A 144,179-nucleotide genomic window follows, 5' to 3' on the forward strand; every position below is an offset into this window, starting at 1 on the left:
TGGTAAGAAGAATGCCCCTGTGATTACTACCTCTGAGGGTTTAGAGCTTGAGGTAGTCACCTCATACCAGTACTTGGGAGTATGGCTAGACGGTACACTGTCCTTCTCTCAGCACATATCAAAGCTGCAGGCTAAAGTTAAATCTAGACTTGGTTTCCTCTATCGTAATCGCTCCTCTTTCACCCCAGCTGCCAAACTAACCCTGATTCAGATGACCATCCTACCCATGCTATACTACAGAGACATCGTTTATAGATCGGCAAGTAAGGGTGCGCTCGAGCGGCTAGATGTTCTTTACCATTCAGCCATCAGATTTGCCACCAATGCTCCTTATAGGACACATCACTGCACTCTATACTCCTCTGTATACCCGTCGCAAGACCCACTGGTTGGTGCTTATTTATAAAACCCTCTTAGGCCTCACTCCCCCCGATCTGAGATATCTACTGCAGCCCTCATTCTCCACATACATCACCCGTTCTCCCAGCCACATTCTGTTAAAGGTCCCCAAAGCGCACACATCCCTGGGTCGCTTGTCTTTTCAGTTTGCTGCAGCTAGCGACTGGAACGAGCTGCAACAAACACTCAAACTGGACAGTTTTATCTCGGTCTCTTAGTTCAAAGACTCAATCATGGACACTCTTACTGACAGTTGTGGCTGCTTTGCGTGATGTATTGTTGTCTTTACCTTCTTGCCCTCTGTGCTGTTGTCTGTGCCCAGTAATGTTTGTAAAATGTTTTGTGCTGCTACCATGTTGTGTTGCTACCATGCTGTGTTGTCATGTGTTGTAAATAAGAATTTCTTCTTAACTGACTTGCCTAGTTAAATAAAAATAAATAAATTAAAAACAAGGTGCCTCAGTTACCTTTAATGTCCCCCCCTGCTGAAACGTTTCAAGAAGTATCAGATACTTCAGGCATTCACCAAAGACAACCTAGGGCTTTCCGAACATTACTTCCCAGTAGCAGCACTCTAAAGGCGATACGACCACCTCCGTAAGCTGCCTTTGCCACCGGTGGACTAAGCTCATCCTCTGCTGCTGATTGGTTCAGACATGCCTCACCTCCTGATACCCATACAGCCAGTGTGTACAGGCCCGCCTTGTGGATCCATTGCCGTCCACATCGAACTCGGTTGGTCATTCCCTACTAGCTATGTCCACACAGCACCAGCTGAACAACAGTACCTGCTTACCTCTACTGTTTCGCCTTCCGCCGAGCTCTTCAGGAACATGGAGCGACTTTGGCAGATCGATACCCTTCCCTATGTGAGTGAGAAGCTGGCGGCTCGCTCGAAACAAGACCAGCAAGTCATGACGCTTTTCCAGACGTCCACTTCTAGGATAGAAGTTGATGGCATTCAGTGCTACGCTACATCCCTGCTTCGTCGAGTAAATTATGCAACTCTCCATGCTCCAAAGGAAGCTGTACTGCCAAGCCACCATAGCATGGAGCGAAGACTCACCAAAGACCCAAAATGCGCCGAGGTGTACTGCCAGGAGATCAAGAAGCTGCAGATGGCAGGCTACGGGTCACTTGTGCCACCTGAGGTAGCTGAACAATCTACTGAGGCCTGGTTTATACCCCACCATATTGTGCATCACAGTGGAAAGGATAGGATTGTGTTTAACTGTTTGTTCCAGCATAAAGGACAATGGCTCAATGACCTTCTCCTCACTGGACCAACCTTGGGATCATCCATGCTCGGTGTCCTCCTCAGATTCTGTGAACATGCTGTAGTTGTAAGTGGTGACATCAAAGGCATGTTTCATCAGATCCGCCTCTTACCAGCTGACAAACTGGTGCTACGCTTCATCTGCCTGAACATGCAAGAACTGAAGATCCGAACAACTATGAGTGGCAGTTCTTGCCATTCGGCACGACTTGTAGTCCCAGTTGTACCATCTATTTTCTGCAGCGTCATGTTCAGGACAACGTAGGAGCCAACCAAGAGCTTGTGAAGTCAGTTGAGGAGTCATTCCACGTTTACAACTGCCTTCGAAGCATCCCCTCTGCTGATGAAGAAAGAAACCTTGTTAATGGACTGCGGCAGTTTCTCCATACTGGAGGCTTTGAGATACGCCAGTGGGCTAGCAATGTACCAGCTGTCATCAAGCACATACCGCCCGAGGCCAGATCAGAAAGCAGCAAACTGTGGCTTTCCGAAAGTAGCATGGATCTCCAGGAACCAACCCTGGGGCTACATTGGAACTGCCTCAGAGACTCCTTGGGATACAAGTAGAGCTCCAAGCCTACAATGAGTATTATCTACATCATGCTCGCCTGTCACTGTGACCCACTAGGCTACATCGTGCCTTTCACAATCTGAGCCAAGATACTTGTCCAGGACCCGTGGAAAGAAGGGATAGGTTGGGATGACCCCATTCAGCCTCAGAGACTGCTGGACAGATGGCTTGTCTGGAAACAAGAGATTCCTGGTCTTGTCCAGATGGAACTCCCCAGAACTTACACACCACCATATGCTGACAACCAAAAGCTGACCAGAGACCTCCACATATTCAGTGATGCATCAGAAAGAGCCATATGGCTCTTTTGCCTGCATGCGGACTGTGGATGACCAGAAGCAGGTACACATTTCCTTCATTCTGGCCAGGTTTCGCGTTGTGCCAAATAATCAATTGTCGATGCCACGCTTGGAGCCGAGTGCTGCACTCACTGAGGCTCAGCTGGCCAGTGTCCTCTAAGCAGAACGTGGCAGCCGGGTCCACTCTCCAGTTCACCCAGCAAAGCAGCAGATTACATAGCTGCCGAAAACCTCCTCCTAAAGCAAGCTCATATGGAATCGTTTCCTGTCAAACCGGTCTATACCTTCTAACAGTTGTCTGGGTCCCTTGTCTCCTGAGTATGATAAGGATTCAGGACTACTTAGAGTTGGCGGTACACCTCGCAGAGCATCTGGAGATGGATGCTATGCACCCCATCATCTTGGATCCGCATCATCCGTTGACCAAGCTACTCATTCAAGATTTCGACGAGACTCTCCTCCATCCCAGCCCAGAGAGGGTTCTGGCGGAACTGCGCTGTAGATACTGGATTCTGCAGGGAAGGGAGGCCATCCAGAAGTTCCAGCACACCTGTTTGCAATGCCAAAGATGGTGCACCAAACCTGAAGTTCCTAAGATGCCGGACCTACCTCATGCGACTGTACAAGCCACCCTTCTACTCTACCGGAGTGGATTGTTACAAACCATTCAACATAAAATCGGACGTCGCAATGAAAAGAGATGGGGCATCGTCTACAAATGCATGACTAGCCGCTGCACCCACCTGGACCTCCTGGAGAGTCTGGATGCTGATACTTTCCTGATGTCTTTAAGACGCTTCATTGCACATCGAGGCAAACCTTTTTAGCTTCTTTCGGACAATGGTATTAACTTTGTTGGAGGAGACCAAGAACTGCTAGAGGCCTTCAAAGCGATGGCACCCCACCTGAAGGAACAGTTGGCCAAACAGAGTATAACGGATCAACCACCAAGCGCTCCTCACTTTAGTGGAACGTGGGAACGTGCTCTCAAGGTCATACTCAAGGAGCAGACAGTCACTGGATCCATGCTCTGTACTGTGCTTACCGAAGTGGAGGGAATCTTGAATGCTAAACCTCTCAGGTACATCTCCTCCGATGTCGCAGAACCAGATACCGTCACACCGAGCCTCATACTCATGGGACGCTACGACGCATCTCTTCCTCAGGTTTTGTATGACTGCAATGACATTCTAGGGAAACACTGCTAGAGGCATAGCCAAGTGCTTGACGATCACTTTTGGTCCCAGTTCGTTCGCTATTACTTGCCAAGTCTACAGGAAAGACAGAAGTGGAGGAAGGATGGAAGGGAACTTACCGTGGATCAAGAGGTTCTCATCACGGACCCTCAGCTCCCTCGAGCTCTCTGGCCTGTTAGGAAGGTGACTCATACTTACCCTGGAGCTGATGGACGTATTCGGACTGCTGCAATCCAGGTCAAGGGTCGGACTTACCAACGACCAGTTGCCCAGTTGGTGCAGCTCCTAGCCGTCCTTGATGATGAAGCAGATGAACCTTTCACCAAGAACAGACTTTCCATCTGGTTAGAATGTCATAGCAGACATTTGGTGTGGCTGTGTAAAGTGTGTCCCTTTTAAGAACTCAGTGATGATCTCACAGCTATCACAAGCTGGCAGAGTGTTCAGTTCATTACCAAGTGCAGCTCGCCGCCTACTGCTGAGAACATAAATCTCAATTTTTGGACATTATTGCCTTTCTGACCAATTTATTCATCACTGTGCGTGAATACCTGAACTGCATGTAAAGTTGATGTTTTCCCCCTGTTTTACTGACAAAGCATTCAATAGTTTAAGAATATTTTTGTCATTATTACAGCATTATGTATCTCGTTTTATGCTAGCTACAGTTGAAGTCGGAAGTTTACATACACCTTAGCCAAATACATTTAAACTCAGATTTTCACAATTCCTGACATTTATTCAGAGTAAAAGTTAACATACACTAAATTAGTATTTGATAGCATTACCTTTAAATTGTTTAACTTGGTTCAAACATTTTGGGTAGCCTTCCACAAGCTTCCCACAATAAGTTGGGTGAATTTTGGCCCATTCCTCCTGACAGAGTTTGTGTAACTGAGTCAGGTTTGTAGGCCTCCTTGCTCGCACACGCTTTTTCAGTTCTGCCCACAGATTTCCTATGGGATTGAGGTCAGGGCTTTGTGATGGCCACTCCAATACCTTGACTTTGTTGTCCTTAAGTCATTTTGCCACAACTTTGGAAGTATGCTTGGGGTCATTGTCCATTTGGAAGACCCATTTGCGACCAAGCTTTAACTTCCTGACTGATGTCTTGAGATGTTGCTTCAATATATCCACATCATTTCCTCTCCTCATGATGCCATCTATTTTGTGAAGTGCACCAGTCCCTCCTGCAGCAAAGCAACCCCACAACATGATGCTGCCCCCCCCATGCTTCACAGTTGGGATGGTGTTCTTCGGCTTGCAAGCCTCCCCTTTTTTCCTCCAAATATAACAATGGTCATTATGGCCAAACAGTTCTATTTTTGTTTCATCAGACCAGAGGACATTTCTCCAAAAAGTCGATCCCCCATGTGCAGTTGCAAACTGTAGTCTAGCTTTTTTATGGCGGTTTTGGAGAAGTGGCTTCTTCCTTGCTGAGCGGCCTTTCAGGTTAAGTCGATATAGGACTCGTTTTAATGTGGAAATAGATACTTTTGTACCTGTTTCTTCTAGCATCTTCACAAGGTCCTTTGCTTTTGTTCTGGGATTGATTTGCACTTTTCACACCAAAGTACGTTAATCTCTAGGAGACAGAACGCATCTCCTTCCTGAGAGGTATGACGTCTGCGTGGTCCCATGGTGTTTATACTTGCGTACTATTGTTTGTACAGATGAATGTGGTACCTTCAGGCATTTGGAAATTGCTCCCAAGGATGAACCAGAATTGTGGAGGCCTACAATTCTTTTTCTGAGGTCTTGGCTGATTTATTTTGATTTTCCCATGATGTCAAGCAAAGAGGCACTGAGTTTGAAGGTAGGCCTTGAAATACATCCACAGGTACACCTCCAATTGACTGAAATGTCAATTAGCCTATCAGAAGCTTCTAAAGCCATGACATCATTTTCTGAAATTTTCCAAGCTGTTTAAAGGCACAGTCAACTTAGTGTATGTAAACTTCTGACCCACTGGAATTGTCATACAGTGAATTATGAAAGAATCTCTCTGTAAACAATTATTGGAAAAATGACTTGTGTCATGCATAAAGTAGATGTCCTAACTGACTTGCCAAAACTATAGTTTGTTAACAAGACATTTGTGGAGTGGTTTAAAAACGAGTTTTAATTACTCCAACCTAAGTGCATGTCAACTTCCTACTTCAAGTGTTGTGGTCAGATGAGACCAAAATGGAGCTCTTTGGCATGAACTCAACTCGCCGTGTTTGGAGGAGGAGGAATGCTGCCTATGACCCCAAGAACACCATCTCCACCGTCAAACATGGAGGTGGAAACATTATGCTTTGGGAGTGTTTTCTGCTAAGGGGACAGGACAACTTCACCGCATCATTTGACGGGGCCATGTACTGTCAAATCTTGGGTGAGAACCTCCTTCCCTCAGCCAGGGCATTGAAAATGGGTCGTGGATGGGTATTCCAGCATGACAATGACCCAAAACACACGTCCAAGGCAACAAAGGAGTGGCTCAAGAAGAAGCACATTAAGGTTCTGGAGTGGCCTAGCCAGTCACCAGAGCTTAATCCCATAGAAAATCTGTGGAGGGAGCTGAAGGTTCGAGTTGCCAAACGTCAGCCTCGAAACCTTAATGATTTGGAGAACATCTGCAAAGAGGAGTGGGACAAAATCCCTCCTGAGATGTGTGCAAACCTGGTGGCCAACTACAAGAAACGTCTGACTTCTGTGATTGCCAACAAGGGTTTTGCCACCAAGTACTAAGTCATGTTTTGCAGAGGGGTAAAATACTTATTTCCCTCATTAAAATGCAAATCAGTTTATAACATTTTTGACATGTGTTTTTCTCGATATTTTTGTTGTTATTCTGTCTCTCACTGTTCAAATAAACCTACCATTAAAATTATAGACTGATCCTTTCTTTATCAGTGGGCAAACGTACAAAATTAGCAGGGGATCAAATACTTCCCCCCCCACTGTATCTAACATTGTCAGCTACATTTTCGCCTCTCATTGTCAGCTTGTTAGTCTGATGTTGCTAGCTACTTGTATTTCCGTTTCAGTCATTGGATTATTATAACAGATGAGACCTGTATATCTTGTTTTGTTATTGCTAAATGAATGCGCCTTATCTTAGTATTGATGCCAGTGAATTCATGTTTATTATTTCCAGACCACATCTTGTATGGATAAATGGACAGTTAATTGGATAATCACAGCTGAGTGACATGGCACAAAATTGCAAACATTGTTAATGTCCAATCAACATTAAATAACCCTAAACTGAGGAACTGTCACTCTCTAACAAGAGTACAATCTCCATAACTTAATTTACTCAATCAGTGTATAAATTCCAGAGGCATCACCCTCTAATTCAATATATAGCCTTGTTGATTTGATTATGTTTAAATGTTGAAGTTGAAATGGTGCTGGAAGAGCGGAAGCAGTGCTCCTGTTGTCTTTGTGCTGGCTTGCGGTAGCTCTGTGGTTCTAAATGAGTAGTGGTTTAGTCAACTGTCGAAAACATTAACTTGCTTGACCATGCTGCAGGTCATATAACTGTTACGTGTAATATTTGCTTTGTCGACTTCACAGGACAGATGTTGCTCTCCAGTTTTGTCATTTAAACATACGTATTTGTAGTTGAATTTATTCCTCCACTGTGTGACTGTTGTCTTTTTGTTGTCACGCTCTTATTGTATATCAAGGTGGCGTATGAATAAATGGGTTATAGAGCAAATAGCACAAATATCACAACATAGGTTGTAATATGGCTTTTTTTGTTAGCTTGGCTTCCCCAGTGATTTTATCAATGCACTGCTACTGCCTTTCACATCACATTTACCTACTCAGAAAGATGTCCAATTTGCACTTTGCATTGAAAACATAAAAAGGCATAATATGGTTACATTGTAAATAGAAATAAAAATAAATAAATAAGTTAACAGGAAAATAGCTTCTGAGATTCAATAAGCCATACACATGCTCTTCTGTTGCCAAGTTACCTCTGACCTGGCCTTCTGCTGTGGTGGACATGGTCAGTTTGAGTTTTCCTGGTCTCAGAGCCAGGCTGCTGCGATCTCTCTTCCACACATATTGAGGGGAGATACAGTCTGCCCATTGTTTCCAGGGACACAGCACTCCATTCCCAGGCTGGACCGATGAGGACTGCCTGTCACAGCCAATTAAGGATCTCCACAGTCTCACTGCACTCAGCCAGCAACAACCTAATAGTCTGTGGCCAGAATGAGCTGCTCCCGTGCAGTTAGAGTAGAGCATTGAAGTTGATCTGCTTCAGTATCACTTGATGTTTTACTAAGGATATAAGTTTGGGTTTGTTCTTTGAAATAAGCATACATCTAGAAAAAACGATTGCGACCTATTGCATGGTTATGAGTAGTCTCGCTACGTTTCCTACATTTAAGTGGCTAATTAGTTTTACATGTGCTCCATACAAATTCATTTATTTATTGATATGTTGGGGATTGAGATTCAACAAGCGGAAATAGACTGACAAGGTATTTTCAGCCAGGACAGTCATCATGAAGTAGTCTGGAGTGAAAAGATTAGCAGTGATCGCTCATACTACTCTCCTCTGCTTGGCACTGTGTGAAGAGGTGACAGCTGAGTCTTGGTTGTGTGCCACGAGAGTGTCCCTGGAATAGATTCGCCCATTGTCTCAACATCATCTGTTTTTTCTCAGGAAGCCAGCTAACAAGGCACAGGGTGCAAATACTTGGCATGGAAAACATAAATACTGTCAGAAGCTGTTAAAAAGAGCAGATAGGCACTGGGAATGCGCGAGTCATCACTTTCAGATTGTGGAATGGTGGGATTTCACACTGCCATGACACTATCTTACCCTACATGGGGATTATTTACAGGACTGGAGCTACTACACGACTACTCTTCTCACCACTACATTAAGGATAGTAGAGGTTTTGGGTGGCACCCACTACTCAACATTTACCATCCTGATTCCCATGCTCAGAGTTAATAGTTCTCTATCGTAAGGTCCTGGTTGTATTGAACTTATTGATGTAGCTGTTTTTCTGAGTTTTTCCCTTCAGCGCTGTGCTCCAGCATGGCACAGTGGATCTTCTCAGTGTTAACTGAAATGAGGATAATGACAAGAGACAAGAAGCAGGTGCCAAGGCCTTCTAGAACAATCATGTTTCACCCCTGTGCTCGTAACCCTCCTTGACCCAAGGAGAAGCTCACTAACCAGTCTGGTTTGAACGTCTGTGATGATCCAGCATCTTTGCCACAATGACTATCGTTTTAGTTGGATTGCAGCACTAACTTGACAGTATCCATCTCCCAACATGTGTTTCATTCTGATTTTGAGAATGGGGTTACAATGTGTTGACATAATAAGAAACAGTGTGACAATCTGCTGCTGGTAAGTAGAACAGATAGCTGCAGGGAGATTTAAATTAACAGGCTTTTTCCAGATGTATTGTTTCAATGGCTGAGAAAAATGGACCTTTCTTGATTGGATGTTTTTCTTTGGCCAGTTCACATGCTGTTCTGACTTCCTATTGGATCTGTTATCGGATAAAAGCCTGAAATCATGTCTAATTGAAGCACTTCTCTTTTTTGCTGCATTATCAATAATTTAATGCTTAAAATGCTCATATATTATGTATTACTGTGTAAGTCAATAGGGAACGTTAGCAAAGATGGCTGACAATATTTTAAATCATTTTTTTAAGCAAATGTCATTGCCACATTGAGTTGGTGTGTTTGATATGTCTTGGTGTGAATGGGCATTTATAAATAACTGTGTTAGTGTGTATTTTATTTTGACTTTATTATTCTCTTCTAAATACTCCTGAAGACACAACAAGGCCAGACAAGGTTGCTGTGCTCTGTTATCCTCTAACTTCTTGGTTATGCTGATAACAGGGTCATATTCCTCTCTTTCTCTGCCTCTGCCTCTGTCTGTCTGTCTCTATCTCTCTCTCTCTCTCCTTTTTACTAATGCACACAGCACACAATCTGTGCAATCAAGGCAAAACCATGGAGTCTACATCTTCCTCTCGCCCCCTGCATTCCCACCCACATCCTCACTCTCTGACTCCATGTAGCTCTCACCTCCCTCACTGGCACAACAACACATTCCTGCCCTATCTTCACCCACCTCTGCTACTTTAGAGCCTCATACAAGAGCCTACCGCAGGTAGGTTGTAGTTCTGTATGATGCAAAATGGTTACAAACAGGTTTCAGTAGTTAAACATCAGCTGGTATCGATACTTGCTGTTAGCAATCAAAGTTCAGACAGCAGGATGTCAATGTGACAGATAACGATTTTGACCCCTAGAGACTATCAATACATTCTACTTGAGTGTCCAACATATCCCAGCAAGTTCCATGTCACTGTGCCTCAACTGGAGGTGTAAAAGCTGTTTGAAGCAGGCAACACCTGAGAAACTTTAGCTGGACACATAGTTTCTGGAGAAAATAAATGGCTTGGCCTGATTCCATGTCATCCCAATTTGCCCTGGATTGATTTGAACACTTCAAGTGGGAGAGTTGCTGTTGTGATCACACCTCAGACACCAGTGGGGAATTAGCTCTCCTAGTGGGTAATGGAGCTGTATGGGAACACAATCATGCTAACAATCTCTTCCAGATGTTGTCCACCACGCCCAGCGCCGCAGGCAGAAATTGCTGTGTGGCTGGGCATAAGTAAAAGTGGCTGGGTCAACATTTTCCAGCCCTGCCATATTTAAGTGAAAATTAATGCAATCACATTGCATAATTTAACACATAACACATCATAAATGTGACCAAATACACCACAAACAAGCCCGTTATTATTGCCAAGTAGGCAGCGCAAGTGCGCAACTACACAACTGCTTACAACAACACTGCTGACAAAAGAGTACAACAGTAAAAAAACATAATGAAATATAACACAACCATGCATGAGAGCACCAGCTGTTCCAGAAGACTGTGTGATCACGCTCTCCGCAGCTGATGTAAGACCTTCAAACAGGTCAACATTCACAAGGCCGCAGGGCTAGACGGATTACCAGGACGTGTACTCCGAGCATAAGCTGACCAACTGGCAAGTGTCTTCACTGACATTTTCAACCTCTCCCTGTCCGAGTCTGTAATACCAACATGTTTTAACCATACCACCATACCTACCTCATCCCCAGTATTGCTTTATTTACTTTGCTGCTCTTTTGCACACCAGTATCACTACTTACACACCATCATCTGCTCATCATCATCTGCTCATATATCACTCCAGCGTTAATCTGCTAAATTGTAATTACTTTGCTACTATGGCCTATTTATTGCCTTACCTCCTCATGCCATTTGCACACACTGTGTATAGACTTTCTTTTTTTTCTATTGTGTTATTGACTGTACGCTTGTTTATTACATGTGTAACTCTGTGTTGTTGTTTCTGTCACACTGATTTGCTTTATCTTGGCCAGGTCGCAGTTGTAAATGAGAACTTGCTCTCAACTAGCTTACCTGGTTAAATAAAGGTGAGAAAAAAAAATTGTGCCTGTGCCCAAGAACACTAAGGTAACCTGCCTAAATGACTACCTACCCGTAGCACTCATGTCTGTAGCCATGAAGTGCTTTGAAAGGCTGGTCATGGCTCACATCAACACAATTATCCCAGAAACCCTAGACCCACTCCAATTTGCATACCGCCCCAACATATCCACAGATGATGCATCTCTATTGCACTCCACACTGCCCTTTCCCACCAAGACAAAAGGAACGCCTATGTGAGAATGCTATTCATTGACTACAGCTCAGCATTCAACACCATAGTGCCCTCAAAGCTCATCAATAAGCTTAAGACCCTGGGACTAAACACCTTTCTCTGCAACTAGATCCTGGACTTCCTGACGGGCCGCCCCCCAGGAGGTAAGGGTAGGTAACAACACATCCGCCACGCTGATCCTCAACACGGGGGCCCCTCAGGGGTGTGTGCTCAGTCCCCTCCTGTACTCCCTGTTCACTCATGACTGCACAGCCAGACACAACTCCAACACCATCATTAAGTTTGCCGAAGACACAACAGTGGTAGGCCTGATCACTGACAACGATGAGACAGCCTACAGGGAGGAGGTCAGAGACCTGGCCATGTGGTGCCAGGACAACAACCTCACCCTCAACTTGATCAAGACAAAGGAGATGATTGTGGACTACATGAAAAGAGGACCAAGCACGCCCCCATTCTCATCGACGGGGCTGCAGTGGAGCAGGTTGAGAGCTTCAAGTTCCTTGGTGTCCACATCAACAAACTAACATGGTCCAAGCACACCAAGCCGGTCGTAAAGATGGCATGACAAAACCTATTCCCCCTCAGGTGACTGAAAAGATTTGGCATGGGTCCTCAGATCCTCAAAAGGTTCTACAGCTGCACCATCGAGAGCATCCTGACTGGTTGCATCACTGCCTGGTATGGCAACTGCTTGGCAGAGGGTAGTGCGAACGGCCCAGTACATCACTGGGGCTAAGCTTCCTGTAATCCAGAACCTCTATACCAGGCAGTGTCAGAGGAAGGCCCTAAAAATGGTCAAAGACTCCAGCCACCTTAGTCATAGACTGTTCTCTCTGCTACCGTACGGCAAGTGGTACCAGAGCGCCAAGTCTAGGACCAAGAGGCTTCTAAACAGCTTCTACACCCAAGCCATAAGACTCCTAAACACCTAATCAAATGGCTACCCAGACTATTTGCATTGCGCCCCCCTCCCTCTTTTTCACCGCTGCTACTCTGTTGTTATCATCTATGCATAGTAATTTATGTACTTCATGTACATATTACCTCAACTATGTCACATGATGGCGCTGGAGAAATGAAGCAGATACGGGGAGTAAAACATTTAATAAAGTTGGACATAGAATGAGACAGGAACAGCGTCAGCAAACTAATACTAAAGACAAAAACCATACAATGCAGCAGCGAGGAACAGAGTTGGGGAACTGACAAATATAGGGGAGGAAATTAACAGGTGATAAGTGAGTCCAGGTGAGTCCAATAATGCTGATGCGCGTGACGAGGGAAGGCAGGTGTGTGTGATGGATGGCAGGAGTGCGTGATGCAGGGCAACCTGGCGCCCTCACGCGCCAGGGGGAGGGAAGAGCGGGAGCAGACGTGACAGTACCCCCCCCCCCCCCCCCCAAACCGGCCGAGACATGGGCGCTGGGCTAGCCGGTTGAGGCGTGGCAGCCCAATGAACCCGGCAGGAGCGTGAGAGCCTGGCGAGCCGGCTGAGGCAAGACGCCTGTCGATCCCGCTGCAGAGAGGGAGCCCGATGATCCGATGGAGAGTGACGTGGGATGGGAAGCCGCTGAGCCAACCGAGGCAAGGAAACCTCTCGAGCCAGCCAGGGTGTGGAAGCCCGACGGGCTGGCTTAGGCACTCCCGGTTCCATCGGCTGCGGAATCCACCCCGACGTCACCAACAAAACAAAAACCCCAAAACTCCTGGACCAGCTGGGCGAACAAGAACTGATGAGCCGGCTGAGGCCTGACGTGGGATGGGCGCCATCCGAGCCAACCGGGGCAAGGAAACCTCTCGAGCCAGCTAGGGCGTGGAAGCCCGACGAGCTGGCTAGGCACCCCCCGGTTCCATCGGTGGCGACCCGGAGCCGATGCCACCATACCAACTGGAACGCCAGTACTCCCCGATGTATGTTGGCTGCTGCATTCTGTCACATGATGGCGCTGGAGAAATGAAGCAGGTACGGGGAGTAAAACATTTAATAAAGATGGACATAGAACAAGACAGGAACAGCGTCAGCAAACTAATACTAAAGACAAAAACCATACAATGCAGCAGCGAGGAACAGAGCTGGGGAACTGACAAATATAGGGGAGGAAATGAACAGGTGATAAGTGAGTCCAGGTGCAGATGTGACAAACTAACCGGTGCTCCCGCACAATGACTCTGTATCGTTACCCCCCTGTATATAGTCTCGCTATTGTTATTTTACTGCTGCTCTTTAATTACTTTTTACTTTTATTTCTTATTCTTATCCGTATTTTTTTTTAACTGCATTGTTGGTTAGGGGCTCATAAGTAAGCATTTCACTGTAGGGTCTACACCTGTTGTACTCGGCGCATGTGACTAATAACATTTGATTTGATTTGATACATGTCTATCTCCTACATATTCAGAGAGAGAGAGAGAGAGAGAAAGAAAGAACTAAAGAAAGAGATTCTACAGCAGCAAACAAGTACAGTGACAAAACGGGAAAAATTATACTGTCATAAAATACGGATAATGGATGGTGTTCAGTCCGAGAGTCCAACCTCATGAAATAATCAACATATTATCAGATCAGACTGATCGCTCCCACTAAAAGGAGCGATCTACAGTACAGGCCAACAGGTGGATTCGGGACCATGCTCAGTGCATCGGCCGGACACCAGCTTGGCACTGGATTGAAATATGGGCAAACAGCTTATTGCACAAAGATGCAAGAAAGAAAAGAAAGCCCTGAAAGTATTTTCATTAAGCCCCCAAGTGCACACCTTTTCCCATATGGAAACACCCACACACAATACAATACAAACACTTTAGGCCTATATCTTGAACTCTATGGCAGGTATGAAATAAATAGCTCACTCTGAATAAGAAAACTACTGTATAGGCATTCAGAAATTAAAACATGAAATCATTATATATAATACCACGGCGGGTATGAATACAGCAGTCCTATTTCAAAGGACAATAGGGCTAGATTGTTGAGATGTGCAGACAGCATGCAAGATCGGATGGATGTTTTGATACGGCCTGTAGTGGAGAAGAGTCTCTCAACAGTACATGAAGTCATACAGTAGGAAGGGTGAGGCCCTTAGTAGTCTATTGATGTTAGGGAAAATGTCAGGGCTGCAGCTTTCCTAAACTTCAATAAGGGATGGGAATTCCTGACCTTCCCACGCATTCCAACGCAGTGATGGTAGTGGTACTATATGATTGCGGTTTAACCAATTAGATCCCAGGAACTTCCTACTGCATTTTTCAACATTTCTGATTAGCCAGGAGACAATGCAAAACAAATCAAATTATGGGTGGGCCAGTGTTCAATCTGGCAGGGTCTCTGCCCTGCCATGGCTGCCATGGCATTGCTTATGACCACATCATGCTGTTGCCAACATAAGGCCTGAGAATATGATGTGTTTATGTATACTGGACTGAAATCAGAGCTACTGGCAATTTCTCAGATTGATGTGCTCTTTCTTTGGGTCTTCGCTGTAATGCTTCATTTGACCTGAAGCCAAATTCCCATGCTGGAACAAAGATAGACTTCAGGCTCCATCTATCAGAATGGCCGTTAATGAGCTATTCCTGGCAGAGAAAGCTCAGAACTTCTTCTCAAAACTATTGGCTGCCAGTGGGACAGTGTTGGGGATTAGTGAACTACACGTGGTTACTAGTAATGTAACTACATTTTACAGTAGCTTGGTTGTAGTTGAACAAAATTCAAATCTTGGTAGTGTTTTCAGTAGTTAATTAGCGGTGTAGCTAACTACTGGAACAACACACTAGCTTTTTTGCTAAAATAAAATATGGATGAAGTAGGCAAAAAGTTGCTAAATTCTGCCTAGTTCACACTTGAAGCATAGTTTTTGTGTTTAATAGAATAAATTACACATTTTGTTAAAATCGGACAACAGAGTGACCTATTCTTGCAATTTGTATTCTAAGACATTTCAGATTTAGATATGATCATTTTTCACGAAGTAGTTTGGATGTAGTGAACTACTTTTTCAAGGTAGCTTTAGTTAAGTAAACTATATTTTTTCTTAACCTCTAAAAGTCAAAGCCTGGGGGAAGTTCTACTAAGCTAAAATATAGAATTGTTTTAAGATGGTCATACCATGCATGTATCATTAAGCTATTTGATTTAGAATTTTAGGACCCCTGTTTGTATATAAAAAAATAAACATTATTTGATAAAAATATTTAATTTGACCCATAGAAACTCATTGAATAACGCATTCATAAATGGCAAAAAAGACAGTCCAAAAATAAATCGTAAGAAATAAGGTTCTCAAGTGTCTGTCCTATATCTAGGAAATATAAGAAAGCTCAGGATTTTTAAAAACATTTTGGACACATATTTAACGCTTTTTTTTGTTGGCACAAAAATACCACCGTACTTCCCATTCATTTGTATGGGTTACCTTCAGACGAGTCCCGTGACAATTGTGGGGGTCTTAGAGCAAAAGTGTTCGTGAGAGTATCATCTTTCATAGAGTGGTCTTTTATTAGTTAGTAGGCCAAACCGTTCAGACACTACAGATGTTTTCATGAGAAGACCGGTTTTTGGGATGTCTCATGTTCTCCTGGTCTGACAAACAGCGTTGTTAGCTCTGCCACTTTTCACTGCAGATGAATGCCGACATAGGCAGATGCCCATGCAAAAAAAAAGAAATATGTGGACAACCCTTCAAATTTGTGGATTCGGCTATTTCAACCACACCCGTTGCTGACAGGTGTATAAAATTGAGCACACAGCCATGCAATCTCCAGAGACAAATACTGGCAGTAGAATGGCCCGTCATAGGTTGCCACCTTTCCAACAAGTCAGTTCGTCAAATTTTTGCCTCGCTAGAGCTGCCCCTGTCAACTGTAAGTGCTGTTATTGTGAAGTGGAAACGTCTAGGAGCAACAACAGCTCAGCCACGAAGTGGTAGGCCGCACAAGCTCACAGAACGGGACTGCCGAGTGCTGAAGAGCATAGCACGTAAAAATCGTCTGTCCTCATTTGCAACACTTACTACCGAGTTCCAAACTGCCTCTGGAAGCAACGCCAGCACAAGAACTGTTTATCGGAAGCTTCATGAAATGGATTTCCATGGCCGAGCAGGAGCACATAAGCCTTAGATCACCATGCACAATGCCAAGCGTCAGCTGGAGTGATGTAAAGCTTGAAGCCATTGGACTGGATGCAAGGAGAATGCTACCTTCCCCAATGCATAGTGCCAACTGTAAAGATTGGTGGAGGAGGAATAATGGTCTGGGGCTGTCTTTCATGGTTCGGACTAGGCCCCTTAGTTCCAGTGAAGGGAAATCTAATGCTACAGCATACAATGACATTCTAGACGATTCTGTGCTTCCAACTTTGTGGCAAAAGTTTGGGAAGGCCCTTTCCTTTTTCAGCATGACAATGCCCCCATGCACAAAGCAAGGTCCATACAGAAATGGTTTGTCGAGATCATTGTGGAAGAACTTGACTGGCCTGCACAGAGCCCCGACCTCAACTCCATCGAACACCTTTAGGATTAATTGGACCGCCGACTGCAATCCCGTCCTAATCGTCCAACATCAGTGCTCGACCTCACTAATGCTCTTGTGGCTGAATGGAAGCAAATCCCCGCAGCAATGTTCCAACATCTAGTGGAAAACCTTCCCAGAAGAGTGGAGGTTGTTATAGCATCAAAGGGGGGGACCAACTCCATATTAATGCCCATGATTTTGGAATGAGATGTTTGACGAGCAGGTGTCCACATACTTTTGGTCATGTACTGTATCTCTAGGTTAAACTGATGGATTTTGATGGGAATTGTTTAATTATGTTAATTAAATTGACGCACGGGTCAAAGATTTCTTAAGAGCAGCTTTGGTGTAGCTTAACTTCTTCCAGTGTGAAGTAATTGGTAGCTTGGTAAACTACATTTTCATAGTTGATTTCCCAACACTGCAGTGGGAACAACACTAATGGTTTAGGAGTAGATAAAGATAATGAATTAGTGGTCGCTCTGGCAACACACAAGCATTCCAATGAAAAGTCTATAGTTATGTCAAAAAACATATATTTTTTTCATGTGTTTTTATGAGGAAGTTTGACGACTAAAGAGCTGGATTGAAGCTAGTGTGTAGGTTTAATCTAGAAATACATAGTAGATACAGCCCTTATGGGACTACGATGTAGGTCTCACTGATGTTCATTTTGCACAGTTGAGTGGTTTCAAATGATGGTATTCATCTCATACAACCAACAGGCTCAGCAGAAGTGAGGGGGATGGGAACCATATCTGTCCAGCCGCTCACTGAGGCAGTTACATGCTGAGAGGTTTTAAAAAGGAAAATCAGTCATCAACTCAGAATTGTGACACACAATTAATTAGGTCGCCAATGAATAGACGCGGTCAACAGATCAACATTCTTCATCAGCGATCTAATAAAGCTGATCAGAGGTTGGACGTGAACAGATCAGAGGATCGCTGAAAATCAACAAAATACATTATGGTCCATGAACATGTCCTTTAAACTGGAAAAATGTCTGACTTCCAGACTTCCTAATATATGTTGTGCAATATTTAATTGTAGTGATGTATTTCTATTGTTGATAACCCCTGTGACTCGGGCCCTGGCAAACATGACCCTTGATCCAAATTTGGTTGTCCACCCCGTTCCCTGTTCGGAATTCCAGGTATCCAGGGTGACCAATAGTGCCTGTTTACACTTCCAACGTTCTTTACAAAAGCAGCCATTGCTCTCATCAGGCAGAGATTCGCAGTGGGAGAGGGGAGGGGAAGACCACAATGCCTAATGGGTAAGGTTACTTTTATTAGTATGTTTTCATGTTGTTTATTTATCCTTTATATTATTCTGAAGTTGGACAATACAGACAAAGGAGGGAGATTCAAATGATTTTTCCTGGTGGTCAGGCCCATTTCAGTGAATAGAAATCTGTTTCTGTTTAAACTTTCAACAGAGAAACACACACACACACACACACACACACACACACACACACACACACACACACACACACACACACACACACACACACACACACACACACACACACACACACACACACACACTATACTTAGTTGAGTTTGCAACACTTCAGTGGCCAAGGACTGTTCCTGCACCTAACAAGATTATAGAAGAAAGTGGAGGATATGACTTTCATTGTGGTGCATTGTGAGGCAAATCAACTGTGTGCAACCCCACTGTGTTAGCTGGGTCCTCCTGCTGCTCTGAATACTCACTCACTCAGTGCTGAGGGAGCAGTGGTGCACAGGATCATAAATCAACTGAGCCTGCCTGGTGCTAAAAGGCTTCTCTCTCCTACTGTGGAGTTCAAATCTACCATAACCTGAATCACACTGTATGAGACAATGACTATAAGACAATGACTATAAGACAATGACCATAAAACAATGTCAAACATTTAAGGTTGAGTAATCTATGTGAGATCACTCAATGAACGCAGGCAGCTTTCGAGTTCAGTAAAAGGGCTTTGGCTGCCGTGTGATTCGCTGAGCCTATGTCTTGCTGCGAGTGTTGCAGCTATAGAGATCCTGTTAAATTGCTAAGTATTCTAATTCCTAATTCTATGGTTGCAGCATTAATCACCATGGCAACTCATCCTTGGTCATCCTTTAGTCAATTGGACCCGATGCTTATACATGGTTGATTTTATGGTTATGATATCGATACGCAACTGGTGACTTATGTTTCCCTTTGTCTCAGCACACAAAATTCTGAAAATGTTTATATTGCTGTGCTGATTAGTCAAGCACCAACTGCCGTGTGATAATGCAATTCATACGATTGATATAAACATTGGTCAAGAAAAATGCATGAATACACCATTAGTATATGGATTTTCCTCAATGTACCTCACATGTTTCAAGCGTCCTTTGAACATGGATACGATTCCCTCAACTGGTTTTAGCTTTGTAAGACCATTCCTGGTCAGACTCTGGCCAGGGTAGCTCTCTGGGACTTCTGACTTCCTCTGCTAGGTGCAGGAAGAGCCTGAAGTTAATGTTAGAACCATCCATGCCCGGGCTGTTTCCTTTGAATAAGTCATGTTGCCTTTTTTCAGATGAGAGGGTCTTTTTTTTTTAACAACAATAGCTTCAAATGGGCAAGCTGCAGCTGGAATAACAACTGGAAGGAAGTCTTCACTTTGAAACAACCCTATTATTTAGGTTACCTTCTGAAGATTAAGTGATGTGCTTGAGTGCATATTATACAGCAGACAGTGTCAATATTGATTGGATTTTTGTGTTTAGCCAATTGACACTTTGAAAATGTATTATTTATTCACACAGTGCATTCATTTTGTGTGTTTAAATGGTGAATATGTCATTGCAGTGCACAGAATATAATTATGTTCTAAATGTATTATATATGTATTCTCATTTAGAATGAGCACTTCTTTGGATATTACAAATTGACCTTATTACCTGCGATGAGCCTTACGATGCTATGCCAGAACAACCTGAGAGACACATGGAGAAATGCATGGCTTTGTATCGAGGGAAACACAATCCTGCGGTTTGAAGAGACAACAAAGGGGAGTCCCCCAGAATTCCCTGCGTCATCTGCTGGACCTGCCTGAGAAAGAATGCAGCAAGGTCCCACTCCCCTCATTGTTTATTCAGAGGCACACCACCCTCCCAGGAGTCATAAAGGGGAGGCAGTCCTTTGTGAGGGGGAGCAGAGCAGATTTACTGCCAGGGGTTTCTCCACAAAGGGCTGTGCCACTGTCACAACAGGAGTAGATCAGGAGCTCTCCCTTTCACAGTGTGATTTAACACCACGCTTCACACAGCTACTGGTGCCTCTCTGGCCGTAGACTTTTCACCGGGGCTTTTAGTGTCACACACACTCACTCACCAGACGTTCACACACTTTCAACGAAAAGCAGTAAGCGCTCTGCGGCTCAATTTTTAATAGCTGTGACTGATGTTTGTGTTTTTCCAACCGCATTTCCTAACATGTATAACCTTGATAACAAGCTTCAGAGTTGAATGTTTTTGTTTACATATTTTGTATTATCTCAGAAATCGATTGATCTGAAGTGATGCAGGGAGAACTGTGCAGCGGGGTTACAATGGTATGTGAGTCTGTGCTCTCTGGAGTTTCATGGTGAATTTGTCTCAGGTGACACTTTATCTCGCCTGTTGGAGATGTCAGACTGAATTAAGATGCATATGCAAACATAAGGATTATAAATCTGTCCAAGTGATGTTTTTATGAGCCAAAAGAACCACCTGATATGCAAGTAGCCCAAATATCTCCCCAAACTCAGATGTAACAAAATCCTGTGAGAAATCATTATGATGCGATCATGTGACCATTTATTAGAGCTACACCAAAGAATCAAACTTAAAATGGATGTCATCAATAAGAATGCATTTAAATCCCTTTGAACCACACTACACTCCCACTTCCTCATATTGAGACTTGAAGACACAGAATGACAAGAGGCTAAGTGTGTAATAAATGAGGTGAACAGATGGCGTGGTAATGAATGAGGAGTTCTGTACTCCTTAGTGGTCTAATGGTGCATCTGTCATTGCATTGCATTGCAGTGACTAGTCCAGGATTGTTAGATGGGGTGTAACGGCAGTTGTCTAAATGCCTTTATGAGTGCCATGCCTGCTGTGCTCTTTGGGCTCTGACCGATAACTTCTGGGTTTGGTTTCTTCAGCCAGTCAGTTTTGATTTCACCACTGTGTAACTTCAGAAGCCAGCCCTCCAATCTCAAAAGCAGCTTGGGTTCCAAACAGCACTGGTATTAAGACACCTTAACAAAGCAATAAAGTCTGGTGGCAAAACATATTTAAAGAGGTAAAAAAATATATATACATAATAAACAATGTTTAATGGAATATAAAGTATACAAAATGTACAGAACCAGTCAAAAGTTTGGACACACCTACTCATTCAAGGGTTTTTCCTTATTTTTCCTATTTCATACATAGTAGAAAAATAGTGAAGACATCAAAACCATGAAATTACACATATGGAATCATGTACTGTAGTAACCATAAAGTGTTAAACAAATCAAAACATATTTTATATTTGAGATTCTTCAAAGTAGCCATCCTTTGCCTTGATGACAGGTTTGCACACTCTTGGCATTCTCTCAAACAGCTTCACCTGGAATGCTTTTCCAACGGTCTTGAAGGAGTTCCCACATATGCTGAGCCCTTGTTGGCTGCTTTTCCTTCACTCTGCAGTCCAACTCATCCCTAACCATCTCATTTGGGTTGAGGTCGGGTGATTGTGGAGGCCAGGTCATCTGATGCAGCAATCCATCAGTCTCCTTCTTGGTCAAATAGCCCTTACACAGCCTGGAGGTGTGTTGGGTCATTGTCCTGTTGAAAAACAAATGAAAACCAGATGGAATGGTGTGTCGCTGCAGAATGCTGTGGTAGCCATGCCGGTTAAGTGTGCCTTGAATTCTAAGTAAATCACAGACAGTGTCATCAGCAAAGCACCCCCACACCCTAACACCTCCATGCTTCATGGTGGGAACCGTACATGCAAAGATCATCCGATCACCTACTCTGTGTCACAAAGCCATGGCAGTTGGTACCAAAAATCTCAAATTTGGAGTCATCAGACCAAAGAACAGATTTCCACTGGTCTAATGTCTATTGCTCGTGTTTCTTGGCCCAAGCGAGTCTCTTCTTATTATTGGTATCCTTTAGTAGTGGTTTCTTTGCAGCAATTCGACCATGAAGGCCTGATTCACGCAGTCTCCTCTGAACAGTTGATGTTGAGATGTGTCTGTTACTTGAACTCTGTGAAGCATTTATTTGGGCTGCAATTTCTGAGGCTGGTAACTCTAATGAACTCTGTCTTCCTTTCCTGTGGCGGTCCTCATGAGAGCCAGTTTCATCATAGTGGTTGATGGTTTTTGCGACTGCACTTAAAGAAACTTTCAAAGTTCATGAACTTTTCCTTATTGACTGACTTTCATGTCTTAAAGTAATTTCTCGTTGCGTTTTTGAGCTGTTCTTGCCATAATATGGACTTGGTCTTTTACCAAATAGGGCTATCTTCCGTATACCACGCCTACATTGTCACAAACCAACTGATTGGCTCAAACACATTAAGAAGGAAAGGAATTCCACAAATGAACTTTTAACAACACACACCTGTTAATTGAAATGCATTCCAGGTGACTACCTCATGAAGCTGGTTGAGAGAATGCCAAGAGTGTTTTCAAAGCTGTCATCAAGGCAAAGAGTCGCTACTTTGAAGAATCACAAACATAAAATATACTTCGATTTTGTTAGCAGTTGATGTTACTCTTCAATAACACAAACCCCAAATCAGGGGGAGGAAAATAGGTGTATTCAAAGAGAGCAAATCATGCGGGGAGGTAGATGGTAGATGTTCATGCTCCCCTGTCCTCAGTGATCCTCTGAGGACAGGGGGACAGGATGTAGTTTTATAACCCAGCACTAGCCTGTGGTTGACCAATTAGAATTCCTTGCAATAAAACTGGGCCAATGGCCAAACAACAAGTATCCTATTTCAGATTCAATGTATAAACAATTTGGACCAATGAGAACTTGCCATGTAGCTATGAGTCCCGGATTGAAATTCCTCCCATGTCTCTGACCCATTGATATTACAGAAAAACCCCTATTTCCATTGATCGTTAATTCTAGTCCTCTCGTCCTCTGCATTGTCCTCTCTACTTATCTTTGACATATTCTTACAATTTGTTTAACACTTTTTTGGTTACTACATGATTCCATATGTGTTAATTCATAGTTTAGATGTCTTCAATATTATTCTAAAATGTAGAAAACAGTCAAAATAAAGAAAAACCCTTGAATGAGTAGGTGTGTCCAAACTTTTGACTGGTACTGTATATAATGAAAATGTACGAAAATATATGATGAATGATGTCCCTCAAATAGCACACGCTCATTTTCAAACGTCTGACATTTTACTCCACAGCTTGACGGCAGAGGGGCCCATATGAGCCTCAAAATGTAGCACACATTTTGATAAGAATGTTATAGCAGTTTCCTTGCGGTCAACCTTTGCGTTCAGGTCTGACAGTTCTATTTTGAGCATACGAAGCTGCAAATGTTGTGAGAAAACAAACCACATGTTAAGGTAACAGTTCCCTCTTGCTCACCATGGGACCTTTCTTCAATGGTACCTTTCTTAAATCAGGAGGCATTTTTCTTTTACTTATACAAATGACTCAAATGTCAACGCAAATCGGTGAAGAAAGGCTCTCTCACCTGTGGAGATACACCTGTCTCTCTCCAATATCTCTCAGGTTACCCCATACCGTTGACCTGAGACAATCTGGCATAGCGAACTGACCTCTTCTGACATCTCCTATTACATACCCACCCAGGGCTATACTGGACATGAAAGCCCTGCCTGCTGTTTATGTGGTTTCTTTTTTTGGTTTCTATACTGATTTGGTAATGGGAGGCATACCTCATAGGTCAAAGGCCCTGGTGACTTCATGACCCTTTGCTACACATTCATTTATCAAATCAAAATTCTGGACAGTAACACAGAAAAATAGGCTATAATTCTTGATGAGGATGCATAACATACAGTACAGCACATTGGGCACTATCAGTCGCCTTGATTTATGTCACAAAGCCATGAATTCATTTGCCACCTAATTTGGTAAATTGCCAACATAGATAAAGATAAATAATTCCTAAGCACATCTTAATTTACAATAGCAATAAATTCAGTTGCATATAGCATATGAAACCGTAGACTTAAAATCTTGTATTCTGTATGCGTGGATTGATGGTTCTCATGGGCTGATACCAGCTGCATGACCACTATCATTAGCTTTTTTGGCACTTCCTCTCTCACTTTACCACAGCCTCCAGCCAGATATCTACACAGCCTCAGAGCTCTATAGCAGACAACACTGTTGAAAACTCTGCACATGCCTGAGACTATTAATTTAAATGCTAGTTTCACATCTATATTTGACTTAACACTTCATAGGCCCACAGCAGTTTCCTGTATTGTTCTTAAACCAATTATCATAAAACGCGAGCCATTCCATTCTAAGCATATACAGTAATTATATTCAACTGGCCTGTCAATTCTGTGACATTACATATTTATACTGTACAGTTATTAATCATTGCTCAGAAAATATCACCGTAAAGGGTAGTACTGTACACTGAGTGTACAAAACATTAAGAACACCTTCCTAATATTGAGTTGCACCCCACTGTATTGCCCTCGGAACAGCCTCAATTTGTCGGGGCATGGACTCTACAAGGTGTTGAAAGCGTTCCACAGAGATGCTGGCTCATGTTGACTCCAATGCTTCCCACAGTTGTGTCAAGTTGGATGGATGTCCTTTGGGTGGTGGGCCATTCTTGACACACGTGAGAAACCCAGCAGCGTTGCAGTTCTTAACACAAACCAGTGAGCCTGGTACCTACTACCATACCCCGTTCAAAGGCACTTAAATATTTTGTCTTGCCCATTCACCCTCTGAATGGCACAGATACACAATCCATGTCTAAATTGTTTATAGGCTTAAAAATGATTATTTAACCTGTCTCCTCCCCTTCCTCTGCAATGAGTGAAGTGGATTTAACAAGTGACATCAATAAGGGATCCTAGTTTTCACCTGGATTCACCTGGTCAGTCTACGTCATGGAAAGAGCAGGTGACCTGAATGTTTTGTATACTCAGTGTATGCCTGAGGTGAAGATGCACAGACCATGCCGGATCAATGGAATCTTAGAAATACCTACACTGAATACTTATTTGACTCACTGCCACTGAGCCAAATCACATTCTCCCAGGTAATGTAGCGTAGCCGCAGTTGTGGTGCATTGAGGTTGTGCAGCAGAGCATCAACGGAGTTGTGTGTTGATATGATCACGTTCCACAAAAATGGTTTAACTGAATTCCTGTCTCCCGTTTCGTCATTGTTGAATTGTTATAAAGACATGGTTATGAAATCCATGAGTCATAACAAAGGATTGCCGACGATTCAGTTTTTACAAGTTTAAAACAGTTATTTTCCGTGGTACTGTCTAGGCTAATGTTAGCACAGTGTATTGATAGCAGTGGCAAGGGCATCGTCAAGCTAGCTAAGAGAGAGTTAGCATCGTCATGGATGGCAGAAAATGATTCAATATGGACATCGGAGCGGGAAAACAAAAAGGGAGGAATATACAATGAGTAAAGGAAAGGAAAATGTATTCAACTGTGAAGACGAACATGGGAAGAAAAAAACTGCTAAATGAGCGAATTTGAGGATGAAAACGCTAGTGAGTGAAGTGAATGAAGATCACGTGTCTGAGGAAACTATTGCTGTGGTTGAGGACAATATTGAAGTGAGTGACAATCAGGAGCCTATTGAGAAAAAAAAATGGCTGGAATTGTTGGAAACATTTGACAGTTTGAGGAAAGTATTGAGCAGTGGAGCTCATATACAGAACAGTTTGAGTATTTTGTTCTTGTAAATTACATTAATGAGGACAAAATTGTGTTAACATTTCAAAGACATTTAATTTACTACGCAGCCTGCTACAGCCAGAGAGGCCCGGTAATAAGATGTATGGGGATATTGTGGAAATACTGAAATGGCACTTTTCCCCTGAAACGACTAGTTACTGCTGAAAGGTTTAGGTTCCACAGAAAAAAATCAGGAAGAAGGAGAATCAGTGACAACGTTTGCTGCTGCGTTAAAGAAACTATCAGTGTACTGTGAAGTTAATGACGTTCTAAATGACACCATTAGAGACAGACTAGTATGTGGGGTACGGAGTGAAGCTACACAGAAGTAATATGACCTTGACAAAGACCATTGAAGTCAGTGTGTCCATGGAACTAGCAGCTAAAGAGGCTCAGCAGTTAAGTTCATCAGGAAACGTGCATAGACTTGCAACTGAAAATCAGAGACAGAGAAATCAAGGCACATGCTTCCGCTGTGGCAAAGTGGGACATCAGGCGTCTACATGCTGGTGTAAGGACATGGATTGCAGAGCCTGTGGTGAACTATCACCGTGAGAGGCCTCACTGAGGTCACAGTTCAGTTAAACGGACAAACTGAAAAGCTGCCACTCTACGTCGTAAAAAGGAGACTATCCATCACTATTGGGACGTTTGTGGTTGGAGAAAATCATACTGGACTGGCCGTCACTACAACAACACATGTATACACAGACCTACCCTCCATGTAAAGAAACATTGAGGAGTCTTTAATGGAGAATTGGGTAGTATAAAATATATTAAAGGGAAGATTAGCATTAAGCCAGACAGCAAACCAAAGTTTCCTTATGCTATCAGACCAAAAGTTAAGGCTGACTTGGACGCTTTAGTCAAGAACAAAGTACTGGAGCCGGTCAGCGTGAGTAAACGGGCGACACTTATCATACCAGTCCTCAAGAAGGATGGTGGAGTCAGGTTATGTGGAGACTTTAAAGTCACAATTAACCCTGAGTTGTCCGCTGAGCAGTATCCACTACTACATATCAACAATCCTTTTGAGGACTTAGCTGGGGGTCAAAAGTTCTGCCAAGCCTATTTGCAGATGCACGTGGATGAAAAGTCAAAGGAGCTGCTGACCATCGTGATACACAAGGGGCTCTTCAGGCACTGTCGTCTACCGTTTGGAATCACAAGTGCTCCAGCACTGTTCCAGAGGGCAGTGAACCAGATCTTGAGTGGATTGCCAGGAGTACAGTGCGACCTGGATGACATCCTCGTACAGTGCGACTTGGATGCAACCTTACAGAGATTGACAGACTGTGGACAGTGAGTTTGTAAGGACATACGTGTGTTCTTCCAATCATGGGTTTAATACTCCAGACATGTCATCACTCCATCCAAGGTCAAGGCTATCTTGGACGCCCTAGCTTCTCAGAACGGGAGCCAACTACTTTCTTTCCTGGGGTTACTGAATTACTATGGACGCTTTATCCCGAGCTTAGCAACAAAGCTGAAGCCACTGCATCAGTCGCTTTGTCAGGAGAAAACATGGTAATGGACTGAACAATGTGAGGAAGCATTCATGAAAACCAAGGATGCACTCCTGAAACCTCAGGCACTGACACACTTAGACCTGTCATTGCCCATCCAACTAGCTTGTGATTGTAGTCCATATGGTGTGGTAGCAATCTTGTCCCACATCATGCCTTCCGGTGAAGAGAAGGCGATCGCTTTCGCATTGAGGACATTGAACGAAGCAGAAAAGTAACTAGTTATGCACCGATTGAACGAGAAGCCCAAGGCATAATATTTGGAGTGCACAAGTTTCACCAGTATCGGTATGGGAGGAAGTTCACCCTTACAGATCATCGTCCACTGAGGAGCATCTTTGGACCGTATACTGGGATTCTGTCACTTGCTGCAAGGAATATGCAAAGGTGGGCTTTGTTGTTGTCAGTACACACCTACGACATCAAGTACCGCAAGTCAGAACTGCAACACAGATGGACTTTCCAGATTACCACTACCTGTGGTCAAACCAGAGTCACGCCAAGTGGACATCTTCTACTTCAGACAAGTGGAAAACGCATTATTCACTTCAACATAAGTGTGGAGAAACACCAGAAACGACCCGTGTTATCTGATGTGATGGACATTATCATCAAAGGTAAAGCTGCAGGAGATGCTCTGGACCTGAAACCTGAGCTGTCGGTTTGTCTGCTGTGGGGAGGAGAGTTATCATTCCATTTTGGCTAAAGAAACCAGTGTTGCACAGCTACACTCAGGTCATTGTGGAATGGTTCACATGAAGGAAATCGCATGAAGCTACTTCTGGTGGCCTAGATTGGATGGAAGCATTGAGGAGAAAGCATTGACTTTTCAGGTCCAATCAAAGACAGAATGTTTGTCGTGGTCATGGATGCTTATAGCAAGGGGCCAGAGGTTGCAATCATGAGGTCTACTACTACTACTGAGAAGACCATTGAGAAGATTGGAGAAGTGTTTAGTCGGTTAGGATCGCCACTCCAAGTTGTTAGCGACAACGGACCACAGTTAGTGTCCCAAGAAATGTCCATGTTCCTACAGGTGAATGGCAGACAGCGCATCAGGTCTGAAATGTATAATCCATCTACCAATTGTCTGATGGAGAGGTTCCTACAGACCATGAAACATGCCTTGAAAGTGTCTTAGGGTCAAGGGACGCTTGAACAGCTTTATGCTATCCTACAGGAACACACTGCCCGCAACCACCAAGGCTTCGCCTGCATCGCTACTCGTGAAAAAAGAGCTACGCACAAGCTTCAATCTACTCAAACCTCAGAACGCAAAAGAGACGAACTGCGAAGTCAACAGAAGAGTCAAGTCATACGTTGTGAACTGAGAGCAAAGGACAGAGCTTTCAATCCTGGAGAAACGGTCTAGCTAGGAACTACCTCAATGGACCAACGTGGGTTCCTGCTACAGTCATTGCTCAGACTGGTCCTGTGTCCTACACTGTTCAACCTGCAGAGGACGTCATCTGGAGAAGGCACACAAATCAGTTACTGTCACACAGACACAACCACCAGTCGTGAGTGGTCCAAAACTGTTACTGGGTGACCCTCTGACCCAGCAGTCATCACCTGGGGGCTCACAGTCAAATTCTCAGGACACCGACTCAGCTGCATCCACGCAAGTGTGTGACGAGACTGTGACACAGGCTACTTGCATGCCTACACCTGTGACAACGCCACAGTCTAAAGACATTGTTATTGAGAGTCAGATTGACCGTGGTTACCCTACGAGAGATAGGCGGGCACCAACACGCTTGGACTTGTAAGAGTTCATAATTGTTGTTCATAATGGGGACAATTTGATTCAGAAGCTATTCAACAAGTAATCTGGAATTCTTGTTCCTGACTTAGAATGGTCATGTAATTGACTTTGTGTTTCACAAGATTGTAGTTGGAGAGGATAAATAATCAAGTTCCTTAGTATTGGAACTCAATATCCTGCTTTATTGCAATTATAAAGCCTACATTGACTTGATAGAAACTATTTTAATATTTTTGTTGAGTAAATGCTGAGCATAACGCTACATACATACATGCACTGTACTATTTGTTCTACCTCATGAGATAACTGGATTACATTAGTAAAGAGACTTGCCTAATGGTATCTTGCTTTGTTCTTGTGATCTCCATTATTGTAATCCTTGTGTTCTGACACATCTTTGCTGTAACCAGTAATGCTTCCATTATAATGACCTGGCATAGATACCTCCCAGTCATAGGCACCTCCCCCTTCTCAATTCAATTCAAAGAGCTTTATTGGATTGGGAAACATATGTTTACATTGCCAAAGCAAGTGATATAGATAATAAACAAAAGTGAAATAAACAAAAAATGAACAGTAAACATTACACTCAGAAAAGTTCCAAAGGAATAGAGACATTTCAAATGTCATAATATGGCTACTGTACAGTGTTGTAACGATGTGCAAATAGTTAACTTACAAAAGGGAAAATAAATAAATAGGTTGTATTTACAATAGTGTTTGTTCTTCACTGGTTGCTCTTTTCTTGTGGCAACAGGTCACACATCTTGCTGCTGTGTTGTCACACTGTGGTATTTCACCCCAAAGATATGGGAGGTTATCAAACTTGGATTTGTTTTCAAATTCTTTGTGGGTCTGTGTAATCTGAGGGAAATATGTGTCTCTAACATAGTTATACATTTGGCAAGAGGTTAGGAAGTGCAGCTCAGTTTTCACCTGATTTTGTGGGCAGTGTGCACATAGCCTGTCTTCTCTTTGGAGCCAGGTCTGGCTATGGCGACCTCTCTCAATAGCAAGGCTATGCTCACTGAGTCTGTACATAGTCAAAGCTTTCCTTCATTTTGGGGCAGTCACAGTGGCCAGGCATTCTGCCACTATGTACTCTATGTTTATGGCCAAATAGCATTCTAGTTTGCTTTGTTTTTTTTGTTAATTCTTTCCAATGTGTCAAGTAATTATCTTTTTGTTTTCACACGATTTGGTTGTGTTGCTGTGCTGGGGCTCTGTTTGTGTTTGTGAACAGAGGCCAAGGACCAGCTTGAGTTTGATAATTAGTGGGTATCGGCCTAATTCTGCTCTGCATGGATTATTTTGTGTTTTACGTTGTAGGACATTTGGTGTTTGTCCCATTTTGTGAATTCCTGGTTGGTGAGCGGATCCCAGACCTCACAACAATACAGGGCAATGGGTTCTATAACTGATTCAAGTATTTTTAGCCAGATCCTAGTTGGTATGTCAAATTTTATGTTCCGTTTGATGGCGTCTCTCAGATCGTTCACAGCTTTTGGAAGTTACCTGTGGCGCTGATGTGTAGGCCGAGGTATGTATCGCTTTGTGTGTGCTCTAGAGCAATTGTGTCTAGATGGAATTTCTCTCTCTCTCTCCCTATAATCTTTGACTAGTTGAAATGGGGACAGATTTAGCTTTGAGGTCTCTACAATGCCCACATTGTTTTGTTCTCTGCAGTGAGAATAAGGCTCAGGTCAGTTCAATCTGTAAACCATCTTAAAGGCATGATCAAACACAATATTTTGTGAATGAGAAATAGGCGGCAAACATTGCATTGAAACATGTTAAGACCATGTGTGTTTGATATGTGTGAACAAATGTACACAGGGTTGGGTTATCAAGATTTTTTTTTTTAAGTATTCCTTGAGGCTAAAGTACACTCTACTCATCAATAATTTTTTCTTGCAGGACATGTCAATAAACTGTATTCATGCCTTTGTCCAACAGAGAGAAGACTAATGTCCACACTGAGTCAGAAGTCTCCCAACGAGTGTTATGCACAGTGTTGTCCTCTAGTTCATCAGACAAGGCTGTGGGCAGAGTGCCCCTTACATGCTGACCACACCGCTCACGCGTGTACATGCGCCATCTTGCGCATGTTGATTTTGTCCACCCACACCAGATCCAATCAGGACACGCAGGTTGAAATATCAAAACTAACTCTGAACCAACTACACTGCTCAAAAAAATAAAGGGAACACTTAAACAACACAATGTAACTCCAAGTCAATCACACTTCTGTGAAATCAAACTGTCCACTTAGGAAGCAACACTGATTGACAATAAATTTCACATGCTGTTGTGCAAATGGAATAGACAACAGGTGGAAATTATAGGCAATTAGCAAGACACCCTCAATAAAGGAGTGGTTCGGCAGGTGGTGACCACAGACCACTTCTCAGTTCTTATGCTTCCTGGCTGATGTTTTGGTCACTTTTGAATGCTGGCGGTGCTTTCACTCTAGTGGTAGCATGAGACGGAGTCTACAACCCACACAAGTGGCTCAGGTAGTGCAGCTCATCCAGGATGGCACATCAATGCGAGCTGTGGCAACAAGGTTTGCTGTGTCTGTCAGCGTAGTGTCCAGAGCATGGAGGCGCTACCAGGAGACAGGCCAGTACATCAGGAGACGTGGAGGAGGCCGTAGGAGGGCAACAACCCAGCAGCAGGACCGCTACCTCCGCCTTTGTGCAAGGAGGAGCAGGAGGAGCACTGCCAGAGCCCTGCAAAATGACCTCCAGTAGGCCACAAATGTGCATGTGTCTGCTCAAACGGTCAGAAACAGACTCCATGAGGGTGGTATGAGGGCCCGACGTCCACAGGTGGGGGTTGTGCTTACAGCCCAACACCGTGCGGGACATTTGGCATTTGCCAGAGAACACCAAGATGGGCAAATTCGCCACTGGCGCCCTGTGCTCTTCACAGATGAAAGCAGGTTCACACTGAGCACATGTGACAGACGTGACAGAGTCTGGAGACGCCGTGGAGAACGTTCTGCTGCCTGCAACATCCTCCAGCATGACCGGTTTGGCGGTGGGTCAGTCATGGTGTGGTGTGGCATTTCTTTGGGGGGCCGCACAGCCCTCCATGTGCTCGCCAGAGGTAGCCTGACTGCCATTAGGTACCGAGATGAGATCCTTAGACCCCTTGTGAGACCATATGCTGGTGCGGTTGGCCCTGGGTTCCTCCTAATGCAAGACAATGCTAGACCTCATGTGGCTGGAGTGTGTCAGCAGTTCCTGCAAGAGGAAGGCATTGATACTAGGGACTGGCCCGCCCGTTCCCCGCCGCCAATTGAGCACATCTGGGACATCATGTCTCGCTCCATCCACCAACGCCACGTTGCACCACAGACTGTCCAGGAGTTGGCGGATGCTTTAGTCCAGGTCTGGGAGGAGATCCCTCAGGAGACCATCCGCCACCTCATCAGGAGCATGCCCAGGCATTGTAGGGAGGTCATACAGGCACGTGGAGGCCACACACACTACTGAGCCTCATTTTGACTTGTTTTAAGGACATTACATCAAAGTTGGATCAGCCTGTAGTGTGGTTTTCCACTTTAATTTTGAGTGTGACTCCAAATCCAGACCTCCATGGGTTGATAAATTGGATTTCCATTGATTATTTTTGTGTGATTTTGTTGTCAGCACATTCAACTATGTAAAGAAATAAGTATTTAATAAGATTATTTCATTCATTCAGATCTAGGATGTGTTATTTTAGTGTTCCCTTTATTTTTTTGAGCAGTATATATTAATTTGGGGACAGGTCGAAAAGCATTAAACATTTATGGCAATTTAGCGAGCTAGCTTGCTGTTGCTAGCTAATTTGTCCTGGGATATAAACATTGGGTTGTTACTTTACCTGAAATGGTCCTCTACAACAATTCATCCACAGATAAAAGGGTAAACTGAGTTTGTTTCTAGTAATCTCTCCTCCTTCAGGCTTCTTCTTCTTCTTCTTTGGACTTTATATGGTGGTTGGCAACCAACTTTAAGGTGCATTACCACCACCAACTGGACTGGAGTGTGGACCTCAGTTCATCTTTCAATCACCCACATGGGTATATACTCTTAAAAACCAATAGGAGAGGTGGGACATGTAGCGCGTCAAGCGACACAAATAGAAACAAGTTCTATTTTAGCGCCTGGCTACACAGACACTCGTTGATGCGCTCAAGCAGTGTGGGTGCAATGATTGAATAACATGTATGTGTATATTTATTTTGCAACGATCGCGCACGCGACGCGGGCAGTGTTGTCAGCATTTTAGGATGTCCTCAGCTCTGACCCACAGTGGCTCTGACTCATTTTGGTATTTTTGGTATTTGGTATTTTATTAGGATCCCCATTAGCTGTTGCAAAAGCAGCAGCTACTCTTCCTGGGGTCCACACAAAACATGAAACATAATACAGAACATCATTAGACAAGAACAGCTCAAGGACAGAACAGCTCAAGGACAGAACTACATACATCATTCAATTGTTTTACGTTCCCAAAGTGTATTGAGAAGATAGCAGGGCCTGGCTGGCACATTAGCTGTGTTCTTCCTGTAAGGGGGTGTGCCAAGGAGCTGGCATGGTTCCCTGGGAGAGAAGGATGCCATTTCATTTGAGACATACTGTAAATGTAGAGACCACAACATTTTGGAATAATTACTTATTCATGAACATTGTGTCCACCAGGTGTTATGAGTCAGAATGGTCATACATATTTTACAAGCCATTATCTTATTGATGAATGATTAGGAGCCTATCAAATTGACCATTGTCTATCAAAAGTATTCCTTGTTTTAAGAAGCTTTTAAAATGAAAATCTTCATGGAGCCTGAACTTGAGAAGCTCCAATCCTTGCAGCTTAATGAACAAAAAAGGCTTGAGGCAAAGACTGGACAAGTCAGCGTGCCAATTCTACCTACAGTTGAAGTCGGAAGTTTACATACACTTAGGTTGGCGTCATTAAAACTCGTTTTCAACCACTCCACATATTTCTTGTTAACAAACTATAGTTTTGGCAAGTCGGTTAGGACATCTACTTTGTGCATGACACAAGTAATTTTTCCAACAATTATAATAACAATTAATAATTATATTATTATATAATTTACTCTATCACAATTCCAGTGGGTCAGAAGTTTACATACACTAAGTTGACTGTACCTTTAAACAGCTTGGAAAATTCCAGAAAATGATGTCATGGCATTAGAAACTTCTGATAGGCTAATTGACATCATTTGAGTCAATTGGATGTGTACCTGTGGATGTATTTCAAGGCCAACCTTCAAACTCAGTGCCTCTTTGCTTGACATCATGGGAAAATCAAAAGACCTCAGAAACAAAATTGTAGACCTCCACAAGTCTGGTTCATCCTTGGGAGCAATTTCCAAACACCTGAAGGTACCACGTTCATCTGTACAAACAATAGTACGCAAGTATAAACACCATGGGACCACGCAGCTGTCATACTGCTCAGGAAGGAGACGCATTCTGTCTCCTAGAGATGAACGTACTTTGGTACGAAAAGTGCAACTCAATCCCAGAACAACAGCAAATGACCTTGTGAAGATGCTGGAGGAAACAGGCACAAAAGTATCTATATTCACAGCAAAACTAGTCCTATATCAACATAACCTGAAAGGCCGCTCAGCAAGGAAGAAGCCACTGTTCCAAAACCGCCATAAAAAAGCCAGACTACGGTTTGCAACTGCACATGGGGACAAAGATCGTACTTTTTGGAGAAATGTCCTTTTTGGAGAAATGTCCTTGCTGTCTCTGCCTGGCCGGTTCCCCTTTCTCCACTGGGATTCTCTGCCTCTAACCCTATTACAGGGTCTGAGTCACTGGCTTACTGGTGTTCTTCCATGCCGTCCCTGGGAGGGGTGCGTCACTTGAGTGGGTTGAGTCACTGACGTGGTCTTCCTGTCTGGGTTGGCGCCCCCCCTTGGGTTGTGCCGTGGCGGAGATCTTTGTGGGCTATACTCGGCCTTGTCTCAGGATGGTAAGTTGGTGGTTGGAGATATCCCTCCAGTGGTGTGGGGGCTGTGCTTTGGCAAAGTGGGTGGGGTTATATCCTGCCTGTTTGGCCCTGTCTGGGGGTTTCATCAGATGGGGCCACAGTGTCTCCTGACTCCTCCTGTCTCAGCCTCCAATATTTATGCTGCAGTAGTTTATGTGTCGGGGGGCTAGGGTCAGTCTGTTACATCTGGAGTATTTCTCTTGTCTTATCCGGTGTCCTGTGTGAATTTAAATATGCTCTCTCTAATTCTCTCTTTCTTTCTTTCTCTCTCTCGGAGGACCTGAGCCCTAGGACCATGCCTCAGGACTACCTGGCATGATGACTCCTTGCTGTCCCCAGTCCACCTGGCTGTGCTGCTGCTCCAGTTTCAACTGTTCTGCCTGCGGCTATGGAACCCTGACCTGTTCACCGGACGTGCTACCTGTTCCAGACCTGCTGTCCCAGACCTGCTGGAACCCTGACCTGTTCACCGGACGTGCTATCTGTTCCAGACCTGCTGTTTTCAACTCTCTAGAGACAGCAGGAGCGGTAGAGATACTCTCAAAGATCGGCTATGAAAAAGCCAACTGACACTTACTCTTGAGTTGCTGGCTTGTTTCACCCTCGACAACTACTATGATTATTATTATTTGACCATGCTGGTCATTTATGAACATTTGAACATCTTGGCCATGTGCTGTTATAATCTCCACCCAGCACAGCCAGAAGAGGACTGGCCACCCCTCATAGCCTGGTTCCTCTCTAGGTTTCTTCCTAGGTTTTGGCCTTTCTAAGGAGTTTTTCCTAGCCACCGCGCTTCCACACCTGCATTGCTTACTGTTTGGGGTTTTAGGCTGGGTTTCTGTACAGCACTTTGAGATATCAGCTGATGTAAGAAGGGCTATATAAATACATTTGATTTGATTTTGATTTTGGTCTGATGAAACAAAAATAGAACTAGAAATAGGCCATAATGACCATCATTATGTTCGGAGGAAAAAGGGAGAGGCTTTTAAGCCGAAGAACACCATCCCAACTGTGAAGCACAGGGGTGGCAGCATCATGTTGTGGGGGTGCTTTGCTGCAGGAGGGACTGGTGCACTTCACAAAATAGATAGCATCATGAGGAGAGGAAAATTATGTGGATATATTGAAGCAACATGTCAAGACATCAGTCAGGAATTTAAAGCATGGTCGCAAATGGGTCTTCCAAATGGATAATGACCCCAAGCATACTTCCAAAGTTGTGGCAAAATGGCTTAAGGACAACAAAGTCAAGGTATTGGAGTGGCCATCACATGACCTCAATCCCTTAGGAAATTTGTGGGCAGAACTGAAAAAGCATGTGCGAGCAAGGAGGCCTACAAACCTGACTCAGTTACACCAGCTCTGTCAGGAGGAATGGGCCAAAATTCACCCAACTTATTGTGAGAAGCTTGTGGAAGGCTACCCAAAACGTTTGACCCAAGTTAAACAATTTAAAGCCAATGCTACCAAATACTAATTGAGTGTATGTAAACTTCTGACCCACTGGGAATGTGATGAAAGAAATAAAAGCTGAAATAAATCATTCTCTCTACTATTATTCTGACATTTCACATTCTTAAAATAAAGTGGTGATCCTAACTGACCTAAGACAGGGAATTTTTTACAAGGATTAAATGTCAGGAATTGTGAAAAACTGAGTTTAAATGTATTTGGCTAAGGTGTATGTAAATTTCCGACTTCTACTGTATCTCTTTGTCTGCCTGGATTTGGGAGGTTCATTATCCAACTGATTAGCTTCACAGTTGACCTGCTGTCCATCCATGTCCAAACATCACTAATATTAAAAAGCCCTGGCCACGTCGACATTATTAACTAGATGCCCTTAAACGTATGGACCTCTTTTGATTATAATTTGTCGGCATAAGAGTGTGATTATTGATACATGTAGTCTATTCATCAATGTATATGTATCTCTCAGTCCAGTCTCATTACCAAATAGCCATTTCTGATCAATATTGGCTACAGTGAACTTTGATTTAGTTTAATGAAGCTATTCGTGAGGGTTGTTACTGCTTTCAATAATGGTAAACATTTAGTTACGAGGTTTTCAATGATATGCATATCAATACCAAAATTCAGTGTGATATCAATACCAAATTCAGTGTGGTTCTGTCACGTCCTGGCCAGTATAAGGGTTAATTGGTATTGTAGTTTGGTCAGGACGTGGCAGAGGGTATTTGTTTTATGTGGTTCGGGGTGGTGTTTTGGTAAAAGGGTGTTTGATTTAGTATTTCCGGGTTTATGGTCTATGTTTATGTATTTCTATGTGTAGTCTAGTAAGTGTGTTTCTATGGTTGGTTAATTGGGGTTGGGATTCTCAATTGAAGGCAGGTGTTTTCCCTTTTGCCTTTGATTGAGAGTCCCATATATTAGGGTGTGTTTGTTTGTCATTTGTGGGAGATTGTTCTGTGTTTAGCTGTGTGCCTTGCCAGACTGTTAGTTTGTCGTAGTGTTTCAGTGTACGTGGTTGTTGTTTTCAGTTTTCCTTCTTTATTTAATAAAGAGGATGAGTACACTTATTTCTGCTGCATTTTGGTCCTCCTTAACCGACGACAACCGTGACAGGTTCATCTTAGGGATGTCCATAAGAGTGTTGTTTCAAGTTGATAGGCCACTGTGGAGTGGATTTACAGTGGATTAAATGTATAAGTAAAAATGTTATTTTTATTTTTTATAACTCAGCCATCTTTTGACCAATCCCTTAGCTTTCTTAAACTAAGTTAAGAGATGTACCATGGGCCTACAACATTTGGTGTCATTTGGTCCTATGGTTCATGAGAAGTATTTTTTGCATTTTTAGCATATTAGAGTATGTGCTAATATGCATCTACTGGTGGCCATCTTTGAGTGCATCAAAATTATTTTTCTCAAAATCTTTAGGGACTATTGTGATCAGTCCAATTACAAAATTTGGAGTGAATCTGAGTTTTAATCAATGAGAAGATTTTTCATGATTATTTTAAGCATTAGCGTTACATAGTCAAAAAAGTGAATTGTTAATAGTTTCCTTATTTTTTAAGATATCAATGCCAAACTGAATATGTTTCATCATGGTAATGTCGTTGATGACCCTATGTCGTTTCATGTTGATAGGCCATTGTGGAGTGTATTTACAAAGGATTTGAATGGACACGTAAAATCAGATTTCTCCCCAATTTTGATCTTGTCTCATCTTGTCTCATCGCTCCAACTCCCCAACAAGCTCGAGAGGCTTCCTCCAAAACATGACCCGCCAAACCACGCTTTTTAACACCCGCCTGCTTAACCCGGAAGCCAGCCGCACCAATGTGTCGGAGGAAACACCATTCAACTGACAACCGAGGTCAGCCTGAAGTTGCCCGGCCCGCCACAAGGAGTTGCTAGAGTGCAGTGAGCCAACTAAAGGTCCTCCGGCCAAACCCTCACCTAACCCGGACGATACTGGGCCAACTGTGCGCCGCCCTATGGAACTCCTGATCACGGCCGGTTGTGTTACAGCCTGGGATCGAACCCGGGTCTGTAGTGACGCCTCTAGCAATGCGATGCAATGCCTTTGACAACTGTGCCATTTGGGAGGCCCAATTTCCTGACTTATTAACAAGTCAGCAGTTTGTTCAGAGACAAATGTGTTCAGCATGAAGAAATACATCTACCTACAATGTTTGCAGTCTCTTGGTCAAACAGGGGGGCGGATATGAGGATTTAAGTGAGACTGCTTATAACAGCGCCACCTATAGGCCAATCAGTGCCATTATTTTTGGTTAGGCTGACCCAGTGGTCTGGTAGGCTGACCCAGTGGTTCTCAAACCTCTCCTCGGGGACCCCCAGCCTGTTCATGTATTTCATCTATTCCAGAACTAGCACACCTGATTCAAATCGTCAACTAATCATCAAGCCCTTGATTAGGTAAATCAAGTGAACTAGTTCAAGGCTAAAACAAAATTGTGAAACATCTGGGTGTCCCCGAGGAGAGGTTTGAGAACCACTGGGCTAACCTAACCAGGTAAAACTCCGGACCCTAGTATGACATAGTAATAAATAAGCTGTAAAATGGTTTTATATGGGCTAGTCATACAAGTCATAGGTATTTTTTTTTACTAAACAACAAATGCGATTGGACAATAGAATTATCTGGGCTGAGCTTGCTTTATTCAGGGTTGCATCATATAGGCCTTTGCATCTGTAATTAAAAAGTTACTGACATAGTATGTCATCACTATTGTGTTGATTGATTCATTCCAGTCAATAATTTTGGATTGATAAGGTCTAGGTAGTTTAGCCACTTGAAGTTTGAATATAAACAATATTTGATCACATTCCCATTTTTCTTAACACAAATAAATAGGCCTTTTTAGGCTATAAATGCATAGCTTAGGCTATAAATACATGACATTACCGCTTAGTTTCCCTTGGCCAGAGGGATCAGAGCGCATAGGCTTCTCTAGGCTACCTGCAGCTGTGGTTGTTATCAGTAAACTACAGTTGATCAGACTGAAGCACAGATGAATTGCGTGTGAGTTGACAATGAGGCAAATCAATCTAAACAACAATACTTGCTTTTGTGTCCATATTTTTTCCACCGAATAAAAGTGTTGAGGCATCTACATTTTTTTTGTTAGTATCTCGAAATTTCGATAAAGTATGTCAAATTTTTGACTTAAGTATCTCAACATTTTGAGATAGTATCTACATTTTATTTTGTTTTTGGTGGTGGGAATGGGCTTCCATAGTTATTTGACCATGTCAAGGGGAAAAAATATCTAAAAATAATGGTCGGTTTCACACTAATAAACTTCAAATGGAAACTGGAATGAATGACGACTACTGAATGGCCATTGCAGGTAACATCTAAATAAAATCAAACCCCAGAAAACTGTTGTGGGGACTTGCAAGGTGACGTAAGTAAAGGGTGGAGGGCGGCAGTGTCACTAGTTAACACAGCCACAAATGGCTAAACCCCGTTTATTTCTAAAATGTCTCTTCTTAAAATGGGATTTAAACATAACCCTAACCTTAACTCTAATCGTAACCACACTGCTAATCGTAAACCTAACTCTAACCTTAAAATTAAAAGCAAAAAGCAGATTTTTTTTTGTTTTCAAGAATGTTTACCATAGCCAATTTTGACTTTGTCGATGTGTTAACTAGTGACAACCAAGTAGAGGAGGGAGGGGCGCTGTACTGCACGAACTTAATCCATAACCCCGGGAAAACAACAGAACCATTCAGCAGAGAATCCTGAGCAAGGTGTAGTGGAACGTGGAGACTGCGGCACAACATTGGACTATAGTGGTACCATTAGGTCCTAGCGCAATGGTTCTCCCGAGAAGATATTTTCCAATTCATGTGGCACTTTTTTGTTGGCTAGAATGGACTCATATATCAGCCTTCAACCTGGATACCTTGAATGTCCTGAGGAAAGACGGTGAACCGGGCAGTTTATTTGGGTTCTCTCTAGCCATGCACCGGCAATTTATTCCTTCAGATAAGAGAATGTAAGTTTTGTTTGTTTTGTTGTTGATATTGTTGTTGCATTAGTTATGTAACATTTATTAGGCTTACACTTCGTGTGGGTAGGTTAGGCTATTTATTGTGCGTCTCCAGTCTCCATTTTACAGTAACGTTAGTTGGAGCGTTCATCACTTGATGCATGGTAGCAGGTCCATTGACCAAATTTCTGTGGGACCGTTTTCTTGTCAAGGTAGGAGAATATTGTGCATTTAAAACGATACTGTGCATTTAAAAAACGTTTCCTATTAAAGCAACGTTCCACAATTGTTTCGTTATGGAGAGAAATTAACTATTGCTATTCGTACATGGTTTTTAAATATTTTAAGGTCTTAAACATATTTTTTTTACTCTATGTTTTGGAGACCTACGTGTTGAATGCGTGTTAATAGGCTAGAAGCACAATGAGTATTTATATTCAGTAGTGCGTGGGTCCAGTCATTGTGTGTTTCAGAATGCCCTTTGACAGGGGCCTTGCTACAAATTAACAATGGAAAACCAGAGGTAACGAGCTTTGTCACTGGAGAAATCATGCATGTTAATGACATTTGTTCAAAAGAAAGTGACTCTATCCCCCAAATGAGAGGTTGAGATGGGGGGCCTCTGAATATGAATAGGAAATATGTAAGGACATTAAAAAGTGAATACACACGGAATATCATACGTTTTTTGTCATAGTATGGGACACTGTATTGCACCTCCAGATGTTTATTGAAAAGTATATTATCACTGTTATCATTTCAGAAGCATTTTGGTGTCAAGTAACCTACAGCATTACTTCTGCTGTTTTTAACTCTTAAAACTAGATCTGCCTGCAACTCCATTCTTGTGCACTTATTTAATGACTTCATAACATGGTTATAAACCCCAGTTTATAACCAATGGTTGTCATTTTACTAAATAGCAACTCAGGCATCTGCAAAACCATGGTTTTATCTATTCAGCTGTAATCCATTCTCTGATGTTTAGATTAAATCCTGTGAAAAGAGGAATGATTGGTGACCTGTTGTAATTGTCCCAACTGTGAGTGAATGAGTGTGACATGAGTCGGGGAGAATTATTGGTTTAGAACAGGGTGCTAAGGGCAGTGGCCCAGACAGAACACACTGTGTGTGTGCAGTGCACTGTGCACCATTTCAAAACATTGCAGCCATAAACAATGAACATATTTAGATAAAGAACAATCCATGAAGTCTAACTTCATCAAATAAAGATGTATCTTAACTATGGTCAGCATTGCTGTATTAACGAAAGAGCAAAAAATATTTGGACATACCTGACATTCAATAATGATTAGTAATGGTAACGATAGATAGAATGGGCACCATCCGTGTGTAACCTGTGATTCATTTCATTTAGCCAACCCTGAGGTGCCAGGAAAGTTAGGGGTGAGTGCAATGATCCAGCGCTGGACAAAACCACAGGTGTGTGTTCCAGCTACCCACCAGAAGAACAGAGCAGGGGGATGGGCTCTGCTGCACGTCACATCCACACACATACTGTAGCCAGGATGAGCTTAGCTGAGCTCCAACAAGCAAGCACACATTTGGTGGCAGCCAGAGGGCACTTTCTGCAGTACATTAGAGATGCAAAGGCCCAGTCTGCAATGCACTGATAACAACATTCAGGCCAGGATTCCTTAGATCACTCAGATTGCCCTTCTTTTGCTTAGATCCTCACTTAGATCCTGCTTTGAGGAATGAAATGTGAACCTCTTCAGGTACGGCAGTTCTTGGTATCGTTATTAACACATTTACTACATGTTTATCACCTTCAACGCCAGAGATTTTTAGGTTAAGCAATATGGACCCACAGTTAAATGCTGTCCGTGAGACGAGAACAACATGCTCTCGTGTTTATCTATAAAGCACTTCTGAATAAGCTGCTTTCTTATTTATCGTCACTCATCAATATTAGAATTCTAATTCCTAAAACCAGGTCTGAAGCATGGATTACACTTGAGGCCCATGCGATTTCCACAGAGTTGGGTATGGCTGCCTTTTCCTGTTACGCTCCTTGCCTATGGAATAGCCTGCAGACTAAACTTAAACTTCAGACTCTTGTCCCCCTTGCTCATTTTAAATATTTATTGGAGGATTTTTATTTTTGTATTGCTTGTAACTGTTTCGGGTAATGCAAGTTCTTGTGCTGTTAGGGGAATAACCTATGTGTAAATGTAATCTGTTGCTGTATTTTTTTGTGTTATCTGTAATCGTTTTGTTTGTCTTGTGTAGATTCTTAATCATTGTACCTAAACTGTATGTGTAAACATGTATACGCAGGGCCCAGCTGTAAAAGAGACCTTGGTCTCAGTCTGTGTTCCTTGTTGAAATAAAGGTAGAATAATAATAATTAGCATATACAGTAGGAGGATGCAGTTATGCCTAACCTGTGGCTCAGTTGGTAGAGCATGGTGTTTGCAACGCCAGGGTTGTGGGTTCGATTCCCACGGGGGGCCAGTACAAAAAAAAATTATGAAATGAAATGTATGCGTTCACTACTGTAAGTCGCTCTGGATAAGAGCGTCTGCTAAATGACTAAAATGTAAAAATGTAAAATGTAACCATAGTGTAATTTTAAAGGGAACACGCTTGAGGTTATGTGCTTTGAATAAAGGTTAGAATAAGACAGTTAAAATGCTTATCGGTGACAAAATCATGTCTTTGTGCCCATAAATGAATAGGGAGTGGAAACAGATGAACAACACAACTTTTAAAACTTTTTTTTAATGCTATTTTCAAAGCACATGTTCACCGTAATGCTGCTGTAAATTACTAGTTAAAAAAGTTTAATGTCCTACTTGTATGTTAATGTTTTACAAGTGTGTGTATCTCTCTGCCTGTCCAAGAAATAAGTTCAAGAGAAGCCTGCTGATGGCCCAAAGCAGCAGTCTTTAAATATATAGTGAATTTCATGGTATTTGTTGGACAAACAGAAGCTTGGTATTTCTCAGGAGCCTGGCAGTTGGCTGTGTCCCAGTCCATTTCAAAGGGAGGATAGAATTCCTTGGTTGGGTAGTGAGAGAGACACTGATTTATTAGCAATGATAGAAGAGCTCAAGTCTTGGTGTTTTGAAAAGCCACACACATTGGGATCAGATGTACTAAGCAATGTCATTTCGAAAGAATAACAATTCAAACAAAAAGTCAAGTCAATGTTAGGAGAATGACAAACATTCTAGTACATCTGTCCCTGTTTTCTACAGAACTCTAATGATAAGAAGACCGGTGGAAAAGGAACCATTTGCCTTTACGACAGTTTCCCTTCCCTGTCGGGTTCTTGTCCTTGGTTGGTTGTTACAAAGAAGATAGTATCATAAAAAATGTGTAGGCCTATCCGTTTTAGGTCATTGAGACCAGAAGGGAAACACAGTGTCTTGTAAGCATTTTGTCTGTAATCAGTGCTCTACTTGAACTGAACTAGGTGCCGGTACTCATTTTGGGTGTCGGTACAGTTTAACTTTAGGTGCAGGAGCGCCACAATACTTTTGATGTAATATTCTAGGAGCAGGAGCTCAAGCAGTAGAACATTTGAGGTACCGGTACTCAGCTCTGGTGAGCTCCTGCCCAAGTCAAGAACTGTCTGTGATCTCAAATTGAAATCCTCATGTGACCTTAGATAATGAACAAACCAAGTGAAAGCAGAGTTGAGCACAAAGATAGTTAATGTGTAGGCCTAGCTAACAGCTGTGATGCCCATTAACCCGCTATGTCATTACACAGCTCGGAAAACCAAATGTCAACGCAAATGTTTGTGAAACCAATCCACAATTGACTCTATTTATGTTTTCCCCCACCTAGAGCATCTGATATTCACAGTCAGTGGCGTTAATGGAAAATGCAAATCTGGCCAAATTATCAGCAACATTTAATTGGGAATATGAATGAATTAATAATGTTAGCAACTCATTTATTGGCTATTGCTTGTACTGAGTGACCACTTCCTTTTTAGTACATTGGGGCTTGGATTTTTTTTATTTTTAAAGGAGCGTATAGTCTATTATGATGAGCTGGCCATACTTATTGGAGCAGCGGGTGTGGCTATATAACAGACTAATATCCTCACTTTCTGAACTCAACTCAACCAAAGTGATTAACTCACTTACCCTTCCTCTCTAGTTAGATAACCTTCGGTGTCTAGCACTGATTGTGTGAAACTGATTTGAACTCAAAACAACCTCAAGACCTTCAGGGTTTATTGCCAATGTCTCTGTGCACTTAAAAAACATGTTGTGTTGAAAGCCGCCCATCTAACGTGAAAGAAGTGTACAGTCATTGTGTATCTTTGCAACTCCCCAATGGTTGCATTGAAAGCACAACCTCGTTTTAAGTGTGATACACTAAAGTATTTTCCTTCCTTCTAATTATATAGTTTCCGGTGGAGTGGAAGTGATAAGTAGAGATCTACCTTTTTCCACTTGACACTGTGTATTAGTGCAGCGGTCTAAGGCACTGCATCTCAGTGCAAAAGGTGTCACTACAGACACCCTGGTTCAAATCCAGGCTTTATTACAGCTGGCCATGATTGGGAGTCCCATAGGGTGGCGCACAACTGGCCCAGCGTTGTTTGGCTGGTGTAGGCTGTTATTTTAGATAAGGATTTGTTCTTAATTAACTTGCCTAGTAAAATAATAATATACACTGCCTTTCACATTTTTGGGGTCACTTAGAAATGTCCTTGTTTGTTGTCCATTACAATAACATCAAATTGATCAGAAATACAGTGTAGACATTGTTAATGTTATAAATGACTATTGTAGCTGGAACCGGCTATTGTTTTTATGGAATATCTACATAGGCGTACAGAAGCCCATTATCAGCAACTATCACTCCTGTGTTCCAATGGCACGTTGTGTTAGCTAATCCAAGTTTATCATTTTAAAAGGCTAATTGAACATTAGAAAACCCTTTTGCAATTATGTTAGCACAGCTGAAAACTATTGTGCTGATTAAAGAAACAATAAAACTGGCCTTCTTTAGACTAGTTGAGTATCTGGAGTAACAATGTGCACTGAAAGTCAGGAAGCAAGTTCAGGGAGTGAGTGTTTTTATAAATAAATGCAAAATAATACAAAACACGAACAACGCACAGACATGAAACAGAAACGGAAACAATTACGTCTGGGGAAGGAAAGGGAGTGACATATATAGGGAAGGTAATCAGGGAAGTGATGGAGACCAGGTGAGTCTGACGACACGCAGGTGTGCGTAACGATGGTGACAGGTGTGCGCCATAATGAGCAGCCTGGTGACCTAGAGGCCGGAGAGGGAGCACACGTGACAATCAGCATTTGTGGGTTCGATTACAGACTTAAAATGACCAGAAACAAAGAACTTTCTTCTGAAACTCGTCAGTCTATTCTTGTTCTGAGAAATTAAGGCTATTCCAATGCGAGAAATTGCCAAGAAACTGAAGATCTCGTTCAACGCTGTGTACTACTCCCTTCACAGAACAGCGCAAACTGGCTCTAACCACAATAGAAAAAGGAGTTGGAGGCCCCGGTGCACAACTGAGCAAGAGGACAAGTACATTAGTGTCTAGTTTGAGAAACAGACGCCTCACAATTCCTCAACTGGCAACTTCATTAAATAGTAGAAGCAACTCCGGGATGCTGGTCTTCTAGGCAGAGTTCCTCTGTCCAATGTCTGTGTTCTTATGCCCATCTTAATATTTTATTTTTATTGGCCAGTCTGAGATATGGCTTTTTCTTTGCAACTCTGCCTAGGAGGCCAGCATCCCGGAGTCGCGTCTTCACTGTTGATGTTGAGACTAGAGGGGCGAACGATTATGATTTTTCAATGCCAATACTGATACCGATTATTAGAGGACCAAAAAAAGCCGATATCGATTAATCGGACGGTTTTTATATATATATTTGTAATAATGACAATTACAACAATAATGAATGAACAATGAACACTTTTATTTTAACTTAATATAATAAATAAATAAAATCTATTTAGTCTCAAATAAATAATGAAACATGTTCAATTTCATTTAAATAATGCAAAAACACAGTGTTGGAGAAGAAAGTAAAAGTGCAATATGTGCCATGTAAAAAAGCTAACGTTTAAGTGTCTTGCTCAGAACATGAGAACATATGAAAGCTGGAGGTTCAATATTCCCAGTTCTTCAATATTCCCAGTTACGAAGTTTTAGATTGAAGTTATTATAGGAATTATGACGCATCGACTATTTCTCTATACCATTTGTATTTCATATATCTTTGACTATTGGATATTCTTATAGACACTTTAGTATTGCCAGCCTAATCTCGGGAGTTGATTGGCATGAGGTCATAAACAGCGCTGTGGTTCAAGCATTGCTAAGAGCTGCTGGCAAACGCAGTAAAGTGCTGTTTGAATGAATGCTTACGAGCCTGCTGCTACCTACCGCCTCTCAGTCAGACTGCTTAATCAAATATCAAATCATAGACTTAATTATAATATAATAAACACCGAAATACGAGCCTTAGGTCATTAATATGTTTTGCTTCTACACCTGCATTGCTTGCTTACACCTGCATTGCTTGCTGTTTGGGGTTTTAGGCTGGGTTTCTGTACAGCACTTTGAGATATCAGTTGATGTAAGAAGGGCTATATAACGTTTTTTCTTTCAGTGAAATATGGAACCGCTCCATATTTTATCGAACGGGTGGCAACTCTAAGTCTAAATATTGCTGTTACATTGCACAACCTTCAATGTCATGTCATAATTATGTATTTCTGGAAAATTATGTAATTCTGGCAAATTAGTTCGCAACGAGCCAGGCGGCCCAAACTGTTGCATATACCCTGACTGCTTGCAGTGTAAGCAAGAGAAGTGACACAATTTCCCTAGTTAATATTGCCTGCTAACATGAATTTCTTTTAACTAAATATGCAGGTTTAAAAAAATATACTTCTGTGTATTGATTCTAAGAAAGGCATTGATGTTTATGGTTAGGTACAGTCGTGCAACGATTGTGCTTTTTTCGGCAATGCGCTTTTGTTAAATCATCACCCGTTTGGCGAAGTTGAAGTATGCTGTGATTCGATGATAAATTAACAGGCACCACATTGATTATATGCAACGCAGGACAAGCTAGTTAACCTAGTAATATCATCATCCATGTGTAGTTAACTAGTGATTATGTGAAGATTGATTGTTTAATCGGCCAATGCCGATTAATCGGTCAACTTCTAGTTGAGACTGGTGTTTTGCGGGTACTATTTAATGAAGCTGCCAATTGAGGACTTGAGAGACGTCTGTTTCTCAAACTAGACACTCTAATGTACTTGTCCTCTTTCTCAGTTGTGCACCAGGGCCTCCCACTCCTCTTTCTATTCTGGTTAGAGCCCGTTTGCGCTGATCTGTGAAGGGAGTAGTGCACAGCATTGTACGAGATCTTCAGTTTCTTGGCAATTCCTCGCATGGAATAGCCTTCATTTCTCAGAACAAGAATAGACTGACGAGTTTCAGAAGAAAGTTCTTTGTTTCTAGACATTTTGAGCCTGTAAACGAACCCACAAATGCTGATGCTCCAGATACTCAACTAGTCTAAAGAAGGCCAGTTTTATTGCTTCTTTAATCAGCAGAACAGTTTACAGCTGTGCTAAGATAATTGCAAAATGGTTTTCTAATGATCAATTAGCCTTTTAAAATGATAAACTTAGATTAGCTAACACAACGTGCCATTGGAACACAGGAGTGATGGTTGCTGATAATGGGCCTCTGTACGCTTGTGTAGATATTCCATAAAAAATCGTCCGTTTTACAGCTACAATAGTCATTTACAACATTAACAATGTCTACACTGTATTTCTGATCGATTTGATGTTATTTTAACGGACAAAAAAATGTGCTTTTCTTTAAAAAACAAGGACATTTCTAAGTGAACCCAAACTTTTGAAAGGTAGTGTATATATTGAACATGTTAATGCATCCTTTTCAAAACAATGAATTGGATACCTCCGTGAATAGCTATGTACGTCGATGATTTGGTTAGGATATCTCCACAGTGAAACAGGAGAAAAGGCCATTGAATTGTACATGCCAGGCCATCTGTGCACATGTAACCCAATAGACAGCTTGCAGCAGTTTTCTCTCAGACAAGACACTCAAAACCAACTAGAAATCGTGGCTTTTCTAGGATCACACTGTACACTAGTATGTCTATGAACTCTTTGCACCACATCTAACAGGGGTTTTGTTCCTATCTGAGCTTTCACTGAGCAGGATCTCTGCTTAAATCCAGCACGCCTAATTCTTGTAATGGCCTGGCTGATATAACAAGCCAACTCCAGGCCAGTGCCAAGTGTTGGTGTGGGTAAACGGACACAGTTAGAACAGCTGCAGGGGTCCTGGGGACTGTGAGTGCGCAGCGGTGGGGGCAGCGTCACACATGTGGACAAAGGATGCACCCATAATTTGACTACCACTATTCTTTTCCTGTTAGTCTGTAACCAACCCTGCTGTTGGTTGATCTGCCATGCTTTGACATGGTCTCTGTTTTGGCTTTCTTTGCTCTTCCTATTGTCTTTTAGACTTCTTGACAGGGATAGGGATATGGCTTCCCATGTATGCTTTTATTTACCTGTGGTAGTTATGCTGACTTGATTCTATAAACTGGATGTTTTTTGTTTTAGGGAAACAGGGGTAGCAGATTTGCAATGTTATTTTTTGAATGTGTCCAAAAATGTCTCATTTCCCACAAATGTAACTTGTTGGCAGTTTCCTACGAAGAAGGTAGCTTAGCGGTAGCTTATATCACATCACAGTGTTCCCATTACTTCTCTAGGGCATACAGATCTATCAAGACCAGAGGGAAGAAAGTTTCAGAAGCTCCCAGAAGCAGTTTTGACTTTTTGGTTCTAATTGCTTAGTCATTCCGAATGAGTTTATCTACATCAGAAGCTGTTTAGTAGTCAATATGACAGGGGAGGGGGGGGGGGGGGGGGGGGAATAAGGTGCTTGTCCATAAGTCATCAGAAATTAGCAGCTTGTTTACATGTGTGCACCAGACTTTGGATGCGAAGGCTGAAGTGTTGTGTGTAAATGTCAATATTACTCTTCAGTGATTTGCCGAATTCTACAACTATCACTGAGGAGCCATGCTGAAAACCTTTTCTTGCAGATACAAATCCCTATCTCTGTGTTACTATCTCTGTGTTACTATCTCTGTGTTACTGTCTCTGCATTGATGTGTTGTTTCCCACTTCATATAGCTCTACACTCTGGGAAAAAAGGTTCTATCTAGAACCAAAAATGGTTCTTCGCCTGTCCCCATAGGAGAACCCTTCGAAGAACCCTTTTTGGTTCCATATAGAACCCTTTTGGTTCTACCCGGAACCATAAAGAGTTATCCAATGGGGACAGCCGCAGAAACCTTTTGGAACCTTTTTTTCTACAAGTGTATGGGGTTGTATTCTCCAGGGTTAAGTGAGAGTGTGATGTGCAAGAGTAACATTACAATAAATAAATTGTGATTCTGAAAGCCCTCAACTATATACATTCTAACTGTGCCTAGCACTGAAGCTCAGCTGCACTGTGAAATTGTAGTTACGATCTTTGTATTGACTAAGCTCTTATTTGCATTTCACTGGCTGTTGATAGAAGGGAAGGGACAGAATTTGGGCTTCGATCTTCCTCTTTCCCAACAGGCTTCCTCTTGGGAGTCCTTGTTTGTTAATTGGAGGTCTATGACACTATCCAATGAATCAATAGGGGGTTACGGAAGAGCTTGTGGAATCATTCATTATTCTGAGTAAAGTTACGTTGCTCCAGATTCTCTGCTTTCCTGCGCCTGACTGCATACACCAGCTACACCCACCATTCTGACACTTGTACTGTATGGACTGTAATACATTTCCCTAATTGCATTACAAAACGACTTCCTCTAGGTAATATGCAATAGGCCTATGCAATATTTTCGCCCAGAGTGAGCCATTCTCATATTGATGCTTCTGCTCACGTTTTTCTCAGTGCTCCCTGGTACGGGCTGTGGCTCTCACTGTCCAGGCTGGACAATGTGACCCAGAGTGGTCCTGCTGAAGTGTTTCTCTCACTGTGGATGTTCAACAATGAGCAAGCTGCCTGTGTGTTTCCCTCTATAGTGTTAGCCTAACAGGAACACTTCTTTCATTTAGTGAAGTGCAAGTACAGCCAATTCCTAAAAGCCCTGCTAAGATATTACTTGAAATATTTCATTCCAATATCATTCAGTCACAGGTCTTATAAAGCATTGTGCATAAATATATGGGCTCCTGAGTGGGCAGCCGTGTAAGGCACTGAATCTCAGTGCTTGAGGCATAACTACACACACCCTGGTTTGATTCCAGGCTGTATCACAACCGGCCATGATTGGGAGGCCCATAGGGCGGCGCACAATTGGCCCAGAGTGGTTAGGGTTTGGCCGGTGTAGGCCGTCATTGTAAATAAGAATTTGTTCTTAACTGACTTGCCTAGTTAAATAAGTAAATACAAATGTAAATGGCTCTACAAATTATTCAGCCCTTAAACGTATTCACACAGGCCTATTGTACCCCTGCGGTTGTTAGGATTCTCTGAGGGACTGGGGGTGATTTGGATAAGTTGTTGTCAGTGAGCTAATTAGATTGTCGGCTCTACTGTTTCTCTGCCTATTGCTCATTGTATTGCACAATAGTCTACTCTACTACATACAGTTGAAGTGGGAAGTTTACATACACTTAGGTTGGAGTCATTGAAACTTGTTTTTCAACCACTCCACAAATTTCTTGTTAACAAACTATAGTTTTGGCAAGTCGGTTAGGACATCTACTTTGTGCATGACACAAGTAATTTTACCAACAATTGTTTACAGACAGATTACGTCACTTATAATTCACTGTATCACAATTCCAGTGGGTCAGAAGTTTACATACACTAAGTTGACTGTGCCTTTAAACAGCTTGGAAAATTCCAGAAAATGATGTCATGGCTTTAGAAGCTTCTGATAGGCTAATTGACATCATTTGAGTCAATTGGAGGTGTACCTGTGGATGTATTTCAAGGCCTACCTTCAAACTCAGTGCCTCTTTGCTTGACATCATGGGAAAATCAAAAAAATGAGTCAAGTCCTCATAAAAAAAATTGTAGACCTCCACAAGTCTGGTTCATCCTTGGGAGCAATTTCCAAACACCTGAAGGTACCACGTTCATCTGTACAAACAATATTACCTAAGTATAAACACCATGGGACCACGCAGCCTTCATACCGCTCAGGAAGGAGATGCGTTCTGTCTCCTAGAGAGGAATGTACTTTGGTGCAAAAAGTGCAAATCAATCCCAGAACAACAGCAAAGGACCTTGTGAAGATACGGGTGGAAACAGGTACAAATGTATCTATATCCACAGTAAAACGAGTCCTATATCGGCATAACCTGAAAGGCCACTCAGCAAGGAAGAAGCCACTGCTCCAAAACCGCCATAAAAAAGCCAGACTACGGTTTGCAACTGCACATGGGGACAAAGATCGTACTTTTTGGAGAAATGTCCTCTGGTCTGATGAAACAAAAATAGAACTGTTTGGTCATAATGACCATCGTTATGTTTGGAGGAAAAAGGGGGAGGCTTGCAAGCTGAAGTACACCATCCCAAATGTGAAGCATGGGGGTGGCAGCATCATGTTGTGGGGGTGCTTTGCTGCAGGAGGGACTGGTGCACTTCACAAAATAGATGGCATCATGAGGAAGGGAAATGATGTGGATATATTGAAGCAACATTTCAAGACATCAGTCAGGAAGTTAAAGCTTGGTCGCAAATGGGTCTTCCAAATGGACAATGACCCCAAGCATACTTCCAAATTTGTGGCAAAATGGCTTAAGGACAACAAAGTCAAGGTATTTGAGTTGCCATCACAAAGCCCTGACCTCAATCCTATAGAACATTTGTGGGCAGAACTGATAAAGCGTGTGCGAGCAAGGAGGCCTACAAACCTGACTCAGTTACACCATCTCTGTCAGGAGGAATGGGCCATAATTCACCAAACTTATTGTGGGATGCTTGTGGAAGGCTACCCGAAACGTTTGACCGAAGTTAAACAATTTAAAGGCAATGCTACCAAATACTAATTGAGTGTATGTGAACTTCTGACCCACTGGGAATATGATTAAAGAAATAAAAGCTGAAATAAATCATTCTCTCTACTATTATTCTGACATTTCACATTCTTAAAATAAAGTGGTGATCTTAACTGACATAAAACAGGCAATCTTTACAAGGATTAAATGTCAGGAATTATGAAAAACTGAGTTTAAATGTATTTGGCTAAGGTGTATGTAAACTTCCGACTAAATAGATCATGAGAAGATCTCTTTTTTTGTCCCTAACCACCAAAATAATTATTTTGAGGACTGACAGCCAGTTGATATACAAATTGTTTATATTTGTGTCTCAAAGGGCATGTTCCCAATTATTTTAAAACTCTTGAAACAGTATTATGAATGCTGGCAATTTGTCTGGCAATTTGTATAGACACACTGTAATGGACATGTGTTTGCCAGTTTGACATGGTTTCTGTTATTCAGTGCAGTCCTTGGTACTAAACTGACTGCGTCTAATCCCATGTCTAAAAATGGTCAGTATGAATTATTGAATGGAACAGCTGCAGTATAGGATTACCAAACATCTCTGACATCTGCTATTGTCACAGTACATTCATCTATAGACCATACATATCTTAAAGATACAGTCATTGGATTTGTCTTACAGACTGTTGATTGGAGCACCAAGAGCCAAAGCTCTGGCCAACCAGAGAGCCAACATAACCGGAGGCCTGTACAGTTGTGACATCACCACAGAATCCGATGACTGCGATCGCATCGATTTTGACAATGAAGGTGAGGTGTTACTCATATCTGTTTCTCTCTCCTACACAACATATGAATTAACACGATGCTTTATTATTCACAATATACTGTCATTGTAATAAATCATTCTAAAGCAAGAATAAAAAATAACATCCTGATTCCTTCTGATGAATTTCCACAGAGGATGTGAGAGTTGAGAACAAGGAGAACCAGTGGATGGGGGTGACAGTTAACAGCCAGGGCCCCGGAGGGAAGATTGTGGTAAGTCTGTGTCAGACGATATACTGGTTGGTTTCCTGGTCAGGTTCATAATGCTTTGTATATCTCACATGTGGAACTTTGCATTAGATCTACAGTATTCATTAGCTGAGGATCTGTCTTACTTGGTGGATGTTAACCTGATTTCATTATACCCTGATGAAGACAGCTTGTCTGTCGAAACGTTGGTTATTTAGGTTATTCAATTATTGCATCAGAGCTCCTAGAGTGTGCAGCTCTCCTTTTCTTTTTCAAGAGTTCTACTCCGCTAGCCAGCACCTCCCCTAAACCGCATGTGCGTTTCTTTCGCCTCCAGATGAACCTGATTCCACTGTCTTGTCATTGCAGACCTGTGCTCATCGCTACCAGAGACGTCTGTTTGTGGACACTGCTCAGGAGTCCCGTGACATCACAGGCCGCTGCTACGTCCTGAGTCAGGACCTCACTATTGATACGTCCTCTGATGAAGACGGAGGGAACTGGAAGTTCTGTGAGGGACGTGCCAGAGGCCATGAGATGTTTGGCTCATGCCAGCAGGGTCTGGCTGCCACGTTCACCAAGGACTACCACTACGTGGTGTTTGGAGCGCCTGGCGCCTACAACTGGAAAGGTAGGAGTCTGTTCATAAGGCAAGAACTTAAGTTGTAGTTGCCAAACCTATTTACTTTGAAAATCAATGGGGGTTCAATGTATAGATTTGAATGTCAGCTGAATCAACCATGTAGTAATTGTGACTTACATTGCCCTCTAGAGGTAAAGAAAGGCATTGCAGCATTCTTCATTTGACTTTTCCATACAGTGCTTTAGTATAATTTTATTTTCAGTTGTAGAATAAATTCACCCAATTACATTTAGCTTGTGTCATTATTGTTTTGTTGAGGGTCATATTTAAGCCAGCAGCATTCCATTGACATCTTCACCCCTCACTCTCAACCACTCTAGGCATTGTACGTGTAGAGCAAAAGAACAACACTTTGTTGGAAAAGGGATTTTATGATGATGGGCCTTATGAAGTTGGAGATGAGAACCGCTTGGATCCTGACCTGGTGCCTGTGCCTGCTAACAGCTACCTAGGTGGGTACAGTAGGTCTGAACCTTGATTGTGGGAATCATGTGTTTTGTGTGCTTAGGTATCCTGTTCATGACCAGTTTGTCTGCTGCCAACCCTGATAACATTGTGTATAAGTCGCCTTCTCTGCAGGTCAGCTTTGAGAGAACTCTGGATGTGACGACCAGTACTTACTTAGGTTTGTGACCTTCGAGGTGCTTAAACCATGAACCATTCCATCTCCATGATGGCTGACTGGTGAATGGTTTATAGTGTGAATATTTAGCATGTCATTATTTTAACATAATGCTTGAATGCACTGCAGTTATTACTGGTATACTTATGTGTGCATCAACATATGTTTTCTAGGTTGCGTCAAGATGACATGACTAGTATATTTCTTCGCGTTTTTCTTTACATCCCAAGTTCACTCATTTATCCATGAAATATGCATGATCTGTATTATAGACAGTGTAAGAGATGTACCTTGATTCCTGTTATTTCATGTCGCAGGATTTTCCCTTGATTCTGGCTTTAGCATCACCAAGGGGCGTGGCCTAACTATTGTGTCTGGGGCACCACGAGCCAATCACTGTGGGGCTGTGGTCCTGTTGCGAAAAGAGAATGAAGCGTCGGCAAGACTCTCCCCAGAGTACATTCTAGAAGGGCCTGGACTGGCATCGTCTTTTGGATATGATGTAGCTGTGGTCGACCTGAATGGAGATGGGTATGTCACACAAGTTCACTTCTACTTTTCCAGTTTTGGCTTATCCATACATTATGTAATCAAACCTACATGGATATTGTAAGTCATGCTTCAATTTATTATTTTTTTTGTTTTTTTTGCATCCCAGGTGGCAGGATATTGTTGTGGGAGCCCCTCAGTTCTTCATGAAAGAGGGAGACATTGGAGGAGCTGTTTATGTCTACATCAACCAGGCAGGAAAGTGGGCCAAGATCACCCCAATCCGCCTCAATGGAACCAAAGACTCAATGTTTGGGCTGGCAGTGGAAAACATCGGTGACATCAATCAGGACTCCTATCAAGGTGGGAACCTGGTATCTGTTCTTGTTTCTGGCCTTTTCTGTGCTTTTCCCATCAAATTCCATAGCTAAATGGCTTCTCTTTTACAGACATTGCCGTTGGAGCGCCCTACGCTGACGCTGGTGCAGGAAAAGTGTACATTTACCATGGTTCTGCTAATGGAATCAACACCATGCCTGCACAGGTTGGTTTTACAGTGTTTTATTGGTTAAGAATATGCTTGTTGACATAGTGAGATGACGTCACTGCTGCATCCTATTTTTATTTGTCATTTCAGATCCTTGAGGGAAAGCCCAACAACATCAGATTATTTGGATATTCTCTGGCTGGGAACATGGATTTAGATAAGAATTCCTATCCTGATATAGCCATTGGGTCGCTCTCAGATACAGTTCTCGTTTACAGGTAATGATCTTGTTAGGCTATCTATAGCAATCTAGTTTCGACCTCACAAATGAATTTCAAGATAACACATAACTCACATAACAACAATTTTTTTTTTAGGGCAAGGCCAATTATTAGTATCAAGAAGGATGTCAAAATTACTCCGAAGGAAATTGACTTCACAAAGAAAACCTGTGGCAACAGTATCTGGTAAGGTGTTGATGGGATTTGATGACTACTCATGTTTGAAAATATGTCTGACATCTTGATACTTCTGTGAATTTGTTTGCTAATTTAATTGAATGACATCCATTTGTTGTCTATAGTTTGACCGTGGAAGCATGCTTCACCTATAAAGCAAACCCTGCATCATACAGCCCAAAACTAAGTAAGCAAAGCTTCTCTCTCTCCTGTAACCCTACCCCAATTGGGATAATTTGTCGTGGTCCCAAAATTCCTGAATCCATTTGTGCTTACATAATACATACTGTTGTTCTGGAATGTTTCCTTACAGCTATCCGCTATGAATTTGAGGCTGAAGCAGATCGCAGGAAGCAAGGGCTGATCTCTAGGGTCTTGTTTCTGAACAAGTCTCACACCGATCAGGACTTCCAGTCCACCGGAAATCTGGACCTCCGGGGACAAAACAAAAGAGCGTGTACCAAGACAAAAATCAGACTGCAGGTACAGTATTTGGTCTTCGTCTAACCCTCTTGAGATTTTAGAATAACACCTAAAATGTGGCGAGGAAGACGGTGTACTCATCATGGTTGTGTTCTCTGTCTGTAGGATAACATTCGGGACAAGCTGCGTGGTATTCCCATTGAGGTGTCAGTGGGGATCCTGGCCACCAAGCGTCAGAAGAGGCAGAACGCTCTCCCCCAGCTTGTGCCTATTCTTGACAACTCCCAGCCAAGCAAGGTCGTCACTGAGGTAATCATACTGCTTCAGAGCCGAGAGAGGATCTCCATGTTGCATATACTTCACGATGCCATTGAATGTCTCAGGGCGAATGGAATTCAGTAAAGTTTAGAATGGACTTACTGTCAGATGCATTAAAAATAATATTTTTATGTATTGTGCTTCATTACAGGTGAACTTCTTAAAGGAGGGATGTGGAAATGATAATATTTGCCAGAGTAACTTACAACTGGAGTACAGATTCTGCTCCAAAGAGCCCAACCAAGAGGTATTCCCTCCATTACAGATGTGAGTATGAACAAACATTCTTAGTGCATATACATTCTGGGACGTTCATGCTAAGATTTGGGAAAGAAAACCATGAATCTGAGGAAGAGGTATAAGGCTATGTTTTGTTTTTGTTTTTATCCAGGCAGAATGGGCTACCAGTGATCTCCCTCAGTGATCAGAAGGACATAGCTCTGGAGGTGACAGTGAGGAACAGAAATGGGGATGATGCCCATGAGGCTAAGCTGGTGGGGATGTTCCCTAACGCTCTCTCATTCTCCGGCTTTCGCTCTCAGAAAACTACGGTAAGTGGAGGGACTCTGGTTTATTTCAGCATACTCAGATTGGCTATCAGTCAAGTAACAACATCGTAATGGGTTCTTGATCTCCAGAGGGACAAACCGGTGCTTTGTTTAGCCAATCAGAATGGCTCCCAGACAGAGTGTGAACTGGGGAATCCATTCAAAACAGATTCAGAGGTAGGAAGTAGTTTTCGTTACAGTATTTTCTTACTCTGTCATTGCGTGGCTCACTCATGGTGAATGTTGTTTAATATTTGGATGCAATGTGTTTCCAGGTTACTTTCTACATAATCTTGAGCACTGCTGGTATCTCTCTCAATACTACAGAAATCGACATTGACCTTGAGCTTCAAACGTAAGTAGCACTATAGTTTTCGCACAAACGTGACTGATGACTGACTTGGTGGCCTTGTAAAACACTTTTATGTGTCATTTCTCTTCTTTCAGGACCAGTACACAGGACAAAACGGGCAGTGTGAAAGCAAGGGCAAAAGTAGTGATTGAGATGTTACTTTCTGTTGCAGGGTAATAAGTATTCAAACATTTACACTTTTTGACTACTGCATCAATTAGTTTTGATGTTTTTGATAGTTTTTAATATGTGGTTTGTTTATCAACAGAATTGCGAGACCCTCCCAGGTGTATTTTGGGGGCGATGTGAAAGGAGAGAGTGCCATCAAGACAGAAGAGGAGATTGGCAGTTTGATCGATTATGAATTTAGGGTAATTATCGTTGTCGGCTTATCTTACTGAGTTTCTCAATATAACTTGATCTGAGGTTTGACCGGGATGTTGGAAATGTTAATATTATACCTCCAGATAATCAATTTGGGTAAGCCGTTGAAGTCCTTTGGCACAGCCACGTTAAACATCCAGTGGCCCAAAGAGAATGTGGATGGGAAGTGGCTGTTATATCTGGTTAAGATCAGCACCACTGGCCTGGAAGAGATCCCCTGCTCCCCAGAGACTGAGATCAACTCTCTCAAACACGTTCAGGTAATACATTCCTAATGCAGTTTCACTGTACTCTATGCATTTGTGCAGAAGCAAAAAACATTCAGAGATGACGTTTTAAAACACGTAATGAAATTCTAGTTTGAAACACTAACTTGTGATCATTTTTAGGAGTCTAGCACATCTAGGAAAAAGCGTGAAGCTGGAGGCAAAAAATCTGGAGGCAAAATCTCTTTATCAGACCAAAGAAAGCACAAGATTTTGGTAAACACACTTTCATTTGCATTTTTTTTTTTTAATTGATCAATAATGACAACTAGGTTGTCTGACAAAAAAGTATTTTCCTCTCAGATGTGTGGCAATGGCTACGACGCTAGATGTGTGGTGATCAAGTGCCCTCTACTGGGCTTGGACAGTAGTGCAGTGATTTCTCTAAGGTCCCGTCTGTGGAACGCGACCTTCCTTGAGGTGAGAAACAACATGCCTGTTGCTATTTGCTTTTCAAAATAGTCCTAAATAGCCGATACGATTGATTCGGACATTCTCTAACATTGAAAACCTTTATTTTGAAACAGAATTACGCGTCTTTGAACTATCTTGATATAATTGTGAAAGCTTCCATCAGCCTTGATGCACCTGCAAAGAATATGGTTCTCAGGAATGCTGAGACTCAGGTGAGTGGCACAGTCCAGTCGCACAATGACTCCTTCACTGATCAATACAACTAAGAGTTTCTATGTAACAAATCAAAATAAACATAGTGTTTCTCCTTGTGCCCATGCAGGTGAGAGTCACAGTGTTTCCAGAGAAGGCGGTAGCCCAGTTTGGTGGAGTCCCATGGTGGATCATCCTTGTGGCTGTCCTGGCTGGTATTCTGATGTTGGCGTTGCTGGTGTTTCTACTCTGGAAGGTGAGGACAGTCTAGCTGCAACACATTTACTAATATGTTCACTGTGTTGTACTCTGCTATTAGTAGACGCATGTAACCGTGAATCATTATTCATTCAGGTGGTAATCATAACATACAGTGATTATAACGTATCTTTCTGATAGAAATTGATTTTATTCACACTTGCGGTGTTACAGTATACTTCCATTCTCATATTGATTCTCATCACCCTTGCTCTCCTTAAGTGTGGTTTCTTCAAGAGAGCCCCACAGTATGATGCAGCGTATCACAAGGCACAGATCCATGTTCAGCCCTCTGACAAAGAGGAACTCACTACTGAGACATAGTGCCTGACCTCTGCACTCAGACCTGGGGTAAAATGGACACTGCAGTCAGCATGGAGTGTGGGCTTAACAAAGACTAACTCACTTTGGCTTTAAAGGAAACGCTTACTTCCGAAGCTGCTTCCGAACGTCTCGTGTGAAAATGTTTGAATGGACACACACTCCCATGCGTATTTATTTGGACAGTGAAGCTAAAACGTTGAATTTGGCTCTGTACTCCATCATTTTGGATTTGAGATTAAATGTTTATATGAAGCAACAATAAAGAATGTCACCTTTTATTTGAGGGTATTTTCATACATATCTGTTTTAGTATTTAGAAATGAATGCACTTTTTTGTATCTAGTCCCCCCATTTGAAGGTGTCATAAGTATTGGACAAATTCACTTATAATATATTAAGTAGTCAAAAGTTTAGTATTTGGTCCCATATTCCTAGCACACAATGATTACATCAAGCTTGTGACTCCACAAACTTGTTGGATGCATTTGCAATTTGTTTTGGTTGTGTTTCGGATTATGTTGTGCCCAATAGAAATGAATGGTAAATAAGGCATTTCACATTTATTGTCAATAAGAATAGAATATGTTTCTGAACACTTCTACATTAATTTGAACGCCACCATGATTCCGGATAATCATGAATGAATTGTGAATAATGATGAGTGAGAAAGTTACAGATGCACAAAGATCATGCTCCCAAAACAATTTGGTGAGAAAGTTACAGAGGCATAAATATCATACACCCCCACCAAAATGTTTTTATTTATGCCTCTGTAACTTTCTCACTAAAACTTTTGACTAAATTGAATACATTATAAGTGAATTTGTCAAAATACTTATGATACCTTCAAATGGGGGGACTAGATACATAAAGTGCTTTTATTTCTAAACTGTAAAACAGATATGTATGAAAACACCCCCCCAAAAAAGGGGGAAATATATACTGTCGCCTCATAAAACATTTGATCTCAAAACCATAATGATGGAGTGTGATACCAAATTAAAAGTTTTAGCTTCACTGTCCAAATAAATACGTATGGGTGTGTACTATATCTGGTCATTGGAATCGATCTAATTTGAATATGTGCAAAGAGTATGCACTATTCAGATACAGTATTTGTGTTTGAATTTGGTCAGCATTTAAAGTTTTTTCCCCCGAATGAGCAGTTATTCGATTTCCCTTATTTTCAAACCTATTAAACTTTTTATTCCAGAAGTAATTCTGGAACTATATCTTGTGTGCTATGAAGCTTCTTTATTTTTCTAGGTTTCTGCTTTGCCCGCCTGGCTGTTTGGAAATGCTATTTTGAATATTACTCTTTCCAAGGGAAGCATGCTCTCACACAAATCACTCTCTTTGCATTGCCTCTGATTTGCTTGAGCATTATATTTTGTAAGTGTTGTATTTATATGTGCAGGTTGATACAAGTCTCATTTATAATAATGTATATTTTCTCTTGCCAGTGTGGATTTTTCAAACGCTCACAACATGATGACAGCGTTCCAAGATACCATGCCGTACGGATAAAGAAGGAGGCTTGTCAGTTTAAAGACGGAAAAGCCAAGATGGATTCCTTTGAGAAAAAGCAGTGGATGACAAGCTGGAATGAGAACGAGAGCTACTCATGAGACACTTGACTGTTGGGATACGGTCAGATACAATAATCTCCTATTATTCTAAACATCCAATGACTGCATTTGGGAAGCAAACTACAAAAGAAAAATGTTCTATTCTCCCCAAGGACTCTCAGATGAAAATCTATCCTGTGTCCTATCTGAGGAAATGAGAAGCATCACGTCTTACATTTGGGTAGAAAAAGGGAAATTGGGACTTTGAAATCCATTATCTGCCACTGATACAGTTTTTAATGACATGATGAATTGAGTTTTAATCTCCAATGTTTAGCTGTAGATAATCTTTCTGCTGTGTTTTTTTGCAGTCAGTTTTATCCAATCTCTATATTGTATAATCCCTGCAATGTATAGCCTGGAACATTCTGTATGTTTTGTATATATTTAAATACTTTAACACACTGTATATTTATTTTTGTCATTATCTGTATAAAAAAACAGATATGCATTGGCCAAAGTCTTTTTTTATTTTTTTTAATCTAAAGTTACTTTTCAGTAGAATAAGTAAGGGTAAATGGTACTGCTGATTTTCTAGTGCTGCACAGACTAAAAAGTAGCTACAGGTATTATGTGAATAATATTGTCATTGGGACTCATTCTTTGCACTTGTTATGATTATTAAAAAAGGTATGTCATTTCTACACAAGTCATAAAAGTTTATGCAATGCCTCTCAATTCCCGAATTTATGAATATTTCTAAGACAGTTATGAGTTGGAGATATATAACTGATTCACACCAAACCTCTGTTTATCCAATACAGTGCCCCTGTCAAAGCCATTTCATATGCGCAAATACTGTACTGGGTGATACTTCAGTAGCATGCAGCTGGGACAATTGGAGCTGAAAGAAGCAATAAAATGCAGTTTATTGTTTTGCTAATTTTATTTTAGCATTCCTGAGTAAGAAGGAAGGCACTCAGTAATGGTATTTGTAAAGTGTGTCTTGAAGGACAAGATGCCACCTGACATAAGAATCACAATACAAACCCCCGAAATGCCGACTTCAGAAAGTGATCTTGTTGATGAATGCTGTCTGTAGGCCTATCAGACTTCATTTGATATGGAAGCTATTCAAAGGGTAATTGCTGTGGAATGGTGATCAATGAGAAGCATTAGGCGCTTTCACACTGCACCTTAGCTCAGGGTTAACAAATGCTTGTGTGAACACTGACTAAGCTAGCCCAGGGCCAGTCTAGTCTGGGGCTAAGAACAATGCAGTGTGAAAAGGCCTATTTAGTAGTAGGCCTACCCAAAACATGTTTTGAAAAAAAAGAAATGTAAGTCTCATCACTGGCTCTTCATTCATTCCTCTATTCAGATGTTTTGAATATTGTGCTTTGTGACAAATTGCAATAAAAAGAGAATAATGGCTCATAGTTCTACAATTCCGTCTTCTTTTTCTTCTTTTTACGTAACAGTTGTTATGGGGTCACTGAAACTTGTAATTGACCAACTACAAGCAAAAAATATGAGGGATAGACAAAGATTGCCTATTATATTGACAAGATATTTGAGTGACTGCTCTAACAATGGAAATACATGTCCTCAAAGATGGAAGGCTGGCTGGATGAGGAGAGATCAGGTGACACCATTTTAGGCAATGAGTGGGCAGATACATGCCTGAACAGGCCATAGAGATAGATAGAGGGCTCATCTTTGTATAGTGTCATTATTGTGTCTGTGACAGCATCGGTAGTGCTATTGAGGCTATCTCCATTTTAAAGTAGTCAATTTTATCATTCATTGGCTGATTCTCCCAACTCATAGGAATCCCCACCCAGTTGACTACTTTAAAATGGTGGAAGCCCTCAAATGGCAACGTCTATGCTAAAAGGGTTTATGTCCATGCTAAAACGGGTTATATCCATGATGAGTCCTATCTTTCGCTATGACAACAGGCAAAACTCAGATATAAAGTCGTTTTTTTCAAAGTTGCCGAAATGCCACGTGTCCACTTAAATTAGTGATAAAAGTCACCTTGTCCAAGAGAGATTTTCATGGTTATCAAAACGTCAAGCCAGAGTAAGCCTAATTGAAACACAGCTCATATTTTAAGTGTTTCTAAAATCCCCTATGGGTAAAATTAATGGTGGAAAAACGATTGGAACCATTTCCCTGTTTAACTGCTAGGTATTATGGGTATTATGACACCTCCACTGTGGGGCTTTATACCTCTGGTTCATTCAGCCATTCCTATGGGGGAAAGAATGGGGTTTTGGGGATAAATGCTGAAAAGAATGTCTGAGGTTAACACAGGCTTAGGAGATCTGATACATTTTGTTCTATGAAATAATATTGTTTTTGGGAAATGTGTTTTTTGCATATTTTACTCTCCCTGAGACAACCTCTGAGAATGGGGTGACAGCCAGTGTCTACCATTATCAACAGCAACCCTGGAGCATAAGGTTTAACTGCTTTACTCAAGGGCACGTCGACTGATTTTTTACCTTGTCGGCTTGGGATTCGAACTAGCGACATTTCGGCTACTGGCCCAACACTCTTTATGTGCTTGTTTTGATTAAATAAATGCTTAAAAAGTATATAGACTAAGGAAACAGGCACTTCTGAGTCTACTAAAGTGGCATGTGTGACGTCAAGGACCCTGAACCAAATAGGAAGCTCACTCTTGGGGTGTACTTTGACACTAGGCTGACCTGGGCAGAACACATTGAGAGAGTGGTGGGAAAGTAATGTGCTAAATGTCATGCACTGTCTGATGGGGAAAGAGTGGGGGGCTGGGCGTTCCTCATTGAGGACCATGTACCGTGCCTTTGGAAAGTATTCAGACCCCTTGACTTTTTCCACATTCTGTTATGTTACAGCCTTTTTGCAAAGTTGATTACACCCCCCACATTTTTGCTAATTTATAAAAAATACAAATAAATGGAATATCACATCTACATAAGTATTCAGACCCTTTACTCGGTAATTTGTTGAAGCACCTTTGGCAGCAATTACAGCCTCGAGTCTTCTTGGGTATCACGCTAAAAGCTTGGCACACCTGTATTTGGGAAGTTTCTCCCATTCTTCTCTGCAGATCCTCTCAAGCTCTGTCAGGTTGGATGGGGAGTGTCGCTGCACAGCTATTTTCAAGTCTGTCCAGAGATGTTTGATCGGGTTCAAGTCCGGGCTCTGGCTGGACCACTCAAGGACATTCAGAGACTTGTCCTAAAGCCACTCCTGCATTGTCTTGGCTGTGTGCTTAGGGTTGTTTTCCTGTTTGAAGGTGAACCTTCGCCCCAGTCTGAGGTCCTGAGTGCTCTGGAGCAGATTTTCATCAAGGATCGCTCTGTTCTTTGCTCCGTTCATCTTTCCCTTGATCCTGACTGGTCTCTCAGTCACTGCTGCTGAAAAATATCCCCCACAGCAGGATGCTGCCACCATCATGCTTCACCGTAGGTATGGTGCCATGTTTCCTCCAGATGTGACGCTTAGCATTCAGGCAAAAGAGTTCAATCTTGGTTTCATCTGACCAGAGAATCTTGTTGGTCTGAGAGTCTTTAGGTGCCTTTTGGTAAACTCCAAGCGGGCTGTCATATGCCTTTTACTGAGGAGTGGCTTCCGTCTGGCCACTCTACCATAAAGGCCTGATTGCTGGGGTGCTGCGGAGATGGTTAACCTTCTGGAAGGTTCTCCCATCTCCACAAAGGAACTCTGGAGCTCTGTCAAAGTGATATTCAGGTTCTTGGTCAACTCCCTGACCAAGGCCCTTCTCCCCCATTGCTCAGTTTTGCCGGGCGGCCAGCTCTAAGAAGAGTCTTGGTGGTTCCAAACTTCATCCATTTAAGAATGATGGAGGCCACTGGATTCTTCGGGACCTTCAATGCTGCAAAAATGTTTTGGTACCCAGATCTGTGCCTCACCACAATCCTGTCTCAGCGTTCTACAGACAATTCCTTCAACCTCATGGCTTGGTTTTGGCTCTGATATGCACTGTCGACTGTGGAACTCATATAGACAGGCCTTTCAAAATCATGTCCAATCAAATGAATTTACCACAGGTGGACTCCAATCAAGTTGTAGAAACATCTCAAGGACAATCAATGGAAACAGGATGCATCTGAGCTCAATTTCCAGTCTGATAGCAAAGGGTCTGAATACTTATGTAACTAAGGTATTTCAGTTTTACATTTTTACACATTTTCAAAACAAAATGTGTGATGGCCATACTGTTGGCCTTGCAGTGGGTGGAGGAAGTCATTAGATACAGTCTAAAATATTTTCGATTTTTTAAGAGAAAAGGGCTGGCAGGTAGTTTGTCCCTGTCTCATGGACCACAGTAGGTGGCGGTAATACACCATAACGTTCGATGCCAACCATTGATAAACCCCACCGAAGAAGAAGATGAAGCTCGTTCGTGTTTGTTTTGACTGCTAGCGTGCTGCTGGAAGTTAGCTAGCACAACAAAACCAATGCATGATTCTTGAAGCGATATATGGTTTGTTTAATGTAGAAAGTAACGTTATAATACGCTAAACTAATACGTATAAATACATGTTTTAAGATAATGTAAGTAGCTCACTTTCTAGGAACGCTTGCGAACAGTTCCAGTCGACTTGAATGAATGACATGCTGGAGTACTAACATTAGCTAGCTAAATAAGCTGGAAAACGCCAAGCTATTGTCATTTATTGTGAACTGTAACCGTTACCTAGTCTATTTGTTTACTTGTGGACCGTGATGGCTGCAAACGAACTTCATAAAAGCTACCTAAGCTAACTGCTGTTAAAAGCTAGCTAGTAATGTAGCTAGCTTAGCTACATATCTCGTTGCGTTCATCAGATGTCAACAATGCCATGGGCAATCGGATGTTCAACACCGTCAACTGAATCATTTCTATCTGCGCCCGTTTATCAACTGTGAGCTAAGTCGATCAAAATGAGGATTCTAAGGGCCTTGATGAGTAACGCCGCCTCCATGGGAAAGCATATTGATTACTACTCCAGGTTCTCCCCTTCTCCACTCTCAATGAAACAGTTCTTGGACTTCGGTAAGTGTACTTGATTTTCAATGTCTTTAGCCAACTGTTGACTAGCTTTATTGAGACATGTGGCACATAGGCTTTATATGGCTGCTTCACATCTTTCATCTAACTAACTAACAGTCGTGTTTGTTCTGTTCCACATTCAGGGTCTGGTGAAAATGCATGCGAGAAAACATCGTTTGCATTCCTCAGACAGGAGCTACCTGTGAGGTTGGCGAACATAATGAAGGAGATCAACTTGTTACCTGATAATCTGCTGAAGACTCCATCAGTCCGGTTGGTACAGAGTTGGTGAGTACTGTCATTTTAGACCCAACGGACCCCCACCAAGCCTGGTGGAACCAGCCTGAATGCTGCTTTTACCATTGCATTTCACTTCAGTAAAACAGGATGGTGAATGCAGAAATCAGGCTGGTTCCACCAGGCTAATTCCCATCTTCTCCTGTTACGCATTTTCATCAGCCTATGAATAGCTTAACCAATGTATTGGGTCATTTTCTCTTTTTTTAGGTACATGCAAAGTCTTAAAGACATTATTGAGTTCAAGGAGAAAGATGCTGATGATGAGAAAGTAACATATGAGTAAGATTATAATCACGTTTCGTTATTCATGCTGACATATCACTAATAAAAAAACGGGGCCCATTTGTGGATCATAATTCCTTTTGGTGTCTGTCTTCACATAGTTTCACTGATGCTGTTATAAAGATCCGAAACCGTCACAATGACGTCATCCCGACTATGGCCCAGGGGGTCGTGGAGTACAAGGAGACCTATGGCACAGACCCCATCGTCAGCCAGAACGTTCAGTATTTCCTGGATCGCTTCTACATGAGCAGAATATCCATCAGGATGCTGCTTAACCAGCACAGTGAGCATGTCACCTGTTCTAGCACCCATACTGACATCAAAAGCTACAGCATTGCTCAGAAGAGGAACATTTGAAATGGAAACGGTTCCTGGCAGTTTAAAGACATTCTGTTTTAAGGCGGAAAAATACCTTTACATCCTACGACCAGAATATCTGAAAGAAACTGACAAATAACGGAAGCAGAGCTGTCAAACTTGTTATAATAAACAGCTGTTAAATGTTGGTGGTGACGGTTTTGCATGTATTTGTACGTCTTCTATTCTAGCCCTGCTCTTTGGTGGGAAGGTGAGGGTAAACCCAGCGCATCCTAAACAGATTGGCAGTATTGATCCGCACTGCAGTGTTACTGAAGTAGTCAGGGGTAAGTGTTGCACAATTTTAAACAACTGAAATAGGCCTAAATTGATAGCAACAATTTAGTATTACTTTCCTAACTGCTTTGCCTTTACCCCAGATGCGTATGAAAATGCAAGAAACCTTTGTGATCGGTATTACATGAACTCTCCCGAGTTGGTACTGGAAGAATTCAATGGTAAATGTTTGGATTTCATTCCTGACTTATGCATAATAATACACTTGGTGGACTTTTTATGATATTAGACTGCATTTACATGTATTTTCCGAAATGATTGCATGACACTTACAGTTCCTACATTTTCCAATTGTCCCTACAGTGAAAGATGATGGAAAGCCAGTGACTGTAGTGTATGTGCCATCCCATCTCTACCACATGGTATTTGAACTTTTCAAGGTATGCCTTATTTTTTTAACTTCAAAATGAATTACTTATGAGCTTACGTTAAGTTCAGAGACATTTTTTGCACCTTAAATCTGGATTCGATCTCTCCAGAACGCCATGAGAGCCACTATGGAGTTGTATGGCGACTCTATGGACTATCCTCCTGTACATGCCCAGGTTGCCCTGGGGAGTGAAGACCTGACAGTCAAGGTACAGCTACTCTGCAGTGCTGCTTCTCATTTGTCCTCTCTTATCATATCAGGCTTATCAGTGCATCTCTAGTCGATGCTATTTACTCTTCCAGGTGAGTGATCGTGGAGGAGGGGTCCCTCTGAGGAAGATTGAGAGGCTGTTCACCTACACCTACTCCACCGCCCCCCCACCCAGCATGGATGGCCAACGCAGCCCTCTGGTGAGGCTTTCCACTTTATAACAAGGAGCTCATACTATTAATATTCATTACAATATCGTAAGCATTCTCTTATCTGTTCTGTTGTAGGCTGGATATGGGTACGGCCTGCCCATCTCTCGATTATATGCCAGATACTTCCAAGGTGATTTGAAGCTGTACTCTCTGGAGGGTTATGGCACCGATGCTGTAATATATATCCGGGTAAGTCACAAAAATGAGACGGTAAAAGCATTGTATACAAGTGCTGATATTTTTCAGAGTAACTTGAAACCCATTTCTCCCATTATTCCCTCTACAATTGTGTGCAGGCTTTGTCCACGGAGTCCATCGAGAGGCTTCCTGTTTACAACAAGTCAGTCTGGAAGCACTACAACACCATGCACGAGGCAGACGACTGGTGTGTTCCAAGCAAGGAGCCCAAGGACATGACGACGTTCCGTAGTTTTTAGGCCTAGATGCCTCCTGGTTAGACAAGTGTCATTTGCTAGATGATTTACTGTACATGAATTGTGGTTGCTGAATTCCTTTGTGTGAGATGCTATAGCTGTTCCACTGTGGGAAGCAATAGGTCAAATCCCTTTGCACCTTTACTGGTTGTATGTATACATAACTAACAAAATTACAGAGCCAAGTTCTAGTGCCATTTCATGTGAATAATAAGTTCTGGTGTTTCTGGGAGTGTTGCTGTTTCAAAACTGACATGTTTATACCATGTGTATTATGTGAAAGGATTGCTTGGTTTCTAGCATTTTGCCGAAAGGGAAAAAGAGTGAATGTTGCTTGTTATTTATACTGAGTGTTCTCCACGGGCTGAAGATGTTTGTTACAAAGTTGTGCAGCTACGAGGTCTTTTTCCACGTCCTCCGCTATCGCTGAAGGAATATTCTTTTATCGCGACAGTATAGACGAAGTACATGTCCTCCAGTGATACATGACGTTAGACAAATAAAAATATAGTACTTGTTCTAACCATTGAGATACTTTTTAGGTGATGTGTGTTGTTATTGACCTTATTAAAGTGTACAATAGTGGAACTTCCATCTCATGATTGCGGAAGCCATTAGACCTCCCAATAAAGCACAAAATACACCCACAAAAGAATCTGATGTGAGAATGTTTATTTTATGCTGCTCAACATGCACCCATCATTCATGTTGACAAGACAGCCAACTATTCAACTGATATACCGTCATAGGCGCACACACCTCATGTTCTCATGGACCCCCACACCCTGTCAGCAAGGAGCGCACGCACTGTAGAATATTACATGTCTCGGTACCGTTTCAGCAACACGTCAGATTCTTCGGCTCAATAGGACCACGCAGTAGTACATCCTCCATTGTCAAAACAGGCACAGTTGGGAAGGGGTTATATAAACAGCATTTACGTTGTCGTTACATGATTCTTTTTGCCTTTCATTTAGCAAAGATGTTGTCATCCTAGTGGCTATTCTACTTAGTAGAAAAAGTATATATAAAATGATGAACCTTTAATAATTTGATTTTAAAAAAGTTATGCAGTTAATTGATATGTAGAAAAGTTAATTTATACACTTAAAACCTTGTCACCCTTTTAAGCTTAAAAGATTATATAGTACTTATCTCAACTGTACAAAGTTCCTGCAACAAAATATCTGTACATGTCTACAGGAAAGTTACGCTAGCAAAAATACACTATAAAACATGTAAAAAGTAGTACTGAACTCATTCCACTTGTTGTATGGGTAAATGTACACAAATCCTGCAACTACACTGGAACTCGAAAGGGATAAAAGTACTGCTTCTATAGCTTTATAAAGGTTAAAAAAAACATGTTGGGTTTTGTTTTTGGTCATGTCCCCAACACTTGTCATTACAGTATCACTTTCAACCCCCTGTCTCCCCAATCTTCCACAATAATGATGTGATACAGATACTGCTGGCGACAGGACTGTCAGCGTGTTTGATTTGATTAAAAAGCAGAGCCAGCTCTTGTGTGTTCTTGTGAATAACCCAAAACTAGGAAAGTAGGAAAAGTATCAATAGCCAATGACAAATCAGGCTATTTTCAGATAATTCTTCCAGTTGGCATGGTAAATCAACACTGGTGTGCTAACATTATTGTTACTGGTCATTATAATCTCACATGATCAGTGACTGCTTTAGTGCTCTCTTAGTAACTGCTGTGAACTGAGGTGGATGGCACTTACGTCGGCCTATATGTGAAACAGAACAGACACAAGGGTCGTTGAATGCCCTGCCTCACTCGAGGGAGAATGTGTTGGGTTATGTTCAGAGAGAGAGAGTGGGTCACCTCTGGGGGCAGTTCAGCAGACAGAGTCAGTGTTGGGAGGCAGTCTCCCGCTGCGCCGTGATTCCTTCTCCCTTTTCTCCCTCTGTTTCTCCAGCTTCTCCTGGGTCTTCCTCATGTCCTTCAGCTTCTTCTTGATGGTGGCCCGGTCACTTTGGCTGGACACACCTAGGGCCTGAGGGGACAAACATCACAGGTCACATTCTAGAACACACCTCTATGAATATATATATATACACGTCGGACAATATCCTCTAATTTATTGTGTCGTTTTCCCATATGTACCATTTTAGTGTAAATCATTGTGGAATTCAGCCGGTTTATTTGGGGCTATAAGGTGGCAGTCTATGGCTTATAAACCTGACTGCTGCTGTAAATGGAAGAGCTTGCATTTGGATGATATGAAAATCACTTTCTTCAGACTGAAACGGCGTGGCGCCTACATGTGAGTTCTGAACTGTGGTCTTGTTGCTTGTGATGGCCTCGTACCTTCAACTTGTCACTGTCCAGGTGCATGATTTGATGGCCATCCACACCCTTGGCGGTGAACTCAGGCGTGTATTGGTCCATGTTCATGCCCATCAACCAGTGACAGACTTGCTGATTGTTCCACTCGAGGGCAGGGCGGTTCTGCCACTGGTACTCCTTCCCTGTGGGCAGTGGCTCATCATCCAGGTTCTACGGAATGCCAAGAAACACATGACATCCCAAGAAAACGAACGAAAAAAACCACTCCGCTGCAGCACAGTATAATGGATGAAATAGCAAATTCATGTTTAAGCACAATATCAAAGCATTTGGAACATGCATTGCACATCCAGTGACTGAAATCACGTTTAAAAAAAAAAAAGCCGTGTCCAGTGGTCCATTCAGAGTTTGTCACAACTCCGTTAAGTGGAACAGGCCAGAACATGCAGAGGGAGCATGTCTGTTTTGTTCTACCTGGCATACATCTGCTTGTTTGAGTATAGTAGGCAGGGCTTAGGTGTAGTGTTTATCAGAGTAAAATGAATCACTTATCAACTGAAACACCCACAAGATAAGCCAAACAGTCATAAAACACAATTATACACACACAATCCAAAAGCATATGAAAAGGAATGCAAGACGAGCTCCACTAAACAAACACAGGAGCGGCACAGATCATTATATATGGCAGGGTTCCCCAACCGGAGGACGGCCCGCGGTGTGGTTGTCTTTGGCTCCCAAACATATATTTTTTTGTTGTTGTGAATTTTGAATGATCATTGTTGGACATAAAAACACCAGGAAATCAGCTCCAAGTGATTTTAATTTTGGAAATCTGTTCCCAAGTATTTCCACGCATATTAGAAATACACATGACCATATACAAATGTAAGCAAGGTTTGAAATGATTATGTTTTCGTCAAATATTATTTCTGTTTGGGCTTCTACAAATGATTTGTAATTATGTTCCGCCCCACCGACCATCACCGCAAGTAAACAATCGGCTTATGGCTTTATCTAGTTGATGATCCCTGTTCTAAGGTCTATGAGAAAAACAGAAGACGACTAGAGTAACTAAGTAGCCTCTACTGCTAGCTCAGCTGGTAGTAGCACAACAAGGACCCAAAGCTAAAGACAGACACTTGTTTTAACACCACACAGACAACTTCAGCACACACATGCAACTTCCTTCTCCGGTGGTCATTCACGATTCCATCATCACAGCCCCAAGGGGGGTAAACTCAAAAAGCATGCTTGAGACTGTCCCCTTTCAGAGACATCTGAGCAGCACCATCCCGCACAGGGGTTTGTGGAACAAAGAGAGAGAGCACTCACCTCACTGGACGAGAAGACTAAAGTATGTGAGCGCCCAGGCAGATTGGGCTCTGCAACTAAGCCTGAGATGTCTGAACTGGGGCTGCCAAGGTTTGAATCATCTATGACTGACAAATTCTGGAGCAGTGGAACAAGGAGGAAACAAGGAAGAACGCATTAACTAGACAAACACATGGGTGGGTAAACGACAGTTCTGTGGCCTAAAGCTCCAGGGAGGAAGGGGATCAGCAGTTGTACTGTAAACGTGGAAATTGAGGTTGAGAATTAAATAGGGATTATCATTGACATGATTTGGTCTATGGTGATATCAACACTGGGAATACTGTGTAAAATACATTATCATCATAACAGACGGGAAGAAGATAATATCAGGTCATTGATTTCACATTCATAAATGCAACTGGATTTACCAATTGAGTTCAAGACAAACATAACTCGACAGAATCATGACAAAACGCCTTCTACGACGACAATTATGACACACAATTTCTATTGGTACAGCGCTAATAGCAGCACTCAAAAACCTTTGTGGTACTGTGTCAAGAGTATGTTTTTCAATCATTTGTGATGAATTCCGACTGATAATATTCATCATATCATGTGTGATATGAAAGATATGGCGAGGAAGCATAAATGTGAAGTTAGATTTACAGTGCCTTCAGAAAGTATTCATACATTTTGTTGTGTCACAGCCTGAATTCAAATTCAACATTTTCTCACTCATCTTAGACAATACCCCATAAAACATGTTTTTAGAAATATTTACACATTTATTGAAAACTAAATGCAGAAATATCTCATTTACATAAGTATTCACACCCCTGAGTCAATACATTGTAGAAGCACCTTTGGCAGCGATTACAGCTGTGAGTCGTTCTGGGTAAGTCTGTAAGAGCTTTCCACACCTGGATTGTGCAACATTTGCCCATTTCTTTTCAAAATTCTTCAAGCTCTGTCAAATTGGTTGTTGTCATTGCTAGACAACCATTTTCAGGTCTTGCCGTAGATTTAAGTAGAAGAAAATCTACTTAACTAGGACACTCACGGTCTCCAGTGAGTCCGTGTAGATGTGGCCTTGTGTTTTAGGTTATTGTCCTGCTGAAAGGTGAATTCAACTCCCAGTGTCTGATGGAAAGCAGACTGAACCAGATTTTCCTCTATGATTTTACCTAAGCTTAGCGCCATTCCATTTATTGTTATCCTGAAAAACTCCCCAGTCCTTAACGATTACAAGCGTACCCATAACATGATGAGGCCACCATTATGCTTGAAAATATGGAGAGTGGTATTCAGTAATGTGTTGTATTGGATTTGCCCCAAACATAACACTTTGTATTCAGGACAAAAAGTGAATTGCTTTGGCACATTTATTACAGTATTTCTTTAGTGCCTTGTTGCAAACAGGATGCATGTTTTTGAATATTTTTTATTCTGTACAGGCTTCCTTCTTTTCACTCTGTCAATTAGGTTAGTATTGTGGAGTAACTACAATGTTGTTGATTCATCCTCAGTTCTCTCCTATCCCAGCCATTAAACTCTGTAACTGTTTTAAAGTCACTATTGGCCTCATGGTTGAATCTGTGTTTGAAATTCACTGTTTGACTGAAGTACCTTAGAGATAATTGTATGTGTGGGGTACAGAGATGAGGTAGACATTCAAAAATCATGTTAAACACTATTACTGGACACAGAGTGAGTCCATGCAACATATTATGTGACTTGTTAAGCATATTTTTACTCCTGAACCTATTTAGGCTTGTCATAACAAAGGGGTTAAATACTTATTGACTCAAGACATTTCAGCTTCCCATTTTTAAATCTTTTGTAAACATTTTGAAAAACATAATTCCACTTTGACATTATGGTGTATTGTGTGTAGATCAGTGACACAAACATCTAAATGTAATCCATTTTAAATTCAGGCTGTAACACAACAAAATGTGGGAAAAGTCAAGGGGGGTGAATACTTTCTGAAGGCACTGTAAGTGCTTGACACACTACCACAAAACCCAATTCCACTACAACAACACAAATCAATGTTGGGGTATTAGTACAATTTAGATGTGAAATGAACTATCACAACACTAAACTAGATGACTGGTTAGTTCTAATCTACCAGCTCCTCTAAGATTGGGGTTGTAAAAAGGAAATCATACTGTACCAAATCTAACGAGCGACTGAATAAAGAGGACCAGGAGAGATTTGTCTGTTTAAAAGAAGGACGGTTGGAGAGATTGTCAAGTCGTTTTCCGTACTGTACACTGGGGTTGACACCCACCTCTAGCTGCCACAGGACCACACAGAGTAGAATTCCAGCCAGAGGAACCAGGGGAGGCCCTGTTTGTGGCACACATCGCCCACTCCCCACAGCCCTGGTGCTGTTGGCCTCCGTCTACTCCCCAGGCAGCCTGGTTGGGAATTACTCAGGACTATTTGTGCAGATGCATTTAATGGGGATAATTATCTGGTTGCTAAGCCATTGAAATGCCAGTGAATCCTCCTCCTCCTCCTCTTGCTCTCAGATTAATGACGGGGCAGCGTCGCAAATGGCACCCTGTCCCCTTTATAGTGCACTACTTTTGACCAGGGCCCTTAGAGGAATAGGGTGCCATTTGGGACGCAGCCACGACCTCCATATGGTTCCACAGGCGGCAGCAGGAGCAGCAGTGCAACCCTGTTCTGCTCTCTTCCTGAATGGGAGGAGCTATAGGAGACAGACCAGCCACTCCACAGCAATGTCATCGTCACGCTCTGGGAAAACGTTACCGGCCGGCTGCTACACATCTCTTGACTGGATGTGGTATTTCCAAGCAGAGCAAAAACCTGCTTTAAACAGTGGATTACTGACCTATGAATCACTGGCTTATTACTGGCCAACTCACCATGAAACGGTCCGGAAATGACAGAGGGGTCAGTTCAGTGTCACAGGACTTCTTTCATTCCACTTAGTAGTAGCAAATGAAATGTAATTCGAATCCCGGCTATATTTTTCATTACAGTAAAATGGCCTAATGCAATCATTCCTTTATGTGTTCTGCTTCCGTTTTTTACTGGTGATTCTGAAGTGACTGAACATCTCTACCTCTTGGATAAAGATGTCTAGATGATGAGGGCTTTTTCGTTCTGTCTTTTGATGGAGTTGGCACTGTGTGTGTGTGTGTGTGCACTCACCTTGTTCTTGCGGTCCTGGCTCTGCTCACTGCTGGTCTCAGTGGCTGCGTACGGTAGGCTGCTGCTGGTGGACGAAGGCTCCTTGTCCCTGTCCCCAAACCAGGAGAAGGGCATACATGTGGGAATAGAGGTCATGGACTCAGAAGGGGACAGGTTTCCCCCAGATTCCTCCAGGAGCTCGGCAGAACCCCTGGACATTAGGAAAAGGAAGAAAAATATAAGTCTCCAAGTTACATATTGTTCCTTTATTAGCAGAAAGGTCCTCTGCTAGCAGAGCTGTGAGTGTACGGTGATGACATATCTAGGATGTGGTGAAACTGTCAGCCTGGTAACATGACATGCGACATACCTGCTGTCCAGAGATGCTCGCATCGCCTCCTTGTCATGTTTCTTCCCTTTGCCACCAGACTTCCGAAGGCCACTGTTGGTTTTCAAAAGCTTTAGATTACGCAGGACTAACAGGACTGTCAAAATGGAAACTAATCTATCGCAGGCACTTACCCAAAAATCGTCTTTTTGGGTTTTCCGACTGAAGAACTCTCATTTGTCTCATCTGTAACAGAGTCCATTTTTTTTTTTTTTTTTACAAAGTAATGAACTGCCACGAGCAGCGAGCCAGTAAGAGGCATATCACTATGGTGACAGTTAGTGGAGGTAGCAGCAACAACCTGTTTTGTAAATGTACTGTGTAAACAGCATATTGTGGGTAGCAGATTAACGGCAGTACCTTTGAGCTCCTTGCCCTTCCCCTTGGACTCCCTCTTCTTGACGTTGCGAAGGAACCCTGAGGGGGAGTGTGGCGAGGGCAAAGAGGTGTCTTTCGACGAGGACAGGGAAGGACTGCCCCCGCTTTCGACACTATCTCTCTGGGACGGGGGCAGGGAGGGGCTACTGGAGAGCTTCAACTTGCTCCTGGATCTCTCCGCAGCCTCGGGGGTATTGTCCCTCTGGGCGTTCCTAGGATAGCAGATGGGCCCGGGCAAGGACAGGCTCTCCTGGATGCATCTCCTCCTGCTGACAGAGTCCTCCTCCGCATCTTCCTCCTCCTCCTCCTCGTTCTCCTGGAGGGGAAAAACAGTCAGCAGTGAATTGAGCAGACAAACAGCGGCTCGGAGATAGAACTGAAACATGTGAATATTGGTATTGAACATGCATCCATAGAAAGAGACGCGGAAGAAGAAATATTTGAAATAGCTAGTACTATTGAACCCTGAAATTGTTTTGAAAATGAATGAGAGAACTTTCTGAGCTGACCTGTGAGTGGCAAGGGGACATGACGAGATTCTCCTTCAGTTTGTTGCGAGACGGACGATTCCTCCTTGGGGCCAGTAGGCACTTGGCTTTGTGTGCACTGGTGTCCAAGCGCTCAGTCTCCGGAACCAGCTCGCTCCAGTCTGTATCTGTGGAGGAGAGACAAAACAGCTCAGTAAACACAACATAAGGCAAACTGTAAACTATTCTCAGATGTACTGGTGATCAGAGACAGTCACAGAGACAGTCACAGAGACAATCAAGCCTTCCAATGGTAGTAAATAATGGGTGGCTTCTATCCTGTTGGTGAAGTGTACGTTGGAGCCCTACCTAGCGTCAGAGAGTCCACTGACTGTGTGTTGATGACAGGGCCTTCACTCCCCTGGCTGCGCCGTCTCCTCTCCACTGCAGAGTCCTGACCCGCCTGGGTCTCTTCACGGTCAGCAGGTGGACCGCTGACCTCCAGGACCGCTATCTGAGGAGAGAACCACAGAATGGCCAGTCAACTTCTTCTCCACTAGGTCTGTTCTAATGTTGAAGTCTCTTTCTTTCAATATGTCCCTCTGACCCTGTCCTGCAGGCCTTCAAGCTGCTCCTTGTACCATCGATCCTTCTCGTCTAGAACCTTCCTCATCTCCTCCTCCTTCTTCACAAAGTCAATCTCCCTGGAAAGGAATCAGAGCATTAAACTTCAGAAATCATTCCACTGACGTATAAACATATTGTACTTTCTACACAACATGACTCAGCATAGTGGAAGGAAGCCCTCGGCCTGGTCAACACAGAGACTCACTCAGCTGAAGTCGAGACTTTCAAATAATGAAATAATGCACGTCTAACTTAGTGAACTCAACTCGAACTGCAAAAATCACTGAAGCTGGAGACTCATATCTCCCTCACTAACTTTAAGCACCAGCTGTCAGAGCAGCTCACAGATCACTGCACCTGTACATAGCCCATCTGTAAACAGCCCATCCAACTACCTCATCCCATTTTTACATTTTTTTTTCATCCCCATACTGTATTTATTTATTCATCTTGCTCCTTTGCACCCCAATATCTCTACTTGCACATTCATCTTCTGCACATCTACCATTCCAGTGTTAAATTGCTATATTGTAATTACTTCGCCACCATGGCCTATTTATTGCCTTAACTCCCTTATCTTACGTCATTTGCACTCACCGTATATAGACTTTTCTTTTTTCTACTGTATTATTGACTGTAGGTTTGTTTTACTCCATGTGTAACTCTGAGTTGTTGTATGTGTCGAACTGCTGTGCTTTATCTTGGCCAGGTCGCAGTTGTAAATGAGAACTTGTTCTCAACTAGCCTACCTGGTTAAATAAAGGTGAAATAAAAATAAAATTTTAAAACTCACTTCTGCTGGTAGTCTTTGAGCAGTTTCTTGGCCTTGTTGTATTTCTTGTCCAGCGTCTCGTACTGGCTCTGGGTCTCTGACAGTTGCTTGTTGACAGTTTTACACAGAGCCTGGGCCTCCAGCCAGTACTTCTCCAGCTTCAACATCTTCTCGTTATTCTCCTCAATCTTCTGCTCCAACTCAACCTCCATGGACTCCCTGGATGCTTTGTCCTCCTCGGACGCCCTTAGCTGTAAAGGAAGAGTGAAAGGTATTTTTACTACCTAAACGTAAGGGCTTCTCGTCTACGAGTACAATCACCATATTCAAATCATTACGGTCAGTCAGGTGACTGACAGGCAGAGACAGACAGTGTGACTGATGACATGTATGGTTAGTCACCGGGCTGGCGTCAGCTTACGCTCCAAGCATTTATCCATAAGTTCTCGTGTTTATAAAACAATCGTTTGTTCTTCAGATCGACCTACCTCTTCCTTCAGTTGGTTTATTTCAGCTGTTGCTATGTTGTGTTTCAGCTGGAGCTAGGTTAAAGAAAGAAACTATTTAAGTAACAAAAACAAGCATATATCACACACATATTTACACAGCCACCAAACTGTAAACTTGTGATAATTCTATCATTTGAAATACCTCCTTGAATTTGAAGCCCATCTGTGTGGAGTCCACATTGGAGGGCATGAACATGGCCTCGGGCTTTGGCAGGTCAAACACCTCCACTGTCCTTCCGCCGGAGAAACTAGACCCTAGGATACCTCCCTCCTCTTCCTCGTAGTGCTCCTCCTGAAACACAAAACAACCACACAATCACGCAGCCAATCACCTGCCCACGTGGCGCCCAGTAGCTGGGCTCGGAGCCCAGGGGAGAGGTATGGGTAATCACTACATCATATCTCAGTGTTACCGTGGTAGCCTGCAGAGAGCTCAGCAGGAGGCCTGTATCAGCAGGAAATTCATATCTTCTGCTCATCAACATGTTCCATCACACACACACACGCCCAAACATGAGCCACCACACACTTTGAAAAAAACAACACAAAAAGCCCCATCACACTACTGCACAGATTAATTGCATACCAACATTGAAATGGCCAAATTTGTTCACCACTACCAACAGCTCCTTGGACAGGAGTAGCCCGGCATTCGGAATGTATTCAGACCGCTTTACTTTTTCAAGATTTTGTTACGTTACAGCCATATTCTAAAATGGATGAAAATATTTTTGTTCGCTCAATCTACACACCCCCCCCTTTTGCCCTCAGATCAGCCTCAATTCCTCTGAGCATGGCCTCTATAAGGTGTCGAAAGCGTTCCACTGGGATGTTGAACCCAATGATTCCCACAGTTGTGTCAAGCTGGCTGGATGTCCTTTGGGTGGTGGAACATTCTTGATACACACGGGAAACTGTTGAGTGTGAAAAACCCAGCAGCGTTGCGGTTCTTAAAACAAACCGGTGCATCTGGCACCTACTACCATACCCTGTTCAAAGGCACTTACATCTTTTGTCTTGCCCATTCAGCCTCAATGGCGCACATACACAATCCATGTCTCAATTGTCTCAAGGCTTAAAAATCTTTCTTTAGCTAGTCTCCTCCCCTTTATCTACACTGATTGAAGTGGATTTAACAAGTGACATCAATAAGGGATCATAGCTTTCACCTGGTCAGTCTATGTCATGGAAAGAGCAGGTGATCATAATGTTTTGTATAATCAGTGTATATCGCCTTTTATCATATCCAATAGGTTTACGCTTTGTCTCTTTTCTAGGAGCCCTACCTTTTCATGCCCAGTTCCCTCTACAAATAAAGGCATGTGGTTGCCTGTGCTTTTGAAAAGCAAACATTGCGCAATTCCAGCAGGCTCCAGCAGCCACCCCACCCACACAGCACCAGGGTTACTCACTGCTCCCTTCCCGGGTGGAGTGTAACTGGACTGGGCTAACCAACGGGCCAGGTGACTCACCTCCTCGGTGGACTGTTCATAGGGGTCGTCCAAGTGCTGCTGCTCGCTCTTCTCCTGCTCCAGGGTCTCGCTGATCAGACGTGCCACTTCGCTCTGTGTCCCCGGCTTCTCCCGGCCAATCAGAAAACTGTTTGTGTGAGAGTGCAGCGGGTCAGCGTGGAGAGTGGTAGTACCAGTGCATACGCCTTAGTACCTGGCAGACGCCTTGCCTAGTCGATTTTATTTCCTTTGCTCTAAGTCTTGGCATACCAGCGTAGTTTTCAATCATAATAGTGGGCTCATACTGATATAAGTCGTTGTAATGCAAACGGGTGAAGCCTGTTTATTGAACTTTTCCTAGAGTGTGTGTGTGCGCGTGTGTGTTTCAATTGCCTACAGTGAATCATTAACATATTTTCCCATGTCCCATGTGGGCTACTCTCTGTGTGGAGGCCTGAGGCACATGCAGTAGACAATAACAAAAAGCAACCGATTTATTCAATATTTCGACATTTATCAAGGATATTTATTATCTTCCAGTCATACCTAATCACTTGAAGATAGCTATGAGGTATTTTGTGGGACGTACCATTACTGTCACACCTTAATCTCGAGTTGCCAGACAACCTAGAAATCTCGGGGCGAGGCTAGCCCCACCTTGGATGATTACGACTTATTTAAAAATCAAATCCGCTCACATTTTATTTGTCACTTGCGTAGAATACAACAGGTGTAGACCTTATAGTGAAATGCTTACTTACAAACCCTTAACCAACAATGCAGTTTAAAAGAAAAGTGTTAAGAAAGTATTTACTAAATAAAACTGAAGTAAAAAAAAATAAGTAAAAAAAAATAAATAAAGAAGAAAATAACAAATAAATAAAGAGCAACAATAAAATAACAGTAACGAGGCTATATACAGGGGGTACCGGTACAGAGTCAATGTGCAGGGGCACAGGTTAGTCGAGGTAATTGAGGTAATATGTACAGAGGTAAAGTAACCATGCATAGATAATAAACAGAGAGTAAGCAGCAGTGTAAAAATGATTAGCTGTTCAGGAGTATTATGGCTTGGGGGTAGAAGCTGTTAAGGAACCTCTTGGACCTAGACTTGGCGCTCCGATACTGCTTTCCGTGCGGTAGCAGAGAGAACAGTCTATGACTAGGGTGGATAGAGTCTTTGGAAATTTGTAGGGCCTTCCTCTGACACCGCCTGGTATAGAGGTCCTGGATGGCAGGAAGCTTGGCCCCAGTGATGTACTGGGCCGTACACACTATTCTCTGTAGTGCCTTGCGGTCGGAGGCAGAGCAGTTGCCATACCAAACGGTGATGCAACCAGTCAGGATGCTCTTGATGGTGCAGTTGTAGAACTTTTTGAGGATCTGAGGACCCATACCAAATCTTTTCAGTCTCCTGAGGGGGAATAGGCTTTGTCGTGCCCTCTTCACAACTGTCTTGGTGTGTTTGGACCATGAGAGTTCGTTGGTGATGTGGACACCAAGGAACTTGAAGCTCTCAACCTGCTCCACTACAGCCTCGTTGATGAGAATGGGGGCGTGCTCTGCCCTACTTTTCCTGTAGTCCACAATCATCTCCTTTGGTTACGTTGAGGGAGAGGGTGTAATCCTGGCACCACACCACCAGGTCTCTGACCTCCTCCCTATAGGCTGTCTCATCGTTGTCGGTGACCACTGTTGTGTCGTCTGTAAACTTAATGATGGTGTTGGAGCCGTGCTTGACCATGCAGTCATGGGTGAACAGGGAGTGCAGGAGGGGACTGAGCACGCACCCGAGGGGCCCCTATGTTGAGGATCAGCATGGCAGATGTGTTGTTACCTACCCTTACCACCTGGGGGCGGCCAGTCAGGAAGTCCAGGATCCAGTTGCAGAGGGAGGTGTTTAGTCCCAGGGTCAGCTAAGTGATGCGCTTTGAGAGCACTATGGTGTTGAACTCTGAGCTGTAGTCAATGAATAGCATTCTCACATAGGTGTTCCTTTTGTCCAGGTGGGAAAGGGCAGTGTGAAGTGCAATAGAGATAGCACTCCACACCACCCTGGGATAATGGTGTTGATGTGAGCCATGGCCAGCCTTTCAAAGCACTTCACAGACATGAGTGCTACAGGTCGTTAGTCATTTAGGCAGGTTACCTTGGTGTTCTTGGGCACAGGGACTATGGTGGTCTGCTTGAAACATGTTGGTATTACAGACTCGGTCAGGAACAGGTTGAAAATGTCAGTGAAATCACTTGCCAGTTGGTCAGCGCATGCTTGGACTGCACGTACTGGTAATCCGTCTGGCCCTGCACCCTTGTGAATATTGACCTGTTTAAAGGTCTTACTGGTGCTCTCATGCATGCTTCAGTGTTGCTTGACTCGAAGCACGCATAGAATTCATTTAGCACATCTGGTAGGCTCGTGTCACTGGGCAGCTCACTGCTGTGCTTCCCTTTGTAGTCCGTAATAGTTCGCATGCCCCGCCCCATCCGACGAACATCGGAGCCGGTGTAGTAGTATTCAATCTTAGTCCTGTATTGATGCTTTGCCTGTTTGATGGTTATAAGCGTCCGGGTTAGAGTCCTGCTCCTTGAAAGCGGAAGCTCTACCCTTTAGCTCAGTACGGATGTTGTCTGTAATCCATGGCTTCTGGTTGGGGGATGTACGTACGGTCACTGTGGGGACAACGTCATCGATGCACTTATTGATGAAGCCAGTGACTGATGTGGTGTACTCCTCAATGTCATCGGAAAAATCCCGGAACACATTCCAGTCTGTGCTAGCAAAAGAGTCCTGTAGCTTAGCATTTAGGATTCTTACAAGGCACCCCAACCTACGTCCCCTATGTCTCTGTCTCTTCTTCATGCGAATGACATAGATTTGGGGCTTGTACTCCGGTGTCTCCAGTAAATCCTTTGCGTGCGACTCGTTAAAGAAAAAATCTTAGTCCAGTACGAGGTGAGTAATCACTGTTCTGATATCTAGAAGCTCTTTTTGGTCATAAGAAACGGTGGCAAAAGACGTTATGTACAAATAACAACAACAACAAAAAACACACAATAGTAGAATTGGTTTGGAGCCCGTAAAACGGCAGCCATCTCCTCCGGCGCCATTCTATCAACGGGTCTATTAGAGCTGGCCTCTGAGCTCACCTGACTGTTCCTTTAGTGTTCTTCAGCACTGTAGCAGCAAACAGCTGGGTCACTCCTACCAGACTGATCCCATCCACCTCCACTATCTGGTCATTCACCTGGATTCTAGTTGGAAAGGACAACATGCAATCATAAGGCAAGACATTTGAGACATATTGTATGTTAGAAAGACGCAGTGTAATCAACAGGGGAGGATATTTGAGAAATGTACTGTAACTATGTTATAGTGATGCTTTTCCTTAATTTTTTTCAAATGCACAAATTCTTCCAGCTGGCAGCACAACATAAGGCCATATTCCTTGGGAAACAGAAGGAGCCATTTTCTTTCGGTGCCTCATAACATAGGGTTATAAATACAGCCAGTTGTTTAGAAATGGTGTACGAAGACCATTCGGAAATTAAGCATTTGTTCACTTTGACATCCCGACAGTGTTGTGTATCATCGTGATACGCCTATAATTTACAACACATTTTAAATGCCACGGTTAAAACTTTAATTCTTCGGGTTAAGCACAGTGGAGCGGAACGCGTTTCCCCAAAGGGCGGGCATCACCTGCCATCCCGTTCAGCTGCTCCACGCTCAGATATGGTCTTCACAAAGATTCCTAGTTTCTCCAGGCCCTGGTCAGCTCCCACTCCCATCCCTATGATACTGATGCCAAGGCCGTTGTCTCCTGTGGGGAAAAGAAAGATGGGGAGTTAGAATGGATGGATGGGACTGCATTCTCTGGACCCTTGTGATGATGTTAATGAGGATGTATCTTGGCCAGGGCTGCCTTGTAAAAAAAATAAAAACATCTCAAATGGTACTCAAAGGGATTAATAAAGGAAAGATGAAAGACAGACAAGAAGACGGACCTTTTTCAATTTCCACAGGGAACACGTCCATCTTCTCCACCCTCTTCTCCAGCTCGTACTCAGCTGACGCCGCCACGGGGTCCACCTCATCGTTGCGCCGGTCGTAATCCTCGTTAGAGTAGGTGCTGAACACCTGCAGTGTGGGAACACAAGCACAGGGGGCTTACAACTAGGTAAACCACTCCCCACACTCCAACAACAAGCAATGGACCTAATATGGGACAGACACATTTTCTTGTCTCTGTACTCATAGAATTAGCGTTATTCTCTAAAATAAGTCTGTTCTGCTCAGAACTATTCTATTTTTTTGTCTCTACTGTGGTTATGCGTTTCAATAAATATTAAGCAGACTAGGCTTTGATGTCTCGAACTCTAACCCTCCATACAGTGAGGGAAAAAAGTATTTGATCCCCTGCTGATTTTGTACGTTTGCCCACTGACAAAAAAATTATCAGTCTATATTTTAATGGTAGGTTTATTTGAACAATGAGAGACAGAATAACAACAAAAAAATCCAGAACAACGCATGTCAAAAATGTTATAAATTGATTTGCATTTTAATGAGGGAAATAAGTTTTTGACCCCCTCTCAATCAGAAAGATTTCTGGCTCCCAGGTGTCTTTTATACAGATAACGAGCTGAGATTAGGAGCACACTCTTAAAGGGAGTGCTCCTAATCTCAGCTTGTTACCTGTATAAAAGACACCAGTCCACAGAAGCAATCAATCAATCAGATTCCAAACTCTCCACCATGGCCAAGACCAAAGAGCTCTCCAAGGATGTTAGGGACAAGATTGTAGACCTACACAAGACTGGAATGGGCTACAAGACCATCGCCAAGCAGCTTGGTGAGAAGGTGACAACAGTTGGTGCGATTATTCGCAAATGGAAGAAACACAAAAGAACTGTCAATCTCCCTCGGCCTGGGGCTCCATGCAAGATCTTACCTCGTGGAGTTGCAATGATCATGAGAACGGTGAGGAATCAGCGCAGAACTACACGGGAGGATCTTGTCAATGATCTCAAGGCAGCTGGGACCATAGTCACCAAGAACACAATTGGTAACACACTACGCCGTGAAGGACTGAAATCCTGCAGCGCCCACAAGGTCCCCCTGCTCAAGAAAGCACATATACATGCCCGTCTGAAGTTTGCCAATGAACATCTGAATGATTCAGAGGACAACTGGGTGAAAGTGTTGTGGTCAGATGAGACCAAAATGGAGCTCTTTGGCATCAACTCAACTCGCCGTGTTTGGAGGAGGAGGAATGCTGCCTATGACCCCAAGAACACCATCCCCACCGTCAAACATGGAGGTGGAAACATTATGCTTTGGGGGTGTTCTGCTAAGGGGACAGGACAACTTCACCGCATCAAAGGGACGATGGACGGGGCCATGTACCGTCAAATCTTGGGTGAGAACCTCCTTCCCTCAGCCAGGGCATTGAAAATGGGTCGTGGATGGGTATTCCAGCATGACAATGACCCAAAACACACGGCCAAGGCAACAAAGGAGTGGCTCAAGAAGAAGCACATTAAGGTCCTGAAGTGGCCTAGCCAGTCTCCAGACCTTAATCCCATAGAAAATCTGTGGAGGGAGCTGAATGTTCGAGTTGCCAAATGTCAGCCTCGAAACCTTAATGACTTGGAGAAGACCTGCAAAGAGGAGTGGGACAAAATCCCTCCTGAGATGTGTGCAAACCTCGTGGCCTACTACAAGAAACATCTGACCTCTGTGATTGCCAACAAGGGTTTTGCCACCAAGTACTAAGTCGTGTTTTGCAGAGGGGTCAAATACTTATTTCCCTCATTAAAATGCAAATCAATTTATAACATTTTTGACATGCGATTTTCTGTATTTTTTTGTTGTTATTCTGTATCTCACTGTTCAAATAAACCTACCATTAAAATTATAGACTGATCATTTCTTTGTCAGTGGGCAAACGTACAAAATCAGCAGGGGATCAAATACTTTTTTCCCTCACTGTAAGTTATCAATAAGAAAAGTGCTCCCTGTGCCATCAACTCTTGTTCACCCTTTGCCAGTGAAAGAGGCTTCTGTGTCTTAGTTTTCAGACAGTGAGGTAACCTGCAGTCTCCCTAGTTTACAGCAAACTAAAGCACTGAGGCATGCAAATGCCAGTATGCACCAAGACAGTGTTACAGGGATTTCATTAAGGTTTAAAGAATCTATGATTTCAGCAGACATAACATCAGAGCACTAGTTCAGTCTCCGTTCAGTTCAGAGACGATGTAGCGGTTTCCTTGTTAGGATCCTAGTCGCACAAAGTGTGGCTGGCAAAGCACGCCCTGCCTCGAGAAAAAGCAGGCCACAGCTGGAAGGAAAAGAGTGGATGTGGCAAAGATCATTGCTCTGTGGCGACAGGTGGCAATCCTCAGTGCTAAAATGAATAGCTCACAGAAAGCCTGTATTCAGTCAGCAATCTCCTGCCCTCTACCAGCTTTCATTGCAGGTGGGCGTTATCCCGCCATATTGATTAAATCAAACATCACACAATTCATTTAGCCGGCATACCGCGTGTATTAGTCAGCTGGCATGGCCGCCTTCCATAATCTAACTTGTGAAACACTCTTAGAACCATCTGCTGGCAGTGACTACGTTACCAGGATGTAGTAAGAAAGGTATGAATCCAATCTATCTAAAGCGGCTTGGGCTGTGGGCTCCCAGGTCTGTATGGTGTCCTCTCCTGAGTCACAATGTGATATCCAGCCAAAGAGACAGAGAGCCAGAGCAAGCAGCACAGCCAGCTGGGATTTCACAGCTTCTTTTTTCAGATGATCTCAGTTCTGCTCTGAGAGAAGGGAGCTCTACTGATGGTGGGGATGGAACGGAGCGGACCACACATTCGTCTTCAGCTTTGATATTCTTCGGACATCCTATGTCAAGAACTGCAGGAAACTCACTCAAAATTAAACGTGTTGCTGGCTACAGGAAATGGAGGAAAGGGAAGATATGTCAAGGTTTAAAAGAGTGGGAATGCGGAGTCTACAACTGTCAAAGCCAAGGGAATGAACTCTAGTCTAGAGTTGTTCTGTTCTCCCTCATTTTTAAGGCATGGGGTCAGATTCAAGTGTGACCTCACTGTAACAACAGCACTCTCCATACATGGACAGAGTAGTTGTTACCTCATGTAACTACAGAGTCTTAGACATGACCCACTGTGTTATTACAACCCAATGACGAGCTCAGAAAAGTGGGGCCCAATGTTAGTCAGAGCACGCACTATATTGAACAATATAAAACACAACATGCAACAATTTCAAAGATTTTGCGGAGTTACGGTTCATAGAAGGAAATAAGTCAAATGAAATAAATTAATTAAGTCCTAATCTATAGATTTCACATAACTGGGCAGGAGCGCAGCCATGGGTGGGCCTGGGAGGGCATAGGTCCACCCACTTGAGAGCCAGGCCCACCTACTTGGGAGCCAGACCTAGCCAATCAGAATACGTTCCCCCCCCCGGTTGTGAGGCCATTCTCTAAAACGATGTTGGAGGCAGCTTATGGTAGAGAATAGAACATTCAATTCTCTGGCAACAGCTCTGGTGGACTTTCCTGCAGTCAGCATGCCAATTGCATGCTCTCTCAAAACTTGAGACATCTGTGGCATTGTGTTGTGTGACAAAACTGCACATTTTAGAGTGGCCTTTTATTGTCCCCGGCACAAGGTGCATCTGTTTAATGATCATATTCTTGATATGCCTGACCTGTCAGGTGGATGGATTATCTTGGCAAGGGAGAAATGCTTACTAACAGGGATGTAAACAAATTTGTGAACACAATTTGAGAGAAATAAGCTTTGTGTGCGTATGTGTCACGGTTCACTTTGATAGCAGGAGGTGTGAAGTCAGGCGCAGGAGACTGAGATCCGTTTAAACGTACGTTTAATAATCAAAACAGAAAAAATGCCGCAACAAGGCAGGTTGCAAAACAACTAGGAAGGAGGACAGCTCCAAAGATCCACAAGGACGGGGCGCAGCCCGGCAACCCCAATGCCTAAACAAGCAGCTTCACTGGGAAAGCATACAAAGATTCCCGACTATCAATAGCATGACAAAGAACAATCACGCACAAATCCCCAAACGGAACAGACAAACTAAATACCCCCACTAATTGACTAACACAAAACAGGTGCAGACCTAATCAGACAAAACCAACAGACACAGAAACATAGATCGGTGGCAGCTAGTAGGCAGGCGACGACGACCGCCGAGCACCGCCCGACCGGGGAGAGGCGCCACTTTCTGTGGACGTTGTGACAGTATGGAACATTTCGGGGATCTTTTATTTCAGCTCATGAAACATGGGACCAACACTTACATGTTGTATTTCTATTTTTGTTCAGTATAGTAGCGAACACCAAAGACAGACACAAAACTGGCTTACTCATTCTCCAGAGGATAGATGTATCCTAGCCTGCTATCTACTAATGGGAATTTTCTCACACAGTTCTGAGCAATAGTTCGAAGGAGTTCCCACATATGCTGAGCATTTGTTGGCTGCTTTTCCTTCACTCTGCGGTCCAACTCATCCCAAACCATCTCAATTGGGTTGAGGTCGGGTGATTGCGGAAGCCAGGCCATCTGATGCAGCACTCCATCACACTCATTATTGGTCAAATAGCCCTTACACAGACTGGAGGTGTCTTGGGTCATTGTCCAGTTGAAAAACAAATGATAGTCCCACTAAGCGCAAACCAGATGGGATGGTGTATCACTGCAGAATGCTGTGGTAGCCATGCTGGTTAAGGGTGCCTTCAATTTTAAATAAATCACAGACAGTGTCATCAGTGTCACCAGCAAAACACCCCCACACCTCCTCCTCCATGCTTCACGGTGGGAACCACACACGCAGAGATTATTTGGACGCCGATTATGGCCGATTACATTGCAATCCACGAGGAGACTACGTGGCAGGCTGACCACCTGTTACGCGAGTGCAGCATCAAAAGGACCTTGTGGCTGCAAGGAGCCAAGGTAAGTGGCTAGCTAGCATTAAACTTATCATATAAAAAACAATCAATATTCACATAACTACACATGGTTGATGATATTACTAGTTTAACTAGCTTGTCCTGCGTTGCATATAATCAAAGCGGTGCCTGTTAATTTATCAACAGCCTACTTCAACTTCGCTAAACGGGTGATGATTTAACAAAAACACATTCGCAAAAAAAGCACAACTGTTGCACAAATGTACCTAACCATAAACATCAATGCCTTTCTTAAAATCAATAAACAGAAGTATATTTTTTTAAACCGGCATATTTAGTTAAAAGAAATGCATATTAGCAGGCATATTAACTAGAGAAATGGTGTCACTTCTCCTGCGTTCTGTGCAAGCAGAGTCAGGGTATATGCAGCAGTTTGGGCCGCCGGGCTCGTTGCGAACTCTGTGAAGACTATTTCTTCCTAACAAAGACCGTAATTAATTTGCCAGAATTTTACATAATTATGACATGACATTGAAGGTTGTGCAATGTAACAGCAACATTTAAACTTAGGTTTGCGACCCGTTCGATAAAACTTTTCCATATTTCACTGAAAGAATAAACATTTTGTTTTAGAAATGATAGTTTCCTGATTTGACCATATTAATGACCAAAGGCTCATATTTCTGTGTGTTTATTATAATTAAGTCTATGATTTGATATTTGATAGACCAGTCTGACTGAGCGGTGGCAGGCAGCAGCAGGCTCGTAAGCATTCATTCAAACAGCACTTTACTGCGTTTGCCAGCAGCGCTTAGCAATGCTTGATTCACAGCGCTGTTTATGACTTCAAGCCTATCAACTCCCGAGATTAAGCTGGCAATATTAAAGTGCCTATACGAACATGCAATAGTCAAAGATATATGAAATACAAATGGTATAGAGAGAAATAGTTGACGCGTCATAATTTCTATAATAACTACAACCTAAAACTTCTTAACTGGGAATATTGAAGACTCATGTTAAAAGGAACCACCAGCTTTCATATGTTCTCATGTTCTGAGCAAGGAACTTAAAAGTTAGCTTTTTTTACATGGCACATATTGCACTTTTACTTTCTTCTCCAACACTGTGTTTTTGCATTATTTAAACCAAATTGAACATGTTTCATTATTTATGAGACTAAATAGATTTTATTTATGTATTAAGTAAAAATAAAAGTGTTCATTCTGTATTGTTGTAATTGTCATTATTACAAATATATATATAAAAATCGTCCGATTAATCGATATCGGCTTTTTTTGTGTCCTCCAATAATCTGTATCGGCGCTGAAAAATCATAATCGGTGGACCTCTAGCAGAGATCATCCGTTCACCTACTCTGCGTCTCACAAAGACATGGAGGTTGGAACCAAAAATCTAAATTTGGACTAATCAAACCAAAGGACAGATTTCCACCGGTCTAATGTCCATTACTCATGTTTTTTGGCCCAAGTAAGTCTCTTCTTCTTATTGGTGTCTATGGGTAACTCTAGGTCTTCCTTTCCTGTGGTGGTCCTCATGAGAGCCAGTTTCATCATAGCACTTGATGGTTTTGGCGACTGCACTTAAAGAAACGTTCAAAGTTCTTGACATTTTCCGGATGTCTTAAAGGAATGGACTGTCGTTTCTCTTTGCTTATTTGTGCTGTTCTTGCCATAATATGGACTTGGTCTTTTACCAAATAGGGCTCTTCTGTATACCAACCCTACCTTGTCACAACACAAATTATTGGCTCAAACGCATTAAGGAAAGAAATTCCACAAATGAACTTTTAACAATGCACACCTGTTAATTGAAATGCATTCCAGGTGACTACCTCATGAAACTGGTAGAGAGAACGCCAAGAGTGTGCAAAGCTGTCATCAAAGCAAAGGGTGGCTACTTTGAAGAATTTCAAATATAAAATATATTTTTGATTTGTTTATTAACACTTTTTTGGTTACTACATGATGCCATGTGTGTTATTTCATGGTTTTGATGTCTTCGCTATTATTCTACAATGTAGAAAATAGATGTCTAACTGAGAGAGACTAATCCTCTCCCTTCATGGCGGTTCATGGCCGTTGTGATCTCCAAATGTTGCGAGTGGTAAGGAAGTATGGTCCAGGAGACAACACAAGCCACCCTCAGAGGGAGACAGAGGTTTGTTATCTGCCGAGGTAGGCAGAGAGTGACTCTGGAAAGCTACATGATTAGAAATAGATTCCTTTGGAAGCTTGGATGGAGGAGTAGTGTGAAGGCTGCATGATGTAATCCAGTAAACATTTCCACTCCGAGAAGCCCAGTCTGAGGTCTGGGTGCTGGAGCATGTCAGGACTTGAGGAACCTGGCAGGCACTCAGCGGGAGTAGGAGACGACCGACCGTCCGTCTCTGTGTAGACCGCTATGGGTTCTCACAAACACATTCCCATGTAAACAGATTACAATCCAAAAGGGTGTGTACACACTATTGCAATTTTGTGGTGAAGGGAAGAATGGCATTCTCATTTTACTAGAGGTAGATCTAGATTTTGACCATGTCCGTGGGTATAATCTCATAGCTGAACACTATATCCACTGCCTGCATCCCCTGCTTTGGCTTTATTCTCCTAGCTGGACAGACATTGCTGAAGCTTGGACACAAGCAATGCCATCTCACTTGGTATTGAGATGAGTGAATTTGCCAATTAGTACAGGATGTACAGTACAAATGCTCTCCTCCATTTCAAATGAAAACAGTTTAGTCCAAGCACATCAGTCCTTGGATTATCTGACACGCACACATTTACTAAGGCTGAGAACAGTGTGCTCTAGAAAAAGTCTGTATGTGTACAACCAAATCAGATTGGTTTGGGATTTAATAGCCAGTTAAAATCCAAAAAAGAATCAATAAAACCGAAGCAGACAAAAGTCATTAAGGATAAAAAGGCCTGGTTTTGGGGGTGTACAGTAATTAAGTGGAGAAATGTTAATAGAAAATGTAAATTGTAGAACGGTGGGAACACACTGATGCATCCCAGGCCTCAGCTGGACTCTGCAGTGCGCTCCAGTGGTTTTGCTTGGCTTCTCCCTTCTTTTGTTCCATTTTCCTGTTGCCATGGAATACTCCAGCTATTCGGAACAATGTTCCTTTCTCTGTTGCTGAAACCTAATCACTCAAGCACTGTCTTCCACACAAGATAGAGACTCTGGAATCAAAGTCTTTATTAACCCCCCTCAAAAAACACAGCTTGTTGTTGTTATCACCAATCTCCAGTTACCATGTGAAACACCCATTTACCTTTATCTCTGTGTGCAGGCCTGGTGGTTGGCCAGGTAAGAGTTGCAATTTGTTACGTTCTGGAGCGCAAGGACAAGCAGATTCAGATCAAATTGGTGAAGCGCATTGTATTCTCATTGACTACTGAGCTGAAAGCTTGGCAATTAATGTAGCATTTTATTTTGTATAATTTTGTGCCACTAAATCTTTAATGGAGTGGCAGAAGCTGTGATGTGGCTTGGTAAACCTTAGTGCCATCTGCTTCATATTTTCTGTTTCTCCATGGCTTGTGAAAGCCTGTCTCCCAGCACGCCTGGCTTGACAATTACGCTTCATCCACCTTCAACCACCACAGAGGCCTGCCTGCCTGCTGTACACACACACACACACACACACACACACACACACACACTTTGCCCCTCTCCCGTTATCCCTTCCCCCCAAAACATACCACTGTGGGAAATGAGTCAGCAGCTGGGAGGGAAGCTAACCAGAGAAGCCCGCGCTACGCAAGGGCACCAAAGCGAGCGCCGAGCGCTGGATCGGGACGAGCACATAATGTAAGCAGCTCTACAAAGACAACAAATGAAAACATGCTGTGGGAGCAGGGCAGGGGCCTGGTGCAGATCATACAGTAATTAGGAAAGAAAGCATGCGGCCAAGTTATTCAGTCCTGAATAAACAGAGCACGGAATCGATTCAATACTTCCTGCTAGCATGCTCTACAAAAAGATAAGACCAGATACAAAAAATATACATTGGTTCAACAACAACAACAAAAACTGTTAAATAGGCCTCCTTTTCAACTCTACCTTTGAAGAAATAAACAACGAATCACTCTGGAAAAGCAAAGTGACTGACTGTTTAATTGTGAGAAAGAGGCCATACCCTAACCTTGTGTTTGGTGATGTGGAGTCAGATGGATAGAATGCGGCTGGGTTCCATTTTGGATTCATATTCTAAGGAGCGTGGAGTAAAGACAGGTTGAACAGGTTTGCTTCTAAATGGCCCACTGACTCAGATTAACAGGCACCTCTCGTGCCCTGCTATGGACAGCTGTTAAAAACCCTCCGATACCACTTCATCTTCTGTCAGCTAAGTGAAAACAACAGTTATTGATGTACTTACTTTTAATCACACAATGAAACGCAGTATGAGGCAATCACAATCAGCCCCAGACTAGTCGGAGTCTCCCTGTGCCAAAGAGCGAAAAGGCAGCATTGAGGCAGCTGTATTAGTATTCAGGCCCATCCCTCCAGTCTCCAGCCCAGGTGTCTGGAAGGAACACAGATCCTGGCAGGCCGGGCCTCCCTCTCCTCACCTCTCCTCACCTCTCCTCTCCTCTCTGGCTTCTCTGCTGGCTGGGTAAGGGGTGGAGTGCAATGTTCCCTCAAAATATTTTCGGCATTGAGCAAATTTCAGGTCTGCTGAGCGCAAACTTGAACATTATGAAAATTCTGTGCAACTTCCAGTGGGTGTTTACTGTGAACACTGAGGCTGTAACCACTTTAAGTTACAGTTTAAGCAGTGGCCAAGTAGGCTACTGTGGCTATTTGATCATAATGTAGGCCTACCAGAGTGGCCGACCATCAAAAACAATGGAGAAAATGATGCATCCCACAACATTTTAAACATGGAAATAGCTGTTCTATCATTCAGCCTAAAGTAGCAGAGAATGTGTTGAGTTCAACGTAGGTCTACATTCCATGAGACTTTTGAGAAGAGAGAAAAGAACATGCAGGGCTTGACATTAACCTGTTTATCCACTTGTCCTTCAGAGAAGGAGGTGACTGAAAATGGTTGTGTTGCTAGATGTAAGAAACCACTTTACAAAATACAATTAATTATTATTCCCATACCATTATTACAGAGAATCAGACAAATTATGCTACCCTCTGCCTATTGGCTACTTAGCTTATTTAGGCTAGTCTAAAAATACCACACTGCCCCTTTAAGACAAAAAAGCTCTTTACCTGACTCGCTTTTCAAAGATGTCTAGAGATGTACACATTTTGTGCTCTTGTAGGAAGCAATCACCCCCCTATTGCTGACTACAAAGTATCTATAACTGGGCAAATAACTCACTAACTAGCAAAATATATGAACAAAATGTCCACACGTGGCGACATGCAGCTCTTGCTTTGATCTCAACACAAGCTCATCTCTATCACGACCACAGCTGTAAACACAGTCCAGTTCAAAGTAAATGGAACAGATCCATATATGGCAATGTTTGATTTGAATTTAGGCCTACCGCAGCTCTGATTGGTTATGCCGCACGGGTCTGTGTAAAGTACGGTCTGAGTCGTGCCCAATAAAATCCTACTCCAATTTGTTCTGCCTACAACAAACTCTCTTGCATAATTTGTTTTGGTATGTCGTATTGAAAGTGGCTAATATCGCACTGATTCGATCACAATTGCCACGGTAAAGGGAAACGTTGATAGTGTTAACATGGAAAACTCTAGAAAGTTGAGTGAAGTTCAATCTCGTTCCTCTCTCCGCTGATATTTCTTCTAAGCTTTGAGGGAACATTGGTGGAGTGTGTCAGGCACATTCCTCTGGCAACTAAAAAGAACGAAATAGAGACAGGAAATTAAAGTATAACATTTTGTGGAGGGGATGTTCAGGAGTCGTCCCTCGAGTGTCCATGACTAGAGTAGTGGGGCCGAATGGTATCTTCTCTCCACTTTCCAGGATTCACACACAGGAAATCGAGCAGGACAAAAGGAATGCCACAACATAATGGGTTTTTTGTAGAACGACTGAGAAAGTCACTTCTGGTGACTTAAAAAAATATAAAACTTAATTATGTTGACACCATCTGAAATACACTGCTCAAAAAAATAAAGGGAACACTTAAACAACACAATGTAACTCCAAGTTAATCACACTTCTGTGAAATCAAACTGTCCAATTAGGAAGCAACACTGATTGACAATACATTTCACATGCTGTTGTGCAAATGGAATAGACAACAGGTGGAAATTATAGGCAATTAGCAAGACACCCCCAATAAAGGAGTGGTTCGTCAGGTGGTGACCACAGACCACTTCTCAGTTCTTATGCTTCCTGGCTGATGTTTTGGTCACTTTTGAATGCTGGCGGTGCTTTCACTCTAGTGGTAGCATGAGACGGAGTCTACAACCCACACAAGTGGCTCAGGTAGTGCAGCTCATCCAGGATGGCACATCAATGCGAGCTGTGGCAAGAAGGTTTGCTGTGTCTGTCAGCGTAGTGTCCAGAGCATGGAGGCGCTACCAGGAGACAGGCCAGTACATCAGGAGACGTGGAGGAGGCCGTAAAAGGGCAACAACCCAGCAGCAGGACTGCTACCTCCGCCTTTGTGCAAGGAGGAGCAGGAGGAGCACTGCCAGAGCCCTGCAAAATGACCTCCAGCAGGCCACAAATGTGCATGTGTCTGCTCAAACGGTCAGAAACAGACTCCATGAGGGTGGTATGAGGGCCCGACGTCCACAGGAGGGAGTTGTGCTTACAGCCCAACACCGTGCAGGACGTTTGGCATTTGCCAGAGAACACCAAGATTGGCAAATTCGCCACTGGTGCCCTGTGCTCTTCACAGATGAAGCAGGTTCACACTGAGCACATGTGACAGACATGACAGAGTCTGGAGACGCCGTGGAGAACGTTCTGCTGCCTGCAACATCCTCCAGCATGACCGGTTTGGCGGTGGGTCAGTCATGGTGTGGGGTGGCATTTCTTTGGGGGGCCGCACAGCCCTCCATGTGCTCGCCAGAGGTAGCCTGACTGCCATTAGGTACCGAGATGAGATCCTCAGACCCCTTGTGAGACCATATGCTGGTGCGGTTGGCCCTGGGTTCCTCCTAATGCAAGACAATGCTAGACCTCATGTGACTGGAGTGTGTCAGCAGTTCCTGCAAGAGGAAGGCATTGATGCTATGGACTGGCCCGCCCGTTCCCCAGACCTGAATCCAACTGAGCACATCTGGGACATCATGTCTCGCTCCATCCACCAATGCCACGTTGCACCACAGACTGTCCAGGAGTTGGCGGATGCTTTAGTCCAGGTCTGGGAGGAGATCCCTCAGGAGACCATCCGCCACCTCATCAGGAGCATGCCCAGGCGTTGTAGGGAGGTCATACAGGCACGTGGAGGCCACACACACTACTGAGCCTCATTTTGACTTGTTTTAAGGACATTACAAAGTTGGATCAGCCTGTAGTGTGGTTTTCCACTTTATCAGACCTCCATGGGTTGATAAATTGGATTTACATTGATTATTTTTGTGTGATTTTGTTGTCAGCACATTCAACTATGTAAAGGAAAAAGTATTTAATAAGATTATTTCATTCATTCAGATCTAGGATGTGTTATTTTAGTGTTCCCTTTATTTTTTTGAGCAGTATATAACTGATTCACGCCACTGCACTGTAGGGAGATGAGGAGCAAGCAGTAGCTGTAGCGCTTGTGTCTCTCATTAGCGCCACTGCTCATTCTGTTTGCAGCAAATATACATTGTAACTTGTCACTCTGATTTAAAGGAATAATGCAATATTTTGGCAATCAAGCCCTTCGTATACTTACCCAGAGTCAGATGGACTCATTGATACAATTAGTAGCAATTTGTGTGCAGTTTGAATTAAGGAAGTAAAAGATAGTTTTGTGAACCATTGCTAACTAGCATTAGCGCAATGACTGGACATCTATAATAGCTGCTCCCATAGACTTGCTAGCTGCTCGCATAGACTTCCAGTCATTGCACTAACGCTAGATAGCAACTTCCTACAAACTGCGCGCAGAGACATACAAATGATACCCATGAGTTCATCCGATTCAGGGTAAGTAGAAAAATGGCTTATTTGCCAAAATCTAAATTTAAAAGTACATCTGGGCAAAAAAGTATATGTTTAACAATTATTTTTTTATTTTAACCCTTTACACGTGGGAATTGGCCTATATGGATAGGGCTAAATGTAAATGTTTCTTACGGAAGAAATCTGAAAATAATGGTAGTAATTGAAAGGCAACAGTTTGGAGATTATGGGAAAATTACAAGACCGAAGTTGAGGACAAAACATTTTTTATTTTAATTAACTAGGCAAGTCAGTTAAGAACAAATTATTTTTTACAATGACGGCCTACCAAAAGGCAAAAGGCCTTCTGCGGAACGGAGGCTGGGATTAAAAATTACAAAAATAAAATATAAATATAGGACAAAACACACATCACGACAAGAGAGACAACACAACACTACATAAGAGACCCAAGACAACAACATGGCAAGGCAGCAACACATGACAACACAGCATGGTAGCATCACAACATGACAACAACATGGTAGCAACACAACATGGTAGCAGCACAAAACATTACTGGGCACAGAAAACAGCACAGAGGGCAAGAAGGTAGAGACAACAATACATCATGAAAAGCAGCCACAACTGTCAGTGAGAGTGTCCATGATTGAGTCCTTCAAAGAAGAGATTGAAATAAAACTGTCCAGCTTGAGTGTTTGTTGCAGCTCGTTCCAGTCGCAAGCTGCAGCCAACTTAAAAGACGAGCGACCCAGGGATGTGTGCGCTTTGAGGACCTTTAACAGAATGTGACTGGCAGAACGGGTGTTGAATCTGGAGGATGAGGGCTGCAGTAGACTTCTCAGATCGGGGGGAGTGAGGCCTAAGAGGGTTTTCAGAAATAAGCATCAACTAGTGGGTCTTGTGACGCGTATACAGAGATGACCAGTTTACAGTGATGTGTCCTATAAGGAACATTGGTGACAAATCCGATGGTCAAACGGTAAAGAACACCTAGCCGCTTGAGATCACCCTTACCTGCCGATCTATAAATTACGTCTCTGTAATCTTGCAAGGGTCGGATGGTCATCTGAATCAGGGTTAGTTTGGCAGCTGGGGTGAAGGAGGAGCGACTACGATAGAGAAAACCAAGTCTATATTTAACTTTAGCCTGGAGCTTTGATATGTGCTGAAAGAAGGACAGTGTACCGTCTAGCCATACTCCCAAGTACTTGTATGAGGTGACTACCTCAAGCTCTTAACCCTCAGAGGTAGTAATCACACCTGTGGGGAGAGGGGAATTCTTCTTACCAAACCACATGACCTTTGTTTTGGAGGTGTTCTGAATGGCAGAGAAAGCTTGTTGGACACTAACAAAGCTTTGTTGTAAAGCATTTAACAAAGTCCGGGCCAGCTGAGTATAAGACTGTATCATCTGCATGTAAATGGATGAGAGAGCTTCCTACTACCTGAGCTATGTTGTTGATGTAAATTGAGAAGAGCGTAGGGTCTAGGATCGAGCCTTGGGGTACTCCTTTGGTGACAGGCAGTGGCTGACAGCAGATGTTCTGACTTTATACACTGCACTCTTTGAGGTAGTCAGCAAACCAGGCCAAAGACCCCTTAGAGACACCAAGAATGGAATGGTCTATTGTATCAAAAGTTTTGGCCAAATCAATAAAAATAGCAGCAGAACATTGTTTGAATCAAGGGCAATGGTGACATCATTGAGGACCTTTAACGTTGCAGTGACACATCCATAACCTGAGCGGAAACCAGATTGCATAACAGAGAGAATACTATAGACATCAAGTAAACCAGTCAGTTGATTACAGACAAGTTTTTCCCAACACTTTTGATAAACAGGGCAAAATAGAAATAGGCAGTTAGAATCAGCTGGCGATGATAGGGGCAGCAACCTTAAAGAAGAAAGGGTCTAAACGAGTGGGCTCCCGAGTGGCGCAGTGGTCTAAGACACTGCATCTCAGTGCAAGATGTGTCACTGCAGTACCTGGTTTGAATCCAGGCCGCCGCCCGGCGCACAATTGACCCAGTGTCGTCTGGGTTTGGCCGGGGTAGGACGTCATTGTAAATAAGAATTTGTTCTTAACTGACTTGCCTAGTTAAATTAAAACATTTAAAAAAAACATCTGACCCAGATGTTTTTTTGGGGTCAAGTTTAAGGAGCTCCTTTAGCACCTTGGACTCAGTGACCGCCTACAGGGAGAAACTTTGTAGCGGGGCAGGGGAAAAAGAGGGAGAAGCGTCGGGGATAGTTGCATTAGAAGGGGTGGGAGATTAAATGCTGGACGGGAAAGGAGGCATAGCTGAGTCAAATATGAATTCTGACTTAATGAAGTGGTGATTAAAAAGTTCAGCCATGTGCTTCTTGTCAGTAACAACAACATCATCAACTTTAAGGGACATGGGCAGCTCTGAGGAGGAGGGTTTATTCTCCAGGTCTTTAACCGGTTTCCAGAACTTCTTGGGGTTAGGACCCACAGAGAGAGCACTGCTCCTTAAAGTAACTAACTTTGGCCTTCCAGATAGCCTGAGTGCACTTATTTCTCATTTGCCTGAACGAGAGCGTATGAGTATGCGTATGCCGAGCATTTTCGCCAAATGCAATTGTTTAGGTGGAGTAACTCTGCAAGATCACAGTCGAACCAGGGGCTGAACCTGTTTTGAATTCAAATTTTCTTTATGGGGCGTATTTGTTAACAATACCACTGAAAATATAAAAAAAGAAGGTCCAAGTGTCTTTGACTGACGACAGTCTTCAAGCTGATTCTATACCATTTTACAGAGGCCAGTTCATGAAGTTTTTTAGCAAGTGTCTATGACAAATCAGGACAGGTCGTGTCACTGAGCAGCCATTACGAACACTGGCTGTAAAATAGTGATCACTAAGGTCATTAGAGAAACCACTGGACTGATACCTATCAGAATTACTTGAGAGGATAACATCGAGGAGAGTAGCCTTTTCTGGGTATTTGGAGTCATACCTTGTGGGATTGGTAATAATCTGAGAAAGATTTAGGGAGTCCCATTGCTTTAGGACTTGGTCAGGTGGTTTAAGCATGTCCTAGTTTAGGTCACCTAGCAGGACAAATTCAGACAGTGTAAGGGGCCAGGAGAGAGCTTAGGGCAGGTAGGGTACAGGCCGGTGAGGATGGAGCACGATAGCACCCAGCAACAGTCAACAAAGAACTACTTGCAAGTTTAATGCAGTTCACCTGACAGAAGACTGAATCCAAACATTATACTGTTGATTTGAGAATTTTACATTTACTCTACTTTTCGCTGCATCTGTTGATAACAAAGTCAGAAAATATACTGGATACATTGAGTAAAATCATAAGAACATTCCTGGAAAATGTGGGGTCGGTGCAACATAAGACAAAAAATGACAAGGTTTGAGTGAGAGGTCTAACTGGTGTCTCCAAGTGGACACACACACCTCTTCAAAGTGTGCACAGTCATCTCAATGCACTTTAATGACTCAAAGAACAGTCTTCAACTATAAGGTGCTTTTTTGAGCTTTCCTAGCTGTGCCGTCGAGGAACTACAGCAAGCACACTTGCAGCTTTGTTTGGAACAGCACTTGCATCCCTGCCATCACACAATTCCGGTTGTTGTTTACGCTGTCCAAAAACAGCCCATTATAATTGGCAATCTGGGTCATAGATTCATTCTGTTCATAACAACCCAGAGTATGACACGTCATCTTGTAACTGTACATCAAACATAGTGATCCTAAATGTTGACACTGTACAGTGCCTTCAGAAAGCATTCATAACCCTTCACTTATTCCACATTGTTACAGCCTGAATTCAAAATTGATGAAAGTTATGTTTTTCTCACCATCTACACACAATACCCCATAACAACAAAGTGAAAACATGTTTTAATTTCTTTTTGCAAATGTATTTCAAATGAAATACAGATATATCTAATTTACATAAGGAGTCACACCCCATGAGTCAATACTTTGTAAAAGCACCAATGGCAGCAATTACAGCTGTGAGTCTTTCTGGGTACGTCTGTAAGAGCTCTCCACAGCTGGATTTTGCAACATTTGCCCATTATTCTTTTCAAAATTCTTTAAGCTCTACCAAATTGATTGTTGATCATTGATCAACTAGGTTGATCATTGCTAGACAACCATTTTCAGATATTGCCATAGATTTTCAAGTAGATAAGTCAAAACTTTAACTCGGCCCCTCAGGCACATTCATTGTCTTCTTGGTGAGCAACTCTAATGTAGATTTGGCCTTGTGTTTTAGTTCATTGTCCTGCTGAAAGGTGAATGAATCTCCCAGTGTCTGGTGGGAAGCAGACAACCAGGTTTTCCTCTACAATTTTGCCTGTGCTTAGCTCCAATCCATTTATTTTTTATTTAATTCTGAAAAACTCCCCAGTTCTTAACGATTAGAAGCATACCCATAACATGATGCAGCCACCACTAAGCTTGAAAATATGGATAGTCATATTCAGTAATGTGTTGTATTTGTTACACCTATTCCCGCTCTCCCTCTCCAGCACTCAAGGGCACCAGGCTGTCCTTCATTACGCACATCTGTCACCTTCACTATGCGCATCAGCGCTCATTGGACTCACCTGAACTCCTTTACTTTCTTGATTGCCCCTCTATATCTGTCTGCTCCTCAGTTTGTTCCCCATGTCAGCATCGTCATTTACGTTTCCCCTGTCTGTATTCTGTTCTGTTTGTTGGTTATTAAAATGTTCACTCCCTGTACCTGCTTCTTCCCTCTCCAGCTTCTGTCCATACAGAATGCTCACAACAATATGTGAAGTATCAGGGAGTTTTTGTTTTTGTTGGTGACGTTGGGTCCGGGTCGGGAGGTTTACTTGCCTCGGTAGGCGCCCATCCCACGTCATGCCTCAGCCGGTTCATCGGGCTCCACGACTCAGCTGGCTCGTCGGGCTTCTACGCTTCAGCCGACCCGTCAGGCTCACCCAGGTGGGACGCCGGGTATTGTCATGCCTGCTCCCGCTCTCCGGCGCCAGGCTGCCCTTCATTACGCACACCTGTCACCATCATTACGCGCATCAGCGCTCATGAGACTCACCTGGACTCCCTTTGTTGATTGTCCCTCTATATCGGTCTGCTACTCAGTTTGTTCCCTGTGTCAGCATTATTGTGGTTTGTTTCCCCTGTCCAGACACTGTCCGTATTCTGTTCCTGTCCGTTGGTTAAATGTTCACTCCCTGTTCATGCTTCTCGTCTCCAGCGTCTGTCCTTACAGTATTGGATTTGCCCCAAACATAGCACTTTGTATTCAGGACAAAAAGGTAATTGTTTTGCCACATTTATTGCAGTATTACTTTAGTGCCTTGTTGCAAACAGGATGCATATTTTTTCCTACTTTCCACATAGTCAATTAGGTTAGTATTGTGAAGTAACTACAATACTGTTGATCCATACTCAGTTCTCTCCCATCACAGCCATTAAACCCTGTGTGTGTATACAATGTCTGTGTTTACTTGACCGAGTCAGTGAGTGGCGCTTCCTGTGACAGCGTGGCGGTGGGTGCAGGTGCACATGCTGTTTCCTGCTGCCATTTTCCTTTTTCTCTGAAGATTAACTCATTCCCAACTCCAAATGTCTACCCAGACTCCAACAGCAATGAGCAGCACAGTACACTAGTTTAGTCAGCCTCTCTAGACAGTGAATTAACTGGACAAACTACAGTGTACTTACCTCTGTACTGCACACAGTATCTACAACAGGATAATAACACACCTGGAACCGCGGAGTGTTACCGCTCTCTACTATAATTCTACAACATGTGGTCATAGCATTGGTGTCAAAGTGAATGTGAATTTCAGCAGATACAGATTGCCGGGTGTGCTGTCCGTTAGACCTGTGGTTCACAGTTTGAACATAGCTCTGTGTGTCACACCACTCCATAATTTTACTCAGATTAGGCCACACCTAGAAAACACAATTCCAACTGTACAGAGAGCAGAGGAGTTAACCCGTTCCTTACCTCTGCCTACGACACAATCAACTGTTTCAAAAGCCCTTTGAAGTAGGGCTGGGTGCAACTTTTTCAAATTTATGGGCGATTCAAGATATGTAAATAAGCTTTGTTGCACAATTTAAAAAGGTCTATACACTGCATTTCAAACAGTCAGGTATAATCAAATTAAATCAGGGCTTGTACAATTATATCTAGGCTATATAAGCCTTCCAAAACCATAAGACCCACTAATCATTTTATTTGATGAAATTAGTTTAACCTGCTTTTTTTTGTGCAATAATCACCGATCTGGCTTTCAAGTCTGCCTATGACAGGGTTTCTATTAGGAAAACGTGTTGTTGGACATTTGACCAGCAGCATTTTAACCTCTATGGGCTAGGTGGGACGCTTGCTCAACAGCCAGTGTAATCCCGTGGCGCGATATTCAAATACCTCAAAAATGCAAAAACTTCAATTTTTCAAACATATGACTATTTTACACCATTTTAAAGACAAGACTCTCGTTAATCTAACCACACTGTCCGATTTCAAAAAGGCTTTACAACGAAAGCAAAACATTAGATTATGTCAGCAGAGTACCCAGCCAGAAAAAAATCAGACACCCATTTTTCAAGCTAGCATATAATGTCACATAAAGCCAAACCCCAGCTAAATGCAGCACTAACCTTTGATGATCTTCATCAGATGACAACCCTAGGAGATTATGTTATACAATACATGCATGTTTTGTTCAATCAAGTTCATATTTATATCAAAAACCAGCTTTTTACATTAGCATGTGACTAGCATGTGACTAGCATTCCGACCGAACACTGCCGGTGAATTTACTAAATTACTCACGATAAACGTTCACAAAAAAACATAACAATTATTTTAAGAATTATAGATACAGAACTCCTCTATGCACTCGATATGTCCGATTTTAAAATAGCTTTTCGGTGAAAGCACATTTTGCAATATTCTAAGTAGATAGCCCGGCATCACAGGGCTAGCTATTTAGACACCCAGCAAGTTTAGCACTCACCAAAGTCAGATTTACTATAAGAAAAATGTTATTACCTTTGCTGTTCTTCGTCAGAATGCACTCCCAGGACTTATACTTCAATAACAAATGTTGGTTTGGTCCCAAATAATCCATTGTTATATCCAAATAGCGGCGTTTTGTTCGTGCGTTCAAGACACTATCCGAAAGGGTAAATAAGGGTGACGAGCATGGCGCATTTCGTGACAAAACATTTCTAAATATTCCATTACCGTACTTCGAAGCATGTCAACCGCTGTTTAAAATCTATTTTTATGCAATTTGTCTCGTAAAAAAGCGATAATATTCCGACCGGGAAATCGTTTTTTAATACAAAGAGAGTGAAAGTAAAAGCATGCTATCCCCTCATGCACGAGCCTCCGTCTGATGGCCCTCTGATAGAGCACTTGCCAAACGCGCTAATGTGTTTCAGCCTGGGGATGGAATTACATCGTTCAGCTTTTTCCCGCCTTCTGAGAGCCCATGGGAGCCGTAGGAAGTGTCACGTCATGCCAGAGATCCCCTATTTTTGTTAGAGATGATCAAGGAGGGCAAGAAATGGTCAGACAGGCCACTTCCTGTAAGGAATCTTCTCAGGTTTTTGCCTGCCATATGAGTTCTGTTATACTCACAGACACCATTCAAACAGTTTTAGAAACTTTAGGGTGTTTTCTATCCAAAGCCAATAATTATATGCATATTCTAGTTACTGGGCAGGAGTAGTAACCAGATTAAATCGGGTACGTTTTTTATCCGGCCGTGTCAATACTGCCCCCTAGCCCTAACAGGTTAATTTACATTTGAGAAATTGACCGTACCCATATGCATAAGTTGCATTGCACCCACGGTGCTCAGAATGACAGAAATCACATTTAGATTATAGCAATTGATATAATCAGAACATGCAAGTCGAGGATGAACGATGTGCGGTCCTTCTTACCGAATTCTGATGTGCACTTTGAAGATGTTAGAATAACTGAACATTTCTCAGCCAGCAAGACGAGTAACGAACAGCAAAATCACTAGCCTATGTCAACCTACTATCCCCCATAGTAGAAAAGTCGACCTATTCTATTGGTCAGCTTGTCGAGAAAGAAATAGCCTATTCCAAACAGACTCTGGGAAAGTTGTGGGAAGATAGAGTCCAAATTCATACAACCAGTTACGTTAAAAAGCAATTAGTCTGATGCAACAGATGCGAATGTTTATGATTCTTGCGAACAGGCATTTGGAACAGCGCGCTAAAACATGCATTCAAATTCATTCGATATATCACCCAGCCATTCTTTGAAGTAAGAATAAAAGCGACGCAATATGACATAAAACGATAGACTGTGCAAGAGATATCTTGGAAGATAAAATGTGTGGAAAAAGACTAAGGTATAACCCCCGGTGTTTATGTTGACCATTTATCATGAGGCCTGTACAGAAGGTTTTGGGACTGCTGCAGCAACAGACTACTACTGACTCAGCTGCTATGGGAACGCAGTAGATCGTATCCAACGCCCCATCTAGGTGCTCTGTTATCCAGATATTAACATGGAGATATTTCCCCCCACCATTGCATTAATGCATTGACTGACTGAGGAACCTGCGGCAACACAGACATTTAGACTACAGTAAATCAAGGAGCAGCATTGGTCTGCCCTATATTATCTGGCGTACAGGAATGTGACAGTGTGCACGTGTCAACAAGCCAGTGGCTAGTCTCCGGGTAGTATAGCAGGCAGTAAACAAAAAGGTCCAACGTAACTTTGACGTAATTGTCACCTAGTAATTAAGCCTAACCTTCAAATAACCATTATGGCACTTCAGGTTGGAATACTCAGCTTCTTTGTTTCTTTTATTGTTAGTCTTTTTATTTAATTTTTTTACACCTTTATTCTCCACAATTTTGTGATTACGATCTTGTCTCATCGCTGCAACTCCACAACTGGCTGTGGAGAGGCGAAGGTGGAGTCATGTGTCCTCCGAAACATGACCCGTCAAGCCACACTTCTTAACACCCACTCGCTTAACCTGGAAACCAGCTACAACAATGTGTCGGAGTCAGTGGTGTAAAGTACTACTTAAAGTACAGATACCCCAAAAAACTACTTTTACTTCACTACATTCCTAAAGAATATATTGTACTTTTTACTCCATACATTTTCCCTGACACCCAAAAGTACTCACTACATTTTGAATGATAAGCAGGACAGGAAGATGGTCAAATTCAAGCACTTATCAAGAGAACACCTGGTCATCCCTACTGCCTCTGGCCTGGCGGACTCACTAAACACAAATGCATCTTTTGTAAATAACGTCTGAGTGTTGGAGTGTGCCCCTGGCTATCCAAACATTTTAAAAACAAGAAAACGGTGCCGTCTGCTTTGCTTAATATAAGGATTTTTTTCCTTATTTATCCTTTTACATTTACTTTTGATACTTAAGGATATTTAAAACCAAATACTTTTACTCAAGTAGTATTTTACCGGCTGACTTTTACTTGAGTAACTTTCTATTAAAAAAGGTAGCTATACTGTTACTCAAGTACGACAATTGGGTACTTTTCCCACCACTGGTCAGAGGAAACACAGTTCAACTGATGACCGATGTCAGCTTGCAGGCGCCCGGCACAAGGAGTCGCTAGAGCGAGATGAGCCAAGTAAAGCACCCCTGGTCAAACCCTCCCCTAACCCGGACCACGCAAGGCCATTTGTGTGCCGCTCTATTGGAATCCCGGTCACGGCCGGTTATGACCGCAGGCTGTAGTGACGCCGCAACACTGCGATGCAGTGCCTTAGACCGCTGCGCCACTCGGGAGGCCAGAATACTCAGCTTCTGATGGGTACAAAGCATCAACTTAAGTTGAGATTCCTTAAGTAAAGCACAACCTCTATTTTAAAGATGCATCAAGCAGAACCAGCAGATTAAGTACGGAGATAATGGGATAGGAGTACATGTGTCTGAAAATCAGTCTCAACAAATTTACAATCCATTCATTTGCGAAACAAACAGTAACTCTCCATATGTGGAACTGCAAACTGTCTTTTGAGCCTTGGTCAAGGGACATGTTCAGTATGGAAGTCTCCTGCAGCAGCTTGACAAAGAAGACCTTTCTTCCTCAGACAACAGGTCCCCTGTACAGGCTCAGGTTGCACACAAAGACCTAAATCCTGCTGCAGGCTGGAGCACAAAGCACTTCAACTCTCCTCTGATAGCAAGCCAGGGCTCCAGAGTGGCCCACCACGCTACGCCAGGAAGGGCCAGCTCAAACCAGCACACTGTCTGAGGCATTGTCGACTGAATACCCTAGTCAAGCACTACTAGTGAGGTAAACTAGAATAATTCTGTATTGTGCCACTAGAGGTGAGGACAGACTTGTGTTGAAAATGAAATGGAAAGACGCTTCGGTGGAAGACCAAACTGTCAAATGCAAATATTTCTGCTTTCCAGATAACTGGAAAAAGACAACAGTTGTGAGTAGACAGTCAATCCCCTTTTTCAACTGATATTCAAACACCAACAGCAAGAGCCAACCCGTCACAGAAATTACCCCTATTGCAAAAGGAGAGTGTCTTTTCTCCTGAGAAGCCTGTTTGAGAGGGAAAGAACACCGCTTACATAACTTTACTCTCTAGGCTATCGAGGCTACAATTATGGAAACAAATTGATAAGTATTGTAACAGAAGCCATTCCTGCTTGCAATATCATCGTTGACGCTTAAAGGAAAGACCAGAGGAAGCGTTCCACTTTCGAGTCAACACATAGCAGGAGACGCATCTCATCCTTGTGTTGTTAAGAGATACTCCAGGGTGGAATGTTTTCAGGAAGTGCATGCTTGAGGAAAACCTAAAGTGCCGTGCCCACTTCAAACTGTCTGGAAGCAGTTCAAACATGACTCATCTAAAATAGGACACCCACCATTTTATAGATGGCACCCTGAGGAATATAGAAGAAAAGAAATTAAGGGATGCGAAAAAGCTTGTGGAAAACAATCTTTCATTAATAACTAGTAAACACTTTGTCCCAGACACATGAAATGCTTTCTACCTTCAGCCTGTTAGAATTGAGAAAAAAGGAGGGAAGAACAATGAGCAGCACATGCCAGGGCAAGACCAAAACGAAGAATCCACCATTTCACAACCACAGGAAGAACACTGTCAACCAACAGATGTCACGTCACGCTTACGACCTAGTCCTAACAAGGAGACGCCCTTTAACCTTAGTGTTACCTGGACAAAAAGACTGGTGATCATAAAATCGGTCCATCGTTGGTACAGGAGTAATGCATTCTTCACTGAAACAGTGTTTGATAATGGAGTTTGCAATGGCTTGAATTTCCGAACACATTTGTGTATCTCTCTTCACTCACACTGTTACTGAGCTCTATCAATATGTGAACGGTTACTGTGACACAATGATGTGAAGTGTAAAGCTAGGCTAATCTCTGCTATGTCATCCCTAGGACTGATACAGCGCACTGTTTGTGTCGTCCTCCAGGTCAGCTACTGGCCCCCCTCCCTAGGACCCCATGTCAGGCCAATTGGGGCCATCCACACCCTGAGATAACACACATTTGAGGCCCTGGATAAACGTTGACCAGTATATAGGCTGTGGAATGCCCCGAAGTGATTTTTTTCCCCTGGTCTGCCAAAATTGTTGATAAGCTGTGTTGATGGGAGATATCACCCAACACCCCCACGCCCAGCCCACTTCATTTTGACGCCGTTCACAAATGAGTTTTAGGCCATATGGCCCAGCCCTATCTCAAATTTTTTCAAACCTATGGGCAATTCACGATATATATGTTTTCTCCAAATAAGCTTTGTTGTACAATTAAAGGTCAAATACACTGCATTTAAAAACAGTCAGCAATAATCTAATGAATTCGGAGCTTGTGAAATTATACCTCGGCTGAATGTACACTACGTTCAAAAGTTTGGGGGTTCGAATACAGGCTCAAAATGGCCAGAAACAAAGAACTTTCTTCTGAAACTCGTCAGTCTATTCTTGTTCTGAGAAATGAAGGCTATTCCATGCGCGAAATTGCCAAGAAACGGAAGATTTCGTACAACGCTGTGTACTACTCCCTTCACAAAACAGTGATAACTGGCTCAGAATAGAAAGAGTGGGAGGCCCCGGTGCACAACTGAGCAAGAAGACAAGTACATTAGTGTCTAGTTTGAGAAACATACCTCACAAGTCCTCAACTTGCAGCTTCATTAAATAGTACTTGGATTAACTAACACAACGTGCCATTGGAACATAGGAGTGATGGTTGCTGATAATGGGCCTCTATACGCCCATGTAGATATTCCATTAGAAACCAGCCGTTTCCAGCTACAATAGTCATTTACAACATTACAATGTCTACACTGTATTTCAGATCAATTTGTTGTTATTTTAAAATGGAAAAAAAGTGATTTTCTTTCAAAAACAAGGACATTTCTAAGTGACCCCAAATTTTTGAACGGTAGTGTATGCCTTCCACAACCATAAGACCCACTAATAATGTAATTATTAATCAAAATAGATATATAGATAGATAGATATTTTTTTTATTTTTTTTCAACAATCACGACTAACTGAGCATTCATTTTCCAGAATGTTCGTTGGTACATCTGTTTCAGTAGTGTCTGCCCTGCTCGAAATATGAGGAGTTGAAACATTAAAAAAGGGTATGGTTCGAAACTTCTCATCTATTACAGTAAAAGAATGTATCCGTGTGTTTTCGTGTCCATATGATCCATTCTGTTGGACCAAACCTCAAATGCAAATAGCGAGTTGAAACCGTTTGTCAGAGAGGAAGATGTGATATCTCATCTGTTGTTGTTGTGAGTGGTAAGAGGAGAGGCTTGGGAGAAAGAGGCGAAGCAAGAGGTTTCACTCTCATCAAAATAAGCCCAATGCATTTCTACGCTCTTATTTTGCTTGGGCCAAGAAACATGAGCAATGGACATTAGACCGGTGGAAATGTGTCCTTTGGTCTGATGAGTCCAAATTTGGGATTTTTGTTTCCAACCGCCGTGTCTTTGTGAGACGCAGGATGATCTCTGCATGTGTGATTCCCACTGTGAAGCATGGAGGAGGTGGTGTGATGGTGTGGGGTTGCTTTGCTGGTGACACTATCCGTGATGTATTTACAATTTGAGGCACACTTAACCAGCATGGCTACCACAGCATTATGCAGCGAAACACCATCCCATCTGCTTTGCGCTTAGTGGGACTATCATTTGTTTTTCAACTGGACAATGACCCAACACACCTCCAGGCTGTGTAAGGGCTATTTGACCAAGAAGGAGAGTGATGGATTGCTCCATCAGATGACCTGGCCTCCAATCACATGACATCAACCCAATTGAGATGGTTTGGGATGAGATGGACCACAGAGTGAAGGAAAAGAAGCCAACAAGTGCTCAGCATATGTGGGAACTCCTTCAAGACTGTTGGAAAAGCATTCCAGGTGAAGCTGGTTGAGAGAATGCCAAGAGTGTGCAAAGCTGTTATCAAGGCAAAGCTACTTTGAAGAACATAAAATATATTTGGATTTGTTTAACACTTTTTTGGTTACTACATGATTCCATACGTGTTATTTCATAGTTTTGATGTCTTCACTATTTTTCTACAATATATAAAAATAAAGAAAAACCCTTGAATGAGCAGGTGTCCAAACTTTTGACTGGTACTATAGATAGATATATCTATAGATATATATACACACATACATATATAGTATGGTACAATGTCCAAAGGCTGATTCACAGTGAATGGAAATAATCATTCCCCAAGAGTAGACCTCCAACCAACCATCAACAAGTCACTGGAGGAGCCATGATGAGGTTGTTTATACTGTACAGTACAGTTAAGTCAGGGTTCCACCACGTCACTCCAGTTACCTCCAGACTATCCTCATTCAGTGGGGCTCATACAGACCCCTCACGTAATGTCAACAATGTTTCCATAAACACCGCTTGGAGCATTCTGGACTAACATCCGGAAATGTCTCCACTACTACTAGCCTAGATCCACAACATTGTTAACAAGAGAAAGATGTGACCCTCAGACACACCAGCTTTAGGCAATGCCTCAGTAATTACAGAAGCTTAAAACACCCCATAGTTTGGGTTTTCATCCATGATACGTTTCACCTGATACAGTGCTACAGCAGCCATAACATCATCATGTGTAACAAAGACACTAATTTCCTGTGTGTGATCTGTCAATCAAGGCACCAAAGAATGCCCTCCACAAATAAGTCAACAACCTGAGCAAAAGCAGACTTCCTTGGTTAACAAGTTTGATCCAAAAGGGCGCCAGCTGTGACATTGTCCAGTATATTACAACATATACAATTGACCTCTCTCAGAACTTTTGGGCCAGACAAAAGCTAGCTAGCTACCATGAATAGAAACTATATGTAAGATTTACATTCTATAAGACCCCAAAATTAAAGCAATTAACATCAACTTCACTTCAGATAATCAATATAACATTTACTCTTCTCAATGCTTACCCGTATTGGTGACGTTGAAAACTTGATCTTCCTCAGTGGTTCCGGTTCCTCCTCATCATCTGAAAGCCCAGGGGCCTCCTCATACTCCTCCTCACAGGGCTGCTCTTCCTTCTCCTCCTCGAGGGTCTGGTCAGTATCCTTATCATCCACAAATGCTGTGTTCTCTCTACCATATGCCACTGCGGAAATCTTGCCCCTTCTGCCCTGCTCCTCCTCAGCAACCTCCTCCTCCACATTTTCCTCCTCGTAATCCGCGGTTTGATTTACAGGGTTCGTATCTTCTCTCCACTCCTCTTTCAATTCATTCCGTGACTCCTCAAATCGACTTACTTCTTCCTTCTCCAGTGTAATCTCTGTCTCCTTCCCGTCATCTTTCTCTGAGATCTGCTGAAGGTGGTCATCCTTCTGACTGATCGCCTTTGATGGCAACTCTTTTAGCTCAACTTTGATCTCTTTTGGGGGTTGAACATGCACTTCCTCAAAAACATCGTCTTCAATATTCTCATCTTCGTTCTCCTCGCTCTCTGATGACTCATTCTGTACCACTACGAGCTCAGCCCGGACCATGCCAGGCAGAGATGAGGCCTGGGAAGGTGGCTTTTCCCTGGTGGGACTCTGTGCCACATGCCCATCACTCTTGGCACTGTTGGAGGTTTTGGCCCTGTTGCTACTGTAAAAGCTATTGGCAAACACAGTAGGCTGTTTTTGATCCCTAGGGGGTGGACTGGAGGGTTTTACTCCATCGCTACCCACAGATGGTCTACTGAAACCGTCACTGATTGAGGGGGAGCGCTTGTAAGCGCTTTGGCCACCTGGGGATACGGGCTCTGGGGAGATGGGCTTTGGAGTGGCATTGGCTGTTGGGGAGAATGGTTTGTGAGTAGTGTTATTGAATGGGGGAGTTGGTTTGAGGACGACACCGGTAACTATGGAGGTGGGTTTGTTAGCGGCATCATTAGTTGGAATGGTGGATTTGTGAAAAATGTCCCTTGTTGAAGATGTAGGCATTGAGCGATCTGAGAGACTGCATACTTTAGACAACATCTCTGTTGCTTTTGCCTCATTGTCACTGTCCACAATGAAGTTGTCTAGCCGCCTGGACATGGGTCCAGCTTTCAGTGACACCCTTGATACATGTTTAGTCTCCTCAGTATCGCATGTCTCATCTGGCTGGCTTCTCGTCACTGGAGTGGGACCAGGCTCCGTTTTGATGTTGCTAGTTTCAGTGGACCCTGACAATCTCCTGGTACTTTTCCCCCCATCAGACACACTGCCCAGGGGCACCCGGCTTACAACTCTGTTGGGAGACTTCTCCGCTGCGGGTTGTTCTTTGATAGTCCTCTCAAAGAGTTTCCGGGTCGAAGAAAACTTCTCTGCCAAAGCTGTTTTGTCAACTTCGACATCTTCTCCCTTGGGGTTTTTGTCTAAACTTGGAGATTCTGGGCTAGTGGCACAGCTCAAACTTGTTTTGTGTGTGGTGACTGCAAATGGCACATTTGGTGGGGAGACAGGGGACAAATCAGCTTTCAAAGTTGTTTTCACCTCTTGAATCTCTTGTTGCTGGCCATCCATCTGGAGGAAAATATTCTTTATCTTGTTTATCCGATTGCCAAAATGCCTCCCCCTCGTGTCCTCCTGTGTGTCGTTAGAGCCATTTGCATATGACTTTGCAGCGCCGTCGGACTTCGTCCCATCAAAAGTACACTTAATAGCGTGGAAGTCCGACTTGTAAGCATTTCTATGCGGGGACGCACTCCTCAGCGCCCTTTCTCCTTTGCTCTCGGCTTTTATCATTTTCAAAGATTTACTGGGAGTATCTTGGGAAGAGTCGATAGAAGTTAAACTTCTGAGTGTTTATTGTTCCACTATTGTTGTTCTCACTCGACCAGTGCCATGGATCCCTCAGATTATTCGGCGTCTTGGTCAGGGAGTCTAAATCATGCGTAATGTGGTGGTCATTCTACAGAGACAAGAGGAAAATACACTTTCAAAACCTAGCTGTTAGTACTATTCGAGCCTATCCAAAGTCAACCTCCTATATACCTTGCAATCGCATTCTTCCGGTTGCTTCAAAGCAAATTACTTTTCCCTCACCACTACATTGTCGTAGACCAACTTTTAAATTATTGAACCTGAATGGGCTTTTAAGAGCCTATGATAATTCGTAGCCGGTCAAACAATGACAATAAAAGTCAGCTAAAGATGAAACACAGAAATAAGTGAACTGTGCAAAACACGTTAGATACCAAATGTCTATTGTGGTGATCAGTTTCATTGTAACAATTACAAGTAAACCGTGAGCAAAACATGTCAGAGCTTTACCGCACGCAAATTAACTTCCATTGTATTTTACCTCTTACGATACTTGCTTCTTTATCCTAGGTGCTGATAGCTCCTCATAATGCAACTCTTGTGTAATTTATACTCCCGAACTTGTCATTTCTTTACCGCCATCACTCCCCTTTCCAGTTTTCCTCCTTCCTTGTACTCCAGATACAGACAAATCGCGCTTCCGCGCGTACGTACCCTCGCCCTCTGGCGCGCCACACGATCAGACAAAATCGGGGGCGCGCACACCAAAACATTCCAGGACTACAAACCCCCATCCCTTCTTGAGTGCGTGGTCGCGCAGACGCATGAATTATTTGAGGAATAGATTTCCTTGAGAAGCTCACCCACCGCTCTGCCGCATATGAAAGAAGAACATTTAAAATGTCCTCAAACAAAGCAACACCTATCCAATCAGGTAGCTACTGTATGTACCTTCAGCAGCTGCTCTGTCTGATAGCTTTGGTGTAAATGTCTCAACAGCAATATGGCTTTTTGATGTTCCAACAAGTGGCTGTGATTTAGGTAAGAGCTTGTGTGAAATAGGCTTGGCATGATACCTTACGCCCAACCGTAACTTGGTCTGTTTTGCATCGCAGTGCCAGAGGCATCACTACAGACCTGAGTTCGATCCTGGGCTGTATCACAACCAGATGTGATTGGGAGTCCCATAGGGCGGTGCACAATTGGCCCAGCATCGTCCCGTCCGGGCTAGGGGAGGGTTTGGCTGTCATTGTAAATAAGAATTTGTTCTTAACTGATTTGCCTAGTTAAATAAATCAATCTTAGCGATACTACCACTGCAGAACAGTGATGTATGTGTCAAAATTCGACTGTGTCCATTGTGTAACATTGTTCCAGAATAGCTGACCTGTAAAGAAACTCAAAGGTACATAAATGGCACTATATTACCTCACTGAGGAACTGTGCTGCCTTGCAGAGAAGCCAAACTAGTTTCTCTAATGCAAATTCTCTCTCTCGTATTCTGCCACTGTGTACTCTGTTTAGGGCCAAATGTGTCAAGTAATTATCTTTTTGTTTTCACATGATTTGGTTGGGTCTAATTGTGTTGCTGTCCTGGGGCTCTGTTTGTGTTTGTGAACAGAGCCCCAGGACCAGCTTGCTTGGAGTTTTGGCCCATTCTCTCAGTCTTTCTGTAGCAGCCAGACTATGCAGCCTGTCTCAGAAAACAGTGTTTGCCTACTGAGGATGGAAAAGTACACTGAAAATGATGAGTGCAGTTTTACAGGAGAACATCAACACTGGTGGTGTTTGCATAGGCAAGGAGAGCTCATCTTCTCTGTGAAGAACACACCATAACACTTAATAGAGAATATTACTTCAGAGTTGACTAATCATTGAGATCTGAGTAAAATTGATATGGTAAATTATGCTAATACAGCCAAATGTTTCCACACAATCCAAACAATGGCAATCGTATTATTTTATGATTTAACACTACAACATATTGTAATGCAATGACTGGATTCTTTTATAGGAAAAAGAGTGAATCCAGTAATTATTTAATATGGGAAATGGAGCAATTACTTACCATGCAGCACTTAAAGGAGGGAACCAGTTTAGGGACAGTAGCCCTGCACGAAGTAGCACAAAAGTTAAAGTTAACTTCTACTCTATAGACAGACATATTTGATGTGTTAATTCTAATCTAAAAATACCAAGATAGCCTTAACAGGATTTGTTGATGTTCTTGAGATCAGCCAGACTCACTGGAAGAGAGTTTAGTGACATTTCCCAGGTGGCATGAGGACCTAGATTTCGAAAATACCAACCAATCAAATAGAAAGGGGGACAGAAGAGGTGAATAGAATTGAAGAAAAAAGTGCTTTGCACTCCACCCTCACAGACATCAATACATTGTATAGGATAGATTAAGTAGATGTTCAATCCAATAAAGAACAGACTTGATCAAATGTGTTAACCCTGCACAGGCCCTGATCACTTTGCAAGTCAATGTACAACAGTGGAGGCTGCTGAGGGGAGGACGGCTCATAATAATGGCTGGAATGGTGTCAATGGAGTGGATCAACCACATGGAAACCACGTGTTGGATGTGTACGATACCATTTCCTTGACTCCCTTCCAGCCATTATTATGAGCCGTCCTCCCTTCAGCAGCCTCCACACCTATACTAGACTAACTAGATATCTTAACTTTGACAAGTAGAAGTTAATGACATCTGAATCTTCTTGAAAAATGTTTTCATGAAAGCAAATAGGCTTCTGTGCTGAGCCAAGATATATTCCAAAGTAGTTCCTTTGTAGAGCATCAACTTCTGCCTATCCTACACTCATCTTGGTACCAGTAGAGCACACTAATCATAGATAATGGACAAAATGCATTTAGAAGGCATTTCGTTAGGTGATCATTCCAAAATCGTTGTGTAAAACAAAAGTTACCGATTAGTATTTAATGAAATAAACTTGGCAGCTAACGCATAAACAGATGGCGATCTATTTGTCATATTTTGAGCGTTGTTATTTTCTCAATCGCCCCAGGAGTGAACCCATACATATTTAAAATGTTTGAAACATGAAAAATTAACCCCAAAAATGTGTAGGTCTAACAACATGTCTTAACTCCAATTGAATGGATTGAAGAGCTACTCCAAATGTTTTATGACTTCCAGTGCCTTCAGAAAATATTCAGACCCCTTTTTCCACATTTTGTTACGTTACAGCCTTATTCTAAAATGTATTAAATCGTTTTTCCACCCTCAAATCTACACACAATACCCCACAATCACGAAGCAAAAACAGGCTAATTTAAATAAAATAACTGAAATATCACATTTACATATGTATTCAGACCCTTTACTCAGTACTTTGTTGAAGCACCTTTTGGCAGTGTCTTTAGCTGACATTTGGCACAACTCCAAGCGGGCTGTCATGTGCCTTTTACTGAGAAGTGGCTTCCGTCTGGTCACTCTACAATAAAGGCCTGATTGGTGGAGTGCTGCAGAGATGGTTGTCCTTCTGGAAGGTTCTACCATCTCCACAGAGGAACTCTAGAGCTCTGTCAGAGTGACCATCGGGTTCTTGGTCACCTCCCTGACCAAGACCCTTCTCCCCCGATTGAGGCCAGCTCTAGGAAGAGTCTTGGTGGTTCCAAACTTCTTCCATTTAAGAATGATGGAGGCCACAGTGTTCTTCAATGCTGCAGAAATGTTTTGGTACCCTTCCCAAGATCTGTGCCTCGACACAATCCTGTCTCATGCTCTAAGGACAATTCCTTCGACCTCATGGTTTGGTTTCTGCTGTGAATTGTGGGACCTTATATAGACAGGTGTGTGCCTTTCCAAATCATGTCCAATCAATTGAATTTACCACAGGTGAACTCCAATCAAGTTGTAAAAACATCTCAAGGATGATCAATGGAAACAGGATGCACCTGAGCTTCATTTCATGTCTCATAGCAAAAGGTCTGAATACTTATGTAAATAAGTTTAACATTTCTTTTAATTTTTTTTAATCCATTTTAGAATAAGGCTGTAACGTAACAAAATCTGGAAAAAGTCAAAGGGTCGGAATACTTCCCGAAGGCACTGAATGTATAAGTTAAATTACGCAAATCATATATATTTTTTACTCATATATAAAAAGAGTGTGGCTAATGGTAGGTAGCTGATGGTATAGACAGATTCAATTGAGATGACTTCAATACAGCCTTTGTGTAACTATTCAAGTAGGCTACATCACAGTCAACATGTCAGAGGATATTCATAAATAGAAATTAACACAAACAGCTTAGCAGTAGCTACATTTAGGGAAGCAATCTCTGCAGTCTTACTGGAGAAATTCTGCTCTTCAGGCATTTCCTGGGGAGTAATCTGCTCTCACATTCCATTTGGGACATAGTTATCTGATGTATGAGGGTTTATAAATCTTCTCGCAGAAACTCACATGTGCTTCCACATTACATTGTGGTCAAGAGATTTGTTGTGGGTTCAACAAGGTGAAGGGTCAAAGGTTTCAATGATCGGAATTATGAAACAGATTGAAGGCTGACTTGATTTCCCTTGACATTTAGCACTTATTTTTCAGTGAAAACTCATGTCTAGATCTGCTGTGTGTGGAGCCTTTAAAACATGTAAAATACTCTTTGTTGTAGCCCTTTTTCAGTAGTGGGAAACTTTGAAAGTCATCTACATACCAGCTGCAACAAAGCAGCTGCCTGAATGCTAGTTAGCATCTGAAATGATGCTGGGTGTGCATACGAGGTCTGCATGTGTGTTTACTATTACAAGCTCACTGGATTATCTCCGAGCAACGGTGGGCCATTAGGCCCTGAAAGGCATACAGGCAGTCAGTGGGACAGCATACCTCCCAGGGGTAAAATCACAGCAGGCCAATGGCCCACAGTCCCCATGACAACACCTCAAACAATGTCTGAACGCACCAGTATCTTCAAATCAACGGAAGACAGGACATTGTACAGGCAACAAAGCACTCTAAAGTCATACTACAAGGTGAACAGCTTTCATGATATCACGAAGATGTTCAGTCCACTGAGGGGCCAGGAATCACGACAGATACGTTTGAATCATAGCACAGCTGCAACACATTTTTCACTAGGCCTATGTACAGGGAACTGCCAAAATAAACACCAACGTAACGTTTCTTAATAGGGAGTTGGGCTATCACAAGTCGCCAGAACAGCTTCAATGATTCTACAAGTGTCTGGAACTATATTGGAGGAATGCGACATCGCTCTTCCACAAGAAATTCCATAATTTGATGTTTTGTTGATGGTGGTGTAAAACTGTCTTTGGCACCGCTCCAGAATCTCCTATAGGCTAAAGCCTTGTTCATACTGCAGGCATTAATGCTCAAATCCGTTTTGGACAACTGACTACCCATACAGCAAATTATATGTGACCAAATCGGATGTGAGTGTGTTCAGACAGCAGTCACTTTCTGACAAGGCTACGCTAGTTGTCATTGTAACAACGGGTACAGTTAAAGTCGGAAGTTTACATACATCTTGGCCAAATACATTTAAACTCAGATTTTCACAATTCCTGACATTTAATCCTAGTAAACATTCCCTGTCTTAGGTCAGTTAGGATCACCACTTTATTTTAAGAATGTGAAATGTTAGAATAATACTAGAGAGAATGATTTATTTCAGCTTTTATTTCTTTCATCACATTCCTAGTGGGTCAGAAGTTTACATACACTCAATTAGTATTTGGTAGCATTGCCTTTAAATAGTTTAACTTGGGTCAAACGTTTTGGCTAGCCTTCCACAAGCTCCCCACAATAAGTTGGATGAATTCTGGCCCATTCCTCCTGACAGAGCTGGTATAACTAAGTCAGGTTTGTAGGCCTCCTTGCTCGCACACACTTTTTCAGTTCTGCCCAGAAATTTTCAAAAGGCTTGAGGTCAGGGCTTTGTGATGGCCATTCCAATACCTTGACTTTGTTGCCCTTTAGCCATTTTGCCACAACTTTGGAAGTATGCTCGGGGTCATTGTCCATTTGGAAGACCCATTTGCTACCTAGCTTTAACTTCCTGACTGATGTCTTGAGATGTTGCTCCAATATATCCACATAATTTCCCTTTCTCATGATGCCATCTATTTTGTGAAGTGCACCAGTCCCTCCTGCAGCAAAGCACCCCCACAACAGGATGCTGCCACCCCCGTGCACGGTTAGGATGGTGTTCTTCGGGCTTGCAAGCCTCCCCCTTTTTCCTCCAAATATAACAATGATCATTATGGCCAAACAGTTCTATTTTTGTTTCATCAGACCAGAGGACATTTCTCCAAAAAGTACAATCTTTGTCCCCATGTGCAGTTACAAACTGTAGTCTGGCTTTTTTATGGCGGTTTTGGAGCAATGGCTTCTTCCTTGCTGAGTGGCCTTTCAGGTTATCGATATAGGACTCGTTTTACTGTGCATACAGATACTTTTATACCTGTTTCCTCCAGCATCTTCACAAGGTCCTTTGCTGTTGTTCTGGGATTGATTTGCACTTTTCGCACCAAAGTATGTTCATCTCTAGGAGACAGAACACATCTTCTTCCTGAGCGGTATGGCGGCCGGGTGGTCCCATGGTGTTTATACTTGCGTACTATTGTTTGTACAGATGAACGTGGTACCTTCAGGTGTTTGGAAATTGCTCCCAAGGATGAACCAGACTTGTGAAAGTCTACCATTTTGTTTCTGAGGTCTTGGCTGATTTCTTTTGATTTTCCCATGATGTCAAGCAAAGAGGCACTGAGTTTGAAGGTAGGCCTTGAAATACATCCACAGGTACACCTCCAATTGACTCAAATGATGTCAATTAGCCTATCAGAAGCTTCTAAAGCCATGACATCGTTTCTGGAATTTTCCAAGCTGTTTAAAGACACAGTCAACTTAGTGTATGTAAACTTCTGACCCACTGGAATTATGATACAGTGAATTATAAGTGAAATAATCAGTCTGTAAACAAATGTTGCAAAAATTACTTGTGTCATGCACAAAGTAGATGTCCTAACCGACTTGCCAAAACTATAGTTTGTTACCAAGAAATTTGTGGAGTGGTTGAAAAATGAGTTTTAATGACTGCAACCTAAGTGTATGTAAACTTCCGACTTCAACTGTATGTGAGCAGTGGTGTAGGCTGATTGGTGGTGGTGCTCATGCTTCCTATCACTCAGAAGTTATGTAGCAAGGTAAGATGACAACAATACCCGCCATGGATGTTTCCCAGTTCAATCAATCAATCAAATTTATAATGCTCTTCTTACATCAGCTGATGTCACAAAGTGCTGTACAGAAACCCAGCCTAAAACCCCAAACAGCAAGCAATGCAGATGTTGAAGCACGGTGGCTAGGAAAAACTCCCTAGAAAAGCCAGAACCTAGGAAGAAACCTCGAGAGGAAGCAGTCTATGAGGGGTGGCCAGTCCTCTTCTGGCTGTGCCGGGTGGAGATTATAACAGAAGATGGCCAAGATGTTCAAATGTTCATAGATGACCAGCAGGGTCAAATAATAATAATCACAGTGATTGTAGAGGGTGCAACAGGTCAGCACCTCAGAAGTAAATGTCAGTTGGCTTTTCATAGCCGATCATTCAGAGTATCTCTACTGTTCCTGCTGTCTCTCGAGAGTTGAAAACAGCAGGTCTGGGACAAGGTAGCACATCCGGTGAACAGGTCAGGGTTCCATAGGCAGAACAGTTGAAACTGGTGTAGCAGCACGACCAGGTGGACTGGGGACAGCAAGGAGTCATCAGGCCAGGTAGTCCTGAGGCATGGTACTAGGGCTCAGGTCCTCTGAGTGAAAGAAAGAAAGAGAATTAGAGAGAGCATACTTAAATTCACACAGGACACCGGATAAGACAGGAGAAATACTCCAGATATAACAGACTGACCCTAGCCCCCCCGACACAAACTATTGCAGCATAAATACTGGAGGCTGAGACAGGAGGGGTCGGGAGACACTGTGGCCCCGTCCGACGATACCCCCGGACAGGGCCAAACAGGCAGGATATAACCCCACCCACTTTGCCAAAGCACAGCCCCCACACCACTAGAGGGATATCTTCAACCACCAGCTTACCATCCTGAGACAAGGCCGAGTATAGCCCACAAAGATCTCCCCCACAGCACGAACTCAAGGGGGGGCGCCAACCCGGACAGGAAGATCACGTCAGTGACTCAACCCACTCAAGTGACGCACCCCTCCTAGGAACAGCATGGAAGAGCACCAGTAAGCCAGTGACTCAGCCCCTGTAATAGGGTTAGAGGCAGAGAATCTCAGTGGAGAGAGGGGAACCGGCCAGGCAGAGACCGCAAGGGCGGTCCAGTGCTCCAGTGCCTTTCTGTTCACCTTCACACTCCTGGGCCAGACTACACTCAATCATAGGACCTACTGAAGAGATGAGTCTTCAATAAAGACTTAAAGGTCGAGACCGAGTTTGCGTCTCTCACATGGACAGGCAGACCATTCCATAAAAATAGAGCTCTATAGGAGAAAGCCCTGCCTCCAGCTGTTTGCTTAGAAATTCTAGGGACAGTAAGGAGGCCTGTGTCTTGTGACCGTAGCGTACGTGTAGGTATGTACGGAAGGACCAAATTGGAAAGATAGGTAGGAGCAAGCCCATGTAACGCTTTGTAGGTTAGCAGTAAAACCTTGAATGTTCAAAACAATAGTGTAAGAACACTTTTATAGCCTCTAAGAATAAGAGGATCCAACTTTCAAGTCCTTTTTGTCTAGCCACAGCAGTCAACTGGCTAGCTAGGTAGCAGTTTATCTTCATAACAAATTCACTAATGTGTTTGTAAACAATTAACAAGCTAGTTAGCTACCACAATTTTTGGTCAAACTGTCAACAGAGTAGCTAGGTGGTTTGAAATGTGGCTTGACCTATCCCATTCGTGCTTTTTGGCTGTTCAAACTGCAGGAAAAATAAGAGATTCTTATCGGATATGCAAATAAATAAGATTTGTGTCACTTCAAACTGCCAATGTGAACAGGGTTTTAGTGGTCAATTGGGTTGAGATCTGGTGACTGAGACGCACATTTAAATCCTCCTATGCTCCTTTGAGATCCCTCTTTCAAAGTCAATGACAGTGTCTGAATACCCATACATACCGTTTGAGTATGTGGGGGAAAAATAACGTTTCATAGTATGTGACATTTCGAAAACCGAGTATACTTTAAATGCCCGGATGTCATACTCATTTTAGCTTTGACAGCAGCTAATAATCAGATATGGCGATGTGCTACGGATCTTAACCAACAACGCAATCGTGCATGACGCATTCTCAGTATTGGAAAATATTTCAGGACTGGAAATGTAAAAAAAATCTAGTATGGTTTAATTGCCAAGATGTTATACTCATTTCATTATCTAGAATTCAATTCACTGGAAGAGGTGGGCTGCGAGTGATAGGCCCTAGTTCCCTTCAAGTAGCCAAACAACAAAACTAGGCTACTTAATTGGGAAGATACAGAATAGCAACGCTTCTGCCGTGGTGTTCAAATGTAGACTAAGTCGTTTTTGATCACGAGTAGGCCTATTCCGTCGTAGGCTACATCTTTGAAAAAGTTTTTCTTACCCAAAGTAGATTTTTGTTTTCTCATTGAAAAGTGTTTCTTGTTATCTTGGCCTTCGTCAAAGCTTGTTAACATCATACAAACGGGGACAGCTTGGTCTGACGAGGAAATCACAACTATTGTGTAGTCCTTGCAGAGAAACCACATTATAAAAATCACATCAATGAATTTGTGTGAAATCAAAGAGGGTTGCAGTCCAAGTAAGCTTCAAACAGGGAGCTCACCCCGCAAAGCACATGGCAAGATCAGTGACATAACATCAAAACAGGGGGGAAAAGTTACGGTTACATAATGCACTGTGTGAAATTGTGATGGAAATGTGCATACTATGTATTGGTGCATCAAAATTAATGAAGTTGCCAATATTATGTTTCAATAGGCCAGCATGATGGAGTAGCTAAAGTGGAACAGTATTTTTTTTTAAAGTTTGATTTAACCTTTTGTTTTTAATTAGGCAAGTCAGTTAAGAACGTGAATTCAGAAAACGTGGGAGACTTTTTGCGTTGAAATCTTCTGTAACCTCTTCAGACATCGATCCAACATAGCCCAACTCATGATGCATTTCTGAAATCCTCAATGTTTCCTAATCAAACAAATTGAATTGTCATTGGGGTCCAATTAGGACTATAATGGTGTCCCAGTTTATCTATCCTGCTGTCTACCAAATCCAAACTGAAAATATGTTTTTTACTCAGTGCACGCAAATGGGTGTGTCATGCCTCCTGTGAATATGATATCAACATTTGTTTTTGTGTGTGATTTAGGAAATATCTTGAGGATTTCAGAAATGTATATTTTTGGGGGATAATATGTTGGATAGATGTCTAAAGAGGTTACAGAAGATCGTCAATGTAAAAAGTGTCCCACTTTGTCTTAATACACCGTATTAGAGTAGGTGTCATAATGCCCATGAAACCTAGCGGTCAAACAGGGAAATAGTTCCAATTGTTTTTCCACCAATTATTTTTCCCATAGGGAATTTTAGAAATACTCAAATAAGGGCTGCTTTTCGTGTAGGCTTACCTTGGTGTGACGTTTTGATAACCATGCAAATCTCTCTTGGACAAGGTGACTTTTATCAATATATTAGTCTTTTTAGGCTCAGATTTGAAAATGCTAATTAGCATCAAAGTAGACATAATGCTAGACTACAAATCCCTGCACGTCATCTCTAGCTTATACCTTTGTGTCAATTTAAAACTTGCACAAGACAGTTCACTACTAAATGTAACATTAGATAGTTAATCCAGAGACCCTTTTAACATTTGTTGTTTATTTTGTTAAAAAAAATGGACAACTTTCCCTTCCCAATTTCGTGGTATCCAATTGGTAGTTACAGTCTTGTCCCATCGCTGCAACTCCCGTACGGACTCGGGAGAGGCGAAGGCCGAGAGCCGTGCATCCTCCGAAACACAACCCAGCCAAGCAGCACTGCTTCTTGACACAATGCCTGCTTAACCAGGAAGCCAGCCGCACCAATGTGTCGGAGGAAACACCATTCACCTGGCCACCGTGACAGCGTGCATTGCGGCCTTCCTGCCACAGGAGTCGCTAGTGCGCGATGGGACAAGAACATCCCTGCCGGCCAAACCCACCCCTAACCCAGACGACGCTGGGCCAATTGTGCGCCGCCCCATGGGTCGCGCGGTCGCGGCCGGCTATGAAAGATCCTGGACTCGAACCAGGATCTCTAGTAGCACACTGCCTTAGACCACTGCGCCACTCGGGAGGCCAATAATGTACAGTCTTATGGCAAAAAAAGAAACCAGATATGCCTCAATCCATTTACACAGGCAGCCCAATTCTGATATTTGTTCAACTAATTGGTCTTTTGACCAATCACTTCAGATATTTTTCAGAGCTGATCTGATTGGTCAAAAGACAAATTAGTTTTTAAAAAAATCACAATTGGACTGCCTGTGTAAACGCAGCCCATTGAGCAGAGGCCCTCTCGAGTGAACTACTTTCCATGCCAGCACCACAGATTTTTGAAATGGCCTGTTTTCTGTTAAAGTTCTTAGTCATGTTATACAAATCTCTGAGGTCTTCCCAGATCAAATCTCTGAAGTGTTTACTGATTATTTTCCTCAATGTTTCATATCTGCCAGAAATGATATTATATTCCATCAGTCAAACTTCACAGACCTCATCCAGATTTCCACTTTTGACTCCATGACTGGAAATATGTACCATATTGAGACTTTAATGTTACATTACATTAATCAAATCATATATTATATTAATTCTGAACACAGTATGTCCTCAGCAGTTCACTGTGTTATCAATGGGTTATTCATTAAGCCATTTTTTACATGATTTTGTCTATACTGTATTTTAAACATAATATATAATATGTAACAATGTGGATAAATGTCTTATTGAAAATAAAAACTTGTCGACAGTGGCCACTTCTTCTTAGCCTATAGGGAGTGTGGCGTAGTGTTAATTGGCAGGGTGTGTCTTTCACATGGTGGCATGTTGCAGCTGGCGGTATGCAGTATTAGCGGAATGTGTCCACGCGCTGCACGCCTGAGCAGGAGTAGCTCATATGACCCCATCCTCCTGACCAATTCCAAATTCCACCTCCAGAAGAGAGGGTGTAACTATGGTGATGGCAGCAGACTTCTCTTCAGATGATGGCAATTACAGTTTACAAACACAAACTGTGGTTTGTCACCACCGCAGATAGACCCAATCTCTATAACAGTGGATCAAACTTGACAGTGGTATGTGAGCTGTGGCCTGTGCGCAGTTGGATAAGTATACAGTATTCAAAAGTTGGAAATTAAAGGATGTCATGATGTTACTGGACAGGATGCACGCTGAATGCTGCCATCTTCTGACAGAAAAGTAAATGGCTGTGAACAAAAGGTGAGAGCAGACATTTTCCTAAATAAAATCAGCACTGTGATGATAATCGCATGTCAAAATAGTAGCTTTTAAACAATGTATGCTTTGTTTCCCACATTGTTTTTATTCCCAATTCAGTGAGGTCATTATGGAGTAAAAGCAGTAATCGGATGGCACTTTCAAACATGAATTACAGTCTTGTTAACAAACACATAGTGGATTCAGGAAAATACTGCCACAGTTAGTGAGGCAAGATAAGATAGCCATTACTTCTACATTCCCATGTCTCAGTTTGTTACCAAGGCAACTCTAAAGGGAAAGACAAGAAACAATCTATGTAATAAAAGTTTAACTGTATTTGAACTGAAAAAAATACATTCTATGGCCAAAATAGCAGCCAAAGTACACTAGAGCAGGCATAAGCGAATGTTATTCCCTGTCTGTCCTCGCTTCCTGCTACATGACTTCAACGCATGGAGCTTCAAATGTCACACTATACCCCTGCCTGCATAACTTACTAATATACTGCAGCACAGAATTCCCCTGATGTGCTGACTGGCCATTTAAATCATGCTGTTTGGCACATCTGTCTTCAGCAGCTGCTGCCTCTTGACTCCCTGGTTATAGCACACACACACACACACACACACACACACACACACACACACACACACACACACACACACACACACACACACACACACACACACCGTCTGGACTTCGGATATTGTATATGGGAGGCATGTGGAACGTTCCCCTGCTGCCAATCCATAGACCCAATTGGGCTTGAGTTGCTTTTTCGGTGTTGTAGTCAGTGTGTTGAATGAGAGTGACAGAGCCTGCAGCTAGCTACCGTAGGGCTCCTATGGCTCTTTTTCATCTGAATGTCTGAGCACAGAGTGCAAGAGGTTCTCCAAATCAATCAGAGAGATGGTTGGAAACCAGAGTACTCTGGTTCACTCAAATCAATGTTAATGAGTGATTTTTGCAAAATTACAAAAACAGAAATCTCTCTCGGGTTGCCAATTGAATAGCACCATAATTGTCCTGTGATCCACAGCTACCAGTGTGCAATTCCAACAGTGACTATTCCACTCCCATGGGCAGACTGCAGGTATTTTCTTACAGTGGATATAAAAGCATCTGACTGTTTCCTCCCAATCATTTTGCTGCAGTGCTGTCACTGTAGTGACTGGCCTTCACAGCTCCTGTGCTGTTTATCGCTTGTCTGCATTGCTTTGTATTTAGTGTGCTTGTATAATCTACTGCAATCGAACCTCCATAGTCATAATGGCTTTGTAACCTATTCCAAAGTCTGCACATATCCGAGCTACAGTAGCTTCCTTTCCGGAGGAAATAGCTGCCTTTAGGTCTCAGGTAAGGTTATCCATCATCATTAAGGTGACAGACAACCCAGAACATTACCTCTGTTACATTCACCCTTCTATTCACCTTTGGTTGACCTCCTCCTCTCCCTATCAACACCAACAGCTGACTGATACCAGCTCTCTGGTGATAGGAGTCAAGGCACCACTGTAACCGATTTCCATCAAACCTTGGTCATCAGGCAAGGTTGCACACCACAAATGTCTGGCTTTAAAATGTGGTCGTCCCCCATTACTTTTGGTTAACAGTTGAGGGGTGGTTCTACAGATATATAAACATTCTCAAATTCATAGACAGAGCTTCAGATGCAAGGACTGACCATCCATCATATAAAAATTATAGTTCTAACCATGTTTTGATGCTATGGACTATACAGTGTTTGTTTACAAGCAAAAACTCCCAGGTCTGTATTGTTTTTGGAAACCTGCCAAATGTACAGTTGTAATTCATAGCCAAAAAATGATTATCCTATAAATATTTTGTTTTTAGAAAACACCTCCTAAATATCAGCTTTTTATATATATAAAACAAGATGCTTCAAAATGTTCCACTCAAGTAAACTATTGCGCTATAAAGATCACGAAAGGGCACCTTGCATGTTAGACTGACCGAGTGAACAGGGGACGGTTCAATTCAGCGATGCATCAGCACCTCTTTTTATTGGTCTATATGCCCCTTTCGCTCCTGTTCTATAATGGAAGTCTTTATTTCACCAAGTCTATGATCTCGCCGAAAATGGTAGCAGCGCACACTGGCCATTCCTCTGCGTCTGCAGAATGGATTATTTGCCTTGATAAAAGGTAATTTCACATTTCTTTCAAATATTTTTTGGAAACCAACTTCTCACTTTTCACAATACTCAATTTATTTGTAGGCATTTCCTTCCAATGGGACCAGTGAAGGCTGTGTTTACTTGCCTTACAAAACTAGGTTATCCTCCACATTGCCATATGTTGCCGAACTAGTGAATTTTATACGTAGTTAGCCAGCGCAGCAGTTAATATCGCTTGGTTTCTGCCTTTATAAATTGTCTTCACAAATATGTCGTCTGATACACTGCTCTAGGCTCCGTTTTTATTTTATACTTCCAGCCCATTTATTCTTAAACAGATATGTACGGACTCAGCGTGGATGTTCATTCAGTTCTCATTAGCATATTGCAGTACTAGCTGATGATTCTGAAATAAATAGTGGGCCAGTAGTTTACATCAAATGTCACAAGGAGATCGACAAGAACCAGTTTACAAACTGCTAAGGTCCCAACTGTTTGTGCACTCCATTAAGTCAGTTGAGTGACTAGGGAGCGCTACTGGGTAAATGATTTAGATGGAAATATCAGTCATTGAGTGTTGAATGATCGTACTATATTTAGGACTGATACAGCAGGTCTCGCCATGATGGTCACTTGACCATGGGATCGTCCCTTTACAAATCAATGTTTCCTACTACTACTCCACTACTCTTCACGCAGATTATAACCTTTGGTCGGAAATACATGACTCATTTGATTCTTATAATCAAGTGAGATTTGTAAATGTAAGTGAATACCTCCTGGACTATGTGATGGAACAGCATTGTAAAGGTGAAGAACCTGTCAGGAAAAATAGAAAGGATATGTATTGCATCAGCTATTAGGTGATACAGGTGAGCGGTTGTGCTGTTTCACTGTTGATTTGCTCTAGAGCTTTAAACTTGCCATTCTAGCTTTGCCCAGAGTAACATGATACAAAGCTACCTGTCTGAAAGATTATTTCTAACACAGAGAGATAAGGCGGGGGCAGACATGGTTGGCCCTCAGGCAGCTGCTCTGATTACTGAGCTGTGGATAAGGCTGCAGGAGAACGGAAGGAGAGAGGCCCCAGCGCGCCAGGGAAACCTCCTCTGTGGTCTCTCCATTGGGCACTTTCACCTCCACGAGAGAGAGAGTGCATTAGCCACACGGCCGTGTGACTCGCTTGCCAAATGTGTTTACACAGTAAATGTCCCTTTGTCACTGTAGAGCGTACTAGGTACATTAGGCAGCGCAGCTTAAACGAGTTGCTTTTGGTGTGGCTTATCGTCACCTGCAGGCAAACATGGCTCACCTTATGATGTAGATGTTTGACATTTACAGCACAGACTTTTTGACTAGATTTTGGTTGGTTGTATAATTGTAAATTCGTCTGTCACTTTCCACACCAAATGTAAGCGCAAATACAATGTGAATGGCTAAATATAGCATTTCATATTTTAATTGATCTACTCTTGCATTAACGTAACAGGAAGAAAAATGCCTATACCAACTACCAAGACAGGTAGTCTCACAAATATGTGTTATGTGATACAATGGTTGGCTAGTAGGTTACAGAATAAGCAGCCATAATATGTCATGATGAAAAGTTTTAACTCACATGATACAATTTGGCGCTGTTTCGGGAGGGAATGACAGGAAATGGGAATAGCTGAATATGCAACTGTGTCCTCACATTTAGGAAGTATCTTTCTGAATCTGCCTCCAGGCATCTTGTTACACTTTATCAGTGTGGGGAGAAGTTATCTCAACGTCAGAGAGTTGAAAGTGTGTCAGAATGTTTTTATTTTTTTGCACACTTCACCCCCAGGCTATAGCTCGGTGAAATATTCTGCCGCTTTTACTGTGGCAAGTGACTCCACAAAGTCATGTGAAGGTAAGATAGTGGACCCTACAAGGTCTTGTCAATGGGTGTGAAGCATCAGGAGTCAGACAGAATCACATGGAAAATAGTTGTAGTGAACACGTTCTTATTTACAATGACGGCCTACACCGGCCAAACCCGGACGAGGCTTAGAGAACACTGGGATAACATATCACTCCAGCCCTCCTTAAAAGAGCACCCTGAACAGGTTAAATGCCCAAACCCATCTGGGATATTCCAAAATGCACCTAAACAGGTAGGCCTATTTCATCAATTAACATGAATTTCTCACTTAATAATGCATCCTTTTCACTCGTTTCAATATCAATGGCCAATACATAATACATTTGAACATATCAGGGCATAAAGTCACTTTTAACGATACAGATATAGGAAAATGCTTGAAAACGTTAGCAACATGAACAAACATTAGCAGACATTTGCAATCTGTTTTTTGGCACTAAACGAGAGGATATGAACGGAGTGGAACGTTTAAGGTGACAGGAGCTCGCCAGTGCTCAGCGTCACACAGGGTTATTTTCCTAATTCTCTAATGTTGTGCTGAATAACTGACTGATAGGACATTTCCTCTCCGTTCAGACCCGCTGAGCGCTCTGGGGAAGATGTGGACATCATACTGACCAGGCTGAAACGTGTGAAGGCCTTTGAGGGGTTCCACCCTAGCCTCCTACAACAGATATGCCTGTGTGGATATTACGAATGTCTGGAGAGAGGCGTCACATGTAAGTCCTGCAATTATGTTCAAAGACCAGTATGTTAGCAAGACTCTTACTCTGTGCATATCTAAAAATATGTTCTCACATCATCTATTTTCTTCTGTAGTATATCGTCAAGGAGATATTGGTACCAGCTGGTATGCTGTCCTCTCTGGCTCACTTGATGTCAAAGTGTCAGAGACAGCAAATCATCAGGTAAGATCAGTTGACTATGCCTGTAATTATACCCCCTTTTAATGAAAAGCAATAGTATTTATTGAGTAGATGCCATAAACAGTCGATGGCGTAAAATATTGCAAATGAACAAGATTGCAAAACGAAATGGCATATTAAAACCACTTCCCTGACTTACTGTGAATTACTTTCCTGTACAATATAAGTCACTCGCCCCGTATCCAATCGATTCGTTGGTTCCAAAAATAAATTGCCCTATAGCTAATCTTCATATTTTTTCATACAATCGTTAAATACCAAATAAGATAGGCATATCAGAGGTGTGTCCACTTTCCTGCCCAAAAAATCATTGGTATTCCTTATGTATTGCCTGAGATTGGCGAAAATCTTTCCAATAAGCCTACCTTTAGTTCTATTAGTCTCCTCTCGCGTCAAAAAGGATGAACTGCTCTGTAGCATGTGCATGAGGAGATCAAGATGCACATTAACCCTGGAGCTCATCTGAAGAGCCAACTAGAAAGGGCACTCTACTTCACAATGATTTGAGATTGCTAACCTTGGGAACACCAGGAGTCTTTTCCTATCATTACCAGTGACCCGTATGTCCAAGTCTGCCTGGCCCTGTGTTGATTGGAGTGATTTTAGAAGCTCTTTGTCTAATGCAAGTGTTCAGTGCTGCTAGATTGCGCCCCACCGTTGGGCGTGATCTGATCACTGCCCGTACCTAGCACTTTGAGTGCCTCTCAATGAGGCCCATTTTTTAAGGGAATAAACACATTTGATTAGCGTAGTCCTCCCTACTTCCTCCCTGTCTCCTCCTATTGAAAACAACCAGGAACCATCCAAGAAGAGATGCTTTTTGGTGTCTCTTGTAGGATGCGGTTACGATTTGCACTCTGGGGATTGGGACAGCGTTTGGGGAGTCGATCCTGGATAACACCCCTCGGCACGCCACCATTGTTACCCGGGAATTCAGTGAACTCCTCCGCATCGACCAGAGGGAGTTCAAGTCTCTGTGGGAGGTAAGCACCTCTGCAGTACTCCTCGCTATTGTGGATTCATGCTTTCAATACACCGTCCAGTATGACTTACCTAGATAGTAGCTGTAGTTAAGTATCAGTGGACTGATAATACCCACGCTGAAAATAATGAGGCTTTGTGGGGCTTCTATATTCTGGCATTTTCTTTGATCTTTGCAGAAGTGAGCGTGCAGAATTGTTGGTAAGTTGTTTACCCTTTGAGGTGTGTCTCTGAGGCATTGGTTTTTACTTGTGTTTATACACTGTGTATAGATCACATGAGCAGGACATGAATGCTTAAAGTAGACCACAAGAAATAGCCTTTTTTTTATATATATTTTAATTGGGATAGTATTTCTTTAGTGGTAGTTCACGAAAGCATCTGTTTAAAGTTTCATTAGACCTTTTGACCACTAGGGGGAAGTGCAGTGTTATAGAGATTCTGTGCACTTCTTCATATTGTGTGGATACATTGAGGATTGTGGTTAGATCGCTCGCTTCATCATTTAAGTCAACATTTGGAGCCATTCTCCTCTTCAATTAGTCTAGGAAAAATAGTACCCCTGCGAAGATTCTTTGCCCATATCTGCGGAACATTGTTCCTTGTACTCAGGGCATAATAATTCCATGGGAAATTATTTTTTTGAAGAGCAGTAATGATATCTGAATGTCTCCGCAGCAGGTTAGACAGTTATATCCCTTGCCACTGTGTCCCTTCCTGCCCCACTGAGCTCCTCTCTCCCCTACCCCAACCCCCCAGCAGTACAGGAAGGTACTAAGCACTGAGTTGGCCGGGATGGAGGTGCCACACTGTCCAGAGGCCCCTGTCTGTCCTGGTGGAGCCACTACACTGGCTTCCTGAGTGAGAGAGCTGGTTTCCTCTGAGAGCAGAGGGCAGGCAGGGGGCTGTTAGTGTTAAAGCTATGGACTGTATGTCACTCGCTGGTCCTCCTCACTTGAACTGGAACCTGAGCCTTGTCTGGATGTAGCCTACTGTGTTTAGGCTGTGGACAACCACATGGAAATACTACTCTCTCTATCCAGAGAATAAGTTCTTCTGAAAGGTTGGTCTGAGGTGAGCCTACCGAAAAAGGCTTTTAACTGCGAGGCAGGAACATTATCATTTTACATTTGCTTATGCTTCATTGATAGGGCATGTTTTTGTTCCGTCTTCAGATATCTTCTACCCACGGTTGCAGTTAGCTTTTTAGAGCAGGAATAAAAGGAGTACTGAGTGATATAATGACCGACTATATAGCTTTCAGTTTGATTTGAAGATGGTTTCCGCTCAGGACTTTGGATGACCATGTCGTTATGTTCAAGGGATTTTCATTTGAAACTATTTCCGCTTTACAATGATATCTACGGATGAATCTACTTGTTTGATGAGTTCAAACTTTTCAAATGGGAAGGAAGCTTGTGATGTTAGTGATGGTGAAACAACAGCTTGTCTCGGCATACATTTTTGGCTGTTATCAAATCTGATTGGTCACATACACATATTTAGCTGACGTTATTGCAGGTATAGTGAAATGTTTGTGTTCCTAGCTCCAACAGTGCAGTAGTATCTAACAAGTCACAACAATACACACAAATCTAAAAGTAAAAGAATGGAATTAAGATATATAAATATTAGGACGAGCAATGTCGGACATTCTTTACGAACATTCTTTAGTGTCTAGAGATGTCTGCATCTCCCCCGCTATGATGTAAATGTTTTGTTTCGTTGACTATTTCCTATTACTAAAACAGCCTAGTCATTGGAGGTAGGAGCTCACAGCTCCATGCTTAAAGAGATGATCTGGTACTTTTGTATACCTTTGAGCCAGTAATTCGGAAAATAGTACTCATGAGCCATAAGTGGTCCCCCAAAATTGCGTACTATGTCACGTGCAGATATGTGCACCACGTCATTCCCTTCTCTCTCTCTCTTTCTCTCTCTCATCCCTCTCTCTTTCTCTCTCGTCCACTAAGCTGTTGGGCCCGGCCCTGCAACCTCATTGGATAACGCTGGGAGGCTTCTTGCTAGCTGTCACTAAAATGCGAGGGGCTTAAGCTCATTGGCTACATTACATTTACATTTACATTTAAGTCATTTAGCAGACGCTCTTATCCAGAGCGACTTACAAATTGGTGCATTCACTTTATGATATCCAGTGGAACAACCACTTCACAATAGTGCATCTAAATCTTTTTTTGGGGGGGGGGTTAGAAGGATTACTTTATCCTATCCCAGGTATTCCTTAAAGAGGTGGGGTTTCAGGTGTCTCCGGAAGGTGGTGATTGACTCCGCTGTCCTGGCGTCGTGAGGGAGCTTGTTCCACCATAGGGGTGCCAGAGCAGCGAACAGTTTTGACTTGGCTGAGCGGGAACTGTGCTTCCTCAGAGGTAGGGGGGCGAGCAGGCCAGAGGTGGATGAGCGCAGTGCCCTCGTTTGGGTGTAGGGACTGATCAGAGCCTGACGGTACGGAGGTGCCGTTCCCCTCACGGCTCCGTAGGCAAGCACCATGGTCTTGTAGCGGATGCGAGCTTCAACTGGAAGCCAGTGGAGAGAGCGGAGGAGCGGGGTGACGTGAGAGAACTTGGGAAGGTTGAACACCAGACGGGCTGCGGCGTTCTGGATGAGTTGTAGGGGTTTAATGGCACAGGCAGGGAGCCCAGCCAACAGTGAGTTGCAGTAATCCAGACGGGAGATGACAAGTGCCTGGATTAGGACCTAGAACTCGACTTGAAGCTGTGCCACGCCATTTTCCCTAAATTTCCCGGGAAATGTAGGGAAAATGCCATGGCACAGCTTCAAGAAAACTATTTTGTGGCTACTTGAGGTAAGACAGTAATTCTGCTAATAGATTAATCATGTATGAACTACACATTGACACACCCAGCCCAAAGCTGGAGGTTTGAAAATACTTTCTTAGTCACCAAAGTACCGGAGCATGTCTTTAATTGCTCTAAATAGTGTTCAGTGATAGCAATCTCCTTTGCTCTAGCCACTCCAGCCAATGCCAATGACAGACCTTGGGTTCAGCAAAACATCACTCCATCATGACTTTGTTGCTTGACATGCTGAGTTAGCTATGTCCCACAAGCTGTGAATGACTGAACGGCGATCAAAAGTGAACGCTGTGAGCTTTCCCGTTGACAAGCTTTAAATGAATTATGTTGTCAGCGTGTCTGTCATATGGCCCTATACGACTTTGGGTTCAATACTGTATGCTGTCACTCAGCATTTTGCTCACGTTCACAGAACATAGATTGAAACCAGATTGAGTTCATCCCTTTCAGTTCTTTTGAGAATCTCCTCTCTCCTATGTGTCAAGGTGCTAGACACATCTTGTTATAGGAATATTCAGCCCTGCTTGTGCTTTCCTGTGGAGCCCTGGTTTGAGACGGTCCAGGGGTGCCCATTTATTTCTGTCAGACATGCCGCAATTCAGAAAGTGCTCCTGATATCCTTTTACTAGCAGCACAGGGCTGTATAAATTCTTCGTTTTCTTAGTTGTTTATACCCTGCCTGTTTACGATATCTCTCTTGTACTGTGCTGTAATTGATTGTAAATGCAGACTAACTACCAGCGGCATAGGCAACCTGACTTGACATTGTGTGTTATTTTTTTGTTGTTGTGATTGAGTCAAACACAAAGCTCATTAAAAGGCAAATGGTCTCCCTCAAGCCATGACTTAAAAATGATTGAGCAGCGTATTAGCTGTATTTAATGATTTGTCTGAAGAAACAAAGAGTAGTAGTTCCATTAGGAGTAGCTCCTTTGGGAGTTGATGAACAGACAGATATGTGTGAGAGAGAGAGAGAGAGAGAGGTCACGTTGAGGTGATGCTGACCGGAGTTGTCCTAACCCAAGGTCCATCCCCCGAGGAACAAGATGCTTAGGGTAAGGGAGGGCCTTGACACGCATGAACGAACACACACACACACACACACACAACTCCACCCACACATCTGAGATCTCTCTCCCTGCAGAAAGCCTTGGCCTCAACACCCCTACAGACTGAGAACAGCACAGCCTGAATAGGCTGACTATTATTTATTCATGGCTGCCATGTTAAGTATTCAGAACACACTTTTCTTCCAGTCTCTGAATTCAAAACATCACCAAAAAAAAGTCCAGGCAGTATGTGGATTTTCACTTCAAATACCTTTATACAAGTATTTCTACTGATGGCCTTTGCTCCCCGTTTGAACATTTTTGCTCCGTCAATCTTCTTCAAAAGCGTTGCATCCGTTCATGCTGAGGCGAATGGGACACAAACCATTTGTGATTACGGTTTGATATACTGTCCCGCTCAGCTTGACACTGAAGGTGGTGGCAGTCACAGAAATGTTGCTGGAACATGCAATGTTGGTTTTCTCTACTCCCCTGACTCCCGCCTTCAACAACAATGTCAACTGTCGCTGCTATCAGGCATGGCTCCCCCCCCTCACATCCAAGTCTGGCTTATGTTATTGGGAGAGGCAGGCATGTGCTTGTTTATTTAACAGATCAGACATGGGCTGTGCTCTGCACACACAGGAACACTGGCTGAGGCTCCAATGACCTGATCATCAACTTACCCTATACTTTGTTCTCTGCTTCCGTCGGTCATCGAGAATGAAACAACACAATTGCGATTTGTGCTTTGCTTTCTTGCATGACAGCACGATCTAGATCAGTAGCCTCTAGCCAGCAGATCCCTGTCTCTGTTCTGTGTGCTTGTGGTGCACATAGGATTCACTTTCATACCCAGGATTTTATTGTAGCCCACTTTTCTGTTATATTATTCGCTGTACATCTGTGCTGTAGGGTAGTGGAGCGACAGTGTTCAAAGGCATGCCTAGTTAGCGTTTGTGCATGACGGGCAAGCCCATGCAGTGTTGAGGCGAGGCTCTGTTGGAGGCAGGACAGTGGGTGGGGTGGTGGGCGACCACTTTGAGCTCACTGGCTTTGGGTGCTGACCTGTAAAGTGTGGAGTCATCTGCATACATAGGCAGTGTAAGACCAGTGGCAAGTGTGCGTGTGTGTGCGCGCTACATCTAAAGGCCGGCAGACCCAAGTCCTTCCCAGAGAACAGTGCATATACACACAAGTAAAGAGCACTGAGATTATTGTATCAACAACACTTCTATTTATCTCCTTATCTGTTCTCGCAGTCGTTGTATAGTTAAAAACGTTAGAACAATGATTTTCAACCAGGAAGAGAATCAGCTTTTCATGGCTGATTTTTGTTCAATCAGATGGAACCATAAGTGATCAAAGGGATTACATCATCTGTATATTCACCATCAGATGTGCACATTCATTGCGCTCACTCACTCTCTCACTCTCTCACTCACGCTCTCTCACACACACTCCAGTGGATGATGTGTAGAGAGGAGAATTGCTAAATCTGTCACTCTCTCAGTTTTCTTGGTTGCATTTCATTGTTTTTGCACTTAGTGGTGTAGTCAGGGCTATGTGAATTGAATATCCATGCACTGTTATTACATGAGGAGAATAGAAATTGAGGACATAGAATTACTAATTTTGTTTATTCACAATGGTCCATTATTTACTGCATTGTAGACTTCACAATTCATCATGCACTATTTCAGTCTCTGAAAATGTGGATGTAACCCAACCTTATCTAATAAATTACTTTGTCACAAACAAAGTCTGGACAGAACTGTTCAAAATCGAGCTTTGTGTTCCCTGTCATGCCACGTTCCCAATCTTTTACAAACACATTATTGTAACCTCCCAGAGCGTTTGTCTAAAGCTGACTGAAAGTGTACTAAACCAATTTAGACAGGCCAGGCTTGGGTCACCGATCAAAGTGTGAATTTTGGCCCACTGAAAACCAAAAACAAGTTGTGATTTACAATTACATGATTATATATGTCATCTTTGTCCAATCAATTCAGGATTCTTCTGTTTCCCCAAAGCAGCCGTGACAGACCTGTGCGGCTCAGCGGCTGGATATGAGGTGTCCACATTTACCAGAGCTCCTCCACTAACACACATGCATCTGCACCTGCTCATCTCCTTGCCTCTCCCCCTGTTTCACTCCAAACCAACTGACAGAGTGGCCATTTCACACAGACACTTCTCTCCAATTTTACTGTCTCTCTTTTAGCTGATTCAGGGTTAACTTGGCTGCAGTTGAGCAGTTATGCAACACTGGCAATACTGTTCACACCCTGGGGCTTTGGTCTGTTCTTCCTGTCACACCAATAAATTGACATTCGTTATTACTACCTCACTGCAGTAGTGGGGGGGGGAGTTCCCCCTATGGCACGGAGTGTGGCTGGCCCTTCTCCATTGTCCTCCAATTATTACTTTAATCTTTGATATATTTTTTTGCAGTGGTCAGCCCTCAGATACTAACATATTTACAACCTGGGTAAATCTAACCTTCCATACATATTTGCCCATTGTAGAAGTGCTGAATACGCCTGAATGCCAAAACATTCAATGTGCTCAAAGTTGACCCATTTTGCATACCCCACCATAACATGAGACATCCATGTATTAATCTCTGGAAAAGAGAAACGGTTGAGATTGATATCATTTTAAAAGCTTATAAACATGTTGTGTCTCAACCGATGGTGGGCAGAACACAAAAACCTCAGCTAGAACTCATGCAAACATGAACGAAAATCGGCTTGCACATGTTTTTAGATAATTGACTTTAAAGTCGCAGTCAGCAGTTGAAACAATAACAAAGTGTACTCCCCATGCCTGTTTCAGTAAAAAAGCTGAAGCGATAGGGCTGGAGATATGTAACCACTCTCAAATTCACGGACAGAGCTATGGATACATGGACTGACTATCCATGAAATCAAAATTAGCATTTTAGCCATGTTTTTTTAGGCTAAAATAGTTTTTTACATTTACTTTGTTGATAAACATTAGAGTGAAACAAGCTTATATTTTGGGTTCTGATGACAGTTGAACAAAGCTCATGAGGCAATGGGTACATTTCATTCATTTGGAAGTCCAAAAATGGATGAAGCAACTGCCCCTTTAAAGGGAAAACAAAATCTGAATTATTATAAAATAGTTTGACAATCCTGTTTGTAAGTTTTTAAATATAATTAAACTCAACCATTTCTCTTTTCCAGTGATGAAGACATGGATGTCTCATGGTGTGGTGGGGTTTGCAAAATGGGTCAACTTTGGGCACCTTTATCTCTTGAATGTTTTGGCGTTCAGGTCCAAAAAGTCACTTTCTGACCATTTCTTCCATGGGCAAACATGTATGGAAAGTTGTTTGTTTCAGTAAAAAAGGATGCAGTCAAAAAGTGATTGAATTCAAATGGATTTACCCACGTAACAATGTTGTCAAAAACACTTATTTGTCTGTTTGGCTACAAGGCCAGAGTTAAAAAGCTGGAGGCCTGTGTGGCTGTAATCAGTTGGAAGGTCAAAGATTCCATCTGCCTACTGACCTCGATGAAATGAAGAGAGGCTAAGAAATAGAACCCGGAGTACTGAATGTACGGAACATTTTAGGGTCAGAACTCACTAAATAAAGGAGAAAGTATTCAGGGCATCAAAAAGGATGTTTGTTTTATGGCTCCTTGTCGCCCCTGAAGAATCGGAGGCCAAGAGCGATCGGAGTCCAAAAAGCTATTACTCCAGTTGGCTTTCTGCTTTGTTCTGGATGTAATGTCACGTAATAACTTGCTGTAGGCCCAGTGTGCCTGGACAATACAAGACTGTCAGATTCATTTCCTTCCAACTGTAGGTATGAACATGCAATTTTGAATAATTAATTTCATGAATGCCCTGCTTGGGAAATGGCGACATGGGTGCTGTTGAAGGTGTAACATTGAAGGGTAGGTAACTGCATGGAAGATGACACAAATTGTTGGTATCCTTTTGTAAAACTATGCTGAGTGTTCTCCCAAACCGTTGTTCCAGTGTTATGTATTAACTTTGTATTATTTTCAAGACAGGGGAGCACTTCAAATACATATCTGTGTTCTGTGTAAACACGACTTAATGGTTTAAATAATACAGCAAAACCCCCCTATGTCCCTGCCTTTTGGGACCACATGAGCAAGTTCCAACTGTGTCTGCGCTGCGTGTAGTGTAGTGTAGCTGTGTGCCGCTGCAACGGAGAGAGCGTCCGCTCATGAGTGCATGGTGATTGGAGGAGTGGAGTGATCGCCTAGCAACTGCTTCATGTGGGAAATCAACTGGCTGGGAGGCAGGGACTCTACTGGGCACAGGCAGGCTGGGTTCAACTCACTCTGCTCTGAGAGAGGGATGAAGGCTGGGGCACCAGGACTGGACCACACTGACAACCAGGGGATGTGAGGGAATTCAGACCAGTTACTGACACAGGGACTCTGAAAGGTGGATTCTACTACTGGGAGTGTAGAATCATCTCATGAAGATAACTAGACTGGGAACACGTGTAGGTGAGTCTTGCTTTATCAAACCTTTGTGTAATGCTAATGTGGAGTTTAGAAATGGGATAAACTTCTAGGCAATTAATACATTTTTAATAAATGACACATTTTGAATGTGTCTTTTGACTTCTACAGAAACCTATCACAAGGAGTTTAGAAATGGGATACACTTCTAGACAATTAATACATTATAACAAACTACACATTTTGAATAATGTGTCTTTTGACTTCTACAGAAACCTATCACAAGGATAAGCATGCTTAACTTATGACTATAACTTAAGCTATAATGTTTTGGAAAAGTTTGCATGAAATGTCTCTTTGCTGAAAGGCTTATGCTGCTTCCCCAAATAGTTTTCGAAGCGGCCTGAAGTCTGCCAGACAGTGGAGGGTATGGACTAGTTAAGGAAATGTCTTGAGAGCAGGCAGTAGTTTGTATGATATATGTTATGTCATCTGGGATGAATTATTCAACATACAACATCCATGCATAATGATGCTCAGAGCGCACAATGTGCAGAGGAGCGAGAACATGAGCTGTGAATTTAGTAATGTGACAAGTTGTCATATTTTTGTATTTCAAGACTTTGATTTTAAAATCCAGTATTACTGTAGATCCCATGCCATACATATGATCACTGATATATGTTCAATGCATGTCAGCATTATTTTAGAAATGTTACTGTATGTTTTGACAAATGGATAATGTTATTTTAGAAGTGTTTTAGTATATTTGTCATGCCCTGACCTGAGAGCTGTTTTATTTCTCTATTTTGTTAGGTCAGGGTGTGGGGTGGGCATTCTATGTGATGTATTTCTTTGTTTTGGCCGAGTATGGTTCCTAATCAGAGGCAGCTGTCTATCGTAGTCTCTGATTGGGAATCATACTTAGGCAGCCTTTTCCCACCTGTGTTTGTGGGTGGTTGTTTTCTGTTTAGTGATTTTGAGTAAGTGTATGTTAACTCTTCGTCACGGTTTGTTGTTTTTGTTCATTCAGTTTATTTTGTATGTATTGCATAGTTTCACAGTTTAATAAAATATGTGGAACGATAATCACGCTGCACTTTGGTCCGCTTCATCCTACGACAACCGTGACAGAATCTTCCACCACCAAAGGACCAAGCAGCGTGGTCAGCAGGACAAATGGACATGGGAGGAAATCCTGGACGGGAGAGGACCCTGGAGGCAGGCCGGGGAATATCGCCGGTCAAGGGAGCAGATGGAGGCTGCGAGAGATGAACGGCGAATATATGAGGCACTATCATGGCAACAATGGAAGCCCGAGAGGCAGCCCCAATAATGTTTTTTTTTGGGGGGGGGGGGGGGCACACGGGGAGATTGGCAGAGTCAGGGTGGAGACCTGAGCCAACTCCCCGTGCTTACCGTGGGGAGCGAGTGACTAAGCAAGCACCGTGTTATGCGATGATGCGCACTGTGTCGCCAGTGCGCATTCACAGCCCGGTGCGATCTGTGCCCGCGCCCCGCTTTTGCCGAGCTAGGTTGAGCATTCAGCCAGGAAGGGTGGTGCCAGCTCAGCGCTCCTGGTCTCCAGTTCGTCTTCTCGGTCCAGGATATCCTGCGCCGGCTCTGCGCACTGTGTCGCCAGTGCGTATTCACAGCCCAGTGCGTCCTGTGCCAGCGCCCTGCATTTGCCGGGCAAAAGTAAGCATCCAGCCAGGACGGGTTGTGCCAGCTCTATGCTCGAGACCTCCAGTGCGCCTCCACGGCCCAGTATATCCTGTGCCTGCTTCACGTACCCGGCCTCCAGTGAGTCTATCCAGCCTGGTACGCCATGTTCCTGCTCCCCGCACTCGCCCTGAGGTGCGTGTTACCAGTCTGGCGCCACCTGTGCCAGCCCCACGCATCAGGCCTCCAGTGCGCATTCCCAGTCCAGAGCTTCCGGCGACAGTTCCCAGTCCAGAGCTTCCAGCGACGTTCCCTAGTCCGGTGAGACCTGTTCCAGCTCCACGAAAGAAGCCTCCAGAGATGATCCATGGTCCGAAGCCTCCAGTGATGATCCATGGTCCAAAGCCTCCAGTGATGATCCATGGCATGAAGCCTCAGTGATGAGCCATGGCAAGAAGCCTGTAGGGATGATTCATGGCCAGGAGCCTGTAGGGATGATTCATGGCCCGGAGCATGTAGGGATGATCCATGGCATGAAGCCTCCAGTGATGATCCATGGCCCAGAGCCTGCAGTGATGATCCCCAGCATGGACCCTGCAGCAACGGCCCGCAATCCGGAACCTCCTGAGACGGCCCGCAGTCCGGAACCTCCTGAGACGACCCGCAGTCCGGAACCTCCGGTGATGATCCACGGTCCGGGTCCTTTGGCGACGATCCAGGGTCCGGTGACACAAAAGCGGAGGGATCAGCGGGCAGAGCGGGGGCTACGCCCCGAACCGGAGCCGCCACCATGAGTAGATGCCCACCCGGACCCTCCCCTATAGGTTCAGGTTTGCGGCCGGGAGTCTGCACCTTTGGGGGGGGAGGGGGGGTACTGTCACGCCCTGACCTGAGAGAGCCGTTTTATTTCTCTATTTTGTTAGGTCAGGGTGTGGGGTGGGCATTCTATGTGATGTATTTCTTTGTTTTGGCCGAGTATGGTTCCTAATCAGAGGCAGCTGTCTATCGTTGTCTCTGATTGGGAATCATACTTAGGCAGCCTTTTCCCACCTGTGTTTGTGGGTAGTTGTTTTCTGTTTAGTGATTTTGAGTAAGTGTATGTTAACTCTTCATCACGGTTTGTTGTTTTTGTTCATTCAGTTTATTTTGTATGTATTGCATAGTTTCACAGTTCAATCAAATATGTGGAATGATAATCACGCTGCACTTTGGTCCGCTTCATCCTACGACAACCGTGACAATATTTGAAGCATGCGTTTGTAGAATTAGTAACATAGAGAAGCCACAATGGTTGGAGAGGTGGAGCAGAGCCTGTGTGTGTGAACAACCGTGTGTATCAGAGTGGTTGAGGCAGATCAGATAGTAGCTGCCCTGACAGAGAGAAAGCGAATAGACACTGCTGTCATTGCGTTGATAAAGCCTCGGTTTGTATGATGGGATAAGTGATGTTTAAGATGAGTCACAGAGGAATAGTTGCACTCCTGTTATTATGAGTGTATTATTATATAGATATGGGGTGTTTTGGGCCTGTGTTTATACTTGGGTCTTTATTTAATTGCATAGAAGAGTTTTTGGCACTATATGATACAGTAGTAGCTTTTATTTATGTAATCCAGGTTTGTGCATTGGATTCTCTCCACCACAGTAATTCACGATTCTTCTTTCAGATTCAAATCCCAGGTAACTTCCTGATCTGGTCCCAACATGTCCTCCAGTTCAGAGAACAGAACACCAAAAAATCCCTGTGTATGCTTTTAAATCCTTCCATTCCACGCTAACAATGCTTCTTATCACAACCTCCTAAGATCACTGCTATAACGGGATCACAAACTGTTTCATTATCTGGTAAAAGTAATATCAGATAAAGAGTGAAGCGTTTGACTTAAGCCATTGTTTTGGCTGTTGCCTAGTTGTAAAACTGTCTTCAAGGACTTCTTGACAGGG

The 144,179-nt window shown here is 42.8% G+C and overlaps 4 protein-coding genes and 1 long non-coding RNA gene across 14 annotated transcripts in view; 4 read left to right on the top strand and 1 right to left on the bottom strand.

Moving 5' to 3' along the window:
• Nucleotides 1-18,177: 18,177 nt before the first annotated feature.
• LOC123730535 (uncharacterized) lies at nucleotides 18,178-37,795 on the top strand. The gene is made up of 2 exons (XR_014382614.1): nucleotides 18,178-18,255; nucleotides 35,527-37,795. It is a non-coding gene; the product is annotated as an uncharacterized LOC123730535 (long non-coding RNA).
• A 2,649-nt stretch (nucleotides 37,796-40,444) lies between these two features.
• itga6a (integrin, alpha 6a) lies at nucleotides 40,445-63,003 on the top strand. 3 transcript variants are annotated; one of them, XM_014173272.3, is made up of 26 exons: nucleotides 40,445-40,750; nucleotides 53,475-53,602; nucleotides 53,754-53,833; nucleotides 54,179-54,440; nucleotides 54,773-54,904; nucleotides 55,392-55,605; nucleotides 55,733-55,926; nucleotides 56,013-56,107; nucleotides 56,201-56,328; nucleotides 56,428-56,517; nucleotides 56,634-56,695; nucleotides 56,822-56,991; nucleotides 57,097-57,240; nucleotides 57,401-57,516; nucleotides 57,641-57,800; nucleotides 57,888-57,974; nucleotides 58,073-58,152; nucleotides 58,245-58,322; nucleotides 58,418-58,520; nucleotides 58,617-58,793; nucleotides 58,923-59,015; nucleotides 59,103-59,219; nucleotides 59,327-59,425; nucleotides 59,536-59,661; nucleotides 59,886-60,014; nucleotides 61,451-63,003. In XM_014173272.3, the coding sequence occupies exons 1-25, from the start codon at nucleotides 40,569-40,571 to the stop codon at nucleotides 59,985-59,987; spliced, it is 3,219 nt and encodes a 1,072-aa protein (XP_014028747.1). In that variant the 5' UTR covers nucleotides 40,445-40,568; the 3' UTR covers nucleotides 59,988-60,014; nucleotides 61,451-63,003. The 3 variants fall into 3 exon arrangements, with proteins under 3 accessions (XP_014028747.1, XP_014028746.1, XP_014028748.1); XM_014173271.3 differs by lacking the exon at nucleotides 59,886-60,014 and having other exon boundaries at nucleotides 40,446-40,750; XM_014173273.3 differs by lacking the exons at nucleotides 40,445-40,750; nucleotides 59,886-60,014 and adding an exon at nucleotides 40,863-40,956.
• Nucleotides 63,004-65,932: 2,929 nt separating this feature from the next.
• Nucleotides 65,933-69,725, top strand: pdk1 (pyruvate dehydrogenase kinase, isozyme 1). Its single transcript, XM_014173278.3, has 11 exons — nucleotides 65,933-66,608; nucleotides 66,749-66,893; nucleotides 67,113-67,184; nucleotides 67,289-67,473; nucleotides 67,739-67,834; nucleotides 67,928-68,005; nucleotides 68,148-68,224; nucleotides 68,324-68,422; nucleotides 68,517-68,624; nucleotides 68,712-68,825; nucleotides 68,933-69,725. Exons 1-11 carry the CDS (start codon nucleotides 66,497-66,499, stop codon nucleotides 69,071-69,073), a joined length of 1,227 nt encoding a protein of 408 aa, XP_014028753.1. The 5' UTR covers nucleotides 65,933-66,496; the 3' UTR covers nucleotides 69,074-69,725.
• LOC106586230 (uncharacterized) lies at nucleotides 69,726-114,537 on the bottom strand. Of its 3 annotated transcripts, XM_014173275.3 has the most exons (20): nucleotides 114,352-114,537; nucleotides 111,999-113,958; nucleotides 84,464-84,596; nucleotides 84,159-84,279; nucleotides 83,606-83,710; nucleotides 80,480-80,606; nucleotides 79,150-79,299; nucleotides 78,987-79,040; nucleotides 78,520-78,749; nucleotides 77,707-77,803; nucleotides 77,469-77,613; nucleotides 77,142-77,287; nucleotides 76,615-76,948; nucleotides 76,389-76,440; nucleotides 76,237-76,308; nucleotides 75,888-76,077; nucleotides 74,878-74,922; nucleotides 72,717-72,833; nucleotides 71,403-71,591; nucleotides 69,726-71,088 (listed from the first exon to the last, which is right to left on the bottom strand). In XM_014173275.3, exons 2-20 carry the CDS (start codon nucleotides 113,790-113,792, stop codon nucleotides 70,930-70,932), a joined length of 4,260 nt encoding a protein of 1,419 aa, XP_014028750.3. In that variant the 5' UTR covers nucleotides 113,793-113,958; nucleotides 114,352-114,537; the 3' UTR covers nucleotides 69,726-70,929. The 3 variants fall into 3 exon arrangements, with proteins under 3 accessions (XP_014028750.3, XP_014028751.3, XP_014028752.3); XM_014173276.3 differs by lacking the exon at nucleotides 74,878-74,922; XM_014173277.3 differs by lacking the exons at nucleotides 72,717-72,833; nucleotides 74,878-74,922.
• Nucleotides 114,538-128,247: 13,710 nt separating this feature from the next.
• LOC106586233 (rap guanine nucleotide exchange factor 4) overlaps nucleotides 128,248-144,179 on the top strand; it is a 55,178-nt gene continuing 39,246 nt past the window's right edge. For 2 of the 6 annotated variants that reach the window (XM_014173279.3, XM_014173280.3), the window contains exons 1-4: nucleotides 128,248-128,433; nucleotides 130,888-131,030; nucleotides 131,131-131,219; nucleotides 132,074-132,220. In XM_014173279.3, the coding sequence (XP_014028754.2) occupies nucleotides 128,273-128,433; nucleotides 130,888-131,030; nucleotides 131,131-131,219; nucleotides 132,074-132,220 (540 nt within the window). In that variant the 5' untranslated portion in view covers nucleotides 128,248-128,272. Of the gene's footprint in view, nucleotides 128,434-130,887; nucleotides 131,031-131,130; nucleotides 131,220-132,073; nucleotides 132,221-133,058; nucleotides 133,293-144,179 lie in introns of those variants that run through there. The other 4 variants (XM_014173282.3, XM_014173286.3, XM_014173284.3 and 1 more) reach the window with 4 other exon arrangements.

Source organism: Salmo salar, chromosome 25, assembly GCF_965601325.2.
Source record: "Salmo salar chromosome 25, fSalSal1, whole genome shotgun sequence".
Taxonomy (NCBI): Eukaryota; Metazoa; Chordata; class Actinopteri; order Salmoniformes; family Salmonidae; genus Salmo; species Salmo salar.

Excerpts from the sequence above, each read along its gene's own strand:
- LOC106586230 (XM_014173275.3), bottom strand. The coding sequence starts at position 113,792 with ATGATAAAAGCCGAGAGCAAAGGAGAAAGGGCGCTGAGGAGTGCGTCC. Across the intron at positions 84,597-111,998 it reads TTTCAACGTCACCAATACGG|GTGTTCAGCACCTACTCTAA; the intron begins GTAAGCATTGAG and ends CCCACACTGCAG. Across the intron at positions 83,711-84,158 it reads GCAGCTGAACGGGATGGCAG|AATCCAGGTGAATGACCAGA; the intron begins GTGATGCCCGCC and ends CTTTCCAACTAG.
- pdk1 (XM_014173278.3), top strand. The coding sequence starts at position 66,497 with ATGAGGATTCTAAGGGCCTTGATGAGTAACGCCGCCTCCATGGGAAAG. Across the intron at positions 68,006-68,147 it reads GGTACTGGAAGAATTCAATG|TGAAAGATGATGGAAAGCCA; the intron begins GTAAATGTTTGG and ends TTGTCCCTACAG. Across the intron at positions 68,826-68,932 it reads ATGCTGTAATATATATCCGG|GCTTTGTCCACGGAGTCCAT; the intron begins GTAAGTCACAAA and ends AATTGTGTGCAG.
- itga6a (XM_014173271.3), top strand. The coding sequence starts at position 40,569 with ATGGTTCTCCCGAGAAGATATTTTCCAATTCATGTGGCACTTTTTTGT. Across the intron at positions 57,241-57,400 it reads CAAGCAAGGTCGTCACTGAG|GTGAACTTCTTAAAGGAGGG; the intron begins GTAATCATACTG and ends GCTTCATTACAG. Across the intron at positions 57,801-57,887 it reads TTCGCTCTCAGAAAACTACG|AGGGACAAACCGGTGCTTTG; the intron begins GTAAGTGGAGGG and ends CTTGATCTCCAG.